A 104,838-nucleotide genomic window follows, 5' to 3' on the forward strand; every position below is an offset into this window, starting at 1 on the left:
TGCATCCCATCAAAAGTCTCAATATCGGGTTGACTAGGGACTTCCTTGGCAGTCCAGTAATTAAGACTGCACTCCCAGTGCAGGGGACATGAGTTTGATCCATGGTTGGGGAATTCTGCATGCTGCCTGGCACAGCCAAGAAAAATAAGGATGACTCACTGTGATGCAAAATTTGATCACATCTTCCCAACTTAAAAGGATGTCCTTGCTGTTGCAGGTAACAGATAACCTGTGCAGTGACGTGGTAGTGCATAGGTAGACCATTTACCAGCAACATTTTCCCTGGTGGTTTGGGGGATCCAATGATGATGATCCTTGCCAGAATCTATTATTTCAGCAAAACTTGGCTGAAATTTTCTAATTTTGTCCTTCCTACATTTATTGACTGGTATTCTGTAAGGAAGAGCTTTCCTTCATCAGCTGGGACTGCACTAGAGACAGGATCACACTCAAGTCTTTCCTTACATTACCGATTTTTCAAGAGTCAGGAGTCACCAGCAGTGATGACATATGATTTGGTGCTGCAGTTATGATCACTGTTTCAGATTCTCTGATTATCCCAGCTTTGGCCAGTTAGAAACCTTCAGGTAGCCCTTTTGTCCGCTCTCGTTCCTCTCCAACCTTTGGGCACTTAATGACCTTTTGACAAAGCTATCTCCAGTTCACCTCGCACTCTCAATACCTCAGGTATGGGATGAGCCCTTTCTCCAGGAATCCCTGGCTCTTTTTTATAGGCAGCAATTTAGAAACCAGATCTGAGCAATGGGCATGCTCTCTGCTACTGGGCATACTTGGCAAGTGGGCTGAGTCCTTCCAACCACTGGAAGAGTCTGCAGTAAAGGCAACTCTGCCCTTCTTTCACCAGTTACATAATATCTAATTCTGTAATGGGGAGACATCATTACATAGCCAGGCAGACGATTTGGGGAGCAAATAAGTCCTGTTGAGCCAACAAAACCAGGGGGAACACAAGGTTTATGTGTACCTGGAAAACCACACACTTAACCATGAGAGGTCTTGTGCCAAGGCCATGAGCAATAAGTTTTCAGAGGGATGGAGCTTTTCAGTTAACCTGGCAAGCACGTTAAGTACAGAGCTGCTGCTGCTGCTGCTGCTAAGTCGCTTCAGTCGTGTCCGACTCTGTGGGACCCCACAGATGGCAGCCCACCAGGCTCCCCCATCCCTGGGATTCTCGAGGCAAGAACACTGGAGTGGAGTGCCATTGCTTTCTCCGAAGTACAGAGCAGTTGAGAGCAACTGAGTGAATGATACCAACTATGTGGTGGTCTGACTATGACGTGTCTTGGTGATTTACCGTGTTGGGCTCATCACACTCCTTTCCCATCACGTTAAAGCAGGTTTCTGATCTAAATCAGAGTTCTGAGGATCTGTTTCATACAAAGTACTAGTTTTTCTTGCTAAACTTTTATTTGGTCTTTAAAAATTAATGCCATTAAGTTTCATTCTTTTATTCTTCTGGTATGAATTCACTTGCATGTGCCTGTAAATGTACTTTCACCCCTTTATTTCTGTTACTCTCCTCATAGCTCCATATTTCGCTATAATTACTACACCTTTAGAACACAGTAGCCATTAAAAATGGCAAGCATGTGCACTACAGTGATATGTATAATGTGTGTGTAAGCTTGTCAGCAGGACTGAGTCCTTTGTGTGGACATGGAAGGTGAAGCCCACCCAGATCACATACCCCCAGTGAGGGAAAACCCTTGGCTCCAGCACTTGGTTGAGTTCTTTCTTTAAAGTAATGATAAAACTCAGAATACAAAAAGTATGTACCTACAGTTTTATAAAATTACATTATTTTGATGAGATTCAGTTCAGTCGCTCAGTTGTGTCCGACTCTGCAACCCCATGGACTGCAGCACACCAGGCTTCCCAGTCCATCACCAACTCCCATTGAGTTGGTGATGCCATCCAACCATCTCATTCTCTGTTGTCCCCTTCTCCTCTTGCCTTCAATCTTTCCCAGCATCATGATCTTTTCAAATGAGTCAGTTCTTTGCGTCAGGCAGCCAAAGTTTTGGAGTTTCAACTTCAGCATCAGTCCTTCCAATGAATATTCAGGACTGATTTCCTTCAGGATAGACTGGTTGGATCTCCTTGCTGTCCAAGTTACTGTCAAGAGTCTTCAACACCATAGTTCAAAAGCATCAATTCTTTGGCGCTCAGCTTTCTTTATAGTCCAACTCTCACATCCATACATGACCACTGGAAAAACCATAGCCTTGATTAGATGGACATTTGTTGGCAAAGTACTGGTCAGCACTTGATGAGATGACAGCACTGAAAGTTGTTTTGTCTCCCGTCCCCTTGGGTCTTTTAAATTCAAATCTTTATATGAGAATTGCCTAGCAAATGATGCACTCCCCCTTCCTCCAATTCTGGTATCTCATCCAGATCTTTCCCACGTTTCAGAGCCATGTGATCAGTGACTCCCTGGACCATCAGGTTTGGGTTTTACCTCTTCATATTATAGTTCATTCTTCTACATCCCCACAGCCTTTCATCAACTCTTGTTTATATTATTTCGTAGCCAGGTAAGTGTTCACTCCAACTCTGATCCTGCACCTCTCAATTATCTCCCACAGGCCACAGGGAGGTGGGCACTGAGTCCTCCCCTCCCGCTCTGAGAACGCTAAATAAGCCCCCTCTGCCTGAAGCCCACCTTCTGCCCGCCCCGAGCGCTGCAGTTCATCCAGTGGCGGGTGACCCTCGCCCGTCCCGGTACGCCGCCATCAGACTGAAGGGAGGGAATTACCAGAGGCCAAGCTCACCTCCCGCGGGGAGGGGCTCGGACCAGAGCCGCCCTCCCTGGACCACGAGAGCAGGAGCCCCAGTAGTCCCGGGCGGAAGCCCAGCTTCCGGCTTGAAGGGGATTCTGGGATGCTAGGCGGGGCCAGGCGCACGGGCGTTCCTGAGAAAAGCGGGGAGAGCCTCGTTACGCAGGCGCACCGCCGATTACGGCGACTCTACCCCTCGGCTCGCGACCACCTGCCGGCGCGCTCCCGGCCAGGCTGGAGCGCTGACGGGAGGGGCCGACCCCGCGCCGCCGAGGCGCGTGCTCGGACATCCCCAAGCTTCGGCCTGAGCTCCCCTTAAGGGGCCGAGAGGCTTGGTGACGAGGCTATTCAAACAGCCCCTTATAGCCGCTACCATCGCATCCTTCCAAGAGTGCAGCAGCCTCTTCTCTTTTCCGGTGACCCTCACGTACCTGTCCACCTGCCTGGACAGCCAGCCGGCCTTGCTTCCGGTCTATAGTCCACCACTGACACTCGCCTCATGTTATTTTGGAGCAAGTCTCAGCATCATATTATTTACCTGCAAACATTTCAGTGTACAGATTTAAAGATAACTTTTTAAACACAGTGACATAATTTGTTGCATTTAAAATTGTTTCTTAATGTTATCAAAAAGCAATCGAATGCTTAGATTTCCCTGCTTGGTGTAATTTTTTTTTTTGCATTCTTACAGTCTGTTTGATTCAAGATCCAGGAGAGTTGCACACTTGAAGTTAGTTGATGCTTTGTAAGTCTTTTTCAATCTGTAAATTTCTCTGACATTTCTCTTTTATTTCTGTCAATATATTTCTTGGACAAACTAGGTCTTTTGTCTGGTAGCATTTCTCATGATCCAGACTGTGGTGTTAAGACACTAATATACATAGTTTCATTTTATTTTATAAAATTTGAAAATTGCATTTTCTTTATTGTATTTCTGTGTTATAATTAGGTGAAGTTTTTTCATGCTATGTAAAATCTGTAGAACAAAGTACTTCAAGAAATCCAACTTCTATCCCTATCCTGTCTACCCAGTTTTCTCCCTCTCCCAAAGCTAACCATTTTAAAAGGTTGTAGTTTATTCTTCTATTTTTTAAAAAAATTTGAGAAAATATATTGACCCTTGAATGATGTGGGGGTTAGGAGCAACGACTGCCCAGCAGTGTGACGTGTAAGGTTCCTTCCTCCCCTCTGTTCAGCATCTGCTTATTCAACCAACCACAGGTCATACAGTACTATAGTTCATACTTACTGGAAAAAAAAATCCACATGTAAGTGTACAGACAGCTCAAAGCCAGGTTGTTCAAGGGTCAACACCCTTTCTTAGATACACTGTAACCTAGTATACACACATCTCTCCACCTCTTCCACATAAACATATACTCTAGAAATCACAGAGATGGTTTCATCCCTCTTTTCACAGTTGCATATGACCTTGGTGTTTGGATGTACGGCAGTATATCCAGTCGTTTAATGATGGACACTCAGGTTTTTTGTAAAAAGAGATAAGAGAAAGAAGCATAGATTGGGGTTGGACAAGTAGAAAAATAGGAAGAAGGTGGACTGATACCCAAATAAATCTATATTTACATGTAGTATAAATGGACTAAATACTTCAAGTCAAAGACAAAGATTGTCAAACTGGATTTTTGAAAAATTATTCTGTTTAAAAGAGATGAAGTTTAAGGACACAAAAAAGTAGAAAGTAAGAGTATGGAAAAAAGATATACAGTGTAAACACTAATCAAAAGAAAGTTAGTGTCTTGATATTACTATCAGACAAAAGAGATTTTAAGCCAGGAAGCATCACTAGAATTAAGCAAAATTCTTAATGACTGAAGGGTTAATCAAACAGGAAGATAAAAATTCTGACTTTGAAATTCACTTAATAATATAACTCAAAATACATAAAGCAACAACTGTCAAAACTGAGAAAAGAAATAAAAGCTCAGTCACACTGTGATGATGTGACATGTCTGTCAGTCACTGGTAAAATAAGCAGATAAAGATCAGTAATGATGTTAGAAATTTAAAGAATATTATTTTCCTGCTCCAACAATTGCATGATTTGTTTTCATTTAAATCCTTCTCAGTTCAGTTCAGTCTCTCAGTCATGTCCAACTCTTTGCAACCCCATGAATCGTAGCACACCAGGCCTCCCTGTCCATCACCAACACCCGGAATTCACTCAGACTCATGTCCATCGAGTCAGTGAGGCCATCCAGCCATCTCATCCTCTGTCGTCCCCTTCTCCTCCTGCCCCCAATCCCTCCCAGCATCAGAGTCTTTTCCAATGAGTCAACTCTTCCCATGAGGTGGCCAAAGTGCTGGAGTTTCAGCTTTAGCATCATTCCTTCCAAAGAAATCCCAGGGCTGATCTCCTTCAGAATGGACTGGTTGGATATCCTTGCAGTCCAAGAGTCTCTCAAGACTCTTCTCCAACACTACAGTTCAAAAGCATCAATTCTTCGCTGCTGAGCTTTCTTCACAGTCCAACTCTCACATCCATACATGACCACAGGAAAAACCATAGCCTTGACTAGATGGACCTTTGTTGGCAAAGCAATGTCTCTGCTTTTCAATATGCTATCTAGGTTGGTCATAACTTTCCTTCCAAGGAGTAAGCATCTTTTAATTTCATAGCTGCAGTCACCATCTGCAGTGATTTTGGAGCCCCAAAATATAAAGTCTGACACTGTTTCCACTGTTTCCCCATCTATTTCCCATGAAGTGATGGGACCAGATGCCATGATCTTCATTTTCTGAATCTTGAACTTTAAGCCAACTTTTTCACTCTCCACTTTCACTTTCATCAAGAGGCTTTTTAGTTCCTCTTCACTTTCTGCCATAAGGGTGGTGTCATCTGCCTATCTGAAGTTATTGATATTTCTCCCGGCAATCTTGATTCCAGCTTGTGTTCCTTCCAGTCCAGCGTTTCTCATGATGTACTCTGCATAGAAGTTAAATAAGCAGGGTGACAATATACAGCCTTGACGTACTCCTTTTCCTATTTGGAACCAGTCTGTTGTTCCATGTCCAGTTCTAACTGTTGCTTCCTGAACTGTATACAGATTTCTCAAGAGGCAGGTCAGGTGGTCTGGTATTCCCATTTCTTTCAGAACTTTCCACAGTTTCTTGTGATCCACACAGTCAAAGGCTTTGGCATAGTCAATAAAGCAGAAATAGATGTTTTTCTGGAACTCTCTTGCTTTTTCCATGATCCAGCAGATGTTGGCAATTTGATCTCTGGTTCCTCTGCCTTTCCTAAAACCAGCTTGAATATCTGGAAGTTCACACTTCACATATTGCCGAAGCCTGGCTTGGAGAATTTTGAGCATGACTTTACTAGCGTGTGAGATGAGTGCAACTGTGCGGAAGTTTGAGCATTCTTTGGCATTGCCTTTCTTTGGGATTGGAATGAAAACTGACCTTTTCCAGTCCTGTGGCCACTGCTGAGTTTTCCAAATTTGCTTGCATATTGAGTGCAGCACTTTCACAGCATCATCTTTCAGGATTTGAAATAGCTCAACTGGAATTCCATCACCTCCACTAGCTTTGTTCGTAGTGATGCTTTCTAAAGCCCACTTGACTTCACATTCCAGGATGTCTGGCTCTAGGTGAGTGATCACACCATCATAATTATCTTGGTCATGAAGATCTTTTTTGTACAGTTCTTCTGTCTATTCTTGCCACCTCTTCTTAATATCTTCTGCTTCTGTTAGGTCTATACCATTTGTGTCCTTTATCGAGCCCATCTTTGCATGAAATGTTCCCTTGGTATCTCTAATTTTCTTGAAGAGATCTCTAGTCTTTCCCATTCTGTTCTTTTCCTCTATCTCTTTGCATTGATCGCTGAGGAAGGCTTTCTTATCTCTTCTTGCTATTCTTTGGAACTCTGCATTCAGATGCTTATATCTTTCCTTTTCTCCTTTGTTTTCGCTTCTTTTCTTTTCACAGTTATTAGTAGGGCCTCCCCAGATAGCCATTTTGCTTTTTTGCATTTCTTTTCCATGGGGATGGTCTTGATCCCTGTCTCCTATACAATGTCACGAACCTTATTCCATAGTTCATCAGGCACTCTATCTATCAGATCTAGGCCCTTAAATCTATTTCTCACTTCTACTGTGTAATCATAAGGGATTTGATTTAGTTCATACCTGAATGGTCTAGCGGTTTTCCCTACTTTCTTCAATTTAAGTCTGAATTTGGCAATAAGGAGTTCATGATCTGAGCAGCAGTCAGCTCCTGGTCTTGTTTTTGTTGACTGTATAGAGCTTCTCCATCTTTGGCTGCAAAGAATATAAACAATCTGATTTCAGTGTTGACCATCTGGTGATGTCCATGTGTAGAGTCTTCTCTTGTGTTGTTGGAAGAGGGTGTTTGCTATGACCAGTGAATTTTCTTGGCAAAACTCTATTAGTCTTTGCCCTGCTTCATTCCGCATCCAAGGCCAAATTTGCCTGTTACTCCAGGTGTTTCTTGACTTCCTACTTTTGCATTCCAGTCCCCTAGAATGAAAAGGACATCTTTTTTGGGTGTTAGTTCTAAAGGATCTTGTAGGTCATCATAGAACCATTCAACTTCAGCTTCTTCAGCGTTACTAGTTGGGGCATAGACTTGGATTACTGTGATACTCAATGGTTTGCCTTGGAAACGAACAGAGATCATTCTGTCGTTTTTGAGATTGCATCCAAGTACTGCATTTAGGACTCTTTTGTTGACCATGATGGCTACTCCATTTCTTCTGAGGGATTCCTGCCCGCAGTAGTAGATATAATGGTCATCTGAGTTAAATTCATCCATTCCAGTCCATTTTAGTTCGCTGATTCCTAGAATGTCGACGTTCACTCTTGCCATCTCTTGTTTGACCACTTCCAATTTGCCTTGATTCATGGACCTGACATTCCAGGTTCCTATGCAATACTGCTCTTTACAGCATTGGACCTTGCTTCTATCACCAGTCACATCCACAGCTGGGTATTGTTTTCGCTTTGGCTCCATCCCTTCATTCTTTCTGGAGTTATTTCTCCACTGATCTCCAGTAGCATGTTGGGCACCTACTGACCTGGGGAGTTCCTCTTTCAGTGTCCTATCATTTTGCCTTTTCATACTGTTCATGGGGTTCTCAAGGCAAGAATACTGAAGTGGTTTGGCATTCCCTTCTCCAGTGGACCACATTCTGTCAGGGGGCATGAATTCAAGCCCTGGTTGGGGAATGAAGATCCCACATGCCATGCAGTGCAGCAAAACACAGTAAATTAAAAAAAAAAAAAAAGAACCATATGAAGTAGGCTTTCTCAGGACGTTCCTGGTGGTCCTGTAGTTGAGACTTCACCTTTCAATGCAGGGAGTATGGGTTTGATCTCTGGTTGGGGAGCTAAGATCCCACATGCCTTGAAGTCAAAAAACCAAAACATGAAACAGAAGCAATATTGTAACAAATTTAATAAAGACTTTAAAAATGGTCCACATCAAATATTCTTCAAAAAAAAAAAAAAAAAAGGAAGTAGCCTCTCCCTGCCCACCGATGTCCAGGCTGGCAGCCTGACTTCTCTTAAAATTGTAAATTGTGGGGGTACCAGTGAAGCCCAAGACAAGAAAACTTAAGGTAATGCGATTGCCCAGTTGTCACCAACCCTCCCGAGTCTGGCCCAAAAAGGGTGCTTTGAGCTAATAAGAGACCCATCTCAGTTCAGAACCAAAGGAAGATTTTTTTCCTCAGGTCAGAGGGTGGAGAGGACAAGATTTTCTGACATGCCGGTCAGTTGATGGTGGGACTGCTTCATAGGGTCTCCAGGGTGGGGAGGGGGCAAGGTTCTCTGTTTACCACCCAGGTCTGCAGTGCCCAGTACATTGACTCTGCACACAGACCACTGCCACCATCTTGGATTGAGTGCTGTGTGCAGAGTCTCTGCACACAGCTCACTGCCTCCATGTTGGATTGAGTGTCCCGCCAGGCTTCTGTTTACAGCCTGTAGCTGAGGTGCCAGGGCAGCCATGCCCCACAGGGTGCTCTGGGCCGAAGACACGGGTGTGAGGCCTCTGCCTGCAGCCCCCAGTGAGCTGGAGCGACCAGGCTCAGTACAGAGGAAAAGCAAGGTAAGACTTTATTTTATTACCCAGATTCTATTTTTATTTCTCCAAAACTGTTTATGGGCTTTGCTGGTGACACAAAGCCTTGAAGGTGGTTGAAGCATAAGCCTTGTCAGTGCAAATAGGTGTTAAACAGTCTATAATAGGAGTACAAAAGGGTTTTATTTGAGAGAGCTGAGGGCTGTGGCCCAGGAGAAGGCCTCTGAGTGGCTCTGAGGACCTGCTCTGGAGAAGCAGGGTTTTCAGCACAGTTTTGTGGCTTGTCAGCACAACAGTCAAACCTGACAGGGGTACATTCCATCAGGGTTTCCAAAAAAACAGTTAAGTATTTGGGACATCTCGGCAGTCCAGTGATTATGACTCAGCACTTTCACCGTGGAGGCCTGGGTTCAATCCCTGGTCAGGAAACTAAGACGCCAGAAGCCAAGAGGGAAAAAAAAAGAAAAACTAAACAACAGCTAAAAGAGACCAGCACCTACTCATCGGATCAGTATAGCCTTGGGAACCAGGAAGGGAGTCTGGTCATGGAAGGAATCCCAGCATTGCCATCCGAGTAAGGGGAGGCATTTCATCCTTATTTTTAACACAGACATTCTTTGCTTCTGGTCAGTGCACCTTTTCTTTCTTTATTATTATGATTTTTTAATATTTATTTATTTGGCTGTGCTGGGTCTTGGGCTTCCCCAAGTGACTCAGCAGTAAAGAATCCGCCTGCAATGCAGGAGACGAGGTTTGATCCCTGCATCAAGAAGATCCTATATTCTTGCCTAGAGAATCCTATGGACAGAGGGTCCTGGCAGGCTACGGTCCACGGGGTCCCAAAGAGTCGGACACGACTGAAGTGACTGAACATGCACACCGGGTCTTGATTGCAGCATGTGGGACCTTTTAATTTGGAAGTGTGGGATCTTCCCTTTAGTTGCGGCATGCAGACTCTTTGGCTATGGCATGTGAACTCTTAGTTACGGCATGGGGGCTCTAGTTCCCTGACCAGGGATTGAAGCCATGCCCTCTGCATTGGGAGAATGGAGTCTTAGCCACTGGACCACCAGGGAAGTCCTTGTACCCTTTAATGGTTAAATCAGGTGTATGATTTAGCTAACAAACCCAGGTTCGATTCCTGGGTTGGGAAGATCTCCTGGAGAAGGAAATGGCAACCCACTCCAGCACTCTTGCCTGGAAAATCCCATGGACGGAGGAGCCTGATAGGCTAGAGTCCACGGGGTCGCAAAGAGTCAGACACACACACGACTGAGCAACTTTCCATTCCATTCCATTTCCATATATAACCAGACTGACTCCCCTGAACCTCAGTATGTAAAAGCTTTCCTCTCCTCATCAAAGAGTGGGATCAGGAATAGCTGTTCCTTTAAAGACGGTGATGAACTTCTAAGCAGGATATTGGTTGCAATTAAGATGAAAGGAATGGCCTGGGGCCTTAGACGGTGGCTGCTTGCCTCTGACTCACCGTGTTGAAAAGAAACATCTAGAGAACCTCCTTCTAGCAGCTGCAGGAGAGGCAGCCTGTGAATCAATGGAGAGTCGGGTCAGAAATGTGAAGCCAGTCCTTATAGCTGGGGAGCAGCTTCCCACCCCCACACCGGTGGGAGCAGGACTGAAGAAGGTGGGTGTCCACAGGTGACAGGCGTTCTCTGCAGTGTCACGTGGTTAATCCTGGTTCCCTCTCATCTTTCTTATCTGCCTGTACTTTGACAGTCCCTCGCCCCCACCACCAGCCCCACCAGCCCCACCGCCCACACTCAGCAAGGGTAGAATTAACTGTGCATTTTCAGTTCCTACAGATTTCAGTCCAATGTGCCAACCAGATACTTTACAAATACTAAAAAAAAAAAAAAAAACAACCCTACACTGACACCTCTTCCAGTGAGCAGAGACCCTCCTCCCACCACCCCAGCCAGCTTGATTCCAGGGAGGGAGGCTGGTTGCTGCGAAGCACCCCTGGCTATCTGGAATCCCACTCCTCTGGACTTCTTTGCATCTACCTCTCACTTGTGTGTCTTTCAGTCTTTTCAGTTCAGTCGCTCAGTCGTGTCCGACTCTTTTGACCTCATGGACTGCAGCACGCCAGGCTTCCCTGTCCATCACCAACTCCCGGAGCTTACTCAAACTCATGTCCATCGAGTCGATGATGCCATCCAACCATCTCATCCTTTGTCATCCCGTTTTCCTCCTGCCTTCAGTCTTTCCCAGCATCAGGATCTTTTCAAATGAGTCAGTTCTTTGCATCAGGTGGTCAAAATATTGGAGCTTCAGCATCAGTCTTTCCAATGAATATTCAGGACTAATTTCCTTTAGGATTCACTGGTTGGATCTCCTTGCAGTCCAAGGGACTCTCAAGAGTCTTCTCCGCCCCCCCCCCCAAAAAAAAAGAGTCTTCTCCAGCACCACAGTTCAAAAGCTTGCTGCTGCTGCTGCTAAGTCGCTTCAGCTGTGTCCGACTCTGTGTGACCCCATAGACGGCAGCCCACCAGGCTCCGCCATCCCTGGGATTCTCCAGGCAAGAACACTGGAATGGATTGCCATTTCCTTCTCCAATGCATGAAAGTGAAAAGTGAAAATGAAGTCGCTCAGTCATGCCCAGCTCTTAGCAACCCCATGGACTGCAGCCTACCAGGCTCCTTCGTCCATGAGATTTTCCAGGCAAGAGTACTGGAGTGGGCTGCCATTGCCTTCTCCGGTTCAAAAGCTTAGAAGTGTCATTTTTAAAGTTTCTTCTGCTTTTCTCCATGCTGTCACGGTGGCGCTGGTCAGTTGCAACCCTGTACTTCAGACCAGAAGCTCTGCAAGAACCACTATTATGTGGAAAGGTGAGTCCTGGTAGCAGGGGACTGGAGAGAGGGGCAGGCTGCCAACCATAAGGAAATGGCCGTATTTACGGGTGTGCTGGCTTGAGTCTTTTGATCGGGAATTTGAAATAAGCAGTTGTTTGAATGTAGGCCTATAGAAGGAGGCCCCCTGAGGTCATCTAAAATGTGGGTTTTATGTGAGATGATGAGTATCCACTAAACTTACTGGGATAATCATTTCATGATGTATGTTAGCCAAATTATTAGGCAAAGTAAAGTGTTAGTCGTTCAGTCATGTCTGACTCTTTACAACCCTATGGACTGTAGCCCACCAGGCTCCTCTGTCCATGGGATTTCCCAGGCAAGAATACTGGAGTCGGTTGCCATTTCCTCCCCCAGGAGACCTTCCCAACCCAGGGAGCAAACTCAGGTCTCCTGCATTACAGGCAAATTCTTTACTGTCTGAGCCACCAGGGAATTATTATATTGTACACCTTAAATTTATACAGTATTATATGTCAATTATATTAATATAGCAATAAAACTGAAAGAAAAAAATGTGGATTTTTTGAGGCAGTTGGGGGCATTTCAGGAAAGTAAGTGTCCTGAGGAACCAGGTGACCAACTTGTTGTGGGGGGTGCATGGTATTAGTGTCTGGAGGTCTCCCAGAGGTAGAAGGGCCTGAGCATCTCAAGTTCTTTTGAGCTGATGTGGGAAGAGAATGGGCTTCTGACATGGATGTTCCAGAAGGAGCAGGTTTCTGGTGGTGGAGAAGCCAGTGGGTACAGCCTCAGCATGACGGCTCAGGTGGGCGGCCAGAAGATAGTGAAACAGCAGTGTGTCTGGGTGGGGGTTGGTCATCCTGTGGACCCTGACCTCGCAGAGCAGGAAGCTGAGACTTGGAGTGGAGAGGGAGTTCATGAGCAAAAGTCTCCAGTAAATGAGGTGGGAGGAGGGCGGCCAGCAGGTTTGCAGGAAAGGAAAACACAGCAAGCATGAAGCTGTCCCCTGGGTGCCATGAGGTTTAAAGGAAAATAAAGCAAGTAATTGAAATCTGGTTAAGCCTCCTAACCATGCCATCCTATCCTCTGTATTTTTCTCGTGAGGATCAGAGAAATGGAGAGTCTGAGGAGTCACAGTGTATTTCTGACGTGCATTGAATGTAGACGTTTGCCATTTCTCACATAGCATAGACCTTAAACTTGTAAGAAAATGGAGACAAAGTTTAAAATGTAAATTTTTTGTATTGTGAAAACGGTTATATCCTGGAGAATTAAAGTGCAGTGGAGGGACTTAACTGGCGGTCCAGTGGTTAAGAATCTGCCTTCCAGTGCAAGGGACATAGTTTCTACTCTTGATTGGAGAACTAAGATCCCACATGCCAGGTGGCAACTAAGCCCACTCGCTGCAACTAAGACCAAAATTAAATAAAATAAACATTTTTTGAAATCAAAATGGTTTATGTCTGTAGGGATCTTTTTACCAAGGCATTATGGAACATTGTCTCTGACAACTTTGAAAAAGTAAAAAAAGCAAATAAAAATCAGTGGTAATCAAAGGAGTGGCTTTGCTAAAGTCTTTTACCCTGAGTAGGTAAAGATCCCACAGCTCCAATGCCGCTGCTGCTAAATTGTTAAAGATAGTGGGGTATACAGATAATTTTATTATTGATTTAGGAATTAACTTCACCTCATTTCCAGGGTTTGTGAGTATTGTCACTGAACAGAACTTGTGTCTGCTCGCTTGCCACATGGCAAAGCCAACTTACTGGCCCTGGACTGTGGTGAAGGGAAGGCCAGGGCTTATTTGCAGGGCATCAAGCAAGAAGTACAGACAGCTCATGCTCAAAAGACCCAAACTTCCAGGCAGCTCTCTGGGAAGGGTTTTTAAAGACGACATGTAGGGTGAGGGCTGCAGGGTGCATGACTTTCTTCTGACTGGCTGGAGGGGAGATAACCAGGTGGTATTTCAGGAATCTTAATTATCAACCTTTGGGTTCCAACCAGCCTGAGGTCTACCAGCTGTGGTCAGCATCCAACTGGGGGTGGTGGATGGTCTTAGTTCCTACAGAAACTCTAGGATATGTATCTGATTGCTATGTACATCCCTTGGGAAGAATTAGGTCTCTGTTTTACTACTGACCTATTGTCATTACTTTTCTTCAGTTCAGTTCAGTCACTCGATCGTGTCCAACTCTTTGTGACCCCATGGACTGCAGCACGCCAGGCTTCCCTGTCCATCACCAACTCCCCAAGCTTGCTCAAACTCATACCATCAAGTTGGTGATGCCACCCAACCATCTCATCCTCTGTTGTCCCCTTCTCCTCCTGCCTTCAATCTTTCTCAACATCAGGGTCTTTTCCAAAGAGTCAGGTCTTCCCATCAGGTGCCCAAAGTATTGGAGCTTCGGCTTCAGCATCAGTCCTTCCAGTGAATATTTGGGACTGATTTCCTTTAGGATTGACTGGTTTGATCTCCTTGCAGTCCAAGGGACTCTCAAGAGTCTTCTCTAGCAGCACAGTTCAGAAGCATTCATTCTTCTTCATCAGTTACTTTTCTTGCTTAACTGCTTTTCCTTTGTGTCTGTATTCCCTCACTTCCCTAATTAGTAACTGCTTGTGCCTGTTCTTTGGAGTTCAGGGGAGGCCTGGGAGACTAAAGTCTTTTTCTACAAACAAGAAACAGGGGACACAGAGGGGTTTTGTTCCCTTTAGGGCCCCAAAGGATCCTGCTCAGTCTCAGTATCACCCTTCCAGTGGGAGAGTCCAGCCTCAAACAGAGCAGCTTCCAGTGCAATAGGAACAGGCCCTTCCACAGTGGCCCCATGTCAGCAGCAATGGTGTTGCTCTGGCTGGGCTGTTGGCCAAATGCAACCATACAAATTTAACTACAGTTTTAACTGTGATGTTGGAATGTAATAAGAAATACACATTTGGGGCTTCATCCTAAGGTCCTGGCCAGAGCTCCCAACACCACTATAATTTCCTAAGTGATAAAAGAAATAGCATCGTTCGCTATAATATTTGGGTTCTGTGAGTGATAAACATGAAAAGAGCATCCTTTGTTATTCATAACAACACCTGCGTTTATATGAATAGGGTGAATTTTGGAAAGCCCCTAAGGATGGGGGCTGATTGCCAGGGAAACCAGCCATGTGATTAGATGGTTGGAATGTCAGCCCAAAGGGAACTTGAGCCCTGAGATGCTGGAAGGTGATGTGCCAAGTGGATGTGGAAGCTCCGCACCTGTGGGGACGGGGGTTCTTTGCCCCATGCAACGTCTCCATTCCACTCTTCCTGGGTTGTATCCTTTATAATAAACTGGTGAACATAAGTGGATGTTTCCTTGTGAGCCGTTCTAGCAAACTATCAAATCCTATCGTTGTAATGAATATGGTAAATACTTGTACTCGTATTTTATTCAACATCAGAAAATCCACTCAGCAGAGAAATCTCTTCAGTGCAAAATATGCAAAAGTATTTCAAGCAGAATACACATCTTATTCTGCACTACAGAACTCAGATGGGCAGGGAACCCTTTGAATGTAAGGGATAAGAGAATGCTTTCATCCAGAGCTCATCTCTCAAGCATCATCAGAAAATTCATACTGGAATGAATACATGATTCCCAAGCATGTGTTAAGAATTACACGAATGCCTCAATCCCAGCTTATCTCTTCCACTGACTCTGAAATCATACAGAGAGAGGCTACCTGTGTACTGAATGTCTAGTGTCTAGAGAAAGGTCACCTCTTACTTCCCATCACAGTATTCAAACTTGGGAAAATCGCTGAATATCGTGAATAAAGTAGCATAACTTCTTCCATGATTACAAAATCCTTTTCGAACACTAGATTTATAGTGGAGAAAGCCTTATGGGTTTCCCTGGTGGCTCAGATGGTAAAGAATCTGCCTGCAATGCGGGATACCTGGGTTTGATCCCTGGGTCAGGAAGATCCCCTGGAGAAGGGAAAGGCACCCCACTCCAGTACTCTTGCCTGGAGAATCCCATGGACAGAGGAGCCTGGTGGGCTACAGTCTATGGGGTTACAAATGACTGAGCAACTAACACTTACTTATGAATGTGTGAGAAAGTCTTCACCTAAAAGGTGGATTTTATTCTCCATGTCCTCACACTAGAGAGAGGCTCTATGAGTGTAATAACCATGAAAAGTCTTGAATCATAGCTCATCCCTTATTGTCAACTGAGGACTCCTTTTACCAGAAGGGGGGCACCCTCTAAATATCCCCAATGTGACACAGTTCTGAAGCACAGTAGATATCATATTAAAGATCAGATCTGAAAAATCTCACTAGAAAAAGATCTTACCACTGTAGAAACTGTGAGGAAATCTCTTCACCAAAATACACACCTTCCTGAATAGTAGGAAATTCATAGTAAATAAATACCTCTTTTTTTTTTCTTTTTGGCTGCTCAGCTTATGGGATCTTAGTTCTCTGACCAGGGATTGAATCTTTTGATTCTTAATTAGTGTACAAACACTGACATGATCATTCAGCCCACTTTGACCTCAGAAGATTTTCACTGGGAGAAATCTAATGAAGTATGAGCAAAGCCTTCAGCCAAGGGTCATACCTCACTGTGTTTCCTTCATTGCCTGAATATCATCATATTTAGATGATAGAAGGAAATTTTTAAGTGGTGTTGAATGTGAGAAATCCTAAGATTTCCCTCCCCTATAGTCTGTCCCCAGATCATGGTGAAGTTGAACACATCAGAGGAAAGAGGGGCTGTTTTGTAATGTATAGTCACAAAAATCCAGACTTCCCCTAAAAACAGATACATTTGCTAAAACTAAAATTGTAACATTTCATTTAACAACTAGAAATGACCTTTTAGTTCAAAAAAGTATATATCCATTAACCTATAGACGTGTTTCTAATGTTATATTATCTTCCCAATCTAATTACTAAATCTATTTATTCCAATGAATAAATAACAGTCTTTAATCTCATGGTAAATTTTAAAGTTTTGTTTGGCCCCCAAATATAGTAATCAATCTATGTTCTTATCTAGTTCTCTTCATTCTCCAACATCAAGGTGGTTATCAATTTTTTTAATATTTATTTGGCTGTACTGGATCTTAGTTGCAGGATCTTCAACCTTCTTTGCAGCATACAAACTCTTAGTTTTGGCACGTGGAATCTAGTTCCCTCACCAGGCATTGGACCAAGGCCTCCTACATTGGGAGCAGAGTCTTAGGCACTGGACTACCAGAGAAGTTCTTCAGTTTGTTGCTTTTTAGCATCACCGGTTCTGCTTTATTTCTGAATGCTTTTTTTTTAGTTTCTCATTATTTTTTAAATGGAAATCATCCCTTTCTCTATCACTCTGAACATGCCACATACACTTATTTTGAAGTCTTTATCAGTCTATTCCAAAGTGTAAATTTAGAGTGAATTCATATTCTAATTTTTTATTTTCTTGGAAAGCTTTTGTTTTATTCTTTCCCTGTTACTCTGGGCTCACACTTCTCTGCCTAGCATTCCACATTTGTTTGCACCTGACCCTTGGCCCAGCTTAAGTCCTGTAAACAACACTTCAGGCCTCCCCTGCCCCATGCTAGTCTCACAGTCTCGCAGAATCAGGAAATGGGCCAACTGGAGGCTTGGCTGTGAGGCTCATCTGTGTATTCCTGCCTCCCCAGTCTCATGGTTTTGGAAATGCCACCTCCCCAGGTGGCAGTCAGAAGTAGTTGTTTATTTTTTCCAGCTTCCTTTCAGGACCTGTTCTGCCTCTCACTTCCAGCAGTGAGCCTTGTGTGGAACATCTTTGTTCTCTTTATCCCATAGGATTCAAACTCCCAGTCAGTTTTCCTGACTTCTGGACCAGAGCACAACGCATCCCAGGCTGCAGTCTGCTCTGCTTTGCATTTCTGCCAAGAGTGTATTATCTCTTTTCTGCTTGATCTTTTCAATCTTCAGCTATTCATCTTATCCTTGGGTTTATCTAGGAATACTGGGTTATGTCATTATTTTGTCTGTCACTGCTGTATGTTTGGAGCAGAGAAGGTACATCAAGCATGAATTCTTTCTCATCCCTGGCCATTCTTCTCTGCCCAACCAAGTCTTTATGTCCAGTGGCTACTAAGCAAGGGAAGTTTTATGTCTGTTGATCCAGTGGTGTATCTGGGTGTGTGCTGACTACCATTTGCCACATAATCAGCTGCCAGGTCTTTGATGAGACAGATGGAAAAAGTTTACCACAGGTTGATTAGTTCTGAATGACTTAGCAGATTATAAACCAGTTTTCTCCTTCATGTCCAAACCACTAAGAGAGAGGTTGGATTACAAAACCTGAGAGATCTGTTCCAGATTTTAATGACCTCCCATCTGTATTAAGTCATCACTTCAGAGGATATACAGAGCACCCAGGTTGTTTTTGAGAGTTGACTCCGTGAATTTGTAATTACTACCAAACTCGAGTATGAGCTTGTTAGCCGGTCTCATCCTAGGATGTATATACCACAGCGCACGTTACGGCCTCACTACAGAATTTCCAGGCCTGTGAAGGACTAGGGAAAAGCTGAACACATCTAATCTCTAAAGATGGACCACTTACAAGCAAGGTGCCTCTTATTTAAGAAGGCCCTTTAGGGACTTCCCTGCTGGCCCAGTGATTAAGACTTGCAGTGCTGGGGGTGCATGAATGTTTGGAGGAACATACATGCTCTTCCAGGCTAGTGCTTTACACACACTAGTTCACTAGTTCAACCCTGGTTGGGGTGCTAAGATCCCACATGTCTCATGGTCAAAACCCCAAAAAAACATTAAAAAAGAAAGGAAAGCAATATTGTAACTATTCAATAAAGACTTTGAAAAATAGCCCACATTAAAATCTTTTTTTAAAAAAAAAAAGGTCCTTTCCCCCAACTCAAGGCAGGCCCTTCACCCACCAGGGTGAGGGAGCACCCCCCACCCTGCTTCTGGAAGAAAACAAATGCAGCACAGGGCTCAAAAGCGTGGGTTTTGGAATCTAAATGTGAGCCTCAGTCCCAGCTCATCGCTGATTGACTATGAAATTGACAAGTTAACTTTCTCTGCCTTCATTTCCTCATCTGTTGAGAAAGAAATGAAAGTGTCAGTTGCTCAGTCATGTCTGACTCTTTATGACCCCATAGGCTGTAGCCCACCAGCCTTCTCTGTCCGTGGAATTCTCCAGGCAAGAATACTGGAGTGCGCAGCCATTCCCTTCTCCAGGGGATCTTCCCAACCCAGGCATCAAACCCGAGTCTCCCGCACTGTAGGCAGATTCTTTACCTTCTGAGCCACTAGGGAAGTCCCACGAGAAAGGACTAATAGTAGTCTTCCTTCCTAGAACTCTTATGAGCACTAAGTGAACTGGTGCGTGTAAAGCACTAGCCTGGAAGAGCATGTCTATTCCTCCAAACACCAAAAAAACCAGAATCACCATATGATCCAGCAACCTGGGTACATATTCAGCAGTATTGAAAGCAGGGACTCGAACAGGTACTTGTACTTCCACATTCACAGCAGCATTATTCACTGTAGCCAAGAGGTAGAACCAACCCAGGTGTCTATCAATAGACGAATAAATAAACAAAATGTGGTCTATCCATAAAGTGCAATATTATTCAGTCTTAAACAGGAAGGAAATTCTGACACAGGCTGCAGCATGGATGAGCCTTGAGAATATTGTGCTCAGTGAAATAAGCCAGACACAAAAGCACAAATAGTGTATGATTTCACTTACACGTGCTGTGTGCTTAGTCACTCAGTTGTGTGTGACTCTTTGCAACCCCAGGCTCCTCTGTCTGTGGGGATTCTCCAGACAAGAATACTGGAGTGGGTTGCCGTGATTTCCTCCAGGGAGTCTTCCCAACCCAGGGATTGAACCCAGGTCTCCTGCATTACAGGGAAATTTTTTATCCTGTGAGCCACCAGGGAAGCCCAAGAATACTGGAGTGGATAGCCTATCCCTTCTCTAGCAGATCTTCCCAACCCAGGAATTGAACCAGAGTCTCCTGCATTGCAGTCGGATTCTTTACCAGCTGAGCTATCTAGAATGTTTGACCTCTATCAAGTTCATAGAGACAGGGAGTTGAAGGGCGGGTGCCAGGGCTGAGAGAAGAGGGGAAGGGGAGTTAGTGTTTAATGGGTAGACTTTCAGTTTGAGAAGATGGAGAAACTCTGGGCACACACGATACTGATGGTCGCACAAGGCTGTGAACACACCAAACACCACAGAACTAGACAATTAAAAGTGGTGAAGACGGTAAATGTTATGTTCTGTGTTTCTCACCACAATTTTAAAAGCAAGGAGCATCACATGACAGCATAACATTTGCTATAAAATGACTGTTGATTTCTTTGATCGCTTTCACTGATCAGATCTCCAGATCCTGTGCTGGGACTGCTGCTCCCAAGAGGAATGGGACTCAGGCCCCGCCCTCAGAGCTTGTGGCCCAGCACGGGTGAGGCATCTACACGGTGTGTCCTAGGTGATAAAGGCCGGTCAGCGACTTGAGGGACACTGGGAACAACTGGCCAGCATTCCTTGAGAGACCAGTGAAAGTCAAAAAGCCTTTCTGGATAGCGTCAGGTGTGACCTGAATCCTGAAACTTGGCAACATGGTCATCAAGCTCTGGGGTTTGGGCGGGGAGGTGGAGACAAATCTGGGCACTGCGGGGACTGGTGCATGGGTGGCCATGTGCTTGGTTCTCCTGGGCTCGAGGTGTCCAAGGAGGCAAGACCACGCCAGCAGACAAGGCTCAAGAACGAGGCAGAGGCCAGACCCCAGAGGGCTCTGGGCTGTGGGGAACCACCCCGCAGCTGCGCCAGATTTGTTGCTCGGGTTTTCATTGTTATTTCTCCTGCACTGCCGTCAGATTCCACATCATCTGAGCCACGAGGGAAACCCTCCAGACTAAGTAGCAACTGGTGAAAAGCCGAAAAGTCTAATGTTTTCAAGCCTGCTCAGAGAGAATGATCCACATGGGTTTGTGAGACATCAAACGCTTATTATTCAGACCCAAATTGCTCATCCTCAGGAGTACTGAGCTATTTGCACACAAACCTCGGCCTAACGTAAACTTGTTATTTTGTGCAGCTCCAGGGGCAGAGAAAATATTTCTCTCTTCTTTTTTCTCAGCAGTGTTTCAAACTGAGCTTTATTGATTATGACCTGTATTCATTTCAAGTAGCTTTCAAATAAAAGACTTACATAACTAGTTTTACTTAATGTTCAAGAGGGTGCATGTTCCCAGTGAATCAAGAAACCAATATTTTTACGCTGGAAGCTACACACAAATCTAGACCTCATTGTTGGAGACTACAGCCCGAAGTTCTCCTTGGGATGTGAAGGAATCCCCATCAGCTACAGCCAGGAAATGTTTCCTGTGAAGTCAGAGCAGCACTGTTGGGTTTCTAAGAGATAAAGCAGACTGTTGGCAGCCTAATGCTCTGCTGGATGGTAGTACTTCTGGTATAAAACAAGCTGCTAGAAATCCTCCCTGCAGCCCACTTCCTGCAAACAAGTATGTTCTAGGGGTCTGTCCAGTCCTAGTTCACCAAGTCCATTCAGAACAACTCACTAGGTGCTTACAAATTTGCCTCATGTTAGGAAAGGTATCAAACAAATCTTATTTCTCCCAGAGATTTTAGGGAGTTTGCACCAAATAATTCAGAAAATCTGTTTGTTGCAAATTAGTCAGTGCCCTTTGGGTTTTGAATTGAGTGGAAGCCATAGAGCATCTCTTGTGCAGGCTACCCTGGCTATGCACAAGGCACCCGCATGTTCTAACATTGTTCCCATCATGCACTTGAGAGTCTGAGAGCTGGGGTCCATATCACTTTGTTCTCTCTGAAACTTCAGCACCTCAGCTAATCTGTCACTCCCAGGAGCAAAAACTAGCATCCACACCACGAGCTTCCCAAATGACAAGTGAAGAAAGTGACAGTGTTAGTCACTCAGTCATATCCAACTCTTTGGGACTCCATGGATTGTAGCCTGCCAGGCTCCTCTGTCCGTGGGATTCTCCGGGCAAGAGTACTGGAGTATGTTGCTCCCTCCATCAGGGGATCTTCCCGACCCAAGGATCAAACTCATGTCTCCTGCATCACAGGCAGGGTCTTTACTGTCTGAGCCACCAGAGAATCTCCAAGTGACAAGTGAGAGGAGAGCAGGTAATTTTGCTGCCTTTCATCCCTGGTTGACAAACACTCTGACATTGCTCTCGGTGTATGGAGCAGTGATTCTCAACTAGGGATGTCTTTATGCCCCAGGGACTGATGGCAATGTCTCCAGACATTTTGATGTCATGACTAGGAGTGGGTGGAGGGATGCTACTAAACGTTCTACAATGCACAGGGAGCCTCCCTCCCACCCTCAAAGAAGTGTCCAGTTAAAATGTCAATATTGTCAAGATTAGAAACACTTGAGTGCCTCCCATTTGATCCTCTCAGAAAGTCAAACTTTTCTGCCCACCAAAATCATTCTCCCCTTTGGTAGCAATGGGAGTTACAGCAAGGTGCAAGACTGGACTACATTTCCCAGCCTCCTTTGCAGTTCAGTGTGGTCATGTGATTGGTTCTCACCAATAGAACATCACCTGAAGTGCTATTCCTCCCCCTTCTGCTGGCAAGATGTAAATTAACAGCCAAGCTATGCTGGAGCCTCAGTTTGGATCCTGGATCCCTGAATCACTATGTAGGAGAGAGCCACTGTCGCTAAAAACACACACTGGAGTCTGTTATGTGAATGAGACATTTCTGTTGTATTTGAGCCAATAAACATCTTTAGGTCTGTTTGTCGCAGCAGCTGAGCTCATCCTAGCTAAAAGCAGACATTCCCCTGAAAGTCCATTTTGGCCCTAGGAGCCTTAGGGAGCCGAGACCTCTGAATGTGGTAGGAATCTTTGCCCTGGGGTTAGCGTGGGCACCCCCCAAGCGGGGTAGGGGGGCAGTACCTGTCAATGCCCACTGCTGGGGCTCTTGCCATGCTCAGCACAGCCTCAACTCCAAAATATGTGGGGATTTGATCCCAGTTCTGTGTGATTCAGCTGCATCATAACAGTTGGGGCACTTGAGTTGACAGTGGCAGAACTTCAATTGGGACCAGCTTAGGCAACAGAAGGAAGAGGCGGCTCAGGTAACCAAATCTCATGACCCAGCAATCCCACTGCTGGGCATACACACCGAGGAAACCAGAATTGAAAGAGACGCATGTACCCCAATGTTCATCGCAGCACTGTTTATAATAGCCAGGACATGGAAACAACCTAGATGTCCATCAGCAGATGAATGGATAAGAAAGCTGTGGTACATATACACAATGCAGTATTACTCAGCCATTAAAAAGAATACATTTGAATCAGTTCTGATGAGATGGATAAAACTGGAGCCGATTATACAGAGTGAAGTAAGCCAGAAAGAAAAATACCAATACAGTATACTAACACATATATATGGAATTTAGAAAGATGGCAATGATGACCCTGTATGCAAGACAGCAAAAAAGACACAGATGTGTATAGCGGACTTTTGGACTCAGAGAGAGAGGGAGAGGGTGGGATGATTTGGGAGAATGGCATTGAAACATATATACTATCATGTAAGAATCGAATCGCCAGTCTATGTCCAATGCAGGATACAGCATGCTTGGCGCTGGTGCATGGGGATGACCCAGAGGGATGTTATGGGGAGGGAGGTGGGAGGGGGGTTCATGTTTGGGAACGCATGTACACCCATGGTGGATTCATGTCAATGTATGGCAAAACCAATACAGTATTGTAAAGTAAAATAAAGTAAAAATTAAAATTAAAAAAAAAAAGAAAAGCAGCAAGTGGACCTGCCCCCGGGACACCTGGAGCAGTGGGACTCACCTCCTCCACCTCCTGCCTCCGCTGTTCTAGGGAGTTGGCTTAGTTTTGGATTTCTGCAGTCAAGCCACTTCACACAGGATGGAAAGGTTTATTCATCCTCGAACTCATACACACATTTTGAAAAACTTCAGGAGGGTCTTGGGTTGAGCATTCATGCTATGGCTGGAGCTGGAGTGTGTTTGGGAAGCAGTGAGAAATGGGACTGCCCCCACATAAACAATCCCATACGAGCATTCTAGTCAGTAGAGATCCACTCACCTTTTCAGTGACCCATCTTTGTCCCCACCCATGATACTCAGCCAGGGATCAGGGTGTAGGCACAGGGAACATATCACAGAATTATTTTCCTCACAACTTTACCCCCCACCCCTACCATTGCCAGTGAGGGTTGTCTGAAATGCAACAGGAGACGATTAGAACAGTGCAAGATGTGATCAATCATAAAATATGATGGCACTTGAAGTCTGCTAGGTGACTCAAGTTGGAAATTCTTCAGCAAGATAAACTGACAACCATCTGTCTCAAGTAATCCTCTCCTGTTTCTACTGGCTCAGCCTAGTTTATTTCATTCATAGCATTTATCCCACTCTGGTTATTTGGTTTATCTGTTTACTTGTTTATTGTCTATCCCTCCTACTAGAATGCAAGCCTCTGGGGGCCGGGATCTTGTCCATCTTGGTTCCTGCAGTGTCCTCACTCAGCCAGGTGCCAGACGTGACGTGTGCAAGAGAGCATTGCTTCTGCCAAAGCTCGGGCATGTGGGGCTTTGCTGAGGGCCATTCCACCTGTCCTCGGTGTGTGATGACCGAACTGTCTGCAGGCACTTCGTAGAATCTGCTCCTGTTTGCATCACCCCTTGTAGAGAAGTTCCTTGAAGTCTCTGAGACCTGAAAGTGTGTTTTCAAGTGTAATTTCCCATGTTTTGTAGTTCTGTTTTATTTCTTTCACTAGTCACCTAGAAGATGGAGATTTCTGGTACAAACAGAAGAGTCAAAATTAGAAAGTTGTGAATCCATTTAACAGTGATTGCCCTTTGGAGATGGTGTTCAGAGTCTCATCTCCCAAGTTTTTTCCAGTCATTCCATACATTTTTATTTCTTGGCAGGGTCACAATTCATTCTCTTGAAATCAAATTTTCAAGTCCTAAATCAAACTTTCAAGTCCTTCCAGTGACCTGTTCTTCAGCATTTGTCACCACTGACTGCTCTTTCTGGAACTTTCTCCATCCTTAACCTCCACACCAGTCATCCAAGACCCTGTTTCTTCCTCCTTTGCTGTCTTCCTCTGACATCTCCTCTAAGTTCTCTTCAAAGTTCCCCCCCACCCCGACCTCCTCCAGTGTGTTAAAGGATGCAGTGCCCACTGGTCTGCTTGTCCTTGCCCTCATCCTCAAACTCACTTGGGTTCAGTTACTGCTCAATGTGGGGTTCTCGACCTCACACTCTAGTTAGGTCTTGTGCTGTGCCAGTATGCATCTCGGACTCAGCTTGTGCAGGACAGAAGTCATTTCCTCCTCACGTTCTTGCTCCTCTAGCTGCTTCTCTTCCCCTCGGCGTCTTCCTTCCCCTCTTCCAGCTTGTGACCAACCCTGTCCATTCTGCGTCCTCAGCGTCCCTCTCTGACCGGCCTCTCCTGGCCCTGTTGCATCCTGCATCCCTGTTTCCATCTGTGAGCCCAGCCTCCTCTCCTCACCCCGAGTTCTGCACCCAGTGGCTCCCCCCACACGTTCTCCAGAATAATCACCCCACGCAGCTTAGCCCAGTCACTGTTCCCTCTTCACCCTGAGCTTTTTAACACTTCAATACCCTTAATGCAGGATTAAGCCCCATGTCCGGATCATCTAAGGCCATTTGTGGCCAGACCCCTGCCACCCTTCCCAGCCTCTGCTCTATCCTGGGCACCCTATATCCCAACTCTGTAGAATCGTTGGCAGGTGCCCCATGTGCCAAGCTACAGCCACTTCCTCTCTACAGAATGCCTCCCCTTAGTCAGTCGCCTTTAATAACTGGTTTATGGGGACGCCGCCTTGGGGCCCTCTTCCCCCTTATGACTCACTGTCCCCACCCTGTGTTTATCACCATCACAAGCCCTATTACACTTCACTGCATTTATCTGATTACAAGTCTATCTTCTCTGATGGACTATAAATTTCATGACACATGGTAGGCTTTCAGTATGCATTCCATGAATGGATATCGCACGGTAGGCTTTCAGCATGCGATCCACGGATGGACCTCACACATATAAACTCCACAAAAGGGCCGCTTTGTTGTTTTGTCACAGCTGTATCCTCAGCCTGCTTTGTAGCAGATAGTCAACATATTTGTTGACTCTGTGAGTGAGTACAAATAAAAATACTCCAAGGGTATATAATAGGCACATATCCTAGAGGCTGACTTTCTGGGAGTCTATGACTCGACGGGGTTTTTCCTTCAAAGCTCAAGGAGACCTCAACCACTCCTCCTGTCTGTCCCTTGATGGCCAGAAACCAGCCGAGCAACCGTGGCTTCCTCCCGGGCCTCTGGATGACTCACAGGACGCCTTTCTTGGGGAGGAGTGGGAGGAGATGATGGTTAACAAAAATAACCACAGACACAGGAGATCATCAAGCCTCCGTCTGTGGAGTGAACAACGGGGGGTGCGCATCCCAACGTCTCTCCCAGGCAGGGCAAAGCAGGTGTCTGTCCTTCCAGAAGCAGTGAGATTCAAACATGTACACGATCCGAGAGTCAGCCAGCCTTCCCGTAGAGAAAATAAAACTGCCGCAGCTCCCAGGGCACCTGCTGCTGGTGTTACATGAGAGCATTCTTTATAAATTGTGAAGGAAACACACACTGGTGATTATTAAAGTTAAGTTGATTTTCTCTCTTTGTGTCTTTTTTATTTTTACAAAGGGTTTTTAATCTCATTTGATAATGACGTCAACCAGGAGAAAAGAGCAATTTTTTAAAAACTTAAAAATTGTTTTATTTTGTACTGGAATATAGCCGATTAACAATGTTGTGATAGTTTCAGATGCACAGCAAAGGGATACACATGTATCCACTCTCCCCCAAAACTCCCCTTCCATCCAGGCTGCCACATAACATGGAGCAGAGTTCCTTGTGCTATGCAATAGGTCGTTATTAGTTATCCACTTTAAATATAGCAGAGTATGAAGATGTCCATCCTGAAGTCCCTAACTATCCCTCCCTCCACCTTCAGTCCTCTCTGGCAACTGCTTAGTTCAGAGACGTGCAATTTTACAGGTAAAGAAAAAGACTCAGAATCAGTAACTTGCTTAGAACATGATTTTCTTTTTTTTTTTAAGAACATGATTTTCAAAGTGGTCCAAGGACCTGCAGTAACAGCATCACCTGGGAACTTGATCAGCACATACCTGTGGGCCCCACCTGGACCCACCAAATCAGACACTCTGGCATGAGGCCCAGCTAAGTGTTGTCACAACCCTCTCCTTGCCCACCCCTTGACTCAGATGCATGCCCAAGTTTGAAAACCCTTGACTCAGAGTCGTGCAAGTAGCAGGTAACAGACCTGGGCGAGAACCCGAGGAGGTCGTCCAGGCTGTCTTTCCTTCCTTGTCTGTTAGTAGCTAACCGTTTCCTGCTCCAACTTGCTCCAAGAGGCCCTGCACACACCCCTTCCAGCTACATCTTCACTTTCCTCTAGTCCACTCTCCCCTCGTCCCCACCAGCCTCCTCTGTTCTTTAGACACGCCACTCCTTTCTACCCAGGACCTTTGCACAAACTGTTAGGTCTTCCTGGAATGCCATTCCTCCTGCCTCCATTCTCCTCACAACTCGAGAGGAACATCCTCTTTTTAGAGGGCCCTCCTTGGGGCACCTCCCAGATCGCCAGGTCCCTCTGTTTATTTTCATCACAGCGTTTGACACCTTCTGAAGTTACCTTTTTTGTTTGCTGGGAAGCAAACTCCCTGAGGCTGGGTCCCGTCCTTCCTGTTTGCTATCTTGTCTCCAGAGCCCACCCCAGTGCACAGCACACACTCGAGCATTTATCACATAAACAAACCACAAACGGGAGGCCATTTCCTCCGTTCCCAACTCCTGTGAGACAGGGCCAGCCTAGGCACTCCCTGGGGAGGGAAGCAGGGAGGGCAGTTGGCGGTTTCTCTGAATACTGGGGGGCACCTGATGAAGCACCCACCCAGGGCTTAGTCCCCAGGGAGAAGCACATCAGTGAATTAAGTGCAGTTTCCACAGATGGGGGAGGGGAAGGAAGCTGGTTCCAGATGAGAAGAGTGCAGCGGGGGAGACTTTCCCTAAGACTGGCGAAGGACAGCGCTTTGATTATTCTTATTAATGGTTAAAGACAATGTCCTCTCAACAAATGCTTCAGTGTACAGTACAGCGATGTTACTATACATACATCGCTTTTCTTAATTGGAGGACAATTGCTTTACAATGTTTTGCTGGTTTCTGCCACATATCAACATGAATCAGCCACAGGTATACATGTGTCCCCTGCCTCCTGAGTCTCCCTCCCACTCCCACTCCATCCCATCCCTCTAGGTTGTCACAGAGCACTTTCCCTGTGTCACACAACAAAGTCCCATTTGCTATTTTGCACATGGTAGTATGTATGTTTCCATGCTGTTCTCGAAATCCGTCCCATCCTCTCCCTGCACTGTGTCCACAAGTCTGTTTTTTATGTCTGCATCTCCATTGCTACCCTGCAAGTGGGTTCATCAGTACCACGTTTCTAGATTCCATATATATGTATTAATGTACAATATTTCTCTTTCTCTTTCTCACCACTCCTTATAATGGACTCTAGGTTCATCCACCTCATTAGGACTGACTCAAATGTGTTCTTTTTTATGGCTGAGTAATATTCCATTGTATATATGTACCACAACTCCTGTTCCATTCATCTGTTGGTGGACACCTAGGTTGCTTCCATGTCCTAGCTATTGTAAAAAGTGCTATAACAAACATTGGGGTACATATACATACGTTGCTGTACAGCAAATCTCTAGCACATTTTATCTTGCAGGAGTGAAACTAATGCTGTCAAACAACAACTCCTCACCTCCCCTTCCCCCAGCCCCCGGCAGCCACCGTTCTACCTCCTGTTTATATGACCCTGACCACTCCAGGTACCTCATATATCTAGAACCGTATAGTATTTGTCTTTCTGTGGCAGGTTTATTTCACTCGCAGAATATCCTCAAGATTCATTTACTATTGAAGACATGACAGGATCTCTTTCATTATTAAGGCTGAATAATATTCTACTGTATGCATAGATTACATTTACCATATCCATTCAGCCATTCATGGACATTCAGCTTGTTTCCACCTCTTTGCTCTCGTGAATAATGATGCTATTAACAAGCAAGTACAAATGTTTCTTTGAGATCCTATCTTCAAGTCTTTTGGATAAATGCCCTTCAATGAAATTGCTGGATCATATGGTAGTTCTTCAGTAAGTTTCGTTTGTTTGTTTGTTTGTGTTTGGCTGTGAAGGGTCTTCACTGCTGTGGGCGCTTCTCTCTAATTGCTGTGAGCTGGAGCTACTCTACAGCTGTTGTGCACAGGCTTCTCATTGCGGTCACTTCTCTTATTGCAGAGCACAGACCTCAGGGCCCGTGGGCTCAGTAGTTGTGGCTCATGGGCTCAGCCGCTCTGTGGTGTGTAGGATCTTCCCAGATCAGCGATTGAACCCGTGTCTCCTATATTAGCGGTGGACTCTCTACCACTGAACCACCAGGGAAGCCCATGGTAGTTCTATTTTAATTTTTTGAAAACTTATCTCCTAGGGTGGGTTTTGTTCTCTTTTTTTTTTTTTTATGATGACCGTTCTAACAGGTTGAGGTGGTATCCCATGGCTTTGGTCTGTATTTCCCTAATGATTAGTGGTGTTGAACATCTTTACATACACCTGTTGGTCATTTGTATGTCTTCTTTGGAGAAAACTCTATTCAAGGCTTCTGAAGGGACCACTCTTTTTTGGAAAGAGTTTTGCAAGAGGTAGAAACCCACTGGTGTCCCAGTTACACGAAGTGCTCTAAACGGGGGGCAGCTAGTGGTTGCCCAAAATGGGAAGGACCAGATAACACTACCCTAGTGCTCAAGCTTGAAGGAGTATAAGAGGTGGCTCTTGCCTTCATGGGGACCACACAGGCCATGTCAGCCAGAGCGGCAGCTGAGATGCTGTGGTCCTTACTCCATATTCTGGGTGTATAACTCCCTGGATTCCAGAACAATCTTAAGGAAGGCATGGCTCTGATTTTGACTGTAACTGTCTGTTTTTGTTTAAAATTGTAATAAAATTCACATAACATAAAATTTACCATCTTGGCCATTTAAAAAATTTATTTATTTGGCTGCACTGGGTCTCAGTTGCAGCACATGGGCTCTTCCTTCTTCATTGCATCATTGGAATCTTTACTTTGGCATAGGAACACTTACTTGCAACATATGTGATCTAGTTCCCTGACCAGGGATCAAACTTGGGCCCCTTCCATTGGGAGCACAGAGTCTTAGCCATTGGACTACCAGGGAAGTCCCAAGATATTCTTTGATACAATTAAAAACAACCAAAATTTAATTAAAAAAAAAAAAAGATACCCTTTAGGAGCACATACTTCCCAGATAGCTCAGATGGTAAAGAATCCGCCTATAATGCAGGAGACCTTGGTTTGATCCCTAGGTCAGGAAGATCTCCTGGAGAAGGGAATGGTTACCCACTCCAGTATTCTTGCCTAGAGAATTCCATGGACAGAAGAGCCTAGCAGGCTACAGTCCATGGGGTCACAAAGAATCAACCATGACTGAGTGACTAACACTTTATCGCGTTTATAAATGCAATACAACTACCTAAAGTACATGGAAACAGAGAAAATGGATAAAACAAGAGTGCGCATGTTTTGAGAAGTTAAAGGGGGACAAGGAGGACATGTGAATTCACTAGTCTCTCTAGCTTTGGATGTGTTTGATTTCTCCATTATGTAGAGAAACATTAAAATAATATAAAGAGAAAGAGGGTCAGGCAATGGCAAACAGAGATGAAAGGTTGCTTATTGCCATGGGTCTGGTTTGGCTTTGTTTTGTTTTGGATGGTGAGCTCGTGGGTGCTTGTTACATAACTAAACAACCAAATTAAAGCAAGCCATGCATGGAGAAATGGAGAAACAATTAGGGAAGTAGAAGGAAAGTGTGCAGGCAGCCTTGTACACGGTTCTCAGAGGCCCTGAGTGGATGGATCCCAGGACGTGTCCTCCTGGAGCTCCATCTACAAGGCAAGCGTTGGAACTTGTGGAGCCCTGGGTGCTCGTTCTCCTGATGCAACCAGCCCTTCTCCCTCCCGGGTCACTTCTCTCACTTGCCTTGCTGACAATCTGAGAGTGTTCTTGCCAGCAAAGGCCTGGGTCAGTTATCCTGGGACTTCGAGCTTCCTAATGAGAGCTGGTCCTATGCCAGGTATGTCACCAGTGGTCTGCTTGCAACTGGGGATCCAAACACAGGGGTTCACGTTCGCCCCCAGCACACAGTAGCATTCAGGGTCCCTGAAGACCTCAGCATGTGTGGGAACAGCTGCCAACAGAGAAGTGGGCTGGCAGTATCCTGCAAGGAGGAAGGGTCTTCCTTTAAGAGAAAAGTGGACTAAGAGATAGGGCCCCTGCACTGTGCGTGCATGTGCCTTCCGTGTTTTCTCGGGGCCAGCTCTTCAGGGATGCCCTCAACTCCTCTGAGCACAGGAGTGGTCTGGCCCCTTGGCAAACTTATCAAGACCTTAGGGGAGAAAAACTCCTGATTGCTTCCTCCCCATACCCAGCTCTTCTGGCTCTTCTCAAAGTGCAGTCCCCAGGCAGAGCCACCTGGCAACATGGGATCCCTGGAAACTCATTACAAAGGCGGCTAGTCCCAGTTTCTTTACTGAGTCAGAAACTCTGAAGGTTGTGCTCGGCGGTCTGTCCCTTGACGAGCCCTCCTGGGGACTCTGATGCCTGCTCCAGTTTGAGAACCGCTGGAGGACGTACATTGGGTCCCATCCCTGTGTCCTGGCATCACCTCCGTCCCTGACAGTACTCCACGGGTCTTTGCTTCCAAGACCTGCCGTCGCCCAGTTTGCCCCAAGGAACCCCAGCACCAGCAGGTCTAATCCCTCACTTCTGGGCCCTGATTCTTGAGCTGCTGGAGCAGAACCTCATGGAAGCAGGATGCTGCACCAAGCTCCTGTCTCCCACCTGCAGAGGGCTCTGGTCACGCCCGTCCTGCCTGGGCTCCCCTCCAGCTGCCCAGAGAGCTCCCTTTCCTTCCCCCCAGTGGTGGTCCTACTGCCTCTCTCTCCACAAGCCCCTGCCCAGCTTCCAGGCATTTTAGCAGGTAGTTACTCACCCAGCGTTTCTTCCATCTACAAACTATTTACGTCTTTCCTCCTCCTTTCCCAAATCTGTGCCAGAGTCTCCCTGAGGCTGGTCCGAGACTCATCCCTCCAGCGACATCCTAGGCCACCTCCCACCACTGGGTGGGACTTGGCTTAGGTGTGCTTCCTCTCCTGTGCTCTTCCTGGCCAACTCCTTTTCTTACATTCAAGGACAAACAGCACCAGCAGAACATTTTCAAATAAAAAATTTTAATTATATTGACCATCTATATTCTCTAAGGATAAGAAGGTGTCAGAGGATGAGATGGTTGGAAGGTACCCCCGATTCAACGGACATGAGCTTGGGGAACTCCATGAGATGGTGAGGGACAGGGAGGCCTGGCGTGCTGCAGTCTATGGGGTCGCAAAGAGTCAGACATGACTTGGCGACTGAACAACATGTTCTCTAAAGCAGTGCGGACCTGGGTTTGAATTCTGACTATCAAGGAAGCACTAGCCAAACTCTGTATTTTTTTAAACATCAGTTTCTTCTGCTCTAAAAAGGACTATCAAAACATTTTTGCATGATTATTAAGAAAAGGCTTTTCAATATTATCAGTGTAAAATGCATTGCAGCTATAAGAGCTTGACATTGTGGATAAAAATATTTAGTATTTGATACATGAATTAGATTTTTTTACTTAAACATTTATATAATATGAAAGATCTTTAATTTTAACTTCAAATCTTACAATAGAAGAAACTGAAGTGAATGTTCAAAGAAAAATCATGATGAGAATTTTGTAATTCTTGGTTTGATGGTGAGAAAAGTCCAGTGTGTCTCAAGTTACCAAAATTAGATGCTTAAGTAAAAAAGAACAACCAAAAGGCTAGATTCCTGGGTTCCCTCTAAATAAATGCTCCAGCTTACTCGTAACAAACCACCACCAAGAAGGAACTTCCCCAAGTCAACCAGCTACCAGCCAACTCACAGCCAAGTCTCTTGAAAGAGGGAGCTACATCAGCACTCCCAACTTTCTTACCTCGATTCCCTGCAGACTGATTTCCTGGAGGTCACCTGTAGTTTCCATGTTAACATGCCCCACTGGCATCTTAGTGCTCTGGTTCCTGAGCACCTGCCATGCACGGGGGTCCACACAGTTTTCATTCAGCACATTTATGCTGAGCTCCTCCACTGGCCACCAGTGGACAACCAGCCCTTGAGGAGATCCCAGGCCAGGACAGCAGCATCGGGCTCAAGTAGTCAGACTAGGAGAAACACGAGATGGACACATATCCGGCTGGTGGGAGGCAAGGGAAGAAGAGGAGCTGAGCAACGAAGGGAAGGGTGGGGGGGGATGCTCCAGACAGAAGAGCACCTGCCAACAAACAGTGCAAACGAGATACACGGTCGTAGTCACAGGATATTGCAGTCACATGGACGATGGCGCGGGAGGCATTGAGGAAAGGCTTCCTCAGGGAGGGGACACCCAAACCAAGTCTTGAGGGACACTCAGTTTCTGTTAAGGAGGTGAAGGAAGACACTGCAGTGTGTGCAAAGGCACAGGAGACAGCATCTCGGGACGGGAGTGAGTCACACCGGGTGATGACAGCGTCGCACGTGGGGGCAGCAATGCATGTCGAGTAGTCTTTTGTTTTGTTTTAATTTTTTAAATTTTTGTTTTGTTTTTTAATTTTTTAAATTTAAACTGGGTCTTTGTCGCTGCATGAGGGCTTTCTGATTGCAACAAGTGAGGGCTGCTCTTCATCTTGGTGCCCGGGCTTCTCACTGTGGTGGATTCTCTTGCCACAGCGTGGGCTCAGTAGTTGTGGCGCACTCGCTTAGTTGCTTTGCGGCATGTGGCATCTTCCCAGACCAGGATCGAACCCATGTCTTTTGCATTGGCAGGTGGATTCTTATCCACTGCGCCACCTAGGAAGCCCCATGTTGAGTAGTTTGGACAGAAAGGGATATAAGTCACTGAATCCTCTGTGTGTGAATGTGTGTGTGTGTGTGTGTGTGTGTGGTGTGGTGTGTAACTTTCCCCTTTAGTTAGAAAGAAGTTAAAAGAAGGCTGTTGTGCTGTAATGACTGGGGTGAAAACGACAACAATGTGTGTCCAGCAAGGATCCATGTTTCAAGTCACATTCGTAGCTGGGCTTTCAGGTCAGACAGGTGAATCCCTGCCTGGCCCATCACTAACATGTCCCAGAGTCCATATGCTCAGCTGTGAACTCAGGGCAGAAGTGAGACTGACCTCACAGCTGTTTAAAAGGATGAAAGTGCACCGTACCAGACAGTGGGAGATGGAGCCCGAGTGAACACGCACACACGAGCACCACCCCCTGGGCATTTTCACCAGGACTCACCAGACGCAGGTGCTCCGAGACAGGGAGCACACCGCGGCTCCAGGGTTTCTGGCTGCTCACAGGAAGCAGAGCCCGCGGAGGGCAGGCTGGGGAGGCCTGGAAGAGAGATGTGCTTTTTTTGTGGAGTGTGAAGTGCCCGCTGTCGGAAGAGAGACTCCTTCAGGAGTGAGGGCCTGCCTCACTCCTTCCCATCTCACCCTGTGTGCCAAGAAGCCAGAACCCCTGGCCACCTTACACCCGGATCACTTCTCAGCGCTGTGTTTGTTCCCTCCAGGCTTGCTCACTGCTTCCGATATAACCGGTAGATTCCCCAGCCAGGTATCCTCCACCCTTGGTGATGTAAACCCGCGACAGGTGCAGCATCCCAGTGGGACTCAGAGGCCAGAGGAGCCGATGCAGATATGCTGATGTTCACACTACGTGTGCCTAAGTAGAAAGGCGTACATTTCTGATACAAGAGTGTCACGTCTTCCATTGGCATCCGAGGAGCAGTGACAGGTTAACTTATCAGCTTGTGAGTTGGAAAGCAAGACCTAGAGTCATCAGTGTGTGCTTGTCTCGTGAAGCCATGAGGATAACTAACATTGCCAAGGCAGAGGTCTGTGCCTGCACCCAGGTGGCAGCGACGAGGAAAGGACTCAGCTAACACAGGAAGCCCCCAGAGGGCGTCCCTGGAGGAGAGCAGTATCCCCATAGGCCAAGGGAGTGCAGTTTTCTTCGAAACAGAGTAGGGAACGGGATCCGATGCTGCTTAAGAGTCAAGGAAGACTGAATGTGGCCACTGAATTTAGCAACTGGGTCACTGGCAAGAGACAGTGTGTGAGGAATGAATGGACGTAAATACTAGGCATTTCCAAGAAACTTGGCTCGTAAGGAAAGAAGAGAGATGGGGCCTTGGTAACGGAGAGATGGGAGCAAATACAAGTTTCCTTTCTAAACAGATGGAAGAGGGCTTCCTTGGTGGCTCAGTGGTAAAGAATCCACCTGCCAGTGCAGGAGACACGGTTCCATCCCCGAGCTGGGAAGATCCCACATGCTGCGGAGCAACCAAGCCCATGCGGGAGCCGGAGTACCGCAGCTAGAGAGTAGACCCCACTCTCAGGATCACCTGGGCCACTTCCACCAAGAGGGTGTTGTCCCAGCCCCACACCCTCCGGCCAGTCGACGTGCCAACTCCAGCTGCAGTGTGCCTCCAGGTGGGGGGAGCCCACCATCCCTGGGAAGGGGCCAGGTCAGCAGGTTTCCTGGTGGCCACCTTGCCTGTGATCCTGCAGGTTAGAGATGAGAGGCACCGAAGTGTCTCCCAGCCAGGGTCCTCTGGAGATGCCAACACACAAAGGGTGAGGATTAATTTGGAAGATGTCACCCAGCCCTGCGAAACCAGCCTTCAGGAAGACTGAATGCTCTCTGCCAGCAGAGCTGGGCATTCGGGAGCCGGACGTCCAAAGGGATGAGCCAAGCCAGTGAGGGCCACACAGGGCCATCCTCCAGGGACTGGGGGTTGACACAGCAGTCAGTCACAGAGTAGGACACGTGTATCCTCCCGGAGTTTCTGACACCACCACCCCTATCTTAACTCTCCCAATTCGTGGCACAGTGTTCTCATCCCACGGAGAAGAGCCCTGCCGGATGCTCCAGGCTCAGGACCCAGCTCTCCTGCCCCACAGGAGCACCCAGGCCCTGGGTCAGAGGCAAGAGACATGACTGCTGCTCCTCCTGCAGCCCCAACCTGGGACCAGGGCAGTCACCCCAGGCCTCTGGTGGTCAGGCTGGGGAAGGTCCCCAGGTGCCTGGGCCTTCTCTTTGGCTGGGCTGCCCTGGGCGTTCCAAGCACCGTCTGAGCCAGGGGGTGATCTGGTGCACTAAGGACAGGCGGGTTGGTCTGGCCAGGTGGGGGGTGGGGTGGGAGGTAAATGGGGACAGTAGGGACATGCAGTCGGGCCTACTTGCAGGCATGCTCCTGCTGCTTTGCATGGGATATACCCTCAGGACCCTTCTCCGGAGGTGTGCTAGCAAAAACGAGAAAAGGACTCTTCTTTGCCCTGGATGGTCCAGCTCTTTTGCGACTGGACTGTTGCAGGCTACGGAGTCGTCCTAACACAGCCTTGCACCTGGTTTCTGCACCACCACCGGCCCTCACTGGCCGAGTCTCAAAGGAGTGTCCATCAGAATCAGTCAAGAGGCTAAAAATGCAGATCGCCAGGCCCCACGGCGGAGATTCTCACTGAGCGGGTCTGGGGCGAGACTGGAAGTCGGCGTTCTCAACAAGCCCTCAAACGACTTGGGCGCGGATGCTCCGCAACGCCCACTTTGAGAAACCCGACTCTGGGGCTGAGACTCCAGCCCCGCTCCGCCTCGATTCTCCAAACTTTCAGCATGTCGCCGGGCGCATGTCCCCCCGCCCCGCTCCGTGGGTCTCATCCACGCGCGATCGTGTAGCATCTGGGGAACGTGGTGAGGACCGGGAGGGGGCGCAGGGCGGGCGAGCGGAGCCAAGGGGCGGCGAGGCGAGGAGGGGCGCGCCGGGCCCGGAGGCGCGCGTTGGCGGGGCCGGGGGCGGAGCGGCCGGGCCGGGGCGGGGCCGGCGGGCGGCGAGCGCCGGGGGAGCGCGCCCGGGGAGCGCGGAGGAGGAGCGCGGCCGGCGCCCCCGCCCGCCCTCCCGCCCGCGCGCAACAGTTCCCCCAAAGTTGCGCCCGGGAGGCGCGCGCCGGGCGGCCGAGGGGCGGGCGGACGGCGGCGGGGACGCGGAGAGCGCGGCGGCGGCGGCGGCGGCATGGGCACCCGGCAGACCAAGGGCAGCCTGGCGGAGCGAGCCGGCCCCGGCGCGGCGCCGGGCCCCCGGCGCGAGCGGCCCGACTTCTGGGCGTCGCTGCTGCTGCGCGCCGGGGACAAGGCGGGGCGCGCGGGCGCGGGCGCGGGGCTGCCCCCCTACCACCGGCGCGTCGGCATGGTCCAGGAGCTGCTGCGGATGTTGCGCCAGGGCCGGCGGGAGGAGGCGGGGACGCTGCTGCAGCACCTGCGCCAGGTGAGCGCCGGGAGGGGCCGCGGGGGCGCCCCGCCCCTGCCCAGGAGGCCCCGGGGCGCCAGGGGCACCGCCCGGGCCCCTTCTCGCGGGGACCGGGCCCGGTCCAGCCGCAGGTGCCTCGGCGCTGCCCCTGAATTTGAGGCCTCGGGGCAGGGCGGAGGAAGGCTGCCCGGAGAGGCCCGGCCGAGGGGGACCTGTTGGAATAATGTCCTCGTTTCTCTCCTCCGCAGGCAGAGGAGGAGGCTGGCCCGGGGCGGTGGGCGGCGGGGGACGCCTGCCTGAGCCAAGGTGCTTCTCTTACCCCCTACCCACTGGCAGTCTCTCCCATCAAGGGTCCTCAAAGAATGCTCAGTTGTCAGCTTCCCCAGGGGGAGTCCAAGGGCACAGCTCTGGGACTGGTGAGATTCCAGCCCCCAGGGGCTTCGCTTGCCGGGAGGCACCCTGGGTGAGAGGGGGTTCAGGTGGGAGACAGGTCTTCTCTCCCCTGACTAACTTTGACCGGAGCTCAGCCTGGAGCCGAGCGGTGGGGTGGGGGAGCTGGCCCGGTTCCCGTGGGACCGGCTGGCCGCAGGGCTTTCCAAGGCTGCCTGGGCCCTGCCCTCAGCCTGATCCCCCTGGTTAGGCACTGCCTTGGCACCTCTGGAGGGTCCCCTCTGCTTTGGGTCTCCCTGGGGCCGTTGCTGTCCACTTCTCTTGGGCTTGTTTTCCTTCTTCACTTTTTCATCCATTCTGTGGATTCTGTCCAGTGGGAGAGAGGCAGGAAGGCGCCCCTCCTGCATCCCTAGGGTTTGTCCTGGCCGACCTTTGCGGGGTAGCTGAGTCCAAGCCCCATATTCTGGCTCAGTGGTGGAGTCTAGTGGGGATGGGGAAGGGGCTCTGAGGTGGCCTGTCTGAAGTTCTCCCATCACTGTTGAAAGAGGCCGTCAGAGAGCCTTCCTGGGGGAAGCTTCAGAAATCAATCAGACCCTCATCCCTCCTGGAGTCTGTAGCACCCCCCTATCCCACTAGGGATCTGGTGTGTGGTCACCCTGGAGTGTGTGTTCCCAAGCTGTGTGCACACAGGGAGAGGGAGCCAGAGGCCTGGGGGCTTGGGAAGCCTGGGGTTTCTGCTCTCCCCTCCACTTTCCCAAATAGCATCCAGAAGGCTACCTGAGATGCTGCTGTTTCCCCAGGTGCCATCTCTGAACTGAATCTTCAGAGAAAGATGACAGTTCACACTTAGTAACTTTTTAGTGGTGTGTGTTTCTTTGTCTTTCAAGAACTGAAAGCCAGGTTATGGCCTCTGTGGAAACTGTTTTGCTTTCTATCAGAATAATGGGTTTTCCACACCATCATATCCATTTGCAACCAGACGGTGAGATGCTTTCTCTGATTGTATGCTGTCTCCCGGCACTGGGGTGGGTGCTGCAGAGGGTACAGGACCATGGAGGGGCTGACAGTGGGGGTCAAGGCAAGCCCTCCTGGGGCTGAAAAAGCAGAGTGCAGCCCCTGTTCTCGAGGGCCAGTCAGGGCCAGTCGTTCGGGTGGGGCCTGCAAGATGAGTGTGATTCCACATCCTGGAGAACCTGAGCTTCCCCTTGGTTTTTGGAGAGTAGACACATCCCTGTGTCCCCCACAGGCTTCCCTGATGGCTCAGACAGTAAAGAATCCGCCTGCAATGCGGGAGACCTGGGTTTCATCCCTGGGTTGGGAAGATCCCCTGGAGAAGGGAATGGCTACCCACTCCAGTATTCTTGCCTGGAGGATCCCATGGACAGAGGCCTCAGTCCATGGAGTCACAGAGACGGACACGACTGAGCAACTAATACTGTCTGTGTCACCCACAGCGTCCGGAGACAGGGAGCATTTCCTAACAGATGGTGGCTCGTTGGTGTCCTGACACTCTTCTGTCCTGACACAGTGGCACAGCTGATAAGGGTTGGAGGAGGTCAGCCAGGCTTCCCCTTTGCTGCAAAAACAGCAGAATAACTTGCCCTCCTGCTCCAGGCACGTCCTGGGCTCTCGTGACCTCTGGTTGAGGCCTGTGGGCTCTGCAGAGCCGGCAACGGGCCTGCCTAAGGTGCAGATCAGGGCCCTCCAGGGAGTGGCTGGGAGACCTGGGCAGCATAGGATGTGAGCCCCAGTGTCCAAATGTCCGTGGGAAGCAAGAGGTGGTTTTCTAGGACCCTGAGGCTGTTTGGAGGGATGAGGAGCTGCATCTGTGCTGTGCACAGAAGTGGCTCTTTCCCCCAAATCTTGTTTTCCTTTCCAGTTTCCTCCTCTAGGCCGGGGGTGGTGATGTTCAGAAAGCGAATGAGCAGTCACTGAGAAACAGGAAACACCCAGGGCTCCCTAGGGTCGGACCAGCAGGGGCGCATAAGTAACAGGAGGCGGAGGTGGGTGTGCGGATCTCAGGGTTCGGTCATGCTGGGACACTGTTCCTGCCCCCCAGAGCACAAGGGTGGGCATCAGTGAACAGGCAGAGGGAATGGGAGCCCAGACGGTCGTGGTCACGGTCATCCTCACCTTCTCCTGTGTTTGTCCATGTGTGTGGCTGCCCAGAGCCCCGTGGGAGGGGGCTGGAGGTTGTCCTGGTCTCTATGGGCCGTGAGCTCTTTGGAGCCCTGAACGATCTCTCCACACTCTTCCCAGAACAATGTGCCAACATTCACAGTCCTGCAAGAATGTTGGAGGGTTCACAGACCCCAGGTTCAGAATACACCCCTGTCTGGGACCTCTCCTTCCCAACCTGTGTGACTTGTGACAGGCTCAAGATGTGGAAGTGGGCCTGGGGACCACGTGTGACAGTTGCAGTGGGCTGAAGGACTGTGGCTGCCGGTGCCTCTGCTTCTGAATCTAGGAGTCTCTCTGGTCTTAGATTTGGGGGGGAGCTTCCTGACTGGAGACTCTCCAGCCTGTCCCTGCATGTCCCTTGCCTGAGCAGTATGGGGAGGCCTCCTTGGTGTTTAGGATGCTGAGCTGTGCAGTGGGGAGGGAAGCAGGCTCCCAGGAAGCTGCCTGCTGAGGGAAGGAGCCAAGGGGAGTCCCCTTCCCTTGAGGAGTCCTGCCATCTTGAGAAGAGCCTGGGGCCTAGGGTCAGCTCGGGCAGCTTGCATTCCGGTCCTCAGTCTGCTCCCACTTGGGACCCAGCCTATAACCTGTGAGTTGTGTTCCTCGTTTCCCTGAGGGTATCTAAGGTACTGAGCAGAGCAGATGCTACAACTGTGTGAGATTGCGTCGGCTCTGCAAACCTAAACCCGTTCTCACGGCAACAACGGCAAGGAACGAGAGTATTTGCTTGGGGTCTGGCCGGGCTGCTGGCAGGGTCTCAGTCACCTTTCTCAGGCTGGGCCCAGGAGGTTTTAGATTCTGTCTGCCTGACTAGGGCTCAGTCTGGGCCAGAACTCACTGAAAGTTCAGAAGCAGTGTGGGGCAGCGCTCAGGGAGCTGGGGGGTGAAAGAAGCTAATTGTGGATGAAAGAGGCTGCTCCACTCCCCTCCCCCAGACCTCCCCCTTCTCCAGGTGTCACTTCCTAAGTCTTCAGCTCACACCTGCAATCTTCAAGATGCCCTGGGAAGAAGGACCCATTAGTCGTGGAGAGAGGGCGAGTGCCAGCCCATGTAGGAGGCGGGGGTCATCTCTTGGATACAGGGATTGCTCTGAGTCCCCGGGTCCCAGACTCAGTCGTCTCCCAGCCTCATGGAGCACCAGAGTAGGGGCTCAGTTCCCCCAGCATACACCAAGCTGAAGTGACCCATCTCCCAGCTTTTCCGTAAAGAGGATCTGATTGGGTTGGTTTATATGGTGCAGCCTTGTTGGGCAGGGCAGTTCTAGGGTCAGTCTGATGGTATGGCTCAGGCCACGTGACCAGGGTGACTGGGCTGGCCTCACGCTACGCCTGGGAACACAAGCCACCCCCACAATGCAGAAAAGAGCCCTCAGGAACCTAGGGTGCTGGCTGCCCCAGGGGTCTGGATAAGTCTGCCTGGGAACCCAGAGGCTTGGCAGAAAGATGAGCAAGAGGTTGCCTTTTTCATCTGACAACCCCCAGAACAAGCAGGGAGTTCCCCACCCTTAGCCTTGATCTTCTCCACCTGGGATGCACGTCCTCCTTTCCATGGAATGCTCCTTACGTTTCCAAGGCCACCCTCCTGGGCCACGTCAGCTCACGGACTCTGAGATTCAGTTGCCGGTTAGGCTGTATGGATTTAATCGTCCATATGTACGTCATTTTCCCCACTGTCCATTTTGTTAGACTAAGTCCCACACTTCCTGAGAGTGGAGACCACCCCCACCACCTCTGTCCCTGGCAGGCGGTTGACACCGCTAGGTTGTGGCGAGCTGCAGTAAGTCGTGCGCCAGGGACACGCTGTCTTGGTGTGTCCCCAGCAAGCCCTTGGGTCCGGGCTGTGCACCCCGGGGCTTATTTGCCAGGCCCGTGGGTGCAGTCGAGAGATCTGGCGAGTTTGCTTTCATTTGGTTGGATTCCCGGGAGCCCTGTCCACAGGACTTGGCTGTTCTTGGCAGCCCTCCAGGCAGTGGTGTTCTTGGAGAGAGGAGTGGCATGGTGCCCGGCCTCCGTGGGCACCGCAGGGACCCCATGGCAGGTGCCGTCTGGGGCCTCTGCTGAGGTGGCAGCAGGGAACGGAGCCTGGCTGGAGGGCCCGGCCTCCACGCTCCTTGTGCTGAATCATGTTGATTCCATCCGCAGAGAGAAAGCTTCCTCCCTCTATAAACCCTGCTGCTCTCTGGCCAGGCTGGGCACTTCCAGTGATGCCGAGGCAGGGGGAGCCCCAGGCCAGGGCCTGCTCTGCTGGTTTCCAAGGCCAGGGATGCGGCCACCTCTGTGTGGCCAGGAGTGAGGCCAGGGCCTGAGGCTGGGCCAGCTGTCCTGACTGCAGGTCTGGTGGGGAGAGACCTCCTTCGGGCTCCCCTGCACCTGCCAAAACACTCCCCCCAACCTCCTGCAGGCAGAAGCCACCTCCGAGAGAGTTATCCAGGTGACTCAGGTCTTGGTCTGGCTTCCCCATCAGGATGCTCAAGGGGTGGGGTCCACATCCAAGGAGATCCCCTCCCCAAAATGGGGTCTCAGCCTGCCATCCACCTCCCTCCCCTGGCCTGCCAGCTGTGTCCTATCCACTTTCATTAGGAGAAACAGGGGTTGGGGTGGGGGCAGTGGTCAAAAATGGCAGGCTCCATCGCTGCCCCTGGAAGTGGCTGTCCTGATGAGCACAGTGACCTTGGCCAGCCAGGCAGGGGTGGGGGCTGGCCTTCATGGTGCCTGGCTCTCCTCCCCACCCCACTCGCTGGCCCAAGCAGCGCCCACGTGGCTCTCTGGGAGCATTTCCCAGCCTTCTTCTTTTTTTTTTTTTCAACTTTTATTAGCTCAGACTCCTGGCTGCTGCAGCCATATGGAGTTCTGCCGACGGCTGCTGTTCAGGCGATGTGGCATTTCGATGTTTCTAACTTCATCTTCACCAGTATAGACAAGGAGTCAGGCAGGAGTGGACAAGGACAGTGTTCACCTGCAGGGTGGCCTCACGTCGGGCCTGAGGGCTGTGCCCCCAGCCACGGCTGCCCCTGCCCACGCTGTCCTCTGCGTCCCAGCTTTTCTCGGCCTCTGCCACTCCCCCTCCCACCATCTCTTCTCTGTGTCTCTCCCTTTCCCTGGGTGAGAAGCAGACTTTGCATCTCTGTTGTTCAGCTCATCTTGGTCAGCTTCCCAGGGCTGCCCCCACCCCCTAGCCTTCATGGCAGGAAGGCAGCCGGGGACCGTGAGAACAGGAAGGAGTGGGGGTCATTTCGTTGTCTAGTCTGGTAGGGGCCAGCGCCTTGGGTGGGGGAAGCTCTAGGGACATCCCTCCTGCCCATGCCCTGCTTCCCGGTCCATAAAGCATTTTCTCCTGTTTATTTAGCTCTTTAAATAGTCCTATGAGGTCGACAGGATCTCACTTAAAGTAAGAAACGGTAGGTTTTCTTTTTTAAAAAAAACAGTGCATCATCATTGTTTTGAATAATGCTGCTTTTGAACTGTGGTGCTGGAGAAGTCTCTTGAGAGTCCCTTGGGCTGCAGGGAGATCCAACCAGTCAATCCTATAGGACATCAACCCTGAATATTCACTGGAAGGACCTATGCTGAAGCTGAAACTCCAATACTTTGGCCACCTGATGTGAAGAGCTAACCCACTGGCAAAGACCCTGATGCTGGGGAAGATTGAAGACAGGAAGAAAAGGGGACGACAGAGGATGAGACGGTTGGATGGCATCATCGACTCAATGGACATGAGTCCAACTCCCAGCAAACTCTGGGAGTTGGTGAAGGACAGGGAAGCCTGGAGTGCTGCAGTCCACGGGGTCACAAAGTCGGACACGACTGAGCAACTGAACAAGACAATTGTTCAAAAATGAGAAAATACAGATGAGCCAAAATAAGACCTCAAAGAGATTCATCTGTTGTACAGTCCGGTGTCTGCCCCTCCAGGCACTGCTCTAGGCCCTGGGAGGCAGGAGAAACCAGAGTAAAATTGTTCCCCCACCTCATGGACAGATTATGAGGATCAGGAAGCCAGCATGTGCTCAACAAGGCCTTGAAAAAGGGCTCCAAGTTGTGGCAGCCTTCTCTGGGGACCGGGGACCCTTGGCCCTGGCCCCAGCACAGCCCTTTTCCCTTCTCTGGCCAGCACAGTGAGAGGCTGTGTGGCTGAGGAACCACTGAGGTTCCTGACCGCCTCACAGCTTCTACCAGGCTCCTGTGGCATCAGGATGGACCCGTTCATTCACACGTGAGCCAGAGTCCCTGTCATGCTCTGATGTCACTCCCTTGTCCCCAGTTTGTGCAAGAGCTAGGACTGATCCCCACATACGGACACAAACCTCTCCTCCCTCAGGGCTCCCAAACAGACCAGCTCCCAGGTGGGGCTTTGTCTCTCCTGCCCTGACAGCCCCTCCCGGTGGCCCTGGTGCTCAGGCCTGAGCCTCTCCTGCCCACACCTCCTTCTCATGGCCTTGGCCCCCATTTGTCCCCCAGCACATTCTGCAAGTGGCACTGTTTCTTTCATTCATTTGTAGTTGACCGCGCTGGGTCTCGGTTGCTGCATGGCCTCTTCTCTAGCTGCACAGAATGGGGCTACTCTCTAGTTGCAGTGCTTGGGGTTCTCACTGCGGTGGCTTCTCTTGTTGCAGAGCACAGGCTCCAGGGCACAAGGGCTTCACTAGGTGCCGCTCCCGGGCTCCAGAGCACAGGCTCAGTAGTTGTGGAGCACGGGCTTAGTTGTTCTGTGACATATGGGGTCTTCCCAAGTCAGGGATCAAACCCACATCTCCTGCATTGGCAGACAGATTCTTCACCACTGAGCCACCCGGGAAGACCTAACTGGTACTTTTTTCAGTAGCTTATTTGTTAAAATAAGATGTCGAGATGGTGGTGGCCAAGATGAATTAATATTGGAGGAAGAGGAGAGCAGAACCCAGCTTGAAGAGAGAGTGGTCCCTATAAGGGGCATGTTTCATGAGCTCACTGCCCCTCCATGGAGCGTGGCCACACCCCTGCTCCTGGCAGCCAAGGACTGGAGGTGTGAAGGCCATTCAGTGAGAAGTGCAGAGGGCCCAAGGATGCCTCATTCCCTCAGATGCTTCCAGGGAGACCTAAGGCCACCCCAGGCCCACACAGCCCCTTTGTGAGAAGTAGGAGACACCTGTCTGGTTGGCTGAGACACAGTCAAAGCTTGGCAAGTTCAACCCCATCCAGACACCCTTGTGCAGTGCACACCCTGCACAGCTGTACTTAGCCGCCTTGGTGAAGGCATGCAGAAGTTCAGTCTTTATCAGCTGAAGCCAGTCAGGAGGCTCAGCCCTTCTCCCATGTGGCCCCTTGGGTACAGCCTTCCCATGTCACCTGAAGCAGGCAGCAGTTCAGTGCCAGCCAGATGGGATGATTTCTGCCTCTGAGCCAGACGATTGTCCCCTTCCTCCTCAAATGGGAAGCTGAAGCAATTGAGCACCTTCTTCCAGCCCAACACTCCCACCTCTCCCAGAGGCAAAGACACCTTCAGTGAGTCTGGAGTCAGGCCCATAGGGCTTAGGAGCACAGGGACCTTCAAGACGCCTTCCTTGCTAAGCTCCCATCATCTCCAGTCCCCACCCATGTCCTGGGGACCCAGGAATTCCCCTCCAGCTTCCCAGACTGTTTATATCCCTGTCTCTGTGGAAAAGGAAATGGCAACCTACTCCAGTATTCTTTCCTGGAGAATCCCCTGGACAGAGGAGCCTGGCAGGCTGCAGTCCATGGGGTCACAAAGAGTCAGACACAACTGAAGTGACTTAGCATGCACGCATTCTGGATGCTCCCCATTTCCTGTAAATAGCCTCCATCCACCTCTCCAGATAAAAGAACTCCCTTCAGTTGAGTTTTCCTGGAATGAGCCTGTCTTCTGGACTTCCTGTCATTCCCAGTTGCAGACCTCATCCCCATTTTCTCCTAGAGTTGTGGAGTTTTGGGGTAAAAACTCCCACAGGGTTTCCAAGCAGCTGCCAGCCTAGAGACCATCAGGAGGGGAAGGTTCTCGGAGATGGAAACAGACACAGAAGGTTCCAATTAACCGGTTGTGAGAATTCTCACCTCTCTATAAATCGCCTGCTGGCTAAGAATCGGCCTGGTCAGGCACGGGGAGCTTGATAAAGGTATTTGTGCTGTGACGTGTCTCAGTGGGAGGATGGTCCATGAGCTAGGGCTCAGACATGGGGGCACTCTGAGGGGCACGGGGCTCTGGGAGGTGGGGGAAGGCCTGGAATAGGAGAACGGGCAGTGGGATAGAATTAGAGAAACAACTTACTTTTGGAAAACTGGTGGCAGCTGGCCAGGAACCCCAGAGGAGCAGGGGCAGCTGGCTGGGGACTCGAGAGCAGGTGTGTCGCATGTGGGCCCTGCTCTGGAGGGAGTCTGGCCACTGAGGAGAACCTGTGGGCAGAACCCAGGGACACTGGGATGGGAGAGAGCCTGAGACCCTGGCAGGAAGCTCTGGGCCGTCATGGGCCTGTTGCTTGGGCCCTTTCACTCCACCCACCTCCACCTGCACCGCCGCCCTCCCAGAGTCCCTGGAAAATGAGGACAAACTCCGTGACTCCCGGAGATGGGCAGAGCCGCTCCCTCCCCAGGGACACTGCCCTCGCCCTGCAGTCTCTGGGACTCACCGATACCTCTCGGTGCTGCTGGTTGTGGCCCCAGGTTCTTCCGCCTGTGGGGCAGTGAGGCCCCAAGGAGGAGTTGGGTGGGGAAGAGTCTGCCGGCCAGAGCTCCTTCCCTGGTCCATTCCTGCCCTCCCCACTGCCCAGAGAAAAGGCCTTGGGGAAATGGGCAGGGCTCACCCTCAGCCAGAAGCCTGGGGGACCTTTTCCTCCTCTCCCTGCACTTCCCCACCAGCCCCACACCTGGGTGTGAGCTGGATTTGAGCTGGACTTTCCATCCCTTGTGACTCATCTCTGCTTACCTGGGTTCTTGGAGGTTGTGACGGGGCCTTGCCTCTGACCTAGAGATTCAAAGTGGTAAAGACCCTTTGGGTTCCCTGGTGACCTAGTGGTTAGGACTTAGGGCCTTCACTGTGAAGACCTGGGTTCAACCCCTGGTTGGGAAACCGTCTCACATGCCAAAATAAAAAATAAAGTGGTTAAGACTCTCAGTGTGCAGAGGCGGTTGATTTTATGTGCCTTCTTGGTGAGGTCATGGTACCTAGTTTCTGGTGAAATGTGAGTCTAGATGTTACTGCAAAGGTATTTTTTAGATGATATTAGCATTAAATCAGGCTTTCCTGGTGGCTCAGATGGTAGAGAATCTGCCTGCAGTTTAGGAGACCCAGGTTGGATCCCTGGGTCGGGAAGATCCCCTGGAGAAGGGAATGGCTCCCCACTCCAGTGTTCTTGCCGGGAGAATCCCATGGACAGAGGAGCCTGGCGGGCTACAATCCACGGGGTCACAGAGAGTAGGGCAAACTGAGTGACTAACACACGCAGCAGCAGCGTTAAATCAGTCAACCTTGAGTAAAGCAGGCGGCCTTCCACAGTGTGGGTGGGCCTTGTCCCGGATCGGTTGAAGACCTTGCGAGGAAAGGCTGGGGGCAGGGGTGCTGAGTTTAGGCTGGGGGAGGTGGCGGCAGCAGCTCTTCCTGGGGTCCCAGCCTGCCGTCCAGCTTTCAGATTGGCCAGATCGCATGGTCACTGTTCCTTACACCTCGCTCCCTCCTCTCCCTCTCATCCACTCACACCCTATCAATTCTGTTTCTCTGGACGACCTTTACTTACGTATGTGCTCCAAGGGCTGGCAGCCGTGGGAGGTGGAGTAAGAAATCCCAGGGCCCACCCCACCCCCTTCTCTGCCACTTGCTCACAGCCCTCAGATCCTTGACTTCTCACCCTGAGAAACAGGCTGTCCCCATGAGGTGTGTCCTGCTTGGAAAGCAGGTTGTCAGGGAGCCAGACAGAAGGAGCCTGGAAGTCACCCTCCCCCACCTCTGTCACCTACATTTCCTTCCACAATGGACCAAACCTTTCATTTAAAATGGACAACATTAACCGCAAGAGAGACAAATGGGCTTAAGTGCGCTTCAGAAGGCTTCAGCGACAGATTATTTCCTAAGTAGAGACCTGGAGGCTGCAGGATGGATGACAGAGTGCTGAGAATCCGTGGAGTGTAGGAGCCGGTAGACCTCAGGGACCCGCTGGCCCCAGTCTTCCTGTAGAATCCCAGACCCACAAGATGCGGGGCTGGTTGGGACTGGAAAGGAAGACTGGGGAGTATAATAGTGGGAATGCCACCAACCTTCAGAGTCATAAAGCACAGTAGCTGAAAGGTCCGATGAGGGAATACAGTGCTCTTTGCTGAATTTCTTCTTTGGGTTTCAAACCCTGGTGATCCAGGCCTCTTCTGCTGATCTCTCCCACTTTCTGGGAAGAAAGAGTTGATGACAGGCTCACTTGTAGGTGGGGGTGCTGTCGTGCAGCGGGACAGGAGGGTGCCCAGGGCCACACTGACCTAGGGGTTAACTCAAGCCTGGGCCTGGGGGCTCCTATCATTCCCCAGCAGAGCCTGGGTGGACCCATGACCACAGAGCAGAGCAGACCCCCTCAGGCCTACTGGGCCTGCAGCTGATTTTATGATTTTCTGAAGAGAAAGCGTCCTTTTGTTATTTATTTGTTGCTACTGCTGCTTCTTGGATTTTAATTGAATTACACTTGGCAGCGGTCAGACATGTGTTTCCAGAGGCCTGCTTTGTGCAAAGGGTGTCTGTTTTAAAGACTTCAAAGTTAAAACACAAACAGCACGCAGCCATGAAGCCACCCTGCTGCATCCTGGCGGGGAGAGCAGACCCGCGGGCACTTGTCATGGTTGAGGAGGGGCGCCGGCCCGCCTTCAGACCCCGCGGGACCAGTGGTCATGGGAGCACAGGAGTCACCAGCCACGCCTGGGGGATGAGAACGGGCTCTGTGATGGGACCAGAGCCCATCCTTGCCCCTCAGCCAGGTGGGCCAGCAGGCAGGGGGCAGTGGTGACTGGGTCCTGCGGGGACGGGGGTGGGGGGAGCCTGCCACCAGGGCCTGCGAGTATCTCCTGGGCTCCAGCTCCTCCCCTGCACCCGGCAGGAGTGGCCTCGCCAGCAAGCAGGCCAACACTGGCGCGTTTCCTTCAAGGAGAGGCCAGGGTAGAGGTTGCTTTCGTGACTTTGGCTTTGCTGTTTGCTGTTTCCAAAGTCTGGGTGTGTGGGCGTGGGCGTGGGCACTCAATGCCTCTTTCCCCAGGGATACAAGGACAAGGATAGCTGCCTACCAACCGACTTCGGCCTCGTTGTGTCCCTGGGAGGTTTACAGGGTCCTTGGGGCCTTTTTGTGCAGATACCACATGCTCCGCACACACACACATTAATATATACACACATACAAACTGTACACACATACAAACACCCCATTTACATATACACACCCATCCATACACATATACACACATGTACATACACACTTGCCCTACACACATATATATACACACACATACACACAGTGCTCATGGGTGCTTGATTTTCTCAGTTATGATTCAATATATTGAACTGAAAAACTTTAAAGCCTACCATTTCCCTAACATTTTAAGTTTAATCTACAAATGCCATTATTCTGTTTATGAATCTAGTAGATTTCAGTGGTCACATTTAAGGGTAGGAGGCTTATAACTTTGTTAACTAAATTTATTTAGCTATCTTAGTGATCTTACAAATTTAATATGTCCAGTTTTCCTAAGTTTGTAAATAGCCATGCTAAAAAGCAGGACTTTCCCAAGCTCCTAAGAAGTTCTTAAAATGTAACATATTAAGCTTATAAATAGGGTGGATATGAAGTTCTGTTAAACATTTCAAAACTGTCACAGACTTGGCCAAATCCACCCTCAGTGGGCTGCTTAAAATCTTAAGCCCAACCTCAGCTGGGCACTCACCCCTTTCAAATTGGAACGCAGGTCTCATTTGTTAGGTTCTCTGACTTACCTGATTCTCTGTGTGTGGGCGCTAAGTCCGTTCAGTTGTGTCTTTGCGATCCCATGGACTGTAGCCCACCAGGTTCCTCTGTCCATGGGGTTCTCCAGGCAAGAATACCGGAGTGGGTTGCCGTGCCCTCCCTGGGGGCATCTTCCTGACCCAGGGATTGAACCGGAGTCTCTTAAATCTCCTGCTTTGGCAGGCAGTTTCTTTGGGAAGCCCACTTGATCCTCTAAAAGGTTACAAATGTGTGAGATGCCAGATTGACACATTTCTGAGTGTATCTGAGCTGCTTCACTCCCATAGGTCCTGGTTGATTCAACCCTGTCTGAGTTAAGGACACTGTCAAGGGAACAGGGGAGTCACAGGCCCAGTGCCACCTCCAGGGGGATGGTCTCCAGGGTCCTCCAGTTTCCTTTCTGCAGTCCTCCACCTCCACCTCCCACCCCCAAACTCTTCCTCCTCCAACTCCCCCATCCAGGTGGCTTCCTGTCTGGGTTGGGTTCTGTCTGTCTTTGCTTCTCTCATGGTCCTTCCCAGTGCTTTCCTCCCTCGAGGCCCCACCTCTTCAGCTTCCTCCTGGATGTCTCCTGGACGGCACACACTGTACACCCTTGGCTCCAGGATCTTGCATCCAAGGCCACACTAATGACGACTCCCAGGGAGCCAGAAGGGAGAGAGAGTCCTTAGAGAGCCTTCCCTCCTGGTACAGAAATCCTGCCACTACTGAGCTAAGAGATCGCTCTGCTTCTTACATACCTCCAGGGCCTGTGAACTCATCACTTGATTTTTTTTAATTGTAGTAAAGCATAGATGACATAAAACTTCGTTTAACCAACGTTGAGGTGTACAGTTCAGTGACACGAAGCACATCCACATTGTCATGGAACCATCCACCTCCAGAACTCTTCGTTTTCCCAAACTACAACTCTGTCCACATTAAACACCAACTCTGCACCACCTCCCCCAGCCCCTGGCAGCCTCCATCCTACTTCCTGTTTCTATGGATTCAGCTGCTCCAGGGACCTCATATGAGTGGAATAATACAGTCTGAGCCCTTCTGTGATTGGCTTACTTCATTTAGCATAATGTCCTCAAGGTTCATTCTGTTGGAGCGTGTGTCAGAATGTGTTTTTCCTAACAATTTTATTTATTTAATTATTTTTGGCTATGCTGGGTCTTTGTTGCTGCATGTGGGCTTGTCTGTAGTTTCGAGGAGCAGGGACTACTCTATAGTTGCAGTGCTTCGGCTTCTCATTGCAGCTGCTTCTCTTGTTGAAGAGCATGGGCTCTGTAGTTACAGCTCCCAGGCTCTAGAGCACAGACTCAATAGTTGTGGGGCACTGGCTTAGTTGCTCCACAGCATGTGGGATCTTCCTAGACCAGGGATCGAACCCAAGTCTCCCACACTGGTGGGCAGATTCTTTACCATGGAGCCACCAGGGATGCCCATTGATTTCTTTTACCACTTGTTTTTAAATATTCTTTCTCATATTGGGCTTGGAGCCATCTCACGGAGCATCTCTGACCAGCCCAGTCCCGCCTCTGGGAGCAGACAGCAAGGGAGAGTGTGTTGGGGTACATTCATCCAGAGAGGACCCAGGACTGGTGAAAACAGCAAGGACGTTTCTGCCAGTGATGCTCCCAGGTGCTTGCAGCTGTGCTCCTGCCTGAGGTCAGCAGCAGTCAGAGGAGAAAAGGGCTCCAGCCCACTCGGTCTGACCTTTTCTTTCCACCCAGGTGCATCATTGAGAAACACGTCACCTCCGCTTCCATCCGTTGTCTCCCAGGACTGCTCATTTGGTGACTTGTTATTGTCTAGTTGCATCTGACTCTTTGCAGCCCTGTGGACTGTAGCCCACCAGGCTCCTCTGTCCATGGGATTATCCCCCGAAGAATACTGGAGTAGGTTGCTATTTCCTACTCCAGAGTATCTTCCTGACCCAGGAATCAGACCCAGGGATCAAACCCATGTCTTCCTGAATTGGCAGGTAGGTTCTTTACCACTGAGCCATCAAGAGAAACTCGTTGGTGACTTAGAACAACAGAAACTTACTCTCTCACAGTTCTGGAGATCAGAAGTCTCAAGTCAAGCCCAGGCTCCCCTGAGGTTGACGGTTGTGGCTCCATCACTTCAGTCTCTGCCTCCATCTTCCTATCCCCTTCTCCCCTGTATCTGTCTCTTATCAGATACCTGTTGTTGGGTTCAGGGCCCACCTGGATAAGCCAGGATGATCTCATCTTGAGGACTTTAAGGCAATCAATCTGCAAAGACCCTTTTTCCAAATGACACATCATTCACACATTCCAGGGACTAAAAGTGCGGACTTGTCTGTCAGGGGCTACCATTTAACTGGTACATCCGTTTCGGTTTCTTGCACCCTGTGTGTGCTTGGCCCCAGGTGTCTCCTCCATCCCCATCGGCATTTTAAGACTCTGCCCACCTTCCTTTTGTATTGTTCTCATGGCAAGAATACTGGAGTGGTTTGCCATTCCTCCTCCAATACTTTTGCCACTGATATGAAGAGCCAACTCACTGGAAAAGACCCTAATGTTGGGAAAGATTGAGGACAGGAGGAGAAGGGGGTGACAGAGGACGGATGGATGGCATCACCAACCCTGTGGACATGAATTTGAGCAAACTCCGGGAGATAGTGAAGGACAGGGAAGCCTGGCATGCTGCAGTCCATGGGGCCACAAAGAGTCAGATGTGACTGAGGGACTGAACAACAGCCGCCACCTTCCTTGGAGGCCGTTGCCTTCATTCAGCGAGCAGCTGCCTAGTGTCTGCACGGGGTCCCTGCCTGTGGAGATCCTCTAGCTTCTTCCCCTGGCAGGCACCCGACAGTTCAGTCCCTCTCCTGGGAATCCTCGAGGCGGCTAGAATGTCAAGGGGGAGGGGACACGGAGCTGGCCACCCAGGCGAGGCCAGTAACCAGTCTGTGTTCTTCCCCAGAGGAGCAACCTCTGATGCATTGGGCCCAGGAGGAGACTGGCAGCCTGCAGGCTCCCTGCTTGCCCTCTGGACTAATTACTGTCCTCGGGAGGACCCTGTTTGCTCACAGCCTCATTACCCACCCCGAGCACGAGAGCTCGAGCGCACAGGCTCCGGCGGCTCCAGCGCCAGCTGTCCACCTTTGCTGGTTAATATGCGGACCCGGCCGCCCGCTCCCTCCCCAGACTGTGTTATTGCAGAAGCCGCAGCTTCATGCCTGGAAGAGAGAGACAGAGACAAGCTCGCTTCCTGCAGGGCCTCCCTCCTGGGAACAGCCTTGAAACCTGGAACTTAAAAGGGAAGGGGGTGGTTGTGGTTTAAAATAGCGTGTGCGTGGCAGCCTCCTGTGTGGCTTCCCCCAGCTTTCCCCTAAAATACCTGAGGAGACACACCAAAAAAAGCTGAAAATTCCTGAAAACAGAGACAGGTGGGCAGCCTGGGAGGATCTCCCTCTTGCTCGGTTGGGACAGATGGGGCCACCCGGCTCCCCCAGGAAGTCGAGGCCTCCTGGGGGAGAGGGAGCCCTTCTCCCCAATCTGAGGAAGTCAGGCGGCCACACTTCCCCTTGAGAGTGATGGTTTGGGGGTCGACACAGCACTGCTGGAGTCCTCCCCTGCCTGCACCCTCCCCGTGCTTCTCTGTGTGTGTGCAGAGAAAGTGGCCCTCAGACGCCGCCTCCACCAGGCAGGCAGAAGAGGGAAACCCCAGAGCCGTGGCCACCGGAAGTCCACTGTGGCCCCTGTGCTCGGCCAGGGACAGGGAGGTCCTCGGATACTGACCACATAGTGGCTTTCCGCAGACCTCATTTCTGAAGTATGGGAGACCCAGTCCATGGTGATGGGCAAAGACACCCCTCCCCAAGGTCAGAGTTGCATTAGCTCAGTGTCCTGAATGTGGCCTCCTGCCAAGCTGGCCTCCTTACAAACCAAAAACCTGAGAGGTGGACTCAGCTCTTCCCCCAGGAAGGCAGCCGTGGGACAAGGTCAGAAGTTTGGCGTGTGGGTGTGGTTCTCACCACAGCGAACAGTTATCCCACGCAGGTTGGGTGTCTTACAGTTCAGCTCAGTTCTGACACTCGCCCAGCGAGAGCGTCTGGCCCCGAAGATAAGGGCTCGGTCCCACAGGACAGCCCGCACTGCAAACTCTAATCACAGGTCCAGGTGGCCAACTGTGCTTCTGACCGCCCAGCTCTCGGCTATAGGTTCCCACGACCCTCTCCTCAGGTCAGATGAATTTGCTTCAGTGGTTCACACAGCTCAGGAAAACATTCTACTCACTAGTTTAACATAGTGGATGTAACTCAGGAGCCGCTTGATGGGAGAGAGGCACAGACCCAGGTGTGGGGAGGGACAGGACCTTCCACACCCCACTGGTGTCCACTCTCCACCCCTCCTGTGCTCACAGACCCAGAAGCTCTCTGGACCCTGCACTGTGGAGATTTTCCAGAGGCTTCATCAGTCAATGTGACTGATGACCTTGCTGGCCACTGGTGACTGACTCTCTTCATCCTCTGTACCCTCCCTGGAGGTCAGGGGCTGGACTGAAATTCCCAACTTCTAATGACAAGAGCTTCCCTCATGGCTCAGATGGTAAAAGCATCTGCTTGCAATGCAGGAGACCCGGGTTCGATCCCTGGGTGGAGAAGATCCCCTGGAGAAGGAAATGACAAACCCACTCCAGTACTCTTGCCTGGAACATTCCATGGATGGAGGAGCCTCATAGGCGATAGTCCATGGGGTTGCAAAGAATTGGACGCAACTGAGCGACTTCACTTTCACTAATGACAAGATTGGTTCCCCTGGCTACCAGCCCCATTCTCAGATGACCAAGGGACTTTCCAAAAGTCACCTCATTAACAAAAAACATTTTAAAATGTCATCTCATAACAAAAGTCACCTTTGTCTCTCTCATCATTTAGGAAATTCTGAGGGTTTAGGAGCTCCGTGCCAGAAAGTTCAAGTATGTATGTATTGTAAATCACAGCATCACACTAGACTTGATAGGTGGGGGGATCTCACTAGATCGCCCCTCCTTCAAGGGTGAACAAGTGGGGAAAAAATCCTGTGCGTCAGGGAAATGTGTGGAGGCCAGACCCTGACTCTGTAATGATCTATGGCAGGTTCCGGAGGAAATGGACTTTGTGAGAACAGCACAGAATGTCACGAAAAGAGGCCAAGCTGAGATGGAAAGAAAATAACGGGGCGAGAATAAAAGGGAGATTAACGAGGAAAATAAGAATCACAAGGATTCAGAATGCTAGCCAGCACACAGTCCTAACTAGGGGCAGTGGGAATGGAGTTGACGCTGCAGGACAGGAGGTCAGTGAGGCAAACCTTGGCCCTCCACGGGAGTGTGCTGTGGGTAGAACACAGGAAGAGAGAAAGGCAAGAGATACTCAGAGCGCGGCTTTCCTGATGAGGAGACAGGCTCTGAAAAGTCCATGTTTGTAGATGTAAGACCCCGAAATGGGAGGAAAATTTAAAGAAAATACCCACAGCTAGAAATACCCGCGGTGGGAAAAATTGTGGTAACCAGGTGGGACAGGCAGGAAAAATAATTGCCATAAACATGTCCCCTTCTGCTCCCTCCTTTCCCAGGAAGGTGTCTGTATTTGCCCCCCTGCGTCTTAGGACCTTTTAAAAAAAAGTTGTTGGCGTTGTTCTTTAGTTACCCAGTCATGCCCGACTCTTTGCGACCCCATGAACTTAGCCCACCAGGTCCCTCTGTCCATGGGGTTTCCCAGGCAAGAATACTGGAGTGGGTTGCCATTTCCTTCTTCAGAGGATCTTCCTGACCCCGGGATCCAACTGGAGTCTCCTGCGCTGGCGGGCAGATTCTTTACTGCTAAGCCACCAGGGAAGCCCATTAAAAAAAAAAAGCACATCACATAAAATTTACCATCTTAACCATTTTTATGCTTCAGTATCATTAAGCTCATTCACATCGTTGTGCAACCATCGCACTATTGTTTCCAGAACTCTTCATCTTGCAAACTGAAACTCAATCCCCTGAAACAGCAACTCCCTGGAAGCCCCTGGGCCCCCACCATTCTATGCGTCTATGAATGCATAGACTCTGCGTCTATGAATGTGACTGCTTCATACGTGTGGAACCCTCCTTTTGTGACTGATTTCTTTTAGCATAAAGTCCTTAAGGATCAGCCACGGTGTAGCATATGTCATATTTTGTTCCTTTGTATGTCTGAATAACATTCCATTGCAGACATATCCCACATTTTTGTGCATGTGCCTATGGAAGTTGATGGGCGCTTGGGCTGTTTCCAAACTTTGACCATGGTGAATTGTACTGTCTCCTAGGGTACCCCCTGCTTCCATCCCTGCAGTTCCCCAAGTGTTTTTGGCATTAAGAGCCCTCTTTATCGGAGAAGGCAATGGCACCCCACTCCAGTACTCTTGCCTGGAAAATCCCATGGGCTGAGGAGCCTGGTGGGCTGCAGTCCATGGGGTCGCGAAGAGTCATGCACGAATGAGCGACTTTACTTTCCCTTTTCACTTTCATGCATTGGAGAAGGAAATAGCAACCCACTCCAGTGTCCTTGCCTGGAAAATCCCAGGGACTGGGGAGCCTGGTGGGCTGCCATCTATGGGGTCGCACAGAGTCAGACAAGACTGAAGTGACTTAGCAGTAGCAGCCCTCTTTATACGTTCTATCTCTTTTTTTTAATTGAGATATAACTGACATATAACAGTTTTAAGGCATATACTGTATTGATCTGATACATTCATACTGCAGTATGGTTACCATTGTAGCATTAGCCAACACCCCTGTTTTTGTCACATAAATAACATTTCTTCTATGGTAACACTTAAGGTCTTATCTCTTAGCAAGCTTGATGTTTATAACACTTCTGGTGTCTTTCATGGCTGACCTGTGTGCATTTCTTTAACAGTGTACTGTGGACTTATTTATCTTCCTGTTGCAAGTACGAACCTTAAACACCATCTCCCATTCCCCCAGCCCCAGTGCACTGTGTTTTTCAGAGTTCAGTTCTTTTTAGATTCCACATTTAAGTGCAATCATACAGTACTTGTCTTTGTCTTTGCCTTATCTCACTGAGCATAATGTTCTCAAGGTCCATCCACATTGTTGCAAATGGCAGGATTTCCTTCTTTCTCGTGGATGAATAGTATTCCATTGTATTATATAGACCACATCTGCTGTACCCAGTCATCCATTGATGGGCATTTAGATTCTTTCTGACTTGTCTGTTGTGAGTAACTCCTTGGTGAACATGGGCATGCACACATCTCCTTGGTAGTATGTTTTCGTCTCCTTTAGATATACACCCAGAAGTGTGACTGCTGGGTTGTATGGTAGTTCTGATTTTAATGTTGTTTATTTATTTATTTTTGGCCACACATGTGGCTTACAGGATCTTAGCTCCCTGACCAGCAATTGAACCTGAGCCCACGGCATTGAAAGCAGTAGACTCCCAGGGAATCCTCTACTTTTAATTTCTCGAGGAATCTTTACACTCTTAAAATTATGGAGGGCCTCAAAGAGGTTTTTTGTGTATGGGTCATACCTAATAAAGGCTGTCTACCTAGAAGAAATCAAAAGAAATATTTTAAATATTTATTTATTCACTCATTTAAAATTAATAAGCTCAGGACGTCCCTGGTGGTCCAGTGGATAGGACCTCTCCTTCCAGTGCAGGGGGTGTGGGCTCCACCTCCTCTGGTCAGGTGCTGGGATCCCACATGCCTCGTGGCCAGGAAACCAAAACGCAAAACAGAAGAAATATTGTAATAAATTCAATAAAGACTTTTAAAATGGTCCACATTAAAAAAAAATCTTAAAAAAAAAAGGCTTTGATGTTTCTACGCCCAGAAGAAATTCTTTTAAAAAAATAAATAAAAATAAAGTTAATAAGCTTGCATGTGGAAGAAGTAAATTTTCGTGAAAATATGTTTTCCAAAAGAAAAAATACAGTGAAGAGAGCCACATTGTTTCATGGTTTTGTGAATCTCTTTCTTGTGTGGCTGGCTTGGAAGACAGCTGAATCCTCATCCCTGTTGCTCTGTGTTTAGTCTCTTGCAGTAGGTTGTTTTGGTTGAAGTCGACAGAGAAAATGTACATCATGCCGATTTGGAAAAGAGGACCTCACAGAACCCCTGGAAGGGTCTTGAGGGTCGCCCCTCATGCTTTGAGAAACGCTGTATTAATCTCTGGTTGCTTTTTGCAAAGCCATACCCCTCACCTTTCCCGCTGGAGTGAGTCCCCAAACCTGGTTCTTCAAGCTCAAGTGGGGGCCCTACTTCTTTGAGATGGCACATGCTGGCCATTGACCCGCTTGATCCCAGGCCAGGGATACTCTCCGTGCCAAGCTGCCCGCAGCGGTGACTCTGGGGTACCTGCTGGTGTGCCCAGGTCCTAGAGATTGCACCATTTAGACCCATAATGAGGAAGTCAGGATTCTCCTCACTGCCTGGTATTTGCAAGGCAGACCAGCCCCTCCCAGGCCAAAGCTATGCCCAGGGCAGCCTGGAGGAGCCGCATATGGATGTGATTCTTCCACCCCCCATCCCCCCACCCCCACACGCAGCCAGAGCAGAGTGTCAAGGCCCCTGGTGGGCAGGGTCAGTAGGACTGGCAGCGCGGTCATGACATATTTGTCTGCAGTACACTGGCTTGGTGGGGGACACGGAGAGGACACCAGGGATGCCGGAAGTGGCCCAAGGTCCTCGGGATGTGTGAGGTGCTCTGAAGTAGCACAGGCACCCCATGGGCCTAGGTGGGGTCGAAAGTGTAGTGTTAGTCGCTCAGTCGTGTTGGACTCTTTGCGCCCCATGGACTGTGTAGCCCACCAGGCTTCTCTGTCCATGGAGATCTCCAGGCAAGAATACTGCAGTTGGCGGCTATTTCCTCCAGGAGGTGGGGTCGAAGTAAAGAAATAAAGCAATAAAAGTGCAGCAGCCTCTCTCCGGCCCCATCTGGTTTTTCCCTGTTGCAGCTTCTCATAACCCGGCGCCCTGGGACCTCGGGAGCTCCACCCCAGCTGGAATTCACAGGGCGGGGTGGCCGTGACTCACCCAGAGCGCGTGATCGGGGCCACGTCTGCCTTCCTGGGGAGACCCCCTCCCCACCCCCTTCCTTCCTTCCACCTTCAGCCCCCTCCCCAGCAACAGTTTCATGACTCCAGATAAGAGCTGCCCAGAGAGACGGAGCCACTGTCAGCAGGCTGGGAGGGGTCCAGACTGACAGCGAGGATGGGGACGTGGCCCTGGGGGTGGGGGTCTCTGGGAAAGGACAACTTACATCCTACCACACCTGCCCCGGCATCCTGGGTTAGTAGGTCGGGCTTTCTTGGTCCTTCCAGGGTGGGATGACCTCTACTGGCCTTGAGAGGACGGGGGTGGGAAGATAGGGCAGGGCTGGTAGGAACCCAAGAAACCCAAGCAGCCATCCGGTCCAGGTTTTTCAGACTTTGGCAATAGAACTGCCTTAAAAAAAACTGAAGGACAGCGAGCAGAGCGGCTCTGCTGAGAGCTGGGCCCAAAGACTTGCTGACCCTTGGCCTCTCTCTTATCTTATCAGCCCCAAGACCTTGGAACACAATTTGGTAACTGCTGGCATGGTCCATCTGCCCATTTCACAGGTAGGGAAACAGACCCCAAGAGGGAAGAGGTCTCTCATCCACATATGGACAGTCTGAATTCCAATTCCTACCTTCCCAGCCTTGCCTGCCACACAGAGTGAAAACTCGCTTAGTTGTGTCTCTTTACAACCCAGGGACTGAAACCCACCTCCACAGACTGCCGCGGGTATGCTGAGTGGGGTTCCAGGGCAGGGCAGGGGGTGCCTCGCTGATCTCTGGCCATCGTCCCCTCTTGTAGGACCTGGGCATGGAGTCGACCTCGCTGGATGACGTCCTGTACCGCTACGCCAGCTTCAGGAACCTGGTGGACCCCATCACGCACGACCTCATCATCAGCCTGGCCCGCTACATCCACTGCCCCAAGCCGGTAGGGCAGCCATGGTCTGAGCCAGCCAGGTCTGGGGTGTGAGGCTAGCGCCTTCCTGGGCAAAACAGCTCAGTGCCCAGGGTGGGGGGCTGGTCAATGCTGCCCAGGCCCCTCATGCAGGCACCTGAGGCCCAGCGTCCATGGTAAAGGCTATACGCCTGCACCCTCAGTACTGGCTTTGTTCGGCCCACCAGGTGCATCAAATCCGGACAATCCCCATGTTGGCTGCCCTTGGAAAATGCTAAGGCCTGCAGCTGAGCAGCCGCCTCTGTTGTCTGGGGCCAGGCCCACCATGTACAGCTGCATAGTTTGCATCCTGCACAAAGACACGTGCACAGAGCGGGTGGGGCGGGAGGAGACAGCAGTCCAAGCCCTCTCTCTGCCCACTAGCCGTGGGCACAGGGGCAGGACCATGTCCACCGAGAGCTAAGCTCTGTCTAGCTTGCACGAAGGTGCTGTGTGAGGGTAGCCACGGCCCTGCCCGCCGTTCAGTTCACCACACCCCCCACTACGTCCACTGGTCTTCCTCTCTGGACCGAGTGTCATTTTACACCCACCCGCTTCACTCGGGTCCGCTTCCCGCCTGGCTCCGCGGCTCTCCAGGCTCTGTGGGCACGGCCCAGCCCCTCGGCGGGGGAGATCTGTTCCCCTTCCCGCTGGCTCCACAGTCCAAGCCGGGACCAGGGCAGGGAGGGGACAGCCACAGCAGGGCAGCTGCCCACTCGGGCTTTCCTCTCTGTTTTGGTTTCTTCTCTCCCATCCCTCAGTTTCCAGCAGTTTCTAAAAAAACATGCTTCCTTGTAGCAGGAGGAAGCAGCAGGAAGCCAGGGCAGGGTGGAGGAGTCCTGGGCGGCCTCCACTTTAGGGTAGAACCAAGATCAGAGCAAGAGGTGGTTTCCTGGTCCACCCCGCATCTGGCCTGGGCGCCCGGGAGCTGAACCTTGCTCCAGGGCGGCACTCCCATCTGGAGCTCTGTCTAGGGCCTTCTTTCTGGCTTCCAGAGTGTCTGGTGCCAAGACTCCTAGATGGAGGGCTAGACGAGGAGGGCAGGTGTGGGGTGGGTTGGTAGAGGGCGGCCACCGCAAAGCCAGCAGGTGCTGGTTGTCCAGGCAGGGGCACAGCAGAGAAGAGTTGGGCACAAAGTCGGGAACAGTGGACCTTGGGCGATTTAGACGGGGCACCCATGTTGTCCACCAGTCAGCACGCCCCAGCAGTCGTAGTTCTTTAATGTGTCGGGGCCATGTCCAAGGCCCCCGTCCTCAGCCTGCTGGAAGAGCCTCCAGCTGGACTCTGGGCTCCACTCCTGGCTCCATGCCCTCTCTGCCCTTCTGTGCAGAGGTAAACCGCATCACCAGGTACCTCCTGAAAAGCCTTCTGTGTGGTGCTATGATTTAAGAAACTCGCGGACCCCTCCTCTGGACCCGCCTGAATCTCCCTTCCCATCGCTCCCACTCTGCTCCAGCCCCCACGCTCCTCTCTTCCTGCGGCATCCAGATTCTCTCCAACCTTTGGGACTCTGCTGCCTCCTGCTCCAGCTCTCCTCTCCTCCTTTCAGACTCAGCCTAGGCATTGCCTCTCAGAGGCCTTCTTTGCCCAGCCTCGCTTCAGTAGGTCTCTGATCAGCCTCTACCTCACGCCCCATTTATTTTCTCATTCCACTCCCTGGCCTCTCTGAAATTATTTTGCTTATGTGCTTGTTGGCTTAGTGTCTGCTCTTCCCACTAGAATATAAACTCTGGAGGGGCAAGAGAGGACATCCGCCTGTTCACAGTCATCCTGCTCCTGGCACAAGCAGGCCACACATTCCACCGTGCATTAGAGGATGAGATGGTTGGATGGCATCATTGACTTGATGGACATGAGTTTGAGCAAACTCCAGGAGATGGTGAAGGACTGGGAAGCCTGGCACGCTGCAGTCCGTGGGGTCGCAAAGAGGGATTTGACTTAGCGACTGAATAGCAACAATAAGGGACTATTTCCAGAGTTGTGGGCAGGAAGAAGGGAATGGACCGTGGACCGGGGCCACTGAGACACCGGAGACCAGCATCAGGAAGTCGTTACCGAGGAAGGGCCGTGGGCAGAGCTGTATTGCCAGAGCTGGGAGGAGAACGCCTCTCCCAAAACCACCCTGTATCTTCCTTTTTTTCTCCTTCTTTGTTTCTTTTGTTATACTTTATTGTGTTTTCTGTTGCTTCATAACAAATCACCCTAAAATACGGTGGCTTAAAACATCGTTTTACCATCTCTATAGGCGGGGGATTCAGGAACAGCGGCAGCTCAGAATCTAGCTGGGGGCTCGGGACACTGGCTGAGGCTACAAGTATCTGGAGGCTGGAGGGGACTGACAGGATGGCGCAACCCCCCATGGCTAATGGCGGGAGGCCTCAGCTTTCTGCCCGCGGCCCATCCACTGCTTGAGTTCCCTCATGTCAGGGCAGCTGGCTTATCCCAGAGCAGGTGATGCCCGAGAGCAAGGGAGAAGCGCAGTGTCTTCTGAGCCAGTCTCAGACGTCACATGCCGTCACTGCCATAGTGGATCGCCCGATCAGCCCTGACGAGGGTGGAAAGAGGCTGTACACGCCCAGGAGTCTGGCATCTGTGGGGTCATCTTGGAGGCTGACTGAAGCAGGGCAGGAACAAGAAGAGTTAATCCCAGGCCTTTCTCTCCTGCCCTCTGACCTCCCTCCCATTAGCTGATCCCACTGGCAGTCAGAAGCAAGAGGGCCAGTGATGCGGTCTGTCCGTAAGAGCTCAGCCTGTCCAGCACAGAGAACAGAGAGTGGATGGGGGGAGGAGTAGACAGAAAGCCCAGCACAGTCTCACTGTCTGGAGCAGCGTCCAGCACACAGTAGGCAGGGCAGCCGTGTTTGATGAATGAATGAGAAAGTCTTGGGTTCAGAATGGTGGAAGGCTTTGCTTGTTATGCCCTGGGGTCAGGGGTGAAGACAGTAGATGGCATTGGAAGGGGCCTGACCCTGCCTGGAGAGGCCTGCAGGTCTGCCGTGGGCCTCTCCCCTGACAGGTCAGTGAACCCCTCAAGCAGGGTCTTCCCGGGGGCCTCTGGTCTGCAGCACTGGGCAGGTGCCCAGTCACCCCAACTTGTGCCACACCCCTCCCCCTCCTTCCTTTTCCATGGATGGGAGGAAAGCCTAGAGAGCAGATTCCGCAACCTGCCTGCCACAACCCTCTGCTGTGGGTTAGGAATGTTGCAAGTAACAGAAGCCCATGGAGGCTGCCTCAAGCCAGGAAGAGGGCTTATCCTTCCCATATTGAGGGGGCTCGTGGGGCCCAGGGGCAGCCAAGCTGGAAAGAGGCCCTGGGACCCCAACCAGCATAGACACTTGCCCCCCACCTCTGCTCCTGCCCCCTTTCCCACCCCCTCTCCCCATGTCTCAGGGTTAAGCCCTCAAGGAGTCTTGTCTAAAGTCAGGATTCCAGGGCCCCCTTCTGGACCGTCAGCGGCGGCTTGGGAGTGGGGTCTGGTCCCACACAGGGGCTGCTGGGCCTCACGACTTTCAGAGAAGAGGACACAGCCAGCATCCTCCTTCTTCCTTGCCTCCCTGCTTCCTTCCTCCTCCTCCACCACCGGGCCAGTCCTGCTTAGCTGTTCTTGCAGGCAGAGGCCTGGAGTGGGAAAACTTAAGTGAGCTTGCTTGGGGCTTTCCTAGTTGCAAAGGATAGAAGCACCCTGGACTCACTTTGGAGAAAGATTCATTACCTGAGGGCAGAGCAGAGCCCAGCCTCATAGTGACTGCCGGGTTTGCGTCCTGATGCCAGCCTTCACGTCGACTTCTTGTTTCCGCATTTGTCAAGCCGGATTACAGGGGCACCCATCTCATGCAATGGCTGTGATTACAGGATTGGGACATAGGCAAAGCCAGAGGCAGTGCCCAGTGTCTAGTAGATAATATAAGTCACTGAATCTTAGTTCAGACAAGCGGAGGCGCTCTCACCCCTGACGACTCCGGCTCACGTTTGGCCTCAGGCCCCAGGCCCCGTGCAAATTGACCACGTCTCCGGTCCCTGTTTAGTAAACAAGAGCACAGGCCCAGCTTGGAGGCCTCGCGCCCGTGCGCGGCTGCCCCCTGGTGGCGATGCAGGCGCACTGCGGCGGCTGCTTTGCCGCCTCTTTTGCTGTTTCTTGGCCGACAAAGGTCGGTCTAGTCAAAGCTAAGGTATTTCCAGTAGTCACGTATGGATGTGAGAGTTGGGCTATAAAGAAAGCTGAGCGCCGACGAATTGATGCTTTTGAACTGTGGTGTTGGAGAAGACTCTTGAGAATCCCTTCGACTGGAAGGAGATCAAACCAGTCAAGCCTAAAGGAAATCAGTACTGATTATTCATTGGAAGGGCTGATGCTGAAGCTGAAACTCCAATACTTTGGCCACCTGATGCGAAGAACTGATTCATTGGAAAAGACCCTGGTGTTAGGAAAGATTGAAGGCAAGAGGAGAAGGGGACGACAGAGGCATCACCGATTCAATGGACATGAGTTTGAGCAAGCTCCGGGAGTTGGTGATGGTCAGGGCAGCCTGGCATGCTGCGGTCCATGGGGTTGCAGAGTCAGATAAGACTGAGCAACAGAATTGAGCTTTCTGTTTCTTCCTTCTGGCCGAGAAGTTTGAGGGACAGTCTATGGCTCCCAACTTTGGAACCCCTGAGAAGTGGTCAGAGGTTAAGGTTAGGGCTAGGAGCTCGTTTCTCAGTTTTGGAATAGCCCGGGTGGTCCCAGGGGTGATCCTGGGCAGACTACCACATCCCACCCCACTGGTCCACCTGGCAGCACAGGGGAATCTCAGCTGAGGTCAGGGGGAGGCGTTTAAAGTCCCAGTGCCCACCCATCGCTGGGGATGGCCCAGGCAGCTGTGTTTTCTAAAGCTCTGGGTGATCCTGATGTGCAAGGGTCCTAGGGACAGGGAACTTCCCTGATGATCCAGTGGCTAAGACTTCGTGCTCCCAATGCAGGGGGCCTGGGTTTGATCCTGATCAAGGAACTAGATTCCGCATGCCACAACTAAAGATCCCAAATGCTACATCAAAAGTCGAAAATCCCATATGCTATAACTAAGACCCAGAGCAGCCAATTAAAGAAAGAATTGTGAAAGAATCCCACAGGCAGACCCTTGGCTTAGATGGGCCATCCTCCCCTCTCCCTTTGGCCTAGAAGTTGGCCTTCACCCCGGCCAGCACCATGACCACCATCCCTGAGCCTGTGCTGGCCAGCACCTCCTGAATGGAGTCTCCAGTGGAGTGTCTGAGCCCACCAGCCCCTTCTTCTTGGTGCCCAGGGCTCTCCTTACTCCTGCTTCTCTGACCGAGCCTTCTCCGTTATTTCATGTCCCCTGGGCCCTCCCTCTGCCTCTTTGATATTTGACTGATCCCCCTGTCTGCCTGCTCTGCTCATTCCTTGGCCAGGGGTTTAATCAGAGGCTGGTGATTGTGTCCAGGCCAGATCTGTCCTCACCCCCAGCCCATAAATCCAATCACATCCCCCAGCTGGAGGCCCATAGGCCCCTCCAATTCCATATGGCCCCATGTAAGCTGGTTGCTCCCCTATCCTGCTTAACCCTTTACAGATGAGGATCAGAGGCACAGAGAGGTTAAGTGATGTGCCCAAGGTCACACAGGAGGAGACAATGCAAGGATTTGAATCCACACAGTTTGGATCAAGTCTATACTCTTAACTACTCAGTACGGTAGATCCATCCTTGGGGAATATGTTCCAAGACCTTCATGTGTGCCTGCTAAGTCGCTTCAGTTGTGTCCAACTCTGCAACCCTATGGACTGTAGCCCGCCAGGCTCCTCTGTCCTGGGATTCTTTAGGTTAAGAATGTTGGAGAGGGTTACAATGCCCTCCTCCAGGGGATCTTCCCAACCCATGGCTCCAACCTGAATCTAATACGATCTCTTGCATTGCAGGCAGATTCTTTTCCACTAGTGCCACCTGGAAGCACTCCAAGACCTTCAGGAGATGCCTGAAACAGATGGTACCAAACTGTATAAAAGTGTGTTTTCTATACTAATGGTATAGGTAATATACACAGTGTGGGTTACACCACACAAAGGAATGATTTATGTCCCCAACAGAACGGAACCGGGCAACATGAGAGTTCATCACGCTACTCAGGACAGTGCAGTTTTAAACTTATGAGTTTTTTCGGGAATTTTCCACTTAATATCTTCAGACCAAGGTTGAAAATAACGAACTGGATGAGTAACGAAAACCTCGGAAAGCCAAACATCAGAAGAAGGGGGAGAGTTGTGTGCTGCCTCTTGCTAGCAGAGTAATGATGACAATGGTAATAATCAAGCTGGTCTTCACCGAGCACCCACTCTGTGTCAGGCGCCCCACTGGGCACTGGCCACTCTAATGTTTGACCTACCATATCGCGTTGCCATCTGCAAGTGGGTTTGCATCCACACCTGGCACTTCGTGGCCTTGGTCCTTGGCCCTGGACCGTCTTGTGAGTGCACAGGCTGTGGGCCACTCAGTCTCTCAGGCCGGAGACTCTCTGTTGAACTGACTACCCTTGGACAGAGCAGGAGTCTCTAAAATCTGCCCTCTGCGTCCCCTAACGTAGTGTATTTGTTTGCTGGGGCTACCGTGACAAAAATACCACTTAAAACAGCCCAATTGTGTTTCCTCACAGACCTGGAGGCTGGAAGTCCAAGATCAAGACATTAACGGAGTTGGTCTCTTCTGAAGCTGCCCTCCTTGGCATGAGGATGGCCGTCTACCCCCTGTGTGCTCACATAGTCTCTCCTCTGTACACAGCTGTGTTCTGGTCTCTTCTCATGAGGACCCCGGTCATATAGGACTAGGGCCCATTTCGATGAGCTCATTTTATCTTAATTACTCTTTCAAGGCCCTGTCTCTGAATACAGCCACATTCTGAGGTGCTGGGGATTAGGACTTTAGGAATTTGGGGGGACACAGTTCAGGCCATAACACCCAGGGTCTCGAGCTCAAATGCTGGTGGACCAGACAGGGAACGAAGGGGGATGAAATGGGTTGGGGAAGACTTGGCCCTGCATTCCTTTATTTTCCCACTGCTGATGTCGGCAGAAAAGACATGGTAAAGGATGTCACTGTCCTCTTTGTCGTGTGAAATACGAGGGCAAGGACATTTGCTCCCAGCGTGCAGAGCAAGTGTCCAGCACCTGGGAGGGACCCAGCGGGCATTTGTGAGGAGAGCCGGTGAGCAGGACAGCCTTGGGCGTCGGGAAGCAGCAGGGACCGTGGTGACCCTGGCTAAGGGGTCACCTGTCACATCACCTGAAATCAGGCTCTTATAGAAGTCTCAGGTTTATTCCGGAGAAGGCAATGGCACCCCACTCCAGTACTCTTGCCTGGAAAATCCCTTGGACAGAGGAGCCTAATAGGCTGCAGTCCATGGGGTCGCTAAGAGTCGGACACGACTGAGCGACTTCACTTTCCCTTTTCACTTTCATGCATTGGAGAAGGAAATAGCAACCCACTCCAGCGTTCTTGCCTGGAGAATCCCAGGGACATGGGGGTCTGGGGGGCTGCTGTCTACGGGGTCTCACAGAGTTGGACACGACTGAAGCGACTTAGCAGCAGCAGCAGGTTTATTCACGACAGCAACTAATTCACAGAAACTAAAACCAGTGTGCAGTGAGTCTGCACCCCCTGCCCCCTGCTCCGGGCGGCCACCAGGGGCCAGCGCAGCAGGTCTCCAAACCGAGCTCAGCCCAGGTGGGGTAGCGGAAGGCGGGGGAGGGGCCTGGCTCCCCACCTGCTCCAGTGACTCAGGGACCTGTGGTTGGTCTGCAGGAGGGCGATGCACTGGGCGCCATGGAGAAGCTGTGCCGGCAGCTGACATACCACCTCAGCCCCCACTCCCAGTGGAGGCGCCACCGCGGGCTGGTGAAGAGGAAGCCCCAGGCCTGGTGAGTCCCGCCCCCGCCCAGCCTCCTCCTCCAAGGGCAGCTCCCAGTCAGCTGTGCTGGGCTGGGCCTGGGGGGTGCAGCACCCCCTCCCAGGGCAGTGGGGAGAGGACACGAGCTGCTTGCAGGAGAAGGATTGATGGGGGTGGAGGGGGGCATTCCAGGTGGGCATGAGCCCTGAGAGGCACTGGCATCCAGGCCCTGATCTATGTAGTGGGGGCTGAATGTGGGCACTCCTCCCACCCATCACCAGCCCTCCTGATGTCTCCCAGGGTCCCAGACCCCAGCCACGTCCCTGGCTCATGCAGCTGTGAGGACCCTCAGAGGTTGTGTGGCTGCCTGCACCCTGGGGGCAGAGGGGACACTGGGACACAGAACCAGGGCCAGGACAGCATCATAGGAGCAAGCGGAGGGGAACATACTCTGGATGAATCACAGGGCAGAATGCCTGGGGTCCTGGTGCGCAGGCTCCTCTCCAGCTCCTGCAGGCAGGATGGGAGGGGAAGCACAGAGAAGAGCTCTGGTCCCCCTTCCCTTCCAGATACCGCCCCCACTCTCAAGCCAGGGGAAGACTATTCAAGGCCCCTCCCAGGGGGAGAAAGTAGGCACAGGGGCCTCCAGCTGGGCCAAGGTGAGGCCAAGTGTGGGGAGAGTGCAGGACAGGACCCATGGAACCCAGAAGGCCAGGAGATTTGTGAGTTGGTTGCAGAGGGAGAAGCTGGGCTGAGCTCTGCTGGGACCCAGGGCCTTTTGTCTCCCCAGGGCATGGGCATGCTCAGTCCACTCTCCATTCAGAAGCCTCACTCCCGCTGGGGGCGCCCCATCCCGCTGACTCACACCTGGTCTGTGTCCCCCAGGGTGCCCTTCCTGCTGGCTCACAGACACGCTGAGTTCCAACAGCCTCAGGGCCTTTGCACTTGTGGTCCCTCTGCTGGAACTCCTAGCAAGTTCTTACCTCGGCCTGGTTCTTTCTCCTATGAGGCCAACAGGAAGTCCAAGCTGCAATCTGGGGCCCCTCCACCTCGCTGTCCTTCCCAGGGTTGGAGCTTTGGGTTTACCTGGGTACCTGGAGACCAGATCTGGGTCTGGAGCAAGAAGAGCAAGAGGCAGGGCAGAAGAGCAAGGGATGGTGGAGGCGGGGAGTGGAAGCAGGTAGAAAGCAGCCCCCACCAGGCTCCGGGCCCCTGCGCCCACCCCCAATCCCTGCCTGCTGTCCTGAGGGCTCTCGCTAAGGATCCTCCTTCTGGCCAGAAGGTAGTCTTGAAGAAAGAGCATCCGAGATCTTATTTTGCTCGAGTGGAGTAGGGAACTCGCCCATTCGCCACCTCCTCTAAAGGGCACTGTCCTAAATGCATTCCTATTTCACATGACAACCTGTGGTACCCAGTTGGCTCCATTTTTCAGCTAAATAACTGAGGCACAGAGGTTAAGGATCTAAAGGTCACATGAGTAGGAAGAAAGGAATCCAGAGCAGACCCAGACGTTTGGCTGCTGAAGGTACCCTTAGTCACTGGGGCCTCCCCTGGGGTCCCCAGCCTCTGCCTGCTGGGCAGCCAGGTTGAGGTGGGGCAGTGCAAGGGGCCTGGGGTCCCCAGCCTCTTGAAGTCACAGGGATGAGTGGAGGCTGGCTCCTGGAGGGACCCACCTCGGCCTCCCGAGAAAAGCCTGCCGCTCTTGCTCGAACCCTGCTGTCCCATCTCCCCTTCAGCCTCAAGGCGGTCCTGGCCGGGAGCCCTCTGGACAACACGGTGGACCTGTCAGGCATCCCGCTGACCTCCCGTGACCTGGAGCGGGTGGCCAGCTACCTGCAGCGCTGCGGGGAGCAGGTGGACAGTGTGGAGCTGGGCTTCACGGGCCTCACGGACGACATGGTTCTGCAGCTGCTGCCAGCGCTCAGCACGCTGCCCCGGATGACCACTCTGGCCCTCAACGGCAACCGGCTGACGCGGGCCTTGCTGCGGGACCTCACCGACGCCCTCAGAGACCCCAGAAAGTTCCCCAGCGTCACGTGGATCGACCTGGGCAACAACGTGGACATCTTCTCGCTGCCCCAGCCCTTCCTGCTCAGCCTACGCAAGCGCTCCCCCAAGCAGGGCCACCTGCCCACCATCCTGGAGCTGGGCGAGGGCCCAGGCAGTGGGCACGAGACCCAGGATGAGGCCCTGGGCCCAGAGGATCCCGGAGGGGGCCCCAAAACCCCCGCCAGAGACCAGGAGCACAGGGAAACTATAGGTGCAACCCAGACATGACAGGGGAGTGTGGGCCAAAGTCACTCCTCCTGGGATAGGATGGCTGGGGCTCCTGGGAAGCTCCACAGTGGGCCTGGGCAGCGCCTCCCCCCACCCCCATGGGAAGCCGGATGGAACCATCTGGGAAAGGAGCACTGTTAACTCCTCTTCGGTCCTTTCCATCTTCCCCGTCCACCCATGTCTGCTGCCTCTGGTTCCTGAGAAGTCATCCCTGGCTTGAAAATAATCCACCCTTAGCCTCCCTAGACCTGTGGTTGCAGCTGGTTGAGGGTGCTGGGAAGCCTGAGCTACTGTGAATCCGGAGAGCTGTCCCCCAGGAAAGGAGTGTAGCAGGTGCCCTCCATCTAACCCAGGACTCTCCAATCCTGAATTACAGATATTCAGGCCACCAAACCCCAGCCAGATGCTGACTGTACCCCAGGTCAAGGGCTGGGGGAGGGGACTGGCTCCTAGAGACCCCAGGAGTCCCCTCTCCATTTGGACTAAAGGGTATCTCCTTGTGGAGCCCTGGGCTCCTTGAAACAAACTTCCCATCATCTACAAGGTCCATCTTTCTGCCTGTGATGTGATCCCAGGGCCTACCCAGGGGACCAACTATTTCCTAAACCTGCCAATATTTATGGCAGCCTGCCTAGCAAGCCTGGGGTAGACCAGCACATGCACAAAATATGACCCACTCAGAAAACCCCATTCTCTATGCAGATTACCAGACCTTCCCATAGGTGATTGTTGCTAGGGTACAGACCACAGTGAGCCTTGCTTCCTTTCAAAAGGACCATTTCTCATAAAATTCCTTCCCATGAGGTCCCCAAAATTAGAGCACATTCCCCAAACCCCAGGACCACAAAGATGAGGTGCCCCCGAGCAACCACAGCTGGGAGGAGGGGAAGAAAGCAAGTCTCCACCCCACCTTCCCAACACCCAAAGCCTACCCATTCAGGCCCAATCAAAAAGCCCAGCTGATTGCTGAATTGGAGAAAATTATTCATGTACCCATGATGTTGGTTAACCAGGGCCCCTCAGGTAAACAGAGGGTTAGGGAAGCTTCTAATCTGATGCCAGAGAGCCAAGACCTTTACAGACTGGGACATCAAATGCTGCAGTCTGGGTGGGGATGGGGCTGGGGCTTCAGGAGAGAGGAAGCTCATGCCAGTGGACAGAGCCCAGAGGAACAGGGACTGTGTACAGATGCCTTAAATGCTTTGGGATTTTTGCCCTAAGTCTCAAGAGGGGAGAACACCTTAAACTGACCATAAGGGAAGGTTACAAGGAGTTAATTGGACCACTAATATCGACACGACTTAGAGACCTAACAGTATTTGTCAGCAGTGATCAGACTTGACTTTTTCTTCAAAAATACACATTTCTAAGAACTTAATACAAAAGAGCATCCTTTTATTACATCTATGGTAACTGCATGGAGTTACAAATTTCAGGAAGTTTCTCTCACCCAGTATGACAAATGCATACAATATTTACAAGTACAAAAAGCTACTTTTGCTTAAGGGACAATACTAGGAAACTATGAATTTAATGACTCCACTGTCACAGAGAAAAGCTGCCAAATCCATTTCTCAGCTCTTTCACAATAAGAATGTCCTCTTTGACACTCATCACAAAACAAAACGTTGAAGCCTGTCTTTTCCGCGTCCAAGTTGATGGCTGCCACTGGTCCTTGCAACTTCCAAATTCTGCCCCTGCTGCAGCTTAGCCTGCAAGGAAACTAAGTATCAGTGAATCTTACTTTATACTCCACAGAATAGTCATTCACAGCATAAAGATATCCTCAGAAAACCATAGGTTCACCACTACACAATCTGCCGGTAATTCCAGCTTCTTTTGGGTGATTTCATCATTGATATCCTTTTCTGCAAAACCATTTTAACAAAACTAGCTGCTCATCCATTCTACCATGCAGAACGGTCATGGTCCAGATCAGGTCTTACCTTGTCGTGGGCTGGGGTGCTCCGGCCATTGCTGCCGGCTCTAAAACTCTGCTGGTCACCACTCTTCAGAGCTCAGACCCTGGAGGGATGGATAAGGCACCTGTGGACAGGCAGCTAAGGGCAACTGGAAGCAGTTTCCACTGTGCTGACAGCCACAGCTATACAAATGCACATCCATCCCCTCAACAGTCCGTAGGGACTGAGTCATAACTGCCATCTTTATGTGTTTCAACTTCCATTCAGTCACATTATTTTAAACATTACACACCTAAGGCTTTCGATTTTCAGAGCATCTCAAGAGAAGAAAGTTTGCTCAGGACTCTACAGCCAGGACATAAAAAGGAACCCCTGGGGTCACTCTGCTATCTAGTCCACACATGAACCGAAATCATTCTCAGATACTCGGTGGATAAAGGTCAAGTTACTAGGTCAGCCAGAGGAAACTGCCAACATATGGTCCAATAGCAACTTCATGATTCAACACCTCGGCCTCTTCAACTACAGTCCAAAGATTATTTACCTCGGTCCAGGCTCCCATACTCCGTGGCTGGTGATCACGAGCTGGCAATGCCTCACTAGTTAGCAACCTGGGTGAATATAGAAATTACGGGTCACAGTCCAGACCACCGAACTCCCGGGCACCGGCAACTGGTGACGATGCCTTGACTGCAGTCAGTCGGGAAACTTTATCGTCAGTTATCGCTTCTGACGGCACTTCCTATTAAGTGATCTCATCAGAGCAGCCAAGCACCTCACCACTCCTAGTACCGCCCCAGGGACCTGGGCTTTGGCTAAACCTGCCTGAAGGTATCTGTTACTGAACACAGACGCGGTTTAGACAAAACTCGTTTCAGGCTAGGGGCCGCAACCTAATCGTCCCAAACACGCCAAGAGGCCGTGCATAATTATATCAAATGTATGAAAGTGACAACGGCAAGTCATATCCATGCGTTTAAGGGTGGAAGAACCTTAAATACAGCTAAGCTAACCTTATTAAGTCCACAAAGACCGGATCTTACCTCGAGGACGGCTGCTGCTCCCGTCTGCAAAACCATTGGGCAGCCATCTGAAACAAGGATCAGGACGTGCATTTAGGGCAGACTGGCAGCTACGGGCACCTAAAGGGTCAGGTGTCAGCGACCGCATCAGATAAGCGTAAAAGTCGTCAGTTATCGCTTCTGACGGCACTTCCTACGAGATCATCAGGACAGCCGAGCAAGCCTCGCCCCGCGCCCTCGGGTGCAGGCAGCTCCGCTTACCCGTCCTCCTCGGGGTCACTCACTCCAGGCCGCGAGCCCGGGGGGAGGGGTTCCCAGACCGCGGAGGCCCTGCCGGACAAAGATGCACGCGCTCCTCCATCTCGGTCCCTAGATATGAGCACATGGCCAAGGCGCCCGCCCCCAGGCCCGCCTGGCCGCAGCCGCCCGCCGCGCTCCAGTCACGCTTCCCCGGAACATCGGTCGAGAAACTAGCGAGACAGGCCCTAACTGGGTAGACGAACCAGCTCGCGACACCGGCAGTGGAAAGGCCAGAGAGTCTGCGTCCCAGCCCCTTAAGGAGTCGGAACATTCCACTCCTCAGCGATGGGAGGGGAATCCTGGCAAAGACTCACGGGAACTTCCGGTCCGTTTAACGGCACAAACGCCGCCGCGCCGGCCGGACTCCCCCCTCCTGCTTAGCTCATGGTCTCTTCCAAGGCCCAAGAATTCTGGGTCACAGGCACGCGGCTAGCCCCAGAGCGCTTGCGCAGAGCCCGAGTTCGCCAATCTGGTGGAGAGCGTTCCGCCGCACCGACCCCGGGTGGTCGGGAGTAGAGATTCGGCCTTCGCGAGCTTCCGCTTGCTTCTCTGAAAGGTGGAGCGGCAGAGGCTACAGACCGTGGTTCTGCGCGTTACATGCGATCACGCCCTCGAAACCCTACTGAGGCTGGCGCGCGGCAGGCGTGCACACACCGTGACCGCTCCTAGTCCTGGGGGCCGGGGCCGTCTGCCCTCCGCGCACCAGCCCTTCCAGCCACTGCGCCCCGACCGCCCCCCTCACTCCCCTTCCTCCGTCCCCCGCTCCTTCGAGACTCCTCCAGCCGCGCCCGCGTTTCACCAGCGGTGAAGCCTTCCTCCCTCCCACAGCGTGGGAACAGGCTTGGGTCTGACCACTTAAAAAACATTCAGCCCGTCCACGCACGTCCTGTGAACAAACACACAGGACCCCAAGGGAATATGCCGGAAACGCAGTGGTCACCCATCAGTTACTGAGCAGGTCTTAGAAATAGGCATGGGGTTTTCATGTAGGGAGGGGGGCTTCTAGAGGGGCCCACGCCTAGCGGTCAGACACCCACGAGGTCCAGCGTCATGCGCGAAGGATTTAGTGTAAGTGCCAAGAAGACCAGGAGGCGTCCGGAAATGCTGGGGGATGACGGCTAGGGACCCCGAGGGCGCCCGGAGCCTCGAAAGCCTTCAGAGGCCGGGGTAACCTTGCTCTCGTGTCCCAGGGGGATCCCTCTGGCTTGCAGGGGTGGGAACCCCTGGATTGCACAGGAATCGGTAATCCACAGCCTGAATGAAGTTCAGCCCACGAGCGGGCTGAGAGACGTCCTGCAGGTGACTTTAACTGGTGTCGAGGCTGGGGTAGAGGTGGCCCTACTGGCCTGTGTCCACCACCTCGCTTCTGCGGTGGCAGCAGGCACAGCGCCTCGGCCAGCGGCCTGCACCCCAAAGAGGGCAGCTGTGGGGCTGCAGGTGAGGGTCCCTGTGCCCAGGAGACTGAGGGAACAGCCCCGCCCCAGACACAGGTAAACTCTCAGAGAAGTGGCAGATGCCAACCAGCCCAAGGGCCCAATACCTTTACTCAACTAACGTTTCCAGGAGAGTTACCCACAAGAAAATATTTATTCATTTTTGCCACCAAAGACCCCTGGAGCCCCAGAGCCAGCAGGTGGGACTGGAAAGATATCCATCAGTGGGACTGCAGGGGCTGCAGGGGCACCTGGTCTTCCTCAACCGCGCTGTCCTGGCTGGACTGGGAGGCCAAAGCCGGGCTCTTCATGGTGCCTGTAAAGGGATGAAGACCACGGTGGCCTGGTCCTCAGGGTGTGTACCCCAGGAAGCAGGCTCCAGGAAACAGGAGGAGGCCACAGCTATGGCACCACTCCTGCCTGTAGACAGCAGGCAAGGAGTCCCAGGCAGTGCCTCCCCCCACCACGTGCCCATCAGGGGCCTCCTCCCAGGAGCTGAGAGTGCCTGCAGGTGACAGGCTCTTGTGTTAGAAACCAGAACACCTGAGATAATGTGCTGAAAAGCCAGAGGGTGGCGAGAGTCAGGTGCTCAGAGAAGAGAGGAGACCCCACCCTACCTGGGGAGAAGATGGGAAAGGTGGATGCCCAGAGAATGGAAGGGCACTTGGGACAGAGCCAAGGAGAGATGAACAGGGAGCACTGTTGAAGGACTGCCATCACATGGAGGGAGGTGCAGGGAAGGGGGCTGGACAACAGTTTTGGGCCTTGACCCGAGGAGGAGGAATGTGGCCTTCCAGGCAGTGGGAGGCGTTGTGTGCTGGGGGCTGTGTGTGGTTTTTGTCTGCATCAGAGGGACTGGAGTGGGATGAGCCTGGAGCCAAAAGCCTTGTCTAGGATCTGGGTGCAGACGTGGGAGGGAAGGGGCAGGGCAGAGGGTCCCAAGGACACTCAGCACCAGGGGGCAGGGGGTGGTAGAGACCCACAAGTCCTCCCGCCTGGGCGAAGAGGGGCGGCCTGACAAATGTGGTCCTGGCAGGGCAGCCCCAAGGCTGTTCCCGATGGTGATGTCCAGTTAGAGGTTAGAGCAGGCAGTGGGGTGTGGAATGACAAGGGGATTTTCAGAGTCTTGAAGGGAGGGGACAGCAGGGCTCAGAGGCAGGAAGTTATCAGTGAGGGCCGTGTGGTCAAGGACCCAGGAGCCCTGGAGGCCAGAGGAGACTCCACACACCGGTTTCTTGAGTGATGGGGCAGCTGTTGGGAGGGGGCCGGGGCACAGCAGGTGGAGTCTGGAAAGAGCATGAGAAAGGAGAGAAGGGCAGCCGGAAGTCCTGAAGTGGGAGCTACAGAGGATTCTAGAAGGGGCCTGCCCTGCAGAGAGCCAGTCCTCATAATAGGCCTCTAGTGGGGGTCATTCTTGGAGGAGGGCCAGCACCACCCTAGAATGGAGGGGCCTTGAACAAGGCCTCACGGCCCAGGCAGAGGAAGTGGCTTCTCAGGTGTGGGGGTGGCCAGGCTGGCCTGTCGGGGTGGAGCCATTGGGCACTGGCTTGTTCCCCTGCTGGGTCCCCCCAGAACCCATTGAATGAGTGGAGGGTGGAGCAGAGGGACAGACAGAAACCTGGACAGGAAGAGGCAGGAGGGGAGGGTGCACCAGGAGCTGGTTGCCCAAGTGGTGGTGAGGAGGGGGGACAGACTGGGAGAGGCACCACTTTATGGGACAAAGCCCCTCCACGATGGAGCCTGGAGCCCAGACTCTCCGTGCCAAGCAGACACGCCCCACAGCCACTCACCAGGGCCGCCCTGCCCTGAGGGCTCCTCGCACACCGTGGGCAGCGTCTGCTCCCACGCAGCCCAGTTCACTTCCTCTACCCTGCAGGAGACAGGGCAGCCGTGAGGCTCCAGGAGGCCAGGGGTGCAGGAGAGCGGCTGCTCCAGAGGAGGGCAAGGAGGGCGAGTCTTCTCCACAGGACTCTGGACCATCTACCAGCCCACCTGAGCCTGTGCTCTCAGCTCTCAGACCGTTGCCCCTGCCAGGGGCCCACAGGGAGGAACAGGCGTCTGTCTGCTCTGGCTATTCACAGTGACCTGGATTGTCCCCAGCATCCAGAGAGGAATTTAGAGGAGCTGGATCTCTGTGGACTCAGGCTCTGGAGTCTTTTCACAGCTACTCCACGTCCTACGACCCACCCCTTGCTTGGCTATGCCCTCAGAGAAGTGTGTTTCTGGCCATGCACTTGTCACCAGGCTCCCTCTCTGTGGGGAGAGTCTGCTCTCAAGGGAAGGGTTGCAGCCTCAGGGTCAGGATGGGGGTGGAGAGTAGAAGGGCAAAGCCAACCAGTCACAGCAGGCTTAGCACACTCTGACCCCAGGATGCCTCTGGCTTTTGACCTCCTGACTGTACCCCATTTCAGGACTGAAGGAGTTAGTCACGGACCATTGGGGAGGGACCTTCAGTTTCAGTCAGTGGATAGGAAGATGAACTGATAGGCAGAGCGGCGGGTCTTGGAGCTCTGGGTCTAACGAGGTCCAGCAGCACTGACCTCGCCTGCCCTGGCCAGAGTCCTCGGACACACAGACCCTGCCTTTCCCTCCAGACCTGGCTTTCCTTCCTAGCTGCTCCCCGCTGGTTTTCAGCAGGGCCCCCAGGCTGCCCTGGCCCCCTGCTCACCTGAAGCACCAGCGCTCGTCGGGGCTACCATCTGGCCTGGAGCCAACTGTCAGTCTCACCCCTGCCCGCTGCTGCTTCCTCCTGCACCACCAGTAGCCCTTCTCCATCTCTAGGACAGAGATGGCTTTCTGGGAACAAAGGATTCGTCAGACAGTGCGGCCGGCACTTCACAGCGTAACTCAGCATCTGTGAAGTGTGTGGATCTGAATCCAGCCCCACAGTTCACATGCCTCTGTATCAAGCCCTGCATCCCCTGAATGTGTTCCCACTTAGAGACTGAAGATGACGTGTCCTGGGTGATTGCTGGGGAGCCCGCAGGTGATGCATGCCCTACAGTGACTTGCAGTAACATAACTACACTTTTAGAACTACAGCAGACACAGAACTTCACAGTGCCTGCCCCTGGCACTCAAGCCAGTTGGGGACGGCATGGAACTTTGCAGGTGAGGCTCAGAGAAGATAAGTGGCTTGCCCGGTCAGCAGTGAATTGGTCACACAGTTCAGCACCCCCTCACCCACAAGGCTCTCCCCGCAGCACCTGTCCAGACCCACCTGGACCCTCCCAGCTCTCATCAGCTCCCAGCTACCCCAGCCTCTGCCCTCCCCCTCAGCTCCTCCAGGCCAGGCCAACCCAGGACCCTGCATCCCACGTGTGTCGCCCACCAAGCTAACCCCACAGAACATTCGATGAGTACCGAAGCGGGATGCACGAGGGCGGAGTCTTCATCTCATTCTCTGCCATATGCTTGGAGCCTAGAACCATGTCTAGCCCTGCACTGGGCACTCGGGAAACACTTAGTACTAACAATGATGGCAGCTAACACACAGCACCTAGTATGTGCGAGGCACATCCCAAGACCTGATCCATCCTCAGGTCAGCCCTGTGCAGGATGGAAAGAATGGACAAGGGAGATCCCACTCGGGGGCTCAGGACACAAGAAGCGATGGGGACCCTCCCCAGGTACCTGCAGCTTCCAGATGCTCCAGCTGTCGGTGGCGACGTTGTTGACGGTCTCGCTCATGAGAGCAATGAGCATGTTGAGCAGCAAGACGTAGGTGAGCAGCACATAGGCCAGGAGCAGCAGCAGCACCACACCGCGGAAGTGCAGCTGGTCTTGGAAGGCCAGCTCGCCCATGCCGATGGTGAACTTGAACAGCTCCAAGGAGGTGTCCAGGATGCCCTGGTATGGGGCCTCCTTGTCCTCCTTCCCTGCCACCTCTGTGGAGTTGGAACCCGCAGGGGCCCCGGTGTCCTGGGGCTCCCGACTCAGGCTCACTAGTGCTGCGGGGAGGGGAGAGAGGCAGGGGGTGCTCAGCCTAGGGGAGACCAGCGGGCAGCCTCGAGGGTAGCAAGGGCTGGGCGGGGGAGCAAGGGCCTTTACCAACAGCAAAGCCGAAAAGGAAGACTAAGTAGACCAGCAGGAAGCGGAGCAGGTCCCGAAGGATGACCTAGAACACACGCCCCAGAGTTGGCTGGGGGGCCCAGGTCACTAGGTGTGACTCCAGGCCCTGCTTCAGCCCTGCACACGTGCACGCACACATGCACAATGTGTGCACACACAGGCCCTGTGGAGCCACAGTGGGGGGTGGGGTCTTTTAAAAAATCTATATCAGATCACATCATTTTCCTGCTCAAAACCCTCCAAGGACAAAAAGTCTCCAGCAGCTCCACGTCTGGATATGTACCCAAGAGAAGGAATGGAAAAACAAGGACTCGATCAGATAACCCAGGAACCCGTGTTTGCAGCAGCGTTGTTCAAACAGCCAGAGGTGGCAACAACCCAACTGTTCACAGATGGATGAACAGATAAACTAAATGTGGTGTCTACATACAGTGCAGTATTATTCAGTCTTAAACAGAAAGGAAATTCTAATGTGTGATAGCAGAGATGAAACTTGAGGACATTATGCCCAGGGAAATAAGCCAGGCACAAAAGGACAAATACTGTATGACTGGTACTTACAGGATGAGGCACTCAGAATAGTGAAACTCATAGAGACAGAAAGTCAAAGTGTGGTTACCAGGGGCAAGGAGGAGGCGAGTAATGGGGAGTTCGGGTTTCATGGGACAGAATTTCAACTGGGGAAGGTGGACAAATCCTGGAGATGATGGAGATGGTTGTACAACACTGTAAATGTACTTAATGTCACTGAGCTTCCCAGGTGGCTCAGTGGGAAAGAACCTGCCTGCCATTGTGAGAGATGTGAGAGACCCGGGTTCCATCCCTTGGTGGGGAAGATCCCCTGGAGGAGAACATAGCAACCCACTCCAGTATTCTTGCCTAGAGAATCCCATGGACAGAGGAGCCCCGAGGGCCATAGTCCATAGGGTTGAAAAGAGTTGGACATGACTGAAATCCTCCAGGGGCCTCCCCGAGGCCAGCAAAACCACTCCCTTCCCCCCAACTTCCTCCCATACCCTCCCAGCCTCTGTCTGTCCCTAGCTGTCCCAGCTCGCTCTGGCTTCCGGCCTTGATCCCTTTGCCTAGATTGCTACTTCCTTGAGCCTGTGGTGGCTGGATCATTCTCTCAGATCTTAACTTACATGCCACCTCTTCAAAGAGACCCACAGAGCAGCCGGTTTACAGCACCCAGTCACTGTCCCTCACACCCCCCTTACATGTTTCCTTCAGAGAATTTAGTGTAATGCACCATTCTCACTTGCTTTCTTATGCTGTTTCCTTGGCTAGAATGTCAGCTTCAGGAGAGCGAGATCTATTCTGTTTGTGAACAAAATACTGTGTTCCTGACACTTAGAACAGGGCCTGACCCATACCTAGCATCTGCTTCCTAAATGCTTGTTGAATGACTGAATGAATGCAGGCACCTCCACGTGCCCAGATGACCCAGGGCACAGCCACACTGGTGAGCTTCTATGCTTGGTCCCTGCTACTTCAGTGAGCACGGAGGCGCGTGCTCCTGTGTGGACACTTGCCAGCACACACGTGTGCACATGTGCTTACCCATGTGGAGGGCAGACCCTGAGAGCAGGCACAGGTATGTGCACCCTGATGCTGACACTCGGTGAGCGTCTGGGGGCATGGGGCACGGGCAGACTTGCTCACATTCCCCTCTGCCTAGCCTAGCTGGGGGGTGGGGTCGGCACGTGCCTGCTGAGCCCAAAAGGAGTCCCCCTGGGGTGCAGTGTCCGGCTCCGCCCAGTCTGGCTGCACGGGGCCGCTCCTGCCTCTCACCTTCTGGATCATGACGCTGTAGATGCCCGTGTGTTGCCAGCCACGCATGTAGTAGAGCAGGTTCAGCCAGCCCAGCACCAGCGAGCACACGAGCAGCGGCAGGTGTGCCTTGACGGCCAAGAAGCACAGCACCTGGGACAGCACGGTGAGCAGTGCCTGGACCAGGCTGCGGGGGGCAGGGTCGGTCAGCTCGCGGGCCTCCCCTGGCCGGTGCAGACCCCCACTGCCCCACAGCCCCTGCCGCGGTCTCAGAGATGAGATGGCCTCCCTGTGTCCGGACTGGACCTGAGCATCCTGACCTCCATCTTGGGTGAGGTCCCTGAGGGCCCCAGTTCCCTGCCCTGTAAAACGAGGGTGACAGGAACAATGCCTGACTCGGCAGGCAAGGATTCAGTGAGACACAGCAGGTAAAGACTAGGCTCCACTGAGGCAGAGCGAGGACTCAGTCGACGTGATGAGCTGGACCCAACAGCAGCCCAGCTCTGGGGTCCAGCCTGCATGCTGGTCCCAGACCCTGGAGCTCCCTGGTCCCCAAAGCCGGTGTGGTGCCCCCTCCCAGGCCAAGATGGGGGAGGAGGGGTGAGGCCTCACGTACAAGAGTATTTCGAAGTAGCTGTCCATGAAGGAGATCCAGATGAACAGACGGCGCCTCCAGAAGTACCACAGCTGCAGGGGGGCAGGGGGCCGGGAGGACAGGCTGTGACACGTGCTGGGCCACAGCACAGCCCCACTGCCCTCAGGGCTGGATCGCCACTGTCAAGCTCCCCGCCCACGGCCTGTCACAATCCAACCAAAACCACCTCGGGGGCTCAGGCGGCAGCTTTGACTTTTGGGGTGCTTATGAATCCGGCTGGTAGCTGAAAAAGCTCCAGACTCTGTTTCCAAACTGTCAGACACCCAGACAATGCCAGGGATCTCCCGGCTCCCTGTGGATCCAGCTGGAGGGCTCATGCTCCATACGATGAAATGGGCTCCTTTCCCTCCCCCTTCCTGGCTGCCCAGGGACCATCCGGTGCTCCAGCCACCCTGGCCTCCCAGAGAGTCTCCACACCACGGCCCAGTCTGTCTCCCGCAAGCTGGCAGCATCTTCCCCTGAGGCTGTCCTGCTCAGGCCCCTAGCCTACCCTCCTGTGCTCCTCAAGTGAGGAATGACCCAGCCAAGGGACCGTGGGCTGGGGGCCGTCTAGCTCTACTCACAAGGGAGCAAAGCTGGCACTGCCAGGGGATCACAGGAGTCATTTGCCGCCCTGAGGGCACCCCAGCAAGCACAGCAGGGTTAGGGCATTCAGGCCAGAAGGCAAGGCCGCCCTAAGGCTGCTCAGCATGGGACCAGGTATGGGGCTCAGTCTCCTGAAAATGCAGGGACTTGGTTAACCTGTGCCCAGGCTCCTCAGAGCAGGATTCTGGGTTTGGAGCGGGGTGGTCAGAGGAGCCCTCACCTGGCCTATGAGGAGGTAGACTCCCCCGAGCAGGAGCAGCACATGGCCCAGCAGCAGCATGGTGTTCCCAGCCATCACTTCCGGTGAGAGGAAGTCCTGCTCGAAGAGATGCTCGGCTCAGCCTGGGGTCCCCTCCCAGCAGCCCCCCACTGATAGCTAGGCTGGGGGCCCATTCTGAGTGTGAGTGGTGGGGAGGCCCCCAGAGTGGCAGAGCAAGCATTGGCTCTGGAGCCAGACTGTCTGGTTTCAGGCCCCATCTCCACCGCTCACAGCCTGTGTGGCCCTGGAGAAGCTGCTTAATCTCTCTGTGCCTCCCTTCACTCACCTGTAAACCAGCCATGATGAGAGTTATCATCTCAGAGACTTGTGAGATTAATTAAACATGTTAACACATGTCAGTCATGTGGAACACTTTCTCACATATGGTGCACACTCACTAAGTCCTAACTATTATTGTTGTTACCGCTATGCTGTTACTTCCATACTGTGACCAGCTAGGTTAGCACATGGCTACAGCACCCAGCGGTCAGCATCTGCAGGGTGCGTGATAATCCTTGCCCCATCTTCTGCCAGGGTTGTTTCCAGCAAGCCTCCCCAGGACGTGCCCCTCCCTGCCTTGCCTTCTCCAGGGCAGGCTGGTGGTAGGTGACAGCGGTGGAGATGAACATGTAGGTCAAGTAACACAGGAAGTTGAAGAAGAACCTGGGGATGAGCAGATTCCACTTCGCCTGCAGCAGTTTGTTCAGCGGCTCCAAGACTACCATCCGGTGGCGGAGCTGGGACGGCAGGTGAGAGTCAGAGGCGCCTTTGGTTCAGCAAGTACAGTTGGGGGCACCAGGGGAGGGGGAGAGGACAGGGAGCCCCGAATGACCCCTCCCCACCCTCACAGCTACAGAGTGACCAGTCCTGAACAGGTGCTTGGCAACAGAGAGGACACTCTGGCGTGATCCCCAGCTCGGGTGGCACCGGTGTGTGGAGTGAGCGTGTGCCCAGGGGCTGGGTGGGGACATGATGCCACACCCCCACATCCCAGTTTCAGGGCCTGCGTGGTCCAGCAGGCTGACCCGAACGGTAGACCTCGCAGGAAGCTCTGCCAGGCCCCCTAGGCACACCCCCACCCCATGGGCTCACTGGGCTTCGGCAGTGAAAGGTGATGATCTCCAGCACTGAGTTTTCCTCCCAGCTGTCCACAGAGGCCAGGTCATACAGCGACACCCGCACAGGCCCATAGGACCACTCGGTGAATTTTCGGGAAAGGTGCTGGTATGGCTCCGGGAGCTCCCGCTGCAGGATGTGTCTGAAAATCTACAGGGCCAGGCTCATGAGCTTGAGCTTGACCCGCATGGCCACCACCCCCACTGATGGGAAGCCTCGGACTCAGTGTCCTGCAGAGCAGACACACGCATGTGCCCTGCACACACGTGTACTTGTGCATATGAACTGTTACACACGTCCACGTACTAAGCCCCATGTAGGCACTCCCACCTACCCACCTATGCCAGGGCCTGCCAACCTTGGCTCTTCCTTCCCCATTCCTGCCCCAAGGCCTCTTTTCTGGACACTCTTATGGCCAAGGGACCCCCAGTTCAGGGGTCCTTAATGCCCCATGACATCAGAGGCTGCCAGCTACACATGTGTGTGCATGACTGTGGCCAGAGTCTAGAGCTCTCAGCAGGCTAGGAAGTGTCCCTGACCTGAACAGGTTCGGAGCAGTGTGGTTTTACAAATGAGGAGTGTTGGAGGTGGGGGCTTCCTGTGTTGGGGAGTGGCTTCCACAGGTCACACAGCCATGCCTTTAGACACAAAGGGAGGTCCCCACACCCCAGGGGCCTTGGAGGGCAGGAAGAAAACGTAAAACCCATTTATGTTCAATTTGGTCTTAAGCTTTAAAGACACCTATGTTCTAAGCATGGGGCCCTGTGTCACCTGTGTAGGTTGTACACCCATGAAGCTCCCCCTGATAATAAGGATCAGACAATGAGAAAGTTTTTTGAGAAAAAAGTAAAGCTAGATTATGTTTATTCTTTTTGTTTAACCACACAGCTTATGGAATCTTTTAGTTTCCAGACGAAGGATCGAACCTAAGCCCTTGGCAATCAAAGTAGAGTCCTAACCACTGGACTGCTTGGGAATTTCCTCATGGTTACTCTTTCTAAGAGTAACTTATAACTTCCAGATAAATCAGCTTTAGGCATTAAAATTGAAACTGCAAAAGAAAAGTCTGGAAGAAGATATGGCTATGGAATACACACACATACATACACACACACGTATATTCATGCACACACACAAAGTTTTAAAATATTGTAGGAGTTAAGCAATAGCAAAAATTAAGAAAAAGATAATTATACTCAGCTACATAAAAATGTAAAAATTCTGTGTAGCAAAAAATGCCATGACATTTTTTTAATATTGAACTGGGAGAAAAATTTGCAATTATGATTTGCAAATTGTAAACAAAATGCTGTTATGTTCATGATCAATAACACTTATGGGGCTTCCCTGGTGGTCAAGGGGTTAAGAATCTGCCTTGCAATGCAAGGGACACGGGTTCGATCCCTGGTCTGGGAAATCCCATATGTCGCTAAGCCCCATGCGCCACAACTAATGACCCCTGGAGGCTGTGAGCCCCAACTACTGAGCCCGCATGCCACAACAGAAGCCCACATACCCTTGAGCGTGCACTGCTCAACAAGAGAAGCCACCACAATGAGAAGCTCTTGCATTTCAACTAGAGAGTAGCCCCCACTTGCCACAACTAGAGAAAGCCAGTGTACAGCAACAAAGACCCAGCACAGCCAAAATTTTAAAAATAAATACATAAATAATTTTTTTAAAAAGAACACAAAAATCAATAGGAAGAAAACCTAACAGCAAAGAATATGAGACAGCTATTTGCTGATCAAGAAACCCAAATGACTTTAAAAAGAATCCCTGGGAGTTCCCTGGTGGTTCAGTGGTGAGGATTCAGGCTTGTACTACCATGGCCCAGGTTCAATCCCTTGTCGGGGAACTAAGATCTGGGAAGCTGCACAGTGCAGCCAAAAATATACAATCTCTGCTTTATAATGTAATATATTCATTCTGCAGCTCCTGGATAATTTATCAATAATAAACACACACGTAGGAGAGGTGCATGCCGGAACTGCTCTGAGCTAGACACCACCCCAGGCTCTTTCTGCAAAATTCCTGGCTGAGTACTACTGCTTCCTGGAAAGGGTGACCCGGCCACTCACCTCGATTTTGCCCTCCTTGGCGGCCAGCTTCAGGGGCGTGAGGCCCTGCAGGTTGGGCATGTCCTCCAGCTGCAGGCCCCCCACCTGGAGGAGCCTGTCGTACATGTGGGTCACCAGCATGCTGTTCTCCGGAGAGTTGTCTGCGATCATCACCAAGGCGTGCAGCACTGTGTTGCCCAGCGAGTCAGTGGCCTGCAGGTTGGCGGGCTGGTGCGTGTTCTTCAGGAGATAGGTCACCACATCCCACTGCTGGGTGCACGCAGCCAGGGAGAGGGGCAGCTCGCCTGGGGGCCAAGGAGACAGCTTGGGCCTTGGGTCTCTCAGCTTCCACCCGCTGGCTCGTTATGCTCCCTGGACTGCCTTGAGGTGGGTCAGGCAGCCAGAAGAGGAGATGCAGTATTATATCAGGGTCCCTGGCCCAGCCAGGCCAGGTAGTGAGCAGAGAAGGTCCTGGGCCCTGCCCAGGGCAGCTGCACCTTCTCTCAGGAGCTGGTCGAGGTGGCTCTGTCCAGCTCCGACCCAAGGGAGAGGACCTGGAGCTCTAAAGGGATAAGAGTGTGGGCTTGCCCATCAGGCTTCCCACCCCTTGCCTCTGTCTCCTTTTTTTGCCGGGGCCCAGACCCACTGCCGCTGGGCACAGATGTTCCTTCCTCCAGGCCCTGTCTGGTCGAGTCTCATCACACACCAGTGCTAGCTGCCCGCTCCCCTGGCCCTGGTCTGAGCTCAAGTGTAATGAGTGAGCTTCCCTGGCCAGATAAGGGTAAAACATCTCTTAGACAAGCTGCCTTTGCAGGTGGCCGAGTGATTAGAAGCATAAGGGGTCAGACAGATCTGGGTTTCAGGGTCACATTAACCCTGTGACCGTGGGCGAGGCCTTATCCCCTCTGCAGTCCACTTTATACAAAAAGGCAGCTCACCGAAGTAGAAGGAGGTCTCTTGGCTCCTCTTCTGAAAGAACTGGCCGCAGGCCCGGGCGTGCACATCGGCCCCATTCTCCACCAGGAGCTTCACGCAGAGCAGGCTCCGCTTCTCGATGGCGATGTGGAGGGCACTGTGGCCTCGGTAGTACTCATCCATGCACTGGGCGTTGACCAGAGGCTGGGGATTGCCCGAGGCCTGGTCAATCTGCAGCAGTGGCTCGATGCAGGCGTTGGCCCCATCCCGAAGGTTCAGCACAGCTTTCATCAGACAGGTCTTCCCCGTGGAGCCCTCTGCAGGAGGAGGGGAGGGGGCACTGTGGTGTTCAGGCCGCCCACCCACCCATACAGGGAGCACCCCAGCCATGCTGCAGGGTGATAAGGCTCAAGCCAGAGGAGTTAGAATACCAACAGGTATGGCTGCAATTTTCTTTATTTTTTAGTTGCAGAAAAGCTGCTTTACAGCATTGATTTGGTTTCTGCCATACAACAACTCCAATCAGTCATAATCATATACATAAATCCCCTCCCTCTATAGCCTCCCTCCCACACCCACATCCCACTTCTCTAAGTCATCACAGAGCACTGAGCTCAGCTCCCTGGGCTATACAGCAGCTTCCCACTAGCTGTCTGTTTTACACATGGTAGTGGATACACGTCAATGATACTTTCTCAATTTATCCCACCCTCTCCTTCCCCTGCTGTGTCCACAGTCCATTCTCTGTGTCTATGTCTCCATTCCTTCTCTGCCATTAGGTTCATTGGTACCACTTTTTTAGATTCCATATTATGCATTAATATACATATTTGGTTTTCTCTTTCTGACTTACTTCACTCTGTACAACAGACTCTAGGTTCATCCACCTCACTACAGCTGGCTCAAATTTGTTCCTTTTTACGGCTGAGTAATATTCTGTTATGCTACAATTTCTGCCCTATAAATTAAGTTTCTAAGACGTGTAGGCAACGTTGTCCACACAAGAGCGTTTAGAGCAGTGTTTGTTAAGTGGCTTTACCACTTAAAAACTCCGTCTCTTCTGGGCAAGTCATTTGGCCTCTCTTAACCTCAATTTTCCTCACTGTAAAATGGAACCATCCCAGGGTTCTTGTAAGGATCACATGGAATTATATACAAAACTCTTAGTACACAGAGGTGCTGAGGTCAAAAATTACAATCTAAATGGCCACCAGTAGGGGGTTAGTTAACTAAACTGTGGTCAATGTGCAAGATGGGAAACTCCGCCGGTTGTTATGGTGACTGAGTTAGAGGCCTGTGCACCGAGATGGAGCGTGCTATAAGATGTAGTAAGAGGGGGAAAGCACATTACAGATCAGCACACATGGCACGGCCCCACTTCTTATATATATATACCTCCTGAATTTAAATAGTTTGAAAAGATGTATTCCATATCATTATTAGGAGCCAGGATGATGGACTGTTTTTACCCTCAGCTTTATACATTTCATTACTATTTGAACCTTCTAGAATGCACAAATGTTCTTTCCTTCATCGGCCCAAATATTACAGGTACTTATATTTGGGGCAAAGAATGCTCTGGGATAGATGAAGTGTGTGGTATGCGTGTCAGATCTCAGTGATGCTGTTACTGAAAAAGAGGCAGGGAAAGGCCACATTGAGGAAGCCTGAGAATATCCGTTTGCCACTGACACGGCTGAGGGTAGCCGAGGCAGGCCCAGGTTGGGAGCTGGTGGGGTAGGTGGACAGGGGAGCGGGCTCTATCGGCAGGAGAGCTGCTAGGAGCACTGCCCCTCCTTGCCTCTCAGCTCCTGACCATGGTCGAGACCCACCCAGGGAGCCCTGGCTCGAGCGGTAGCCTACCTCTGTACTCCGAGTCTGTGAGGTACTTGCTGGTCCGGCGCAGGTACTCTGGTAGCCCCGCCAGATCCTCGGGGGCCCCCCGGGCCACGGCGCTGAAGAGCCGGTCTCGGCCAAAGCGGTTTGGGTCTGGCTGGCTGTGGGAATGTGGTTTGTGCCTGATAACTGCAAGAGAGCTCTGGGCCCCCAAAAGAGGGGAAGCTCTTTCCCCTTCCCAGGGAGCTCCATGAGAGCCTCTTGAGGGCCTCTACCCTCCCTGTAGCTGAGTGGTAAAGAATTCACTTGCAATGCAGGAGACACAGGTTCAATCCCTGGGTCAGGAAGATCCCCTGGAGAGGGCCATGGAAACCCAGTGCAGTATTCTTGCCTGGAAAATCCCATGGACAGAGGAGCCTGGCAGACTACAGTCCATGGGGTCACAAAGAGTCAGATATGATTGAGCGACTTAGCATGCAGCATGCACTCTCCCAGACTGACCAATGAGACCCCAGGTGCTCAGACCCCTGGAGGAGGGGACTGTCTGGGGCCGTGGTCCATGGGTCCCCCGACCTCAGGCATCTGGGAGATCTGCTCTCACTCTCTAGGTGCCCTGAGGGTCTCACAACAAGCACAGGGCTACCAGAGGTGCCCACAGACTTGGGGGCTGTCTGTACCACTGGTCCCCACCAAGGAGTCAAGAAAAGCCCCTCGTCTTCTCAGATCATCTATGGACTAACAACAGAGCAGCTGCCCCCCTGACCATCACTTCTGTCCTGGGTGAGCAATCTCTATCAGACAAACAAGGAGATAAAGTAACTTTCCCAAAGTCACATGGTGCAGAATTCATGGTGCAGGGGATGGGGTGGGGGGGTGGGGGGATGGGGTGGGGGGTGAGGGCTCAACTAACTCCAGACCCCGACTCCAGAGAAACTCCAGCCTGGACAGACAGAGTTTCCGCAGAGAGATGGGTCCCAAAATGGAAACCAGATGCTCACAGAATTTTACTGAGAAGCCACACTTCTGGGAAAATCCCCAAAAGGAGCTGGTAACCTTTCTGAGTCTAGCAGGGCTGGGTGGGGTACCCCCGCCTGGACCCGTCCCTTCTCACAGAGGCCAGCTCGCCTCTGGGCTCCTGGCACCATGACCAGCCAATATGAAGGGACAAAGAGGGGACTAACTGACGTTTTGGGGACCCTCAGGTCTACCATGGAGTGGATCAACCAAGAAAGGGTTGGAGGCTCTGATGAGTGGTGGGGCTGCTGGGATCAGTCGTATTTTAAGCTGTGATCGCATGACTGATGCACCATCATTCACCCAGCAGACCACGTGGACGCAGCATGACCAAGAGGGCTCTGTGGCTGACTGGGGAGCCTGGGGCAGTCTGGCTAGGGGAAGTGGCTATTTGGACAGGCACTTCCTGTCACAGGGTGGCATCAGAGTCCTGGGACAGGGAAGCCCATGGGGCACAAAGGGCACCAAGATGCTGGTTCTGCCTCGAGCTGGTGGCCCAATCCCAGAAGCTTTGCAAGCATCCTCTCCTGCCCTGGTGTGAATGTGACCTCGGTCCTGCAGCACAGACAGGACCAGGACAGGGGCTCTGGGCTCAGAGGCCAAGGCGGGCGGCCGAGTCCCAGGGGTGAGTGAGGCGGGGGGAAGGGACAGAGGGGCTTCCCTGGCAGAGTGCTGTCTGGCCCATGCAGATATGGCAGACCTCACGCTGGGGCATGCCAGGTGCACCCCTCCCCCACACCCACAGGGCTCCCTGCCAGAGTGGTTCCCAGGGTCTGAATTAGTGGACATCACAGGAAAGTCAAAGTGAAGGTGATTCCAAGAATAAGCCCACTGTTCTTAATCCCCAGAGTCCACGTCCCCAGGGCAACAGGTCCAGCCTCAGAGGAGCCTGCGAGCACGTGGGACATTCCTGGATGTCCTTGACTCTCCTGGACTGGAGTGTGGATCCTGCTACCACCCCTTGCAGGGACTGTGACAAACAAGGAACATGCCAGGCTCAGCTGAGTAATTGGAGCTGAAAGAATATGTCCCTACCAAGAGGAATGCAACCCCAGAAGACAGAAGGGCAAGAATGGGGAAGGTTCTGGAAGCAGCAACCTCAGCGAGCAGAGCGGAGTTCAGCCTGTCGGCCCTGGAGCCATCAGAGCCAGACCGAGGACCCCCCAGGCTGTGGGGAAGGGGTGCTGGTGTTGGGCCAGGCCACCCAGTTTGCTTCTGCTAGAAGTGAGGCCCCAGGCTCCATCCACACTTGCTGCCTCACCTGGCACCTGCCGCCTTTCGGAAGTTGAGATTCACTTTGATCTGTGGAGAGGAGTTCCGGTCCTCACCCTGGAACCGGGACTCCATGGGGGGTGGTTCGGTGCTCCCGCCCCCCTTTCCTTTGTCTCCCTGGGCACCATCTTCATCGCCTCCATCTGAGGTCTCGAGCCTGAAAGCAGGAGGGCTGGAGGGCGTAGTCATCCTTAGGGAAGACGGCTGCCCCTTCTGACTGGAACCTCTGTGGGGGTGGGGGCAGACAGAGATGTCAGAGCAACCTCCTTTTCCCAGTAGGAGCAGGACTAGAAGAGCTGGCTGGAGCCTGGGACCAGAGAGGCTCACTAACAGAAGCTGGGTACAAGTAGACTTTCCCTGGTGGCTCAGCAGTAAGAATCTGCCTGCAGTGTGGAGAAGCAGGTTCAACCCCGGGATCGGGAAGATCCCCTGGAGGCGGAAATGGCAACCCACTCCAGTATTCTTGCCTGGGAAATCCCATGGACAGAGGAGCCTGGAGTGCTACAGTCCTTGGGGTGAGCACACACAAGTAGACCAGCCCCCAGGGCAGGGACTCAGTCCAACAGGAGCAGGGAGAGGAGCCAGAGGAGGGAGGACCGAGAGGGAGGCTGTCAGAGAAACAGGGACCATCACTGTCCCTGACTCTTCCTCTGGGACTTCCTGATCTTTGAGAGGCCACAGCCCCTGGTCCCGAAACGTTTGTGTTAATAGCACACCCCTTTCTCGACACAGCCTCCTGCCCAGCAGTTGATATTCACAGCAGATGAAAATGCAGTTTCTCGTGGGGGCAGGTCACTCCACCTCCCACGCAGAGTAGGAGCTCTCTGGGGAAGTCTTCGGAAATCCAGGGGCCTATCAAAGTTTTTATTTTGCTGCCAGGACGACCAGGGCTCAGAAGGGGGAAGTGACTTTCCCAAGGTTCCAAGCTGTGGGCAGCACCTAGCCCTACCATGCTGTTCCTCTTCAGTTCTCAGAATCCTTCAGGGCCTGTCTGTATTTTCAGTCTTAGTGTCTCTTAGGGGGTTCAGAGCCAGAGGGAGATACCTCGCTGGCGCCCAAGCTGCCCTGAGCCTGCAGCCCCACCAGGCCCCAGGCTGGGCGGGGAGTTCAGCTCCAAGCTCCACCTCACCCTCTAGGGGAGCGCTGAAACCACAGCCGCCATCACATGGTAGGGTGGGGCCCCAGTGTGGAGTGGGAGAAGGCCCTGCGCCCCCCATTGGGTGAGCAGAGAGAAGGGAAAAGAGCCCAAGGTGGGGAGAGTGGAGAGAACAGTGTGGGGAGAGGGCGCAGGGAGCAGAGCTCGCGGACTTGGGGACGGAAGTGGGGGGCATAAGTGGCAGGGTGGACAGTGGCTGGGCCTGGACCATCTTCCTTGCAGCTTCAGCCTCCGGAGTCGGGGGCGGGGGGCGACGTGGGGGCATCTTCCCACAGAAGCAGAGGAGGCGGGGGCTGTCCAGTCCTCACGACGCAGTGTTGAACCAGCATCTTTCTGCGCACCCCGGGGGCGTCTTTCCCATGCCACTCGCCATTTAACCTGGCTAAGGTCCCCACCCTCGCACCGTTCTGCCTCCCGGTCCAGGGCTCCCAAGCCTCCGCAGCAACAGCTGTCCTGCCCAACAGCCCCTGCCCTGCCCATCGTCGCCCCCCACCCCCAGCCTGGACACCCGCCCCACCATCTTCCTAGCGAGGTCAGGTGAAGGAGGGAGCCGGAGCCCCGCGGAGACCCTGGCTCAGGGATGGGCTAGCAGGAACCCCACTTGGGCTTCCTAGCCGCCACCCCCAGGCCTGGGGGTCCGGGCCCCTGGGACGCCCGCATCATCCCGGACTCACTAGCTCGGCGGAGGCAGCGCGAGACGCATCCGGCTTGGGGCTGCGGAGGAAGTGCAGCCGGGAGGGGCGCTGGCCGGCCGGGAGCCCTGAGAGCCGGCTGGGTCCCCCTGCGTGCCACCCTTTCAGCCCGCCTGGCTGCAGCCTGATCAACGCTCTCGAGGGAGGACCCGCTGGCCGGGATACTGACCATTCGTACCGAAGGCCACACCCTCTTTGGGGAGACACGCCCCGCCTCCCGCCCCGCCCCACCCCCACTGCCTGCCTTTGAGGCCCCCAGATGCCGGAGGTGGGGCAGTGGGAGGCCACCCTTGGGTGCTGCGTCCTATTCGGAGGAGAGGGGAGCTGGCGGGCCCTTGGGTCAGCGAGGGACTCAGCCCCTAAACACTGACCCCCACCCCTCCTCTTCCCCACCACTGGTCCCCCAGCTGCCATGTGGCTCAGACGGGGCAGGGAAAGCTGACGTGGACGCTCCCGGAGAGGAGGGACTCAGCCCAGCACCTGCCCCTGGAATGCACCCCACCACCCCGACCTCCCGACCTCCTGGGACCTTTCCCCAGTCTCCCAGACCCGCAGCCTGCGGGCACCAGCCTTCCTTCCCTGAGCTAAAGGCGCTTCCAGCACCGGCCAGCAGGGGCGGCTATGCTTCTGAAATTAGACAACTCCCTTCCAAACCAGCCCTGGTCCAGACTGGCGACAGAGACACCATCCTAGTAAGTAGCCAGCCCTAGGTCATCTCCCTCTCCCTCACCCCTAAAATCCACCCCATCAGGAACCCCACACCCCTAAACCTCCCAATTTGTCCCTATCTCTGCCTGGTCCAAACCACTGTCTTTCCTGCCAGGGAGACCACAGCCACCTTCAGGCTGGTCTACCTGCTTCACTCCTGCCTGGCACCCCTCCCTAATCCATTCTCCTTACAGCAATGAGAGTGGTGTTTCAAAAATGAAAACCAGATCACCTTACTCCCTGGCTTAAACAACCCTCCATACTAAGCCTGTACAGCAGGATACCCTTCTCCACACCCCATCTCTTATTGCAATCCTGCCGTTCACATGACATTCCAGTGTATACACCTGTGCTGTCCACTGTAAGGTCACCAGCCACAGTGGCTATTTAAATATGTCAACTATAGTAAAATTAAATTAAGCATTCAGTTCTACAGTTACACATTTCAAATGCTCATAGTCACGTGTGGTTAGTGGCTACTATAGAGGACAGCACAGATACAGAACTTTTCCATCATAGCAGAGAATTCTATTGGACAGTCCTGCTCTAGACATTCTGAACACATTTCAGTCTCTCCAGTATACTAGTATACCATGCTCTCTACTGTTGCCTCCAAGTCTTTGCATAAGCTGTTGCAACTGTCAGGAACACACACACACACACACAGAGCCTTGCTTTAGCCAATTCCTACCTCTCTGTTTAAACATCACTTCCTTGGGTTGCCTTTCCTAGACCCTGGATTGGTTTGAGGGTCCCCTCTCTGTGTTCCATTAAGTGTTAGTTGCTCAGTTGTGTCCGACTCTTTGCAACACCATGGTCTGTAGCCCACCAGGCTTCTCTGTCCATGGGATTCTCCAGGCAACAATACTGAAGTGAGTTGCCATTTCCTTCTCCACAGGGGATTTTCCCACCCAGGGATTGAACTCAGGTCTCCCACATTGTGGGCAGATTCTTCACTGTCTGAGCCACCAGGGAAGCCCCTGTGTTCCATGATACTGTGCATTTCTCTGATAGTAACTCATTGTCCATTATGGTTAACATTTATTTGTCTGGCCTCATCTTTAATAATAACAAGGGCCTCCTGAGCAGTTACTATATGCCGGATACTGCTCAGTGCTTTGCATGTAATTCTCAGAGCAACCTTATTTCACAGATTAGGAACTGAGGCTGGGCAACACTGGACACACTATCCAAGGCCACAAAGCTGGGAGGTGACAGAGCAAGTATTTGAATCTGGAGCCATGCCTTTATACACCAAGCTCTCCAAGAGATGAGATCTTGTTTATTTTGCTGTATCCTCAGCACCTAGCACAGTGCCCAACCCCAGGTGGTGCTCAAGAAACCTTTGAATTATGATTGTAATGCAGAGGACATTACTGTGCTGTTGGGGGAAAAGTAAAGAGTAAGTGGAGACTCTCAAGTCCTTCAGTGACAGTTGGGTAGACAACCCTGATTGCAAATCAAGTTTATAAAAAGTCCTCAGATTATCAATCATAAGGAAAATGCAAATGAGATACCACTTGACACCACTAGGATAGCTATAGTTAAAAAGACAGATTATACACTACCTTTAAATCAACTAGAATACAATAAAAATTTTTAAAAGACAGATAATGATATGTATTGGTGAGGATATGGAGAAGTTGGAACCCTCATACACTGCTGGCAAATTATACAGTGGTGCTGCCGCATTGGAAAACAGTCTGCTTGTTCCTCAAAAAAATTAAACATAGAATTACCATATGACCCAGCAATTCCACTCATGGGTATATACTCAAAAGAAATGAGAAATGTCTAGAATAGGAGACTCTCTGGAGATAGAAAGGAGGTTGTTGGTTGCCTATGGAGATAGAAAGTAGATCCCTACAGATTTGGGGAGTAATGGGGAACTGAAGGGTACAGAGCTTGTTTGTTTGTTTGGCTGTGCCTATGTGTAACTTTTGAGGATCTTAGTTCCCCAACCAGGAATTGAATCTGGGCCACAGCAGTGAAAGCACTGAATCTTAAATACGAGACCACCAGGAAACTCCCAGTACAGGGCTTCTTTGGGAGGAGAGGGTGATGAAAGGATTCTAAGTTTGATTGTGATGATGGTTGTAGATATGCCAAAAACCATTGAATTGTACACTTTATGTTGGCAAACTATATGTGAATTTTATCTTTTAAAAAAAGAGGTCCTCTGAGCAGACTGCCTGTGTTTTTAGTCAGAAATGAATCAAGCAGAGAAACACAGCTTTCTCAGTCCCAATGCCACTGAACTCATATTTGAAGAAGCTTCATCCAGTCCAGTTTCCATGGGAGGAAAATCTCCCCCAAGCCGTCTTTATATTTAGCCTTTCCATATGTTTCAATTCCATGTGTTACACTTAGTAACTTTTTATAAAGACATGTTTTTTCACTTGAATTTGTTTTCAGAATCAATTTTAAGGAAGACAAGTGATTCAAAGCAAGTTCAGCAGAGATATTCTTTAGAGAGGGTGGGAAGGCAACTGCCTTTTCGATGTGTATCATTTGAACTATTTGAGTTTTTCACCACTGACTTAAAAAACCAAAAAAGGGCATCTCTTGCAAAGCTAAAAAAGAAAAAAAAAAAGACACAAACCCAGCTCAACTGTGCAAGAAGTGTCTAAAGCCTGTGTGTAATTAATGTAAATTATAAAGAGAAGTGGGAAAGAGAAGTGCAGAGTGGGAAGGCAAGAGCTGCTCTGGCCTTAGAGAGAAGGAAAGGTGGAACTTGGGGGAAGTGAGTGCACAAACCAGAGCCTGCTCCTTTGCTTCCCAAGACTTGGTCCAGAGCCTGGGCTGGGCCGGTGTCTTGGCTTGGAGCCTCTCTGAGCAACTCTGTGTCTGAGACTGGCAGAGAGGTAGAAATAAGCCAATTTAGGAGGCTGAACAGGCTTCCTGGAACAAGGGAGGAGACTGGAGTTGAGCAGGCTGGTACTGGAAGAGAAAAATACTAGTTGAGGTAGCTAGGAAGGCCAAGAGTGCCTCTTGCAGGAGGGAAGTCCTGCGAAGTCCTGCGAGTGTGGGTGCAGTCTGCCTGGCCTGGGAGATCCTTGCTCTAAGCAGAGGCAAGCTGCCCCTTCTCATGCGGTCTCTGCACTACATCCCACACCCCCACCCCCGGGACCATAGCTCAGCCTGGCCCAGATATGGGGCCTATTTCCCAGGACCCAGAATAGCCACAGCCAGGCCCCGGGCCAAATCTGGGAGCCCAAGTTCACAGCCTCTGGGGAATTTTCTGGACCTTGGGCTGGGTCTGGGCCCGTTCTCAACAACCCTCAGCTACTGGCTTATGGATGTCTGATTTTTGTGTGTATGTGTAATAAAGTTTTATTAAAGTATAAAGGAGATAGAGAAAGCTTCTGACATAGGCATCAGAAGGGGGCAGAAAGAGTACCCCCCTGCTAATCTTCAGCTGGATGTTCTATAGTCAGAAAACGTGTTCGCTAAGAAAACAAAGAACTAGAGCTCTAAACATCCTTACGTTGTCCTGAAGGATCCCGGACGAGGCCCCAAGATGAAAGGTTGTTGTTGAATTACGATGCAGGGATTCCTGGCCCCAAAGGAGAAGAATTCAGTTCGGGGCCAGAGACAAGGCTTGATCACTCAGAGCTTTTGTGTAATAAAGTTTTATTAAAGTATAAAGGAAATAGAAAAAGCTTCTGACATAGGCATCAGAAGGGGGCAGAAAGAGTACCCCGGATGTCCGATTTTACTACTACAAAGACCAGAAGGGAAGGATATTCTGCCGTCTGGGAGACAGGAGAAAGGGGAGTGGAGAGGTGGAGTCGACGTAAAGATGGGGCAGACAGAGAAAACGGTGCTTAAAGGGGTTACAAAGTCAAGGCCGGTAAAAGAGACACAGCCTGAGACCAGAGATCCAGACAGTCTGGCCAGAACCAGCGACAGCGATAGGAGAAAGACCAGACACAGGCAGAGTCAGCCTGGACCAAGGAAGCATCAGATAGCCTGACTGAGGCAAAGGATGACCCAGGGTGCGTCCAAGGTCGAGCCGAAAAATACGCGATAGAGCACGGAGGGGTGAAGGCGAATCAGGAGACCAAGCAGGAAGATGCAAAGGGCCTCCCGTTATGTCTCAGCCATCCACACCCGGGACGCCTCCGCAGTGCGCCTCAGCCACGCCCACACCCACGACTCCTCCCCTCCGCGCCTCAGCCACGCCCACACCCACGACTCCTCCCCTCCGCGCCTCAACCACACCCGTGTCGTGCGAAGGCTCGGCTCCGCGCCTCAACACCCGCTTCACACACACCCGGGAGTTCCCCCGTGCCCGCCCCCGTTAGCGTCACCTCCGGCGCCTGTCCAGATGAGGGCCTGCCCTTTTCCCCATGCGCCGTAGGACGCAAGTGTCCTCGGTTCCCTGGGGCTCCCAAGGAAGGAAGCGGTAGGAGCGCGGCAGTGCCTCCCAGTCGACGCCTCACTCCCCTCCTCAGTCACAGCACAGCGAGGGAGTTGGGGCGTCCAGGCTGGGGCTCCTGCTTCTCTCCAGAGGAGCGGGTTTGCGCCCGCGGTGTGGTGCACCCAGGGCTGGGGAGGCACCTGCCTCGCACTCTGGACGCGGGTAAGGTTGGAAACGCGCTCTCGAGCCGGGCCTTCACAGCATTTTCTTTTTCACTCCTGACCACGACCACCTTGGGAGCTAGATCTGTGGTCTCCATTCAGAGAAGGGATCCAAACATGAACTGGCTTGCTCTGGATCACGGCATAGTTCGCAAGTGACGGTGGTGGGATTTGAACACAGGCAGTCTCGCCAACTTTTGCCTTCCCATCTCTCTCTCTCTCTTTTTTTTTTTTTTCCCACAAAGTCACAAAGGTTTATTGTATAACTTACACCCTTAAAATTTTTAATGTGCTTGGTAATTTTTAAGAATGTACACACTTTTAAAGCTAACAGTTCTAGAATTTTGACAAAAGTATATACGCATATGACCATCACAGTGGTCAAGATACAGAACGCTGTCATCACCCCAAAGTGTGCTCTGGTGCTCCTTTGAGAGCCCCTCCTTCACTGCCATATTCTGATAACCAAGGAGGATTTCCGTTCTCGCAGCCTTGGTTTCCAGAACGTCACATAAATGGAATCGCGTACTGTGTAATCCTGACGTCTTCTAACGTACCACGTCACATGTCTTGCTGTTGCTGCAGTTCCCTATGGCAGTGTCTGACACCCCTCCCAGGTCCCTGGACTCTGAGGAGAGTTTGTTTTCACTGCCTGGGGCTGCTGCAAGCCTGGAAAAGGAAGGATGTTGTGAAGGTGTCTTAGTCCATTCAGGCTGCTACCGCAGACAGGGCAGTTTATACACAATAGAAGTTTATTCCTCTTAGTTCTGGAAACTGGGAGTTCAAGTCAAGTCCCCAGCATGATCACACTGGGGAGGCCCTCTTCCTGGATGCAGCCAGCTCCTCTTCCTGGTGTCCTCATCCTAACCTGCGGGGTCTCCTTTGTAGGGGCACTGATACCATTCATGAGGGCTCCATCCTCCTGAACTAAGCACTTACCAAAGCCCCCGCTCCTAATACCATCATATTGGACATTAAAATTTTGACCTGGGCCCGGGGGCACACAAATATTCAGACCATAGCAGAAGAAATGACAAGGTGACTCAGGAACCAGGGACAGGAGCTCAGAACAAGACTTAGAACGTTTCAGAAATAACACTCACATTTAGACTTTATTGGGTAAGTCATGGAGAGTGATTTAGATTTGAATGTGAGACCCTCCCTCAGACCCTCATAGTGCCCTGGGGGCTGCCTCTTTGCTAAGAAATCATCTCAGAGGAGAAAGGTTGTTGGCCAGAAAGGCTGAGTGTCCAGGCCAGCATGGCTTGCAAGCAGCCCTTAGTTCCAGAGAGTTGGAGAGAGAACAGGAAAGCTTATGCATCAGAGTTTCTTTTGGCTCCCTGCATTGTCTCCTTTGGTCACAGGTCTACTTTTTCTCTTTGCTTTTTGGAGAACTCTGCCTTTCATGAGAGAGGCTTTCCTTGAATGTCTTGCACCAAAAAGCTAGCTGTGTGGATGGGGCTTCACTGAGCACCCCCGAGTTTAGCAGACAGGTGGCCACTTCATTGCCCGCCTCCCCACCTCAGCAGGGTCTTCTTTATACTTATGTCCTTGGGGCACTAGGAGGTCTCAGCTTCTCTACTGAGTTACACATGGTCATCCACCAATCCAGGGCCAAACACTGCTGGCCGTGCCCTGCATGGTTTCCCCTCCCACTCTCTCTGTCCGTGTTGACATACTTTTAAAAAATTGATTTATTTTTGGCTGCACTGGAGCTTCCTTGATGTGTGTGCGCTTTCTCTAGTTGCAGTGGGTGAGCTCATTGCGGCGACTTCTCTGATTGCTGAGCCCTGGGTCTAGGGCTTACAGACTCAGTAATTGTGGCGCATGGGCTTAGTTGCCCCCAAAGCCTATGGAACCTTCTGGGTTGGCAGGCAGATTCTTAACCAGTGGACCATCTGGGGAGTCCTGCACCTTTTTTTTTTTTTAATCTTCTATGATCACTTTAGAAGGATTTGGAAAGAAACCATTTTAATACTGGAAGAGCAACCATGACTGTGATGTATTATGTCTGTTTTCAAGACAATCTGGAGTCATCCCCATGTCCCCACCCTCCAAAAACAAAGACGTTGAAATTGAGGAAATGTGCAGACCACGTTTTGGAGGTGTTCATGATATAAGGAAGCAGGTAGTACCTGGAAGGAGATGTGGAGTCAAGGTAGGAGGGATTAACTGTTTAAAGATCAGCTATCCGTGTAGTGACAGATTCTGTTTATATGCTAATGAATGATCCAACAATGGTCAATGCAGGGGAAGGGTACCTGCATCAACAGAGACCTCGAGAAGGTCAGAGGGTGGCCCCAGTGAAGGGACTCACCTGTTCATGTAGTGAGAAAAGAAGGCAAAGTGGGTCCAAGTGCAGACAGGTTTCAGGTCAAGGGTAGGAAAGTCCAATGGCCTGTGTTTTCTCTAAGAAACGTTAAGTCAAGGACACCATCTGGGAATGAGGGTGTGGGAAGTTTGAAGAAATAGAACCTATTAGCTCTCAGAGAAATAGAGAAGGACTTGAGTTTTGTTAACATTAATTTAAAATGAAACCAGTCAACTTGAGTGTGTGGTACACTCCCCCTGGAAATGGGTGCAGACAGAGGGAAGACAGGTGCAGAACTCTTCCAGGATTGGGGTTTTACTAGGTGACTAGGAAGGAGGAAGAGGTGTGTTTCCAAGGGTGGGGTTATATGGAGGAATCAGACCCTCTCCTACCTCCCCACCATCCAGACATTGGGAATGCGCAGCAGCTCCTAGGACCCTGGATACTCCAAAGCTCAAGGGGTTCCCAGCCTCTCTTAAAAATAAGCCAGAAACCACATGACAGCTGGTGCACAAAACTGCCTGAGCCTGAGAAACAGGGAAAATGTCAGAGAAGGAAAAAGATGAAAGACGCTCTTCAAAGGCTGAAATAGGGGGCATTGCTCATGGACTGTAACCACCAGGCTCCTCTGTCCATGGGATTCTCTAGGCAGGAAACTGGAGTGGGTAGCCATGCCCTCTTCCAAGGAGATCTTCCTGACCCAGGGATCAAACCCACGTCTCTTATGTCTCCTGCATTGACAGGCAGGTTCTTTACCACCTGCTCCACCTGGGAAGCATGAAGGAACCTCAAGCTGACCCTGCCAAATTAAGGGGCTCTCCTGCCAGGGGCTGGAATGGGGCTCTGAGTTCATGTCTGTACCTCAAACTTGCAGATGTGCAAAGGCCTCTCCTTGGTATCTATGCAGCTCTGAACTCACACGTGCCATAGTTAGTTTAATTCTGACTTTATTATTTTTTAATTAATTAATTTATTTTCATTGGAGGCTAATCACTTTACAATATTGTAGTGTTTTGCCATACATTGACATGAATCAGCCATGGGTGTACATGTGTCCCCCATCCTGAACTCCCCTCCCACCTCCCTCCTGACTGTATTATTTTTTAAATTTTATTCATTTATTTATTTTTGGCTGCACTGGGTCTTCGTTGCTGTGCACAGGGCTTTCTCTAGTTGCAGTGAGCAGGGTCTGCTCTCTGGTTGTGGTGCACGGGCTTCTCATTGCACTGGCTTCTCTTGTCGCAGAGTGGGGGCCGTAGGTGTGAGGGCTTCAGGGGCTGTGGTGCACAAGCTTAGTTACCCCAAGGCATGTGGAATCTCCCTGGACCAGGGACTGAACCTGTGTCCCCTGCGTCCCCTATCTCTTTTTCTTTAGGCAGGTGAATTCTTAACCACTGGACTACCGGGGAAGTCCTAATTCTGACTTTGAGGGTTGGTTTTATGGAAATATTTCTTTTTCTTTGCTCTTAGCTATATATATAATTTTCACCATGTGGCTTGCGGGATTTCAGTTCTAATTAGAGTTTTCATCTTTTTTGGATATATGCCCAGGAGTGGGATTGCTGAATTAAATTTTAACTCTATTTTAGTTTTTTACCCTTCATACTGTTCTGCATAGCAGCTACACCAATTATATTCCTACCAACAGTGTACAAGTGTTCCCCTTTCTCCACATCCTTTCCATCATTTGTTATTTGTAGACTCTTTGATGATGCCCATTCTGACCAGTATGAGGTGATAGCTCACGGTAGTTTTGATTTGTATTTCACTAATAATTAGCAACATTATTAATCGGCATATTTTTCATGTTCTTCTTGGCCATCTGTATGTTTTCTTTGGAGAAATGTCTATTTAGGTCTTCTGCCCATTTTCTGATTGGGTTGTTTGTTTCTTGTTATTGAGCTGTATGACCTGTTTATATTTGGAAATTAAACCCTTGTTGATCATATCATTTGCAAATATTTTCTCCTCTTCCATAGGTTGTCTTTTCTTTTTGTTGATGATTTCCTTTGCTGGGCAAAAGATTGTAAATTTGATTAGGTCTCATTTGTTTATTTTGGCTTTATTTCCTTTGCTTTTCCTCTCCTCCATTTTTATCACCTTCTACCAAGGACTCCTATTGTCTGTATGTTACTGCTTCTACTTTTATCCTCTCTATCTTTTAGCTTCTCTTTTATATTATCTGTTCCTTCTTTCTTTTTTACTTTTGGGGAATTTCTGTCATTCTAGTTCATTAACTCACTCTTCAGCTAATTCATCCATTCAAGACATGCCCTGAAAGTACATATAACCCATGTGCAGGCTCTTTAGAGTGACCCTGGAACACAAAAGGTAAAGGGGCAGAAGGTGGAGAAGCAAACCTTGTGTGGGATATACAATATTTGAATATTGTTCTTTAGTCCATCTATTATATATTTAACTTATCTCTTATTGGTTCTTTTTGATATTTTTGTATTCTTATTTTGTAGTTCCAATTTCTTCCTTGTATCGTTTAACATGTCCATTAGTCTAATTTAAAAGTCCTTATTCTGAAGATAATTCAGTGTGTAACTTCTCTCCTGAAAGTGGTGATGCCCTTAACTCATGAGATCTAACACTGTCTCCAAGTCAGTGTCTCCAAGCTGGTGTCACTGAAGTCAAAAGTGAAGTACTGAGAGCAGAGAAGGCTGCCGTACTGCATCCTCTGGGGTGTATCCTGTCCTGTCCGTAGGTCCTGACAATTTCAGTGCGTGGGGAGCAGATAAGTCTCAGAGGGAGGCACCAGAGAAGCAGCCAGCCACTCCTCACCCCACAGAACAAGCCCTCCAGGCCTGACTTCACACTTTGCTCTCCAGAGGGAAGCAGCATTAGAGGGACTCTGCCTTGCAATGTCATCCCCCAGGTCTGGGTGTTTGGAGCAGGAGATGATTAGGCAACTGGCAAAATCAGTGGGTCCCGACCTGTTTTTTCCAGTATCTCCCAAACACAGTAGATCTGGGCTGCCCTGATTTGACTCCAAAGGCCTGGAGCAGAGATCAGAGTCCCTGAAGGTGTGGGGCAAGTACTATGGGTCCTAAGGCAATGGTAGGGGAGTAGAGAACCCACTCCTCCATTTCCTTGTCCCCAGCACCCTGTAGACTCTCACACCCTCTCCTCTCTTGGGGAGGAGCCCGCAGGGTGCCTGACTGTGACCTGGCTTGGTATTTATCACCATGTCTGTTTACCTGTCTGTTCTGTTCCATGACAAAGCATGTTTGTCTGGGCAGCCTCAGCACTTTGCTTAGAGTAAGAAGGACCAATCCCCCCCTTTTTTTCCTTCCTTTTTTTTTTTCGTTTTAAATTGAAGTATAGTTGATTTACAGTGTTATGCCAATCTCTGCTATACAGCAGAGTGCCTCAGTTATATATATACTTTTTCATGTTCTTTTCCATTATGGTTTCTCCAAGGAGATTGGATATAGTTCCCTGGGCTATACAGTAAGACCTTGTTGTTAATCTGTGCTATATATAATAGTTTGCATCTGCTAATCCCAAATTCCCAATCCATCCCTCTCCCTCCCTGCAAGAAGGACCAGTTTTATTTCTACAGACCATGAGGCTTTAGAGTAAGGCTCAGAATAACATTCTCATCCTCAGGAGATGTTGGGCCCAGATTCACACATAGCTGTTTGGCCCACCTTCCCAGATGAAAGGGGTTATATTTACTGATTTCTGGGCAAACCCAAAGTGTGTCCCACAGAAGGTTCTGCCTCTTACCTTCTGTGTTCCGGGGTCACCCTGGAGAGCCTGCACACGTGTTATATGTACTTTGAGTGTGTATCTTTAGGCATGGGCCCCTTATTTCACTATAAATTTTCACATGTGTGCGTGCTAAGTTGCTTCAGTTGTGTCCGACTCTGTGACACTATGGACTGTAGCCCTCTAGGCTCCTCTGTCTATGGGATTCTCCAGGCAAGAATACGGGAGTGGGTTGCCATGCCCTCCTGCAGGGGATCTTCCCAACCCAGGGATGGAACCTAGGTCTCTGATAGTCTCCTGCATTGGCAGGTAGGTTTTTTACAACTAGTGCTACCTGGGAAGCCCATAAATTTTCACATGAGAAGACCCATCTTAAGACACCCGCTCACTGAACCCAGTGGTCAGAGCTTGGAGGCATGCTGCACAGTGCTGGCCTGAAATAGGAGTGGGGAGGGCAGAGCTGGAAGTGAGACAATGACTTATTTTGGGTGGGTGACGTGAGTCTGCGTGGGGGCGGGGGCAGCCTCTTAGAGGAAATCTTTAGCACTTTACTGGAATCGAGCAGTCTCCACCTGCCTTCTTGTGGTTTTACAGAAGGGATGGGGGAGGCAGCAGAGATATCAGCAGCTGGGGGAGGGCCCGGAGGAGCGGAGGATGAGAGTGTGGACTCATCCAGCCCCTGCTGCGCCCCTTTTCCCTGCTGCCACACCTCAGCCCCTGCTGCCTCCCCAGGCCTTGCTGCCCCTCCTTAACCCCCTGCTGCCCCTCCGCCATCACCACCTGTCTTCTGGCCTCTGGAGTTCTTTCTCTTTCCGAGCTCCCTGCTCAGGCCCTTGGGTGACTCAGGGCCTTCTTCTTTCCAGAGGTCCTGGCTGGCATGGGGGCAGGAGCCATACATTCCCATCAGCTTCTCCAGCTGCTTCCAGGAAAAGCTTGGGAGAGGAGCAGAATTATCTAATAGGCCATAAGAGCGTCTGAGTTAAAGTATTGGCTGCAAAAAGAGAGCAAGCTGCTTCAACTTCTAAAGGAGATTATGCTCAGGCCTGATGCTCAGAAAGACAGCTTTCACAGGAGTGGAGGGGCTGGGGTGCCACTTCTCAGAAGTCAGGGGCAAGCAGGAGGGTTGGAGCTGCCAGTTAACCTGCTGAGGGGTTGGGGGGAGCCTGGTGTGTGCAAAGGCTGAGGGTTCTGGTTGGTGGGCGGGGGGCATCCTCCCTGAGAAATGAGGCCTTCTGTGGAAGAGCCCTTAAAACCCTCTTCCCCCGCAAACACTGAAGCATCGCCTTCTGGACACAATAGTCAGTAGTTTCCACTCTGCCTCAGGGTAAACAGAGAAGATCTGAAGACTGGAGGTTGGAACACAGGCAGGCTCAGCAGACCCTCCATCCCTGTTCCTGCTCCAGAGCCTGCTGTGGGCACCACAAACTTGCTGCTGATTGAGGGGCAGGGTGCATGCCCAGCACCTCCATTCCTTCAGCACGTGATCTGTGCCTCCCAAACACTGGCCTTGAGGGGTGGAGGGAAGG

The 104,838-nt window shown here is 51.5% G+C and overlaps 2 protein-coding genes, 1 long non-coding RNA gene and 3 other non-coding genes across 9 annotated transcripts; 1 reads left to right on the plus strand and 5 right to left on the minus strand.

The window, feature by feature from the left end:
• Positions 1–36,844: 36,844 nt before the first annotated feature.
• On the plus strand, positions 36,845–71,299 carry LRRC75A (leucine rich repeat containing 75A). 2 transcript variants are annotated; one of them, XM_069542927.1, is made up of 4 exons: positions 36,845–37,286; positions 59,628–59,756; positions 67,553–67,668; positions 69,374–71,299. In XM_069542927.1, the coding sequence occupies exons 1-4, from the start codon at positions 37,035–37,037 to the stop codon at positions 69,912–69,914; spliced, it is 1,038 nt and encodes a 345-aa protein (XP_069399028.1). In that variant the 5' UTR covers positions 36,845–37,034; the 3' UTR covers positions 69,915–71,299. The 2 variants fall into 2 exon arrangements, with proteins under 2 accessions (XP_069399028.1, XP_069399029.1); XM_069542928.1 differs by lacking the exon at positions 69,374–71,299 and adding an exon at positions 68,523–69,038 and having other exon boundaries at positions 36,938–37,286.
• On the minus strand, positions 71,289–74,037 carry LOC138414996 (uncharacterized). 2 transcript variants are annotated; one of them, XR_011247040.1, is made up of 5 exons: positions 73,120–74,037; positions 72,880–72,926; positions 72,381–72,447; positions 71,861–71,939; positions 71,289–71,626 (listed from the first exon to the last, which is right to left on the minus strand). It is a non-coding gene; the product is annotated as an uncharacterized lncRNA (long non-coding RNA). The 2 variants fall into 2 exon arrangements; XR_011247041.1 differs by having other exon boundaries at positions 72,880–72,978; positions 73,120–73,884.
• On the minus strand, positions 71,699–71,772 carry LOC138415570 (small nucleolar RNA SNORD65). The gene has a single exon (XR_011247321.1). It is a non-coding gene; the product is annotated as a small nucleolar RNA SNORD65 (small nucleolar RNA).
• Positions 72,531–72,602, minus strand: LOC138415546 (small nucleolar RNA SNORD49). The gene has a single exon (XR_011247301.1). It is a non-coding gene; the product is annotated as a small nucleolar RNA SNORD49 (small nucleolar RNA).
• Positions 73,004–73,070, minus strand: LOC138415548 (small nucleolar RNA SNORD49). The gene has a single exon (XR_011247302.1). It is a non-coding gene; the product is annotated as a small nucleolar RNA SNORD49 (small nucleolar RNA).
• A 689-nt stretch (positions 74,038–74,726) lies between the features above and the next one.
• Positions 74,727–92,214, minus strand: TRPV2 (transient receptor potential cation channel subfamily V member 2). Of its 2 annotated transcripts, none has more exons than XR_011247039.1 (15): positions 91,975–92,195; positions 90,134–90,370; positions 87,886–88,019; positions 86,046–86,339; positions 85,129–85,412; positions 83,024–83,197; positions 82,513–82,668; positions 81,893–81,988; positions 81,049–81,119; positions 80,454–80,794; positions 78,642–78,708; positions 78,225–78,541; positions 77,260–77,387; positions 76,382–76,461; positions 74,727–74,907 (listed from the first exon to the last, which is right to left on the minus strand). XR_011247039.1 is itself a non-coding variant. In XM_069542926.1 (15 exons), the coding sequence occupies exons 2-15, from the start codon at positions 90,331–90,333 to the stop codon at positions 74,813–74,815; spliced, it is 2,262 nt and encodes a 753-aa protein (XP_069399027.1). In that variant the 5' UTR covers positions 90,334–90,370; positions 91,975–92,214; the 3' UTR covers positions 74,727–74,812. The 2 variants fall into 2 exon arrangements, 1 of the variants encoding a protein (XP_069399027.1); XM_069542926.1 differs by having other exon boundaries at positions 80,454–80,619; positions 91,975–92,214.
• Between the last annotated feature and the right edge of the window lie 12,624 nt (positions 92,215–104,838).

This window comes from Ovis canadensis, chromosome 11, assembly GCF_042477335.2.
Source record: "Ovis canadensis isolate MfBH-ARS-UI-01 breed Bighorn chromosome 11, ARS-UI_OviCan_v2, whole genome shotgun sequence".
Lineage (NCBI taxonomy): Eukaryota > Metazoa > Chordata > Mammalia > Artiodactyla > Bovidae > Ovis > Ovis canadensis.

Coding starts and splice junctions, on each gene's coding strand:
- TRPV2 (XM_069542926.1), bottom strand. CDS start 90,333: ATGACTACGCCCTCCAGCCCTCCTGCTTTCAGGCTCGAGACCTCAGAT. Junction 88,020..90,133: donor CGAAAGGCGGCAGGTGCCAG/GTGAGGCAGCAA, acceptor ACATTCCCACAG/CCAGCCAGACCCAAACCGCT. Junction 77,388..78,224: donor GGAGCATCTGGAAGCTGCAG/GTACCTGGGGAG, acceptor CTTTGTTCCCAG/AAAGCCATCTCTGTCCTAGA.
- LRRC75A (XM_069542927.1), top strand. CDS start 37,035: ATGGGCACCCGGCAGACCAAGGGCAGCCTGGCGGAGCGAGCCGGCCCC. Junction 37,287..59,627: donor TGCTGCAGCACCTGCGCCAG/GTGAGCGCCGGG, acceptor CCCCTCTTGTAG/GACCTGGGCATGGAGTCGAC. Junction 67,669..69,373: donor AAGAGGAAGCCCCAGGCCTG/GTGAGTCCCGCC, acceptor TCTCCCCTTCAG/CCTCAAGGCGGTCCTGGCCG.